The sequence below is a fragment of the Python bivittatus genome, unplaced genomic scaffold (assembly GCF_059951505.1).
Source record: "Python bivittatus isolate LINGU-HERP-01145 unplaced genomic scaffold, Pbiv_v1 ctg000020_np1212, whole genome shotgun sequence".
In the NCBI taxonomy this organism is placed as follows: domain Eukaryota; kingdom Metazoa; phylum Chordata; class Lepidosauria; order Squamata; family Pythonidae; genus Python; species Python bivittatus.
This window is the reverse complement of record NW_028277030.1, coordinates 30,787,888-30,932,066: the sequence shown is the minus strand read 5'-3', so window position 1 is coordinate 30,932,066 and position 144,179 is coordinate 30,787,888. Positions and strand designations below refer to the sequence as shown.

At 39.3% G+C, this 144,179-nt stretch overlaps 1 protein-coding gene and 1 long non-coding RNA gene across 4 annotated transcripts; one reads left to right on the top strand and one right to left on the bottom strand.

Annotated features, from left to right (window-relative positions):
* The first annotated feature begins 28,839 nt into the window (after nt 1-28,839).
* Nucleotides 28,840-67,932, top strand: LOC148217024 (uncharacterized). Of its 2 annotated transcripts, XR_015795458.1 has the most exons (4): nt 28,840-29,576; nt 35,067-35,259; nt 56,476-56,535; nt 67,813-67,932. It is a non-coding gene; the product is annotated as an uncharacterized LOC148217024 (long non-coding RNA). The 2 variants fall into 2 exon arrangements; XR_015795457.1 differs by lacking the exon at nt 28,840-29,576 and having other exon boundaries at nt 29,583-35,259.
* PXDN (peroxidasin) lies at nt 50,278-132,502 on the bottom strand. 2 transcript variants are annotated; one of them, XM_088136657.1, is made up of 23 exons: nt 131,799-132,502; nt 102,380-102,451; nt 101,188-101,259; nt 92,561-92,632; nt 87,919-87,990; nt 85,156-85,227; nt 83,663-83,832; nt 82,203-82,320; nt 81,900-82,069; nt 80,818-81,090; nt 80,089-80,205; nt 77,695-77,853; nt 76,346-76,458; nt 74,662-74,818; nt 72,987-73,095; nt 72,236-72,393; nt 67,766-69,269; nt 65,537-65,671; nt 63,131-63,339; nt 56,453-56,573; nt 54,512-54,644; nt 53,264-53,377; nt 50,278-51,332 (listed from the first exon to the last, which is right to left on the bottom strand). In XM_088136657.1, exons 1-23 carry the CDS (start codon nt 132,023-132,025, stop codon nt 51,207-51,209), a joined length of 4,473 nt encoding a protein of 1,490 aa, XP_087992783.1. In that variant the 5' UTR covers nt 132,026-132,502; the 3' UTR covers nt 50,278-51,206. The 2 variants fall into 2 exon arrangements, with proteins under 2 accessions (XP_087992783.1, XP_087992790.1); XM_088136664.1 differs by lacking the exon at nt 92,561-92,632 and having other exon boundaries at nt 131,799-132,501.
* Between the last annotated feature and the right edge of the window lie 11,677 nt (nt 132,503-144,179).

The following is a 144,179-nucleotide window of genomic DNA, read 5'->3' as shown; positions in this document are numbered from 1 at the left end:
ACACTGCATCCATGTCTATCTTGTTGATCTGATAAATGTTTGCATTATCTATTGAGTCATAAACCACAATGAGCTACAGTCACACATATATGCTACACTTGGCTATTTCCTCTGAAGACCAATGACTGAAAAACCTAAATAAGTAAGTGGCATTTCACTGATGCCCACTATGAACTCCCCACAGGTTGGCCACTGTGGTCATGAAAACTGGACCTGATCGGCCACTGGACTGATGCAGTAGAGTTCTTCCATTCTGTGCTCATTAATAAAAATGTCCATTATCATTCACTGCCCACACCTAAACTGCTGCTGGCACGAACTTAATCCTCCCTCTTCCCTGACACTTGCATCAATAAGCCAAAATCCATCAAGGGTATCACAAAAACTAACCAAATCACAGGATAAACTATTTTACTAACCAAAATAGTCTCCTCCTAGCAACACTTCATTATATGAGAAACATGAACAAAGTTGCAATGGCAACATGGAATGGCAATCCCCCATGCAAGCCACAGGGGCAACTATAGGCACAGGGGAAGTAGCTGGACCTGGGGAAGTCCGTCTGGATTCCTTGCTCTGGGAGGCTGAACTTAGTGATAGAAACTCTGTGCAAACACAGGGAGCAGAATATGAGTGCAGGTTCTCCAGATTTTCATTCCCATGGGGATACTGGGGTGGAGGGAGATGTCACCTCGACAGACATGTATAAATAGAGCATAAGTGTGCTCACAAACTGCATCCAGATGCCTGGACATGCCTGGACATTTAATGCTAGGGGTGTGTGTGTGTGTGTGTGTGTGTGTGAGAGAGAGAGAGAGAGAGAGAGAGAGAGAGAGAACATACATTAAATGTTTTACAACTCTCTCACCAGAACCATTGCTTTATCTAGGCTTCCAAATGAATTTAAGGCCTTTGCAGAGGTGCCCTATGAAGTTCTCCAGAAGAGCTGGGAATGATGATATTCAGAGATTACCAGATTGCCTTGCATGTACACGGTGAGCACCTAGAAAGCGTTATAATCAGACACACCTTTAGCTTTCAATTAAAAAATCATATTGTACAGCACAAATAGCTGCGGCTGTAAAAACTGTTTAAGATTTTATAGGTATTTCTTTGAGCATGCACAATCTGCTGCTTGCTTTATCTCTGCATGAAGGATCACAATATTTCCCACACTGTTTCTATTTATTGACTTTCCAGATACGTTCCTGCCTTCTGCTGCCACTGCCTGCCATGCCTGTTGAACAGTGAATGAAAGTTGCTGCCAAAGTTACTTCTTTGATTAAGAAGTTAAAGCTTAGGGAAGAAAATGTTTGAATATGATAGGCGATGGTTTCTTACACACACACATACACACACATACACACACACATACACACACACAGAGTGTGGTGTGTGTGTATATATATAATTAAAAGTTTTAACAGCAATAATAAGAACTAATGCAAACTAAACTAGAACAGAAAAAATGAAAATGAAAGAGAAATAACAGAATAAGCTGAAAGTACTATCAGAAGCTACTTCTTTATATCTTTATATCTTTCTTTATATCCTTCTCTTTTTTATCTTCTTCTATTTTCTTTTCTATTGCACTTATAGGCAATGGTTTCTTTAGCTAGCAATCTTTACAAATAGAAATACATTTCTCATAGGTAACCATTCTGTATGAACGATATGCATGCTGATAGCATCATAGGTGAAGGTAGGCAAACTGCAACTGTCCAGATGTTCCTGAATTACAACTTTTGTGTCCCTGGGAAGCATGGTCAATTATGATGCATGCAGGAGTTGTAATTTAGGAACATCTGGTGTGGCCTACCCTTGGTCATGTGGCATCTGTCTGCATCCACTTGAATAGGTCTCTCAGGGCACAATAAACAAGTCATTGTCTGGGCTCAGAAAGAGATCCCAGGCAGATATCAAGACATACTGTAAGGGAACAGGAGGTTTGCAGAGGTGACTTACACATTTACACACACACACACACTGCTTTGTTAGAGTCTAAGATCTAACACAGAGATAAAGAACATATGTCCCTCCAAATTTTGTTGATCTTCAACTTCCAACAGTTTCAGCTAGGAGTGGAGAACCACAGCTTGTACTCCTCTACTAGAAGACTTGATGGTCAGGCAGGGTGGTAATGCAACCTAACTGGGCTTTATAAATTACATCTTCTAATGCTGCGTGGTAGTATTTCAGATGCGTCTTACTCTGAGGTCATGACCTTTACTCCTCATTTTGCCATTTTGCCACTGACTCCTTTCACCACCCTGATTCACAGTTAGGTAGAAAAGGCCAATGTTGCTTTCAGTATTTCTCAAACAATTTTGGGAAGAAGTTCCCATAATTCTATAAAACAGGGGTAGGTAACCTTTTCATGATAACTTTCACTTATTTCTGGATTAAATGTATTTATTTGGAATAATTTTATTTTGGGGGCTATAGGTGCTGTGGCCAATGGCCAATGATGCTAGGGGGAGACTGAAATAGTTGGCCTTTTTACAGTGTTTTAAGAGGAGAAATGTCCCTTATTTGGGGGGAAATGGCAAATGATAACACCAACAGATTTAAATGCTGCAGTCTGGAGGTGCTCTTGGGGCTGCTACAGAAAGTTGTGAATGGATGTACCCAAATCATTTAGTCCACTGAGCTTTCATTTGTGGAAGGAAGTATTTACAGATGTTCATCATTGCAATGCTACATTTTGTGATGCCACTTTACAAACTGCATGTTCCTTAGATTAACTTTTTCTCAAGTTAGCAGGCAGGATAGGTTGGGGTTCAGCAACCAGTTTATCCTTTCACCTTCTAAGACAGTCCACAGATTTCCTCCTTTGTCTGATATATAAACATAACATTTGATTCTTCTAGGGATTTTCTTCCTTTCAGATTGCTGAATGACTCAAATCCATGACTCCTTTGTATCCTCAGACAGAAAATAAAAGCTTTCCTAAGAAGCTTTAAAGATCATGTGAGTGGCAGGCTCTGGGATTTAATTCTTCCCGTTGGCTCAGCTCAACCCATGTTGCCTTTAATCACTGACAATGAAATAGTGCCTTCTCCACTGTAAATCTGCTACCAATTTTTATGGGAGTGACAAGATGGAGGAAAATTAGGAGGCCTCGAGGGGGGAAAAACCCCTATGAATGAGTGAATTTGGCTGACTGTCGTAAGCGCATGATGAGGTTACAGAAGCATATTTCCCATGCTGTTTTTAGAGTTTGGAGGCTTTCTTCTCTAATCAATGCAATATTAGGTACTTGTCAAAACACCACATTCAGAGGGGCTGGGATTGATTAAAACTTAAGCAAAGAAAACATTTCATTAGGAGGGAAATATATGTTTTAAGTATTAACTTTTGGAAAAGTTCTCCTCAGAGTGAGAATGCTTAATACATTTTTACGGCATTAGGTTTCTAAACAGCTCCTATGGTGTATGCCAAAATATCTGCTTATATCTTTTCAAACAGGATTGTTTTGGTTTGTAAGCAGAAGAAAACAAATTTCTGTTACTAACAATGTAGCAAGAACAAGTTTCCAGTTAAAATACCATTAGAGATTAAGGTGAATAAGTGAAGGCAGTAGACAGTTTTGTTTTCTTGGACTCAAGAATGCCTAAGGAGGGCCAGGGTGTGAGAAGCAGAGATTAACCCTAAGGAGGAAGGCAATGACAAATCACGAAAGATAAGAATATTTCTATGAAAACAAAGATTTGAATAGTTAAAGCAACAATCTTTCAAGTCCAGCTGTGAAAGCTGGACACTGAGAAGGAGTGAGAGATTTTGTAAGCTGCCAGGGTCTTCCAGAGTGGGTGGCCATATTAAATCAAATAAATTACATGAAATGAAATTATTAGCACACAAAAACTAATACATGACATTAACAAATGTTGGACTAGAAAAAACAGCAATGCTTAGAAAAATTGAGGGAAAGAAAAGAAGGAAAAGACAACAGCAAAATATCCTGGAAGACCTGCAGATTGCCACTGAGGTGGACAGATTTGGCCCTACATTAGCCAGCTCTAATGTTGTCTCTCAAAGGGGACACACTACTCCTGAAAGAGCAGGTCTGCAACTTGGGGTTCCTTCTGCACTCGTGGCTCCAGATGGAAGGACAAGTGGAGGCCATAGTGGGCAATTTGCCAACTTTGGCTGTTGCATCAATGGCAGCCCTTCCAGTAACTCCTACCCTTATCACATGCTTCTGGACTACTGTGATGCACTCTGTGTGGGCTTGTCTTAGAAGACCACACAAAAGCTGTAATTGATGCAAAATGCTGTGGCCTACTTACTGGAAGGTATTGACTACTGGGAGCACACTACGCTCATGCGTAAGACCTCTACTGGTTACCAATAGGCTTCTGGATGCAAGTCAAAGTATTGTTTTTTAGTTGCCCAGCCCTCAATGGCTTGGCACCAAAGAATCGTCAAGACTGCCTTCTCCAGTCAGAAACAGCCCATCTAGTCTATTGCAGCAGGAAGAGGTTCTTGGTTGTCCTGCAGAGGAGCTCTACTAGAAGCCCTTTGCAGTCTTAGGTGGGATGATTGAGACAAATTTTAAGAGTGGCTGAGATTATTATTCAGTTACATTATTTCTAAAATTAATGCGGCTGTCTTTTCTTCTTATTGTGGATGCTTCAGTGCTGGATGTTATATAGAAGGTATTGTGAATACATTTACCATGGATGTGTAATGTTTTTATCATGTCTGTTATGCTGCTACTATAGACAACAACTTGGCAGCATTATAAATTTAATAAACAATATCATAGTGTAAAATAAATTGATATCTAGGATATTCTAGCATGGCGCTATCTAGGCTGGATTTACAACTCAAAGGCATCCCAAAATAACAATAGCACTAAACCTACTGAGACATTACTACACTAATGGAATAGCTTCCATCTGTCTCTCATCAAAGACATAGCACAAACCAGTAAAAAAAACCAAAAACATTTGGACCCAAAGAAATTCATGACATCCTGGTAAAGCAGGATAAATGCCAGCAGGAAACATTAGATGAACAGGCTTTTGGCAATGTCCCCCTCCCAAATGTGTTTGAGACTTTTGGTGCTCTCTCCCTCCAAAATAAACTGCCAGATAATGTGGTCTAAATGGGCCTACTGTTGGAAGTCAGCAAACTGAGCTGAATAAACTAGAAGTATTAATTAAAAAAATAAATAAGCTGCAAAGGAAATTATACTCAGTCATGAGTCAGTTTTCAGTATTATGTACCAAATACCTGCCATGTATTATTTTAGAACTAGACATAATAGTCTTCCCCTAAACCAGTGTTTCTCAACCTTAGTAATTTGAAGATGTCTGGACTTCAACTCCCAGAATTCTGGGAGTTGAAGTCCAGACATCTTCAGTTGCCAAGGTTGAGAAACATTGTCCTAAAGTAACTAGTTCAGAAGTCTTTTTCATTTAATGTAAGAGAAATTCTGCTTTAATTCTTACATACATAAGAATCACACACACAGAGAGATGCTCTTCAGACTGTTAGATGAACTTAATCAAATCAGTTAAATTGTCAGGAAGCTATCCCTGCTAGTGATAAGCCAGCCGACTTTGTAATGCAAAGTAAAGACAACAATCCAAGTAGTAGAAGGTAATCAGCCCCTGTGAATCAGCTGCAGCCCTCTATGAAGAGGGGTTTTGCCTCTTGCTAGCAAATTATTCTATTCCAGTTTGGCCAAGTGCTTTGCAGAGGTGACCTATTCTGCCTCAGTTATCCATTTTGATTCCATATACTTTGATTGGATCAAAATGGTGCAGCTGCTCCAATTAAAAGTGGGGTACTCCACTTCACAGGGGAGCTTGGATCCAAGTGCCAGTCTGCACAGCCCTATCATTTAGCCATGGCCCAGGATTTTCTGCAGCTAAATCTATCCCCTGATTCCAGAGTGGCTGCCATTTTCAATTAGCGCAAACCAAAATTTGAAATTGAATTTCAAATTCTGATGTCTGCTAATCAGAAATGGCAGTTACTTTGGGTTTGGATGGCAAGCTTAGCTGTGGACAGCTGCAGAATTTGGTTCAGGAAGTGTGTGAATGGTGGTGAGAGAAGGTAAGATGGGGCTGGGCACATTCTTCTTAACCAAGAAGAATGGTTTACCATGTTTTCCAAACATGCTTATAGTCCCATTTTCTCACAATGTTAATCTTACTGGGAAGAGTGAAATGACAAAGACAACACTAATACATTCTGAAGGTCAACCAACAGCATCTATGAAAAGTATAACTTCTGGAAGCTTGGTGTGTCAGGCAGATTAAATGAAGATGCTTGTATCTCTGGACAATCTGAGAGGCCCCATGTGTGGTCACTGCAGTCAAGAGATCAGATCACTTAATTCCATTTCTTGAGTGAAATCCATGCCTAAATTTGCAATATATGCAGTTGATGCTTTCCATTCAGCATCTACATCTGGGTCTCGTGCAAGCAGCTATTAAAAGCTGCCTAGAATTGTTATAATACACAGCATACAAATTTCATTATTAGTTTATTATTTCTATTTCTTTTTTCAATTTTGAGGCCCCCCAACTCCACAGTGACTCTGTGTGGTTTACAATTAAAAATATAAAAGAAATCAACATAGATCAGAGAACAAGAATACAACTGACCAGAAGATAAAACCAAAACACCCAAAGGGGTTCAACCATCATTCTATCCCCAGGCCTGGAATGTCAAACGGGTAGGAGGAAATGCATGTAAAAGAAAGGAAAGGATGCCAACCAACACTAGCATATAACAGGGGCTTCTTAATGTAAAATCAAAAGATAACATGACTTGCACAGGTTATGTCTTTCCTTCCCTTAAACTGATGGCTGACCCCTGTTATTGGGGTAGTATAAAAATACAATAAAATGTTACTGAAGTAGCCTGCATATGGTATTTGTCACAATGAATTGCTACCAAGACCTCAATATACAAGGTCAAGGGACTTTAAAATCTATCATTGCAGTCCCACTCCATTCCCTTCTGCTCCTATCCAGTACACATCCTTATGATTATGAAAATAAAAGAGCTACCATATCTGAGTCCCACAAAGCCAAACAACAATTAAATGGCAGCAAAGAGATATAGGAGAAGTAAATTGTTGTTGGTATCTAGCGGTCATCCAAATTTTTGCAGCCCACACCTGCTAGCCCTAACATTTGACAAAGATCAATTGTACAGAACTCAGACTCCCACTGGAAAAAGGAATTGGAGCATGCTAATCATTACTAGAAAACAACTTTGGTAATAGAACTTCAGGAATCAGATAGGAATATTCTGTCTAACATCCCATAAAGCAGTGTTGTCCAAACTTGGCCACTTTAAGATGAGTGGACTTCAACTCCCAGAATTCCCCAGCCAGCCAGCCAGTGAAGTCCACTCATCTTAAAGTGGCCAAGTTTGGACAACACTGCCATAAAGGCAGCAGTTTGGTAATGCTGGCTGACAGTAACAGATATTAGGAGAACAGCAATAAAACTATGATATTAACCTTAAGGGTACATTTTTGGCTCTTCTGCATGCTTTGCTTGGGACTTCAGTGCCTGCTTTGCTGAATGAAGATATTTATTTTGCCTGTTTATCCTAAGAAGCTTTCCATATCTAGCAGAAGAGTTTCTCTTGAGATTAAATAATAGCACAGCCAGATGCTATTTAGTCTGATAGCACAAACAAAGAGATGTTGTTCTTCTACTCACATAAAGGCACAGTAGCTCCCAGAGAAAAAGAAACTGAATTTGGTGAGAAAGAGAGAGAGAAACTGCAAACTAATGCCATACTTTGGTAGAATATTTACAGAAAGGCTCCTGTGAAAGAAACCCTCAGCTAGACCCACGCAGCAGATGTCCTGTATCTGAAGATCCCAGTGGACATTCCAATTAGCTGTGATACAGTATTTATGCTGGATCCAATTCCATGGAAAATGGACCCTATTTAAGGCTCAAAACTGCATTGCCTCTTTAAGGTCTTAGGCTCCCTTTAAGAACTCTAACGAAGAGTTGAACATGCCCAAGTCTTCATGTCAGTTCTCCCTAAAACTCAGTAAGGAGGTGAAGCCGGAGATAACTTGGTGTCCTCCAATTCTGGGTTTACATTTCTAAGCCAAGGCTGTATAATGCATCCATGGCAGCACATCCAAGGACAACATTTATGTGGGAATCGGTTCCATTGAACTCAGTAGGATTTGCTGATAATATTTTGACTTTTCTACCTAAAAACTTCAACCCTTCCTAGGGTTGTAAAAGAAACCTGCGACAGATTTTATTCAGACTGAAATACGGTGATCTGACAAATTTGAGTCTGTTGCAGCAGAGATGGGAAGTAATTAACTAGTCCCCATTAGGGTCTACAACCATACTGACATCCCCCATACATCTGGCAAATGTAATATATCATCTTATTCTATTGATATTGCTATTAGTGGCAGATGATAACGACAATGGCACAATTCTCTTGCAATGATACAGGGCTGATTACACTCTCCAGAAACCAGGGATGGGAGAGTGTGGTACAGATGCCCAAAAGATCACAAATATAGTCTGATAGTCAACATGCAGCTTGCATAGTAAATATCTGCTCATGTAAGTTTGTTGTGCTATGGGAATTGCACCGTCAGACTGTTTGAGAGGTGTCTTGTGGTCTCTGTACTCAAGACGCTAATTCAGCTCATTCTCCCTCTCTTACTAAAACAGGACATATGTTTGTAATACATGATATGATCTGTGCCAAGTGTATGGCAAGGATGATTTCCTGTCTTACAAATATGTATTGTTTATTAGAGAGGTTCCTTGGCTATGAGGAAGAGCATTGCTGGATCAACAGCATTCTATTAAATGTGACTTGGAACCATTAAAGAAAAGATTGGGATAACAGTGTTTTTTTTAAAAAAAAAACACCTTCAGGTAGCTTCACGTTCTCAAGTTATACTAAAAAAGTTATGTGCAAAGGTTTAAGCTCCCTATATTAGAGATCATTGTGTAGGAGAGCAATTGGGATTAAGAAAACTGCAAAATAATCAAACTGAATCAAAGACAAAAACCTGTAAAGCACACTTGGAATTGGATTTAAACTGAACTCTGCACGTCCCTAATTCTTACATTCTTCAAACTAAACGAAGCACAGCTGCAGCAGAGTTTTTTCCTTTTGTCCTGGGCAAAATTCCCCTGAAACTGTTGGAAGTTCCTTGGTTCAAAACTGCCCTAACATACATGATCTTTATGTAATTCCCTCCATTCCATTCTGTGCTGTTATGCAAGCAAGATCTGAACTATTTGTTCTAAGGCAAGGAACATCATTAACCCTTGGCTGAATGCACCCTCAATGGGCACTCCACAATAAGTTAGAATAGGCTCTTAATATGCAGAAGATTATTTCCAGACCAGATTAGCTTTCTGTAATAGTCTCTCTAGATATTTTTACTTTACAACATCTGGCAAACAATATCAGTTCCCTCTGAGCTACAACTCACTGGTTATAATTCTTGCTTTCAGGAGAGATGGAGAAATATTGCAAACACGACACACGTCCTGAATTTCTTTAAGACAGAAGTACTGATAGTACGTACATAATATTTCAAGGAGATGAATTAGATTTGTTTTCTCTTGAGATACATTTGTTATGCTATCGGTGACTGTTCTTTGGGATCATGTGGAAAGAAACTGAGAGCCTATTTTTCTGTAACCTATAGGGCATCCTGTATATGCTAGATATCAGCTATAACAAGTTTATTTATTAGATTTATATACTACCTTGATTTTGTCCAACTCAAGGCATTGTTCATAATGCTCCTGCCTGCTATTTTCCCCATAGCAACAACCCTGTGAGGTAGATTGGGCTGAGACAGAATGACTGGCTCAAAGTCACACAGCCAGTTTTCATGCCCAAGGGAGGACTAGAACTCACGGTCTCCTTGTTTCTACTCCAGTGCCTTAGCCGCTACATCAAACATGGATTTTTGCATCAAATTCTAGTTTCAAAATAGAGTACCAATAATGCTGTAATAAAGAATGCAGAATATATATTTTGAACTGAATAAAATGAAGATGCTAAAACTTTTACAAACTTCTGACTTCCTCTTTGTCTCCCAAGTATTAGGAAAGGAACATGATCGACAAGAACTCTGAACCGCTTGCTTGTAGATGTTAGCCCTTTGAGGTAGTCCAGGCAGGAAACCAAAGCCATGAGTGCTAATGTTACCTTTATCGTAAGGTTATAGTGGCAGAGTCTTGCAAGTCTGAAAGCATTTTCCCCCTCCCTTGCCTTACTTTCTGTAGAACTAGGCAGGATCCCTTCTGAAGTGCTTTCTCCACTCCCATTCCTGCTGTGGGCTGATATATTTCTTATCTGACCATTGCCCTGGCTGCAGCTCTTCCACCTGTCTCCCAAGGTTATTCTCACAGCCCATTACATCAGAGAACTTCTGGAATTAAACCCTGAACCATATGAAGTTAAATCCCAGAGCCAACAGTTTCTTTTCCCTAACGTTAAAGAATAATTTCAAGCATTATTTCAAACCTTAATTTGAATCAACTTCCTGAGTCCATCAACATCTCAAGAGCTAAACTAATGCATCCAATGTTATAAGTCCCCAACAAATGGCAATATTGATGCGCTAAAAGCTCTGACGTGTTCTTCCATCCCTGTTCTTTCACTTCAGTTGGCAGGAAGTTGCTGTGGGAAAAGATTGTGTTGCTACTGTTTGTGAAATTGAAGTTTGGAGTGAGTACTTCTCAGTGTGCCTTAAACAACATGCTCTGATTGAAGTTTTGACTGCTGGAGGGGTCTCTCTGATTGAAATTCACAGCTGAATTTTATGGTACTAATTGTGTTTACATGAGCGCTGTGCATTGGAACAAGAAGTTTCACATGAGAAGGGCTGAGGATTAAGGACAAATGGCAGATCATTCACAGAGAAACTGTTGTCAAGCTTGGCATTTCACAGGAAGGTGTGAGTCACATTTTTGATGTTCTTCAATATTGGGAGGTTTGTGCAAAATGGGCTCCTCGCTATTTTGTCAGGCTATCGGTGTAAGGATAAGGAATTTCTTCACAGTGTTGTGACAATCAATGAAACATGGGGTGATGATTATGACCCAGAAAGAAGTGCTGGTCCATGGAATATCTTCACAAAGTCTCACCTGCAGAAAACTAACAAACAAACAAAACAAAACAAAAAACAGGCTTCTGCAGGAAAACTCAGGATTACAGTTTTTGGGGATGCAGGTGGCGTTATTCACGTGGCAGCACTTTCACCTCAGTGCTCAAAACTTTGAAGCAATAATTAAGCAGAGTTCAGGAGCACAAGAAAGAAATTCTGCTACCATGTGATGTTAGATCCCACACCTCACAAGATGGCCAAGAGACAACTGCAAAGTTCCCTCTCACCATTTTGCCAATCCACCATGCAGCCCAACTGTGGCAGCATGGGACTTCCACTTTTTCCCAAAATTGAAGGAATACTTTTACGGGCATTTGTTTGACTCAGATGAAGTTTGGATTTCTTTCGAAATTGCTTTAAGAAGCTTGTATAATTATTGGCAGAAGCATGTAGCAAATGGTGGTGATTATGTGGAGAAATAAATACAGGTAACAAACGTTTCGATGATTATTTTCCTATCTCATGTATTAAAATATCTCTATTTAAACCAAAGGTATGGAGCGGAGGCATTATTTTTCATTCAGCTTCCATACATATCTATGCAAGCTGTTTTGTGAAGAATGGAACCAGGCACTGTTTTTAAAAAGTATAGTGTAACTTTTTGGCAGGTCGACTCTTTTCACAAAAGCAGTCCACTAAATTCAGGTGAGTCATCCCTACTCCATTTGAAGTCCGAAAACAATTCCCCCTCTGTTCTTTGGGATTGCACTTAATTTAGGGAGTATAAATGTGATTCCTTTTACCATCGGATTTTTTTTAAACATGGAAAATAACTATTCTAATTACAGTTATTTCATTATTAGGGTGAATCCAAATACTTGTGTGGGAGGGTGGGAGGAACAGTTAGTGACAGTTAATGAAATAAACTGGAAATGAAAATGAAGCTGAGTTACATACTTAAAGAAATACCGATAGGCTGAGTACAAGCAGCAATTAATTTACTAAAGTATCTCATGGTCATTTTCATGGGAAAAGAAAGTGTTCTTTTTTATCTGTAAAGAAGGGAGTGCTGCTAAACTTGTCAGTGTGTGTGTGTGTGTGTGTGTGTGTGTGTGCACCTTTGTTGTTCTTGACTGCTGAGACTGCCTGGACAAGTCTGTGCAGTTTTAGGGGCAACATTTTCAGTGGTGCCTTGCCCTTGCCTCCTTCCCAGGGCGGAGAGAGAGTGACTGGCCCACGGTCACCCAGGTGGTTTTCAGTCCTTCCTAAGGCAGGACCATCACTCACCATCTCCCAGTTTCTAGCCTGGGGCCTTAACCACTGCACCAAACTGCCTCTCAGACTTCAATTGCCACTTGGTATATACACAGATAAAGAATGCTGAGCCTTGTAATCCAGCAATATTTGGAGATCTGTAAATTATCCATCTTTCTTCTAACCCCGTCCTTTCGAGGTAAAGAAAACTAGTATGTGATCCTTCCCCAACATTTACAGTAATTGCCCCACAGTGCTATGTTGCAAAAATACTTGTTCTTGTTGTTATTATTAAAAATTATACACCGCTTCAGTCAGAATGACTCCTAAGCAGTATACAATTAGAACAAGAATATGCTAAATCAGTGTACAATATAACTACGAATATTAGAAATAACAATTTTACATAAAACTAAAATAAATTCAGTGCTGACATCCATCAGTCCCTGAAGGCCTTCCAGAATTGCTAGGTTTTCACAAGACATTAGAAGGTCAAGATACATGAAAGTATCCTGTCCCCACAGAAACCCATTTAATGCACAGATAACCCTACCCTATGCTAGTAGTACTGAATGTGAGTTGTAGGAAAACACAGGAAGTTCATGAAAAGGCAAAAGACTGTCATGATTAAGGTCATTTGTTAAGTAGAATTTTAGGAATGCCTTTAGCATATCACTGTTTAACTTCACTCCAACACCAGGTGTTGGTAAAATTAGTTCAGACTTCTTTGAAAGCCTATATATATAGGTGATATATATATATATATATACACACACATACATACACACACACACACACACACACACACACATACAGTGGTACCTCAGTTCACGAACTTAATTCGTTCTGCGACTCTGGATGTGACCCAAATTGGTCGCGACCCGAATCAAATTTTCCCATAAGGTTCAATGTAAATACGGTTAATCCGTTCTGAACCATTTTTTTTTTTTTAAACCACAAAAACATGAAACAAAGTACAGTACAGTACAGTATGAAGAGAGAGAACGTTGACCTTGCTTGAGACGACTTCTGGCGTGGAGGACAGGAAGGCAGGTGGAGAGGCGGTTATTGTTTGGAGGGAGATTCCCCCTCCAAAAGGACATCGGGGAGATCTCCTTCAGGGGTTTCCTCTCTTCTTTGCCTCTTAGCTGCAGGCTCAGTTCTGGGGAAAAACCTGTCTAAAGTCAGTTGTTTTTTCCAGCGCTGCATAACCCTCCGGAAATGAGAGACCACGTTATCGTTCATCAGATTCAACACTCTGTTCGTTACAGTTATGTTGGGGTGGTGCTTCTCAAAGAAATCCTGGCACTCATTCCATTTTTCCATAATGGATTTAATCACATCACTGCTAACCTCCTCCCTGTCTTCCTCTTCCTCAGTGGAATGCTCCTCACCAAGCACTTTCTGCTGCTCACTCTGGAGTTCAACAAGTTCTTCCGTGGTCAGCTCCTCCTTATGGTCCTCAACAAGCTCCTCTATGTCTGCACCATCAACAACCAGACCCATACTCTTGCACATGGACACAATCTCCTCCACTACGTCTGCATTAGACCCTTCAAAGTCACGTTCAGTGACACATTCTGGCCACAGGCTGACTTTAAGGTTCGGTAGGTGACATCTTCCCAGGCTTTGTCAGTGAGGCTGATGCAGTGGAGGACATTGAAATGTTTCTTCCAGAATTCTTTCAGAGTCAAGGATGTTTCTTCAGTGACATTGAAACCCCTGGTGAAGAGCGCCTTTGTGTACAGCTTCTTGAAGTTGCAGATCACTTGCTGGTCCATGGGCTACAGAAGAGGTGTCATGTTGTGGGGGAGGAACTTGACCTTTATAAAGTCATACTCAGCATCCATATCATCCACCAAGGCTGGAGGGTGTGCCGGGGCATTGTCCATCAGAAGAAGGCACCTTTCAGGCAGTTGGTTGTCAGAAAGATATTTTTTAACGGTGGGTGCGAACACCTCGTGCAGCCATTCCATGAACAATTGCCTCGTGACCCAAGCTCTCGCATTGGCCCTCCACATGACAGGCAGTCTAGCCTTGTTCACATTGTGTTCCTTGAATGCACGAGGGGTCTGGGAATGGTACACCAGTAGTGGCTTAATCTTCAGCTTGCCGCTTGCGTTCGCACACAGCAAAAGGGTCAATCTGTCCTTCATGGGCTTGTGCCCTGGCAGTGCCTTTTCCTCCTGCGTGATACAGGTTCTGTTCGGCATCTTCTTCCAGAAGAGCCCTGTTTCATTGCAGTTGAACACTTGTTGAGCGACGTATCCTTCCGCCTTCATGAATTCTGCAAATTCATTCTTGTAGGCTTCTGCAGCGGCCTTGTCAGAACCGGAAGCCTCACCATGTCTTGCCACACTGTGGATGCCACTTCTCTTTCGGAATTTCTCAAACCAGCCTCTGCTGGCTTTAAATTCCTCACTTGGTGCGCTGGTAGAGGGTTGTTTTTGCAGTAAATCACTGTGCAATTTCCTGGCTTTTTCACAGATCATAGCTTCACTAATGCTATCACCTGCCAGCTGTTTCTCATTCAGCCACACTAACAAAAGTTTTCCCACCTCTTCCAGCACTTGTGTCCTCTGCTTGGTTAACATCGTTACTCCTTTTGCCACATCAGCTCCTTTGATGGCATCTTTATTCTTCAAAATAGTCGAGATTGTCGACTTCGCCATCTTGCACTCCGAGCCCAGATCAGTCACACGAATACCACGATCGTGCTTTTCTACAATTTCCTTCTTCAATTCAATGGTTATTTTCTTCAAAAACTTATTCTTACCATGTATGCTCTGCACTTTCTTTGGAGCCATGCTAACAACACGCCAAAAAGCTTCACAGGACGTCTGTTTGCTACCGCGATCTCGCCTACAGGAAGCCACAATCACGTGTCAGCATGGAAAATGGCCGCAGATCCTGTTTGTCACCCGATGCGGAGTTCGCAAACGGAAGCAAAATTTTGCAAATGCTGCTGTTCGTGAACCGAATTGTTCGTGAACAGAAGCGTTCGTGACCCAAGGTACCACTGTACACACACACACACACACACACACACATATATATATATATATATATATATATATATATATATATAAATAATCTATAACTTAGAAGTAAATCACAGGGACTTCCTAGTTTTCTTTTCTTTATTTTGTATGTTCTATTGTAATTTCTTTCTTTGATTGTTGTGAGCCACCCAGAATCACTGAGAGTCGGGCAGCATACAAGTTTAATAAATTATTGTTGGCTGCACAGTCAGCCAGATGTTTAGACTGGTTCTGGCATTTTTATCCACCGATCGAGTCCTTCCCAAGGACCTTATTTTTGCTTATGATGATAGTGATGATGACGATTTCTTAAAAAAAGAAATCAACCCAACATTCATTGGAACATAGAAAGATGCTCTGCTTTTGTATTTTTGGGCTAAAGGAATATTTTTATACTACAGGAAAGGCTGCAGAGTTTATTGGAGTCTTGTGTAAATTATTCTCTATCTCCTGATTTGTTTGTTTGTTTGTTTGTTTTGTTGGTGCCTCCAACTACCAGTGTTGATACCTGGTAACTGCCTGGACTAATCCCCGCAGTTTTAAATTAAAGCTCCTGATTTAATGTACTGCAAATTAAGGGCTGCTTCAAGATCTCTGTTTTCAAAATAACAATAATTACTTATTTACTAAATGTGTAAACTGCCCATCTCCCAACAACTCTGGGTGGTTCACAAGTAAACAACATTAAAAGGAATAAAATAACATAATAGTTGACAAGAACAAGGAATAAAAGAGAGCCAGCAGACAGGAGCAAAACCAAACCTGCGCCACCTAAAGGAGCCTTCAATCACCCTCACCAAGGCTTGGACAAACACCCAAGTCTTTGAGGCCCTTCTGAGCAACAGCAGGGTAGAAGCCATCCAGATTTCGGGGGGAACCTCATTCCAGGGAGGAACAGGGTGCTGGAACAGGGAAGATGTGCTTCCAGGAAACTGACAGATAGGATTGTTTAATCAAAGGGATCCAGAACATGCCAACATTGCCAGATCGAATTGGCCAGGCAGATACTAGGGGGGAGAGCTGGTCCCTTAAGTAACCAGGCCCTATGCCAAGGAAGAGAAGACAATAGGACAACAAAGGCAGCTTAAATCTGTCATGTACATTGTATCTGAACTATTTCTGCACTTCCCTTGAATTCTAATTTTGTTCCTTTTGTGTGTGTGGTGTTAGATATGTCATATGCAACATATCAGTAATAATGCAATTGCTTCAAAATTCACATATGGATGGAATAGATTGGTTTCTCAATATGGCTAAACCCAAAGCAGAATGCCTCCATATAATTATAATTATTTGTTGCATTGGAGATTGTATTTTAAGTTGATGCAGTTATGGCCTACCTCCAAAGTCCTAGGAAAGCACCCAGTCAATCTTGTCTCATTTAAAATGCTAAGCAATCGTATGATTAATTAGCACATGATTAGGAGACCGCTGCTGGATCCCAAGGCTATTGACCACACTGCACAGTTGACAAAACATTCTGGAAGAAGAGAATGTAACCTTTCTGGACAGTTGCCAAGAAAATTTCATAGCCAGGTCTGGGTAAGCCTCTTGGAGTTGAATTTCACTTGAAGGAGATCTTATGTTGCTTAAGGCACAGTTCAGAAAAAAAAACTTAGGCATTTTTAGATGATCTTCCTGGATAAATGAGAGCAGTGGCATCCGGGAGGGAGAACGGGGGTGTCAAAAACATGCAATGGTGGGCACAGCAATGTGGTCCCAGGACTGCCCCTTTTGTACATATATCAAAGTTCCATGCATGTACAAAGGGGTGTGGCTTGAATCATGACATGTCTACCATCTTGCAGATTTTTATCCCCCTGAATGAGAGAAAGGAGCATTGAACTAAGCTGAACAAAAGGCAAACAACAGAGGTGGAGCAGCTATCATTTAAGCAATTTTCCTGAGTCTTAAGTCTCCTCCCAGACTGTCTTGAGTAATAAAGAGACTTGGAGGATGATGTAGACGTGTCCTACCTTAGAGCTATCAATAAATCATCGGCAGCCGTCATCATCATCATCTTCAATTGTTTTGTAAAATGTTAAATGTGCAGTTTTGAGGATCCTTGGGTTCAAAAGCACAGTAAAAATCAAATCAATAAAGGTCTCCTTTTGTTTTCAACCAGGCATAAAAGGATATAACTTTGGTGGAACTGGGTTTTGTAATGCTCTTGCCAGTTTCTAAAGAGATTTAGGTGCTGTTTTTAAAGCTAATATGAGAATGGGTCATCTTACATAAAGGGTAAACCAAATGTACTTAGGATGGAACCTACCTGGAGTTCTGGTCATGGAATGGAGCTTTTTGTCCTTCTGGAAAAATCAGTAATGAGGATCAGAAGAGCTTCTGGAAATATATGAGAGGTGATACGGAGAAATGAACTGCAACCAGGTTTGATGAAAGCAACAGCTCTATTTCCTGCTGGAAAGACTATTTGGGCTACTTAATACTGTCAAATACATGCTTCATAAAATCACATCACTCTTTATAAAAAGCAAAGAGTATATTTCTAAGATCAGACTAGGCCCAAGGCTTTTGGCTGCCTAAAGTCAAAGATAAGTTGGGATTGCCTTTTATTCCTTTTATAGAAGGTGATTGAATTGGCCATCTGGTCCTAGTTCAGCTTTGGCAATGGTGGAACAGGCTTGTGTAGGGAGGCCTGGCAGACTCCAGGACATAGCATCTATTACCTGGTGCACAGCGGCCTCATCAATAGAGCCAGTTCAGAATAAGCTAACCAATAAGAATCACTGCAATTTCTCTTTGCATTACTTTTGTAAGTATGACTACATGGGAGCATCATCGTTTAAAATAAGTAGAAAGAGCATACATATATTGATTTATATAAGGTTTGGTCTTTTTCCCTGGAGATAAACCTGCATGAGTCTATTCTGGAGACAGCTTGGAATTCTCTCAAATTTCTGGAATCTATACCTTTCCAACAAAGGAATTTATCCTAAAAATATAAATTTAGCAACAATATAAGAGCAATAGTAGCTTTGTTGAGTTTGAGAAAATACTCCAAAAATCCATAAAGGGAATATTTTTAATGTGCTACCTGACCTTGTGCAAACTCATTGCACAACTGAGTTTCAAAAACTCATCATAGTCCAGCTGATTGGAGAAAAAAGAAGGGTGAAGAGTATCCTATGGCAGAGCTATCTCTGAACCACTCTACTTGGCTACATAGTGTAATAGAGAAGCTTTCAGATATATAAACAAGCAAATGTTTATGTCTATATTGTTAAAAATATAAAAAATCCATTTGATAATGTTGAAACTATTTCTTACCTATCAAGGTAATCAGATTACTCGGCTCATGGAAGGGAAAAATCCGCTTCAGTCTCAGCAAAGCCTGAAAGCTTCTGAGCTGTTCATCTAGGTAGTAGAAGTCAATCAGTCAAACAGCAGCACATGGTAGACTTTGCCTTGAATCATAAAGCTAAGCAGTTTCAGACTTGGTTAGTAGTTGGGTGGGATTTCTAATTTTTTAGAAAGGTTGCTATTTGGGTGGGATTTCTGATTTTTTCTTTCTAGGAAAACTAATTTGTAGTTATGTCTGGGAAGTCCAAAAAACATCCTGGAGTAAGGCAATACTGCTGCCAAGAAAATGGCATGGACCTGTTCATGAAGTCACAAGGAGTCAAGCTCAACTTGAAGGAGGCTTTACATTTACTTACCAAGGGCTAGGAATGGACTCTCAAGTAATAGTGCCTGCAAGCTAATATAATGTCTTCCTTCTCCTGTGAAGATCTTTACAGTAGAAAGACTGACTTTGTTGTTTTATAAGTCCCCCCCCCCAAAAAAAGCAATAGTAATTGTGTTGATCATCAGGGAAAAAAAAATCCCAAATCTATAGAGACACAATAAACATTTATGAGGCCTCCTGAAATTGGCAAAGTCACTACAAGCTTTCAAGTTTCAAGAACTCTTCATCAGGCAAATAGGGACAGGGCATTGTTGCAATGCTCCATAATGATTATTATCAAGTATTCTTGTTGATTTCAAGAATTGAGAAAGGATGGAAATGCTTTGGATAAAGTTGTTTAAGCAGGCACCAAAGGCCCATTAAACAGAACAAACCATACTCTTAAGATCGGTATTGGATTGCAGCCTCAATCAGCAAAACAAATACAAAACAATACAAAACAACACACATCCGAATGACTCAGCACCACAATGACCAGAATAAGCCCTGAAGCTGAATTTCTGCATGGGCAAAGGCTGAGAGCTGTAGCTTGGGCAGGTGCATTGATGCACTGCAGGCACCCAGGATCTGGGAATGACGAAAGCCATTGTCCCCCGTGCAACATTAACATCCACATGATCAGCAGGTCTCTTCTCTGTTATTTTCACTTTTCTTGTGGGTACTTTTTAAAACTCTAAGACTACATGCTATAGATGTTTTCAGTCTACAAGCAACTGTATATTAATATGCATTCATGTTTATGCACACACTGAGAAGGAACTGCACTCACATTATTTTTTTTTCCATTGGACTGTTTTTGTTTTTTCGGTTTTGGATAGAGCAACTTGATCTCGGCTGCAAACATCTAAACAATCACTAGATGGCAGGAAAGCTTTAGACTTCTCTTTAGCTCTTTGCTGCCATCTAGTAGTCATCACTGGTATCCCATGCCTTGGAGAAGAAGGGACTCAATAGAGCTTGGCGGTCTGAATGCACTGTTACTATCTCTGCTCTTTCTCTCTCTCTTTCCCACTGACTTATATGTTCTTCCAGTTACACAGATCATACACCTATAACCAGCACTAAGATTAAAACAATACACCAACATCTTAGTAGCATTAACAAAATCCCCAACACCCAAGATTAACCGCAGGTATCAACATTTATCTACTAAGAAGGAATGACAAATACAACTAATTCCTCAGACCTCAAAGGGCTGATGAAAAAGTCAGGGCTTGGAGAGCCTTATTGGGATTGCAGAGGTGCTAGATATTAACAGAGTCCAAGCTAAATGATTAACTTTCCTTCCGCCTTAAAAATGTATTATCTGGATCAACCAGCGACAGACCAAAGTGGAGTCTGCTTGGATGTTGCTTAGCAACTGCAGGAGCTGCCAGCTTCCTAAGGGATCTGTGTTGTGTATGTTGTGTTGCATCAAGGGACTCTGTTCACACCACATCGCTCTTAGTAATTTAACCACAGATGTCTCAGTTGACCCAGTCTGGGGAGGGGGGGAAGTTGCACAATGCAATGAACCATAAACTAACCACGCAGGATGGGTTCACACGACACGCTAGGCTAAAATATAATTGATTTCTTTGTGGTTCAATATGCTGTGCAAACATAGCTGGTCTTGCTGCTGTCAGGAATATTTTGCTTCTGAGCTAACAGAAATGGTCAAATTCTCAAACCACAGGGTTTAATTTGCTTATTCGGCTACTCTGGTAGCATTAGTCCAGATTCCTGAGTAGTAACTAGGTTTTGGCACTGGGCATTTCATTGTTCTCTGCTCTGAGCCTGAGATAAGGGCCTGCATTTTTCCAGAGAATGATATGGCAGGTTAGCTCCATTAGAACCCAGCCACTCTGCTTCCATCTGGACAGCTGGCTGTTGTGTCAGTCTTTCAGAACAGGGCTTCTATTAAAAATGTATAAATCTTGTCATCCCCAGGACAGAAGGGCCAATAAAGGGCCCTTCTCTAACTGGGACAAGATTTAATCTTTGTACTTCAGTGAACAGATAGTTTCCTTTGGAATAATCTCATATGTTCCTGGATCATGGCATCTGGGCCTGTTACCTATTCAGACTGTTCCTAACCCACCCTAGAGCCAGTACAGTGCTCTGAATAGCAGTACCACAGTTCTGTCCACTGTATACTTCTTCTTCTCCTGAAAAACCTCCCCACAACCCTGTCTCTCTGCCTTGAGGGCCCAACCATGGTTTTTTCAGCCTAGTACAAGCTTATAATCACCTCCCCCAGTGCCAGGGAGGTCCGCACAACTATTCTGTGCCACTGCCAAGGACACCACATGGACTCTGATAGCAGTTCCACGACTCACTGTGTGATGCCAACTTACCCTTTAGATCCAGCTGGTCATGTATGCTCTGCCTTTGGGAAGGAGGCCTGGTTGGTAAATCCAAGACTCCAGAAATGATGTTCCACACCTTGGGAACTGATGCATACATTCTTCCTGCTTCCTCTATTATTATTTGATTTTGAACCTCACTGTACCCTCCATGTCCACTGGCAGTAGCCAATGTTATCTATTCAGGAGATCTGTTATATAGTTTATGCCATCTTTCTGCACGACTTCTGTGTACCCTTTATTTTTTGCCGCACACTGCTCCGCTTTTGTCTCCCTTCATAAAATAACCAGTGCGAAAAACAGTACAGAGCTTGATTGATAGGCCCTATACAAGTAACTGTTCCACGTTGGAAGCCTTATATTTTAAAAAGAAATTCCAGAAGCCTATGCCCAGCAACGTCTTTTGGAATGGATTTTGCTAGCTTCTGAATTTCTTCAAACGCTAGATAGGACAATTTACATTAGCTAAAATCTGTTATCAGTTTGGGCAGAAGCCTCAGACTTTGAGAAAGCATGAATGACATATTGCTTTATGTAAGGTGCTCAGAGTCGTTTTGAGTTCGGTATTTGTTAAATCAAGGCAAATAAATAAATAGTATAGTCTAGGACTAGGACCTCCTGTCCCCCCTCCCCCCCCTGCCAAAGCATCTTTTGACTGTATTGTGGTGGCAGTGGTGATGATATCACTTGACTATGTTTGGAAAACGTTAGTGTCATATGATGTATCTGCCAGTATTTTTCATCATCGATTGCCATTGCCAGAAATAATATATTAAAATCATTTATTTTTGTCCTATTACTATTTCCATATTGCCTAAATTGGCCTGCAAAAAAGACACTGTCTGATATGAAAAATAGTAGCTTCCTTTTAGAGGTGTGCAGTATTTGAATCTGAAGTGGGAAAGGTGTTTCAGACCAGCTATGGGGCCCTTTGCTGTACCTGTCTGCAACCCCTTAAAGAAGCCGTACCTTTTCCTCAGTTCACACAGTGGCTGAGCAGTGCCAGGAAAAGGCAGATTTGACTTAAGGAGAAGTTCCAGATGCGTTTGACTTAAGGGGACTTTTTTATGGAGCCACTGACAGGTACAGCAAGCACGCCTGTGCCAGATCTGAAGTACCTTTGTCATTCAGATTCAAATACTGCACACCTCTGGTACCTTTTGTTTTGCCTCCTTGAGCTTTTGCCAGCCTGAATTGTATTTATTCCCCGATACTATGAGTGATAGAGAAGGTCTGAGCAGCTTTTGCTTCTACTGTTCCTGAGATCAGGGATTCACCCAGCTTTCTGCCCCTCTCCTCTCTCCACAGGTACAAGGGACACTGGAACGTTTTGTTCCTGAGATAACACGTCACATGGGGAAGCATAAATGTCTCTGAGATAAGAAGACGTAGGGTTTATTGCACAGGAACGTTCTGTCTAAAGAAGGCGCTTAGGCTGCCTAGCCACTGATGAATTTTTTGATGATGTTGTTTCTGCTTGACTCCGGGAAATCTCACAGTTGAGACTCTTGTAGGCATAATTTCCAAATGTATCTTCAAACATAGTTTGTAATTTACTCTTAGTACTTTTTCTCCCATGAAAATAAGGTTGCTGCCTGTGCTAGCCCCCTGACTAACATGGCTAAGTGTACCCACTTTCCCGCACAATCTCGTACCTTGACTCTCTCTCCCAGATGTACAGCATGTGGATTATGCTGTTTTCCGGTGGTCCACGCCCAAACCAAAACACACACCCATTTCTCTTGTTTCGATCCATGGACAGAATAAAACAGGGCTGCTTTGTTCCAGGAAGAAGTGATGGGCTGGAGAGCAGGAAAAAATAAAGCAAAAACCAAGGACATTTGTTGCTGGGGGAGTCAAAAGAGGGAGAGAAGAAACAGTGGTAGGAATATTGGAACCAGTGAGATATATAGTTTTGGGGCAGGAGTGGTAGGGGAGGGAGGAGAGGAGAGGAGAGGAGAGGAGAGGAGAGGAGAGGAGAGGAGAGGAGAGGAGAGGAGAGGAGAGGAAAGGAAAGGAAAGGAAAGGAAAGGAAAGGAAAGGAAAGGAAAGGAAAGGAAAGGAAAGGAAAGGAAAGGAAAGGAAAGGAAAGGAGGGAGGGGGGAGGGGGGGAGGGAGGGAGGAAGTTAGTTTTATGATAGGGCTGGACAGGTGGTGGGGATATACCACACTGGGAGTTGCAGGGTAGAGAAAGAAGAGACACCCACCAACCTTGCCCTACTTGTCCTGCCCAGATTTTGTTTCATCTAGGATCTGGAACAACCAACAATTTCTAGGATTTGGTTTTGCCGAACCTTGGCTGAAACATTTCACCAGAAACTCCAAAATGTGATGGTTTGGGGTTTCAAACAACTCTTTTCCTGTCCCCAATATATATGTAATTGGACTTATGGATATATGTAATGGCTTCCATATGTGTGCAGTGCAATGATCCAGAGTAAAGTAATTAATCTAGAGCAAAGTAATTCAGAAACTTCTAACTGGACTTTTGCAGCCATGGTCTGGTAGCCTTAAGAAATTTATGTGAATGGGTTCCTTGGGAGACCTTGGGCATCTCCCCCCCATAATTATATTGAATAATTATGTGCCCTCGGGTTTGTGCCAGCTTTTAGCAACCACGCAGATAAACCTTCTCTAGGATGAATTGCCTGAGATGTCAAGTGAGAATACTGAAACCTGCAATCTCATACGAGAGTGCTAAAGTCAAGAAGAATGTGAAAGATTTGGTGACTTCATGAGATATTAGCCATTTTTCCTATGTCGTTATTGTTATTATTTTTGGCTATTTTTAAATTTGGAAGCAATGCCAACATAATTAGGGGTGTTGTAGAACACCTTGCATCGGTGGGTGCAGTGCTGCTGCCCTGGTATGCAAAAATGAAGGCATGTGTGCATATGCTAATTTAGACCACCAACAAAGGGGTTGCATTCCATAAAAGTTCATACCATGCTAAATCAGTTAAATTTTAGGATAATCTGCAGTTTTTACGATAACAGTTTAGCACATCTACCAGTTTTGTTTGGAGGGTTGTTTCTGGAACTATTGGCATTCATCTGGAAGAGAGAGATTGCCGAAATTTATTCTTAGACATTTGAGCAGGAATAAGTCACCCAAGGGGAAGAGTATTTCCTATTGTTTCATCTCCCCCAAGGGTAACCAGTTGGAAATGGATTGCCAAGAGCATGAATAGGAATTCTGATTTAGCCTGCCCCAGATTCAGAAGAGAAAAGCAACTCTCAGTGATGAGCATCTGGAAACAGAAATGAAGCATTAGAGGCTTTCGAAAGAATACTGAATTAACCATCTCATTCAAGATAGTCTTCCTAATATATAACTGCAGCTTCAGCACAGCTGTTGTATTTAGTTAATGGCTGAAATGGGACCTGATAAGCTCAGTCTAACACCAGCCATGTAGTTGAAAGTAAGCCATGTACTTACTTTCAACTGTCAGGATTTTCTTTCTCATGGGAAAGGGTTCATCCCGTTATCTTTACAACAATAACAAATAATATTTTGACTACAGAGATCATGTGAAAAACACCTGGTATTGTGTGTTGTGTATTGTGCTATTTACTGCCACCTATTGGAGTGTGTATGCTAGTTACCCAGTGGGGGTGGCATAGAGCTATAATACAAGGAGAGGAAAATGTGCAGCCTCTCTGAGTAGTTGTTAGTTGTTTTAGTGTTAGCCACTATGTAGGTTTTATGGGCTACGTAGTTGTAACAAAGTACCAAGTAGTGTACCTCTTCTCTAAGAATTTGTAGCTAGAGATTTTGTTAAGCTTGTGTTGCTAATAAGTCTCGGATGCTACATTTAATGAGAAGATGTGTTTTTCTTTATATTTTGTATGATATTTGCATTTTATGGAATTTTGCATTTTTATCAATAAACACCAGTTAGTATATATTTTCTGACTGGATTTCTTTGTGAAAGAAGAAATGGACATTGCATTGTGTTTGCTTTCATGGCTAATATTTTCCTGGAGTTTTTGCTGCACTCTGCACAAACAGGAGTGTTTGTGATTATCACTCTGCCCGACATCAACATGTCACTCACCTTCACATTCAGATCCTTCCTCTGACATATACTGTATATCACATTATGCTGTTGCGGGTATAAAAGGCTCCTTGAATAAGATGCAATTCCTGTGAGCATGAAATTCTACCCATAACACATACTTGGCTCTGGTTACCTTTGAAGAAAGGGTCCATAAGCAATATTTGGCATGTCGTAATATATGAGTTGGTTTTCATATTTTTCAGTCATGAAGTACAACACTCCTGCTAGCAGCAAGTCTGGTGCCTTGCATCAGGTCCTAGGAGAAGCATCTTGAAATTCCTTTCAGAGTTTAGAGCTTAAGGATTCCTGTTATCTCAATTCCAATAGATCCCATGCTGAGAATTCTCCAGAACTGTTCCACATTAAACCTGTAGCCAGTAATCTCCTTTGCAAGGTGTGGGAAGAGATTGCCAGCTGTAATCATAGGACACACCTAACCACAAACTACAAGCCACATTTTAATCTACTATATTATGCAAAACCAGCCTCTGCAGTTCGTTTATGGTTCAGTGGGTTGAATTAACCCAAAAAATTAGGTTCATTCAGTTGACCCTGAGTTTGCATTGCCTGCAAGCCAGTGTAATGTAACTTAATGGTTAAGGTGTTGGGACGTAGTTAGGGTGAACCAGATTCAAGTCTCCTCTGTATGGATGGAGCTCATTGGGTGATGCTGAGCCAATGGCTCATATTTGTAGTTTAGAGGGTAAAATGAGGGGAGATCTAGGAATACCAGATCTAGCTTGCAAAAATCAAGATGGCAGCAAAGCGTTAGATGTTCCTTATCTCTTTGCTGCAATTGGACGTGCTCTGAATGTCCTCAGGCTAGAAATGGTAGCCCTAGAAAGCCCTTCACATGTACCAGCTAGAGCTCCCAAAGAGAGTGTGTGATAGAAATATAACAATAATGAAAGGAAGAACCATGGGCAGACTTAGTTTGCAGGTCTGACCAACTCATACAAAGTTTGTTCTTCCTTTGAAATCCATTGGTCATCATCTGACACAAAGCAGGCATTTCTAGATGGAAATGTAAGCCTAAACAACCTTGTGTTTGACTGTGGTTCTAAAGGAACAAATTGCATTATTCTTCAGTATTTAAAGAAGCTGGCCAAGGCTGCGGAAAGGGCACTGTTCTGCATCAAGGCATCGCTTAAACCCAGTCCATTGCAGTAAGCTAATTCAAGGCACTTTGACTTAGAAAGTTGCATTGCTCCACCAATGGCTCAGTTGGAAGTGATTGTTCAGCCAGGTGTTTCACTCCAGTAGAATATAAAGTGCATGTGCAGAAGCCACTTTCAGAGTTTGGGTCAAAGCATTGCAATCACTCTGAACTGATGCTTCAAAGGGAAGCATTGCTTTGTCCACCATTGAGGCTCCTCAGATCCCTATCTGCAGCTAATTAATTGCGTGGCAATGAAAAATAGCATATGATATGAATGTGTATAAGTTGGCATAAAATCTTCATTACGTGCCAAAACTTTTGGGTGGGCCACCCCAAAGATAACATTCTGCAAAATCTTAAGACTGAATCAGGATGGATCTTGGATTTTAGTTATTTCAACCCTCTTCTCTATGCAGGATCTAAACTAATCTTCCCAAACATGTTGTCCTCCAGATGGGTTGAAACCAGGACTCCTAGAATTCCTCAGCCAGCATGCTGTCTGAACATGCCGGTCTCAATCTGCTTCTAGACTTTTGGAGCAAGAGAAATAAGTCTCTCCCCTTCTGGATGGTAGCTCTTAAAATATTTGAGCATAATTATCTGCATTTCTTTAATCTTTTCTCTCTAGGTAAGCTATTGACTGGTAATGGATGGATTTTACTTGTGTCCCAGCTTTATGGTTTCTCAATATTCAAGGTAGCTTACAGCAATTAAAAATGCTGATTATAAGAATAAATAATAAAAATAATAAAAGCAAAATTTGAATCAATATTGTGAACATCAAAACCAATTTACCTAACAAAAGCTTGGGGTAAGAGAATGACTTTCACCATGTTCCCAGTATTGGGAAGGGGCAAATACATTTCCTTAAGGAAAGTTTTTCATAGCTTGGGTTCGGGAGGAGACACTCAGGAGAGGGCACTGTGCATCTTCAAAACCAGAAGGTCCCTTCCTACTAATCTAAGTAATTGGTAGTTTCCTAGCAAATGAAGTGGTCCCTCAGATCATCAAGCCATAAGCCATTTAGGCTTTAAGGGTCAATTTCCAGCACCCTAAATTGTACCCAGTAGGCAACTGGCAACCAACGCAGATCTTTTATATGATCCATGTATCTTGTACCAGTTAGCAAACTAGCTGCCACATTTGTACCAATTGCAATTTCCAGATACTTTTCAAGGGCAGCCTTACATAAAGTACATTGCAGTAGATAAAGTGAAATGTAATCAAGATGTTGATAACTGTCACTAAGTTCAGCTGGCTCAGAATGGGTCACAACTGGCCCTCTAGCATAGTTGTACAAGGAAGCTCTTTGCCTCAGCCATCACCTGTAAATCAAGTGGCAGTGGTGAGTCAAGAAGCACTCCCAGATAGTGAACTTGCTCTTTCTGGGGAGTGTATCCCCCTTCAAACAACAGGCTTCACTTCAGTCTCCAAGTTCAGACTTTTCCTTCTGAACGCATCTCTGTTTTGTCCACATTTAATTTCAGTTTACTCTCCTCCAGCACATTATCAAGTTTAAGCAAGATTCAAGGGTATTGATTGCCTTCTTGAAATTATATAGTAAGGAGCAATGGGGCTCCAAATGACAATATCCAGCAGTTTTGTGTAGATGTTGAACAGCACAAAATAAAGCCATGTTGGACACTCGATCAATGATCAAGGGGTCAAGATGGTCCCTCAACACTACCTTATGGATTCATACCAACAGGAAGGGACTGATTTACCCAAGGTCCACCCTTTCAGATAGCCCAGAAGGATGCTGAGGTCAATGGAACTGAAAGCCACCAATGGATTCAGGAGAATTAAGAAGGTCACACCTTGCCCTAATATCTGGTGTAGGCCATCCACCAACGTGACCAAAGCACTCCTAGAACCATATCTCATGAAATGGGTCTCAGTCTAGATAACCCAGAAACATCTGGAGGCTATCACCTTCTCAATCACTTTACCCAGAGATTGAAGTTTAGTAACTAGAGATTACACATATCTTCTGGGGCCAGAGAGGGCTTTTACTATGAAGTTCACATGACTACCTTATTTAAGCAAGTGGAAACACATCCTCATGCAAGATGGCATTAAACTCATGGGGCCAGTACTGATATGGTCAATTTAATCAGCCAGAAGGGGTAAGGGTCATGTAAGCAACTGGCAATCCACATCTTTCCACATACAGTATCTTGTTCACATCCGCAAAAGCTGGAAAGAATTCATACGAACAGGAGGACTTCCCAAAATTAGCTCCTAGTACCTGCCCCAACCCTGGAATTTGAAAATTGCTCACAATGTTCCTCTAAGGTTTAATAGTTCCTCATAGCATTGAGTTCCAGCTGGACACACTCTAGTTTTGTCTGCACCTTCATGGACACAGAAATCCAGATGTACTCAGGACTTGTAACATAGATGGGGGGACATGTTATCCACTCATTGACCACACTATTTTTTGTGGTAATGAAATCATACTGTATCTATTAATTTGGCTTACTTTATGCCATTTTAAATCAATATGTTGCAATCACAGAAGATGCATCCCACTTGAATGCCCGTTGTTCTAGTTCGTAGTGCCCATTTTTCTTGTTTAATGCATTTTTACAAAGAGAAAGAGGCAGCGTCTTTTAGGTGCACTTTTAAAGCACTGCATGATCTGTTCCAGTGGCCTAGTCTTATCCAAACCCTTAATTGCTGTTATCTGCAAAGGTTCTCATTGTGTAAGAAACAAGGTATTTCCTGGAGGGCACATTTGTTTAAGAGTAGCACTGACTCACAGCATTCCATCACATCTTCCCCATCTAAACAGAATAAATCTTTCAGCAGAAGAGAATATCTGTAGCTCAGGGTTGAACTGTGGAGTCCTTGGTGCTCTCTGAGCTTGGTTGTTTGCTTGAGAAATTTCATCATCTGACTAGGTGACATCATCAGTGCTAGTGAGTGTGGAGTTTGCTCCCTGTTTATATACAGTAACTTTCCCTGCCAGTGTTGATGGAGGTGTGGTTTTTCTCCTCGGTAGTTCCTTGATTAGGGTATTGTTCTCTGCTTGATTGTTTGTCTGGTTTTAATCCCTGCTTATTTAGGTGTTGGTTGCTGGAGAGAATGTGTTCTGGTCTTTTTGTTTCGTTCTTAGCTTTTTTATTGTCTCTTTTAAATGGTGTATAAATGTGATTTATCTCTATGTGTCTGTTGATGGCTGATTTGTCTGAATGCCAAGCTTCCAGGAATTCCCTAGTGTTTTGGGGTTTACCTTGGTCTAGGATGCTCACAGTTTCCCAGTTGAAACTATGGTTGAGTTTGTTCATGTGTTGTGAGATTAAGGAGTTTTCATTGTGTCTTCTGACTGATAGTTGGTGTTCATGGATGTGCTCTGCTAGTCTTCTGCCTACTGTATCTGTCCTATGTAGTGGCTGTTACAGTCCTTACAACATATGTTGTAGATGACTCCTGTTTTTTCTTCTTGGGTTACTGGGTTTTTTAATTTATTTATGATGTTTTGGAAGGCTTTAATTGGTTTGTGTGCTTCAGGGATGCCGTGTGGTTGTAACAGTCTGTTATTGTTTCTGAGCTGTTTCTGATGTATGGCAGTGTTATCCTTTTCATCACTTGTGTTGGTTCTGCTGTAGTGGGTTCAGTGGTCAGGCACTTTTTGATAAAGTTGCAGGGGTATCCATGTTGTTGGAAGAAGTTGTACAGGCAGTCTGTTTCCTTTTTCTGGTGTTCTGGGTTGCTGCAGTGCATTTGTGCTCATTTGAATAATGTTCTTACATAGCTCCTCTTGTGGGAGGCTGGGTTGTTACTTTGGTAATGGAGCACTTGGTTAGTGTGGGTTGTTTTTCAACAGATTTGCATTTCTAATTTGCCATTGTTTCCTCTGTTGATGTGGATATCCAAAAAGAGAAGACGGTGGTCTCCTAAACTGGGGATAATATGTTCCTTCTCTTTCCCCATCCTCATCTCTTTATGTGGCACATCTTTTTAGCTTGTAAGCCTACAAGTACAGAATGTCTGGTTATTAATCTGTATGCCATCTTAAGAATCTTTCAGGCTGAAGCATGGGATATAAATGCTTTAAATGAATGAATACATCAGTAAATATCCATCATGATTCCTGATCATTGACAGTCTTATGCTCTGTGAATATGTATTTAAAAGCCTTTAAAGCCATCCAAGCCAGTAGTTATCTCTACATCTTGAGGAATACATTCCATAGTTTAAGCTACACAGGGAGTGAAGAAATGCTTCCACTCACCTGTTCTGAATCCCCTTGTTCCTTCACTTATAATTGCGGAATGTAGTATTATGAGAATGGGGAATGCCTTCCTGTCCCTTTTCTCCAAAGGATGCGCAATTCAATACGCTTCTTTCATGACATTTGCTCTAGGCACCAGCAGCAAAGGCTATGGAACAAGGAGAAAAGAGACAGCTGCAAAAGGCAGAATGAGGAGTGGGGAAAGGATCATTACAAAGGACCACTAGTCAGAACACACCGATCACAGTCTGGGCCCAGACTACTATTTCATTGCATACAATTTCTTTTTAATGGGATGTTTCACTGGCTATTTTTGCCGTTCTTGGATATCTTGTTTGCAATTCTTTAGAGTCCAATTTTCTCATCAAGGCCTCTGGAAGGCTAATCTTTATGGAAATATCACATCACTAATGAGTACCTACAAATGCACGTGAACACTAAAGTCAAGAGAACAGACATATGAGAACAGAATGTATGAGACTGTCTCTCTCTATAACTGGATAAATGTTATAGAGATAATATAACAATATAATTATTGTTAAATGGATTGTGTGGATACTGTTTAACTTCCATAAGTATAAGCAATTCTTTGGGAGTCTGCTTCCGGTGAGGCTGGCAAACTGACGCCCGCGCTTTGCAGGAGACATTATAGCCGAAAGGCAGCTGAATGCAGGATCCAGACTGCCCATAATTCCCTCTGGATAAAAGAGAGATCTTGAGATTACCCTCATGCATTCTGGACAGCTGGGTTTTTTTTTGTTTTTTGTTTTGCTTCAGCAACAGAAATTGTTGTTTTTGCAGCCGCTTGCAATCAGCTGGGAGTCGTGGGTTTTATCATGCTCTTTATGTAGCTGTTAATGTAGCCTTTTTAAGGACTTAAAGTTTGTCCAAACTTCACCTTTTTAATCACCTTGGAGTTTAATTTTTTTTCTTACTGTTTCATTAAGATTGAAAAACTTTCAGAGCTGCAAGTTGGATGTTTGCTGAGTGAGTTCCGTTCAATCTGTTTAAAAAGAAAGAAAATTATGTGTTTCCAGCTTTGTAAGATCTTCATTTTTTGTAACATATAACAATATATTGTACGGTTGTTCTTTGGAAAGTTTTTAAATGCTAAGGATTTGGATGAAATTGATTTAAAGAAAAACTTGGAAGTTAATTAAAAAGATCCTCTCATGTGGGAAAGAAATTTATGTTTATATTTCGACTTGATAACAAAGCCTTGAAGGTTAATCACTAGAGAGCACCAGATGGCCACCTTAAAGGAAACATTTTAAATTGGCTCAAGAAATCCTAGGAATATTTAACCCCACACTGGAACCAAAAGTTGCTACTGAAGAGAATCAAGTTCCTTGGAAAATAACTGAAATGGCTTTTAAGGTGGACTTAAATATTATAACCTATTAAAAAAAGATGGAAATATTGGATTTACAAATGGAATTGGATGATCATTTGAAAATTAAAAAATATATACACATAATATACCAAAAGAGGGATGTGGATTACTTGTTTAAATTGAAATATAAGAGACTTACAGGAGTGACTACATTGAAAAAATGTATGTTTTGGCCTAGCCCAACACTAGGTTTGCTTTCATCTGGCATGACTGAGCCAATTAATCACACAGAATCAAGGAAACCGGAATCTAAAAACACTTTATTCCTGCACAGGAGCAAAAAGCAAAGAGGTATGCTCAGGACTCAAGTCCAAATCGAGCGGCCCTGATTGAATCAAACACCATCCATTTATTCAGTTCAGCTAACAAAGAGGTTTACTACAACTGGTTAACAATCTGCATATCTTTAGGCATGTGTTAGCCCAACATCCCATAATAAGCATTTATTTAATTATTTTTACTTTACTATACTCCTCCTCTGAGTGGAGATTTTACTATTATAATTAGGCAAGGGTGCCAAAAGTTCATCTCTTGCCAAGGACCCCCTCCTCCTGTCCCTCATTATCCGGTTGGATCTGGTTCAGATGTCTGGTCCTTCAGATGGTTAGCCCTTATCTAGCAGTTTCCTGTGAGAACTGTTTGTACCAAGGCAATCTATTTCCTCTGTGTCAGAGGTGACCTTTTATTACTGGAAGGCTAAATTACTTGAAGGCTAATTTTCAACTTTTACTACCTAGAGGCCATTACTCAAAAACTCATTTTTGCTCTTTGATTACCTGGTCCTCAGTATCAGAGGCTACAAAAAAGTCTTGACACTCATTCCTTTGGAACTGTTGCCTCTTTTCTCAGTCTCAGCTGGGTAGCCAGCCAACTATTGCTGCTAACTCCATGCACTGCTCAAGAGAAGGAGAACAAATACATTTTTTTTTTTAATGCTGCACATCTGTCCCTCTCTCCCTCACCTGATTTCGGAAAGGAGGAAGTCAGTGATGTGCTAAGTCTGACTTGGTAGTCCTGAGGTAATTGCCAGCTGCTGCTAAGAGAAGAATTGGAAGCAACAGGCCAGAATGAATCATTGTGCTTTAACTGCATGCTTTAGATAAAATCCCCTTGCAGTTGCAGACCAGAGTAATGTAAAAAGCTGTCAGTTCCTTTGTAAACATCTCTGATCTTCTTCTAGAGAAATAATACTAGAGGTGACTTTCTGGATAGGATTTACACAAAATAGTCAGCACTTCTCTAAAGGACTGCTACATCCACTGCAAACACAAAAGCTCCTAGGCCTATCTGAATTTACGACAGGTTTAAGTGGGCTATCTCAGCAGATCTGCACTCTTTGGACTCTGATCTTGTTGCACAATTAAGAGCAGCTACTAATGTTTCATAGGGCCCACAGAAGTAGATGAAAACAGACCTGTAATGCTAATGTTTGAGAGTCCATAAATGGCTCTAATCATCAGTTGATTGCTGGCAAGTCCCCCCCCCTCCCCCTTTTTCTGTTCAGCATTGAAAAAGGAGTCTCTCTGTAGAAGAAGCTTAGGAGCAATGGTTCTGTGTTTTCATCTGCATGGAGAAAGGAAGCTCCATACACTGACACTAATCAGGAAGGGGAGAATCAATCTGGCACACTCCTCCACATCCACAAGTTACTATTTTCTAAATACTGTTGACCGTCCTATTATTTCACAAATAATCACTACATTTCCTCCCTTTAAAATTTGTCACGTAGATTCATACTATAAATAAATGTTTATCCAGTATAGCTCCCTGGCATTTCTCTATTAGCCATTCTGGAGGTATTGTTTTCCTGAGGCAGAGCTCATAATTTTTCATTCTCTGGCCCTTCTGTTCTTTGTTCACTTCTTTTGGATCCCATTTATGACCGGTCAGGTGGCTACATGCAAAATCTGGCTAAATCTAGAATAATTTCTTTCCCCAGACTCAGAACAACATTTTTGGATGACTCCAATACTTTAGTGTAATACAAAATAAAGAAGCTGCAGTGATCTGTGAGGGGAAAGAAGAATCCAAAATCCAGTAATCCAGTGGGGCAATCCCCTAATTATGAGGAGTCATAATTGAAAGTCATAGGGTAGCATCCAGTTCTGTAAAGCCCAACAATCTTGTCCCAAGAGCTCCTCCAAAAATTGTTACACAACTGTGATGTTTATTCTTAAAGAATGGGAAAATTATAAAATACATGGTGAATAATCATAAATTACTTAAATTTAATATAATTAATGTTTAGGTTTTGTTCAGTACCATATATTTGACTTTCAATATTATGTTGCTTAAAGATCAAAGACAAGAGATTGGAAAATGAATGAGTCATTACCAAAACACGGTTCAGTCATTTCATGCTCTGTGTGTGTGTGTGTGTGTGTGTGTGTATGATATTTGTGCTTTCGAGTCAGTTTTTGACTCCTGGTGACTGCCTGGACTAGTCCCTGTAGTTTTCTTGGCAAGGCTTTTCTGAAGTGGTTTGCCATTGTCTCTTTCCTAGGGCTGAGAGAGAGGGACTGGCCCAAGGTCACCCACCTGGCTTTGTGCCTCAGGTGGGACTAGAACTCACGTTCTCCCAGTTTCTAGCCTGGGGCCTTAACCACTACACCAAACTGGCTCTCTTCATGGTATATATACCATATGAATAGTGTAAACAACCCCTCCCCGGATCAATTTACAGTGACATCTGTATGCATTAGGGTTTCCACCCAATCCCAAACCCTGTACAGGATTCCAGCTCGCATGGAGCAGTCCTAACAGTAAAGACTTCTACCGCAGACAGTGATGCTCTACCTTCTCTGATGTCAGTCAGAACAACTTACAGAGGGACGGGGTTGCTCATCATTACTTCTGGAGCTGAGTTGTATTCGCCTTTCTACTGCCTGAAGCAGATTGTGTCAAATCATATTTAGGATTTTGAGACAACAGTGGTCCCCATTTCTGAAGACGTGACTCCTCATACTCTTCTTAGGTAAGCACAGAGGTAACAGAAAAACGTTAATCTTTATAACTGAAAAAAACAGAGATGCTAGCAGAAAAAATTATAAAGTGAAGAGAAATTGTGTAGTGTTATATTGTAGTTGGAGGGAAAAGAGCTCATGCATTTCCAGAATGAGTCTAGAATATATGATATTCTCTCTCTTGGTTCTGTTCTCACATTTATTGACAAAAACATACAAACAATCCACCCCCTTGCCAGCCTTTGACCACCTGGATTAGCTTTACAGTACAGTAGGCAAAATCTATAAAAAGTCTTCTTTACAAAGTGACTGTGTGTGTGTGTGTGTGTGTGTGTGTGTATTCTTAAGGGACAACTGTTCAGACATTGAATGTGGGGTAGCTGGAGCAAAGACTCTAGCCTAACCACCACACTTCCCATATGCCACAAGTATTTCCCGCACAATTATTTCCATATCTTCAAAGGTATTTGTCCTGGCAATCTTTGGTTTCCATAAACATGAATGCAGTTACGATCTCTCCTTGATGTTTCTGGAAAGTCCTCAAGAGGACTAAGGTTGGAATTCCCTTTTATAAATCTTCAGCAGGAAACCTGAGAACAAAAGTTCTAGGTTTCAGAAAGCTGCCCATAATTTTTGTAAAAAAAAAAAAAAAAAAGCTAGCAGTGCTTTACATTTCTCCTTTTCAATCCTTCAGTAGCAAGTAAGTGAATTTGTAATGAATCATTTATTTTGTGCCAAACCACCATCCTCATGCATACACTTGGTAAAATTATGCAAGATAATCACCAGCACTGGAGTCAATTGAAGGTTTTTAAAAAAGGGACATCAGGAGATGACTGTGGAGTGTAAGTATATTATTGTTAGCATTTGTTCTGAGAACATCTGGCCTGATTTGGGAACTTTTCCTCACCGCCTGCTTTTTATTACACCTTCCTTAATGAAGAATTTTAGAGCAGTTCCATGTTCTTGTGCCATTTAATTGATCCTGAATAAAAGGATCAGTTTTATACATAAAAGTGTATAAAATACACTATCCAGGTATAGATTTTTTAAAAGGAAAAAGAAAATCATGCAGCTGTGAATATTCTTTATGCCCTTCTCAGATGTTCATTATGATTCTGCACACGTCAGGTATAATTTTGCTTACTCAGCACAATGAAGAGAACAACTATTGGAACAAGAAGTCCAGTCCTATCTAGAAAACCACTATCCGTCAGTTAAACAAGGCTCAGCAAGATGGATCAATGGTTCTGAGTGTTTCTAGAGTTGAGAAGGGAAAGATCGGGAGATTAAAGAATCCACTCAGAAAAAGAAACAGGAAATACTGGCAGCATGTTGGTGTGAGCTGTGTGGTATGGTGGAAGTGGAGATCTTGCTTTCATAGAGGCTAGCTGCACTTACAGTAAATCTGCTCATGAAGCATTTCCAAAACCCTCTAAATGCAGTGGCTGTATTCTGTACTTCAGCAGCAAGGCCCTTTAGACCAGGGTTCCTCAACCTTGGCAACTTTAAGATGGGTGGACAACTCCCAGAATTCCCCAGCCAGCCTTGCTTTAGACAATAGTCTCTCCTATCCATACCTGCCAAAGATAGAATCTGGGATCTGAACCACTTCTGCTTCTCTCCCACATTTCTTACCTGAAATTGTACGGCTAAATTTCAGAAGCAAATTGTCAGTAACTGGACACATGATTTGATGGGTGATTATTAGTTGAGAATCTAGTTTAACAGGCAGTTAAACTCAGACCAAGATAAGTGTATTGGTTTGTATCAAGGACGAGTGCTGTCTCTAGACATTTTGGCTTCCTAGGCAAAAGCATATTCTGGTGCCCCTTATGGTTTGGCTCATCTTCTGATTTTGCTAGGAATTTCAAAAAGGTGCCCTTTGGCTTCTTTTTGTCTTCAGGTTTTTGAGCTTTATGGTTATGATTTTCAGCCCCAGACAACGTTTTTTTCCTCTGACATTTTCACCCTATTTACCCAGTAAGTAATTTTAATTATATCAACACCCATGGTTGTGATATGGCAACAATTCTGCAAAATAATATTTAAGTGGGTGTGCTGGCTCATAGAGTACATCATTGTTGCTTTTCACTTTTTTACTGTGTTTTTTGGAAGTCTTTTCAATTTCAGCACTCCCTAAAATTTGGTCCTCTAGGCTGGTGCCTACTCAGCCTTAGTCTTAGAGCTGGCCCTGTCAAGGACAAGCTAAAGGATTGATTCATGTACAGCAAAATGCAAATAAAGTCCCTTTCAATTTAGAACATAGAATGGTTATGGAGAGTGACATGAGATGATGAAACAGTAAAGAATGGCACAGATAAAAAGACTTGTAATCTTCAGCTGCTCTAACAACCTGCTGATGCCTGGTTGTCATATGACGGAAGGTTGCCTCTGCATGGATCTCTCTGAATTAGGTTGCATCCAAGCCTGGCTAAACACAGCAGGATTTTGGGATTTAGATGAGTATGACATGAGAGGTTACATAGGGAAATTGATACCAAGCATGGGAGGAGAGATTAAAAGTGACCTGCAGACTAACGTAAGGCATCTGGGTCAGAACATGATTTTGCACCAATTTTTGGTGGTGAGCCACCCCCAGTGAATGCAAGCTAAAGAAAGGTTTTAAAAAAAGCAAACGCATATGCACTCATGAGTATGCACGTGTATACACACAATTCAAAATCACTTCTCCAAAATCTTCAAATCCTAACTCTCAACCTGCCTGATTGTGAGGGAGTGAAGTTGGGAAAAGGAGCTGCAGCCAGGCAGAAATGCTTCTCACCCATGTCCCTCATACATTCATTTATTAACTCAGACTTTATTCACAAGCCTCCAAGCTGGCGTTCCATCTGCCTGTGATAATTGAGCCACACCCTGGCATTTTCAAGGACATGCCAATGTCCAGAACCCCACCCAGGCTCTTAGCTTAGAAAAGCCAATGCTAAGACAGAGTGAGGAAGAGATGTGCGTAGGACAGGTGATAAGCAAATGGCTTACAGACGGGGAAGTGGAGGCCACGTCTGGAGATTGGCAGCTATTACAAGCAGGCAAGAGGACTATCATTCAACTGCCAGAACCACAAGTTATGGTGAGCAGCATTTCCTGGTGGGAGTCCTGCCTGGAGCTTGGAGCTTTGCCGGGAGCTCAGTGGCAACTAGAAAAGGAGCGACCACACTGAAGCAGCACCTCATCCCAACTAGCGTAAGAACATTTGGAAGGAGGCAAAGGTTGCATGCCACTTTACTTGAATTAAGTATTAAAGGACTGAGTATTAAAGACACATTTACATGGCAACATCACCTTGCAAGTCCTAGATGGGTGGAGAGCAATAGTCTGTTGTTGGGGAAGGTGGGTGCTGCAATAAAGCATTTTGTACAGATTTGCTATGCTGTGGTGTGTCCAGGCCTTGGAAAATAAAGAACCCTCACATTATGCCATCACTCCAGCACTGTAATCCTTAACTCTCTGTTCCCCGAATGTATTTCCCCATAATAGCCTTCCTGTCCTTCACTGCCTCCCTGAGTTTGCTCAGTTTCATGCTCATCACTTCAGTGATGCTATCTAACCATCTCATCCTCTGCCATCCTCTTCTCCTTTTGCCTTCAACCTTTCCTAGCATCAGGGTCTTTTCCAAAGAGTCCTCTCTTTGCATTAGGTGACCAAGTATCTGAGCATGAGCTTCATTATCAATCCTTCCACTGAGCAGTCAGGGTTGATTCCACCTACTAGGGATGCCTTAATTTGCATTCTTGCACAGGGCAAAGAATTGGGCTTAATTAAGTGAACTATTTCACCTCTAGGATTCTATATAGTTAAAACAAACACAATTACTAACACTACCAATAGCTGGCAATCATATGTGTAAATACCACAGCAGGCATAGGTGGAAGATCTGATTTTCACATTTATAGTTATGCTATGTATTTTTCAAAGACTCCAAGTTAGTTTTTCTGTAATTTACCTGTGCACAATCCAGTGCTATATTTTAGAAGCATCTAAAAATAGAAAGCAACAAAAATACCCTAAGATATTTTGAAGAACTTATAGAATAAGGACAATAATGCCATAAGCCTTTTTCCCATTCAGATATTAGATATGAGTTCAGATTTGATCTAAAAATAACTGTGAAAGTTGGGGGGGTGCTTTGTATTCTTCCATGGGGATTTAACTAAAGTGTCGTGCATTTCAGCTTTTTGGCAATTCAGTCTGCCCCAAGTGTGGCATCACCTTTTTGCAAAGCACATGCAAGCAGTAGACAAACCAGTAGACTTCTTTTCGGATCTTACCATCATTCTAGGTTGGGCACCACTTTTGGATAGAAAGAATGGAACTGTCTGCTTCAGAGAAAAAGAATGAGTGTTCTGTTGCTTTATTTTTCCCCAAAAGTATATCTAGCAACTACATAGCAGTTATACATCAATACAAATTAAACACACACACACACACACACACACACACACAAAGAGGCCCCTGGTTATTGTTCAACAGTAACATACAATGATTTTGTAGGGGAGGAAAAATTCAGCCACTTGGAACCAATTAGATTTTATTTGTAAAATAAAAATAAAAAAGTAAAGAGATGACTGTCAGAGTTTCAATGTGTACAGAATGCAATCTATTCATGCATATGTTTTCTGGAAATCACCTCTGTTCTTCTCAAGTAGCAAGAATTGATCAGTTGTCGACTATGGAGAGATGGGAAGCAAAAGTGGAGAAAGCAACATAGGGAGATACAGGACCAGGTTGGTGGTCAGCCACCGTATACCCAGAGGGGTTATGGAACTAATTTGGTCCAGTTCTCATGAAATAATGATGAAGATGATGATCAGGATGATTGTACGTTACATGGCAGCTTTTGTCATTCTTTCCTAAATTCAATAAAACATATAGTGGAAGAGGAAAATCAGGTTGACCAGAAGATCAGCAGCAGCAGGAAGATGCTAGGAAGAGTGAGAGATAGATAAACCAATAGAAGGATGCTAGGAAGGTCGAGGATGGGGGGCTGTGATAAAATTAGCTGCGGTAGGAAGATGCTAAGAAGATTGAGGGGTGCAGGCAATCTGGTTGTTACCTAAATTAGATAACAGCCCTGTGCACCTTTGGTGGCAGCAAAACTGGAAGTGTGGGCCCTTTTGAGCTTACTTTCCTCAGGCTTCCAGCTCAGTAAAATATATGATGGGTCTAAATGGCTGGGATGAGAATTTTTTCCTTTCAGTCTGTCATAAGCTCATGCCTAAATTTCCAATCCAAATAAACAGTGAAGGGGGTTGATCTGCTTATGTTTGCATGAATGTGGGTGCGTGGCCTGAATGCTTAGGTGGACTGGAGATAAGAAGTTTGTAGGAATTGTGCAGAGGAGTGGAAGGAAAAAATCGGATGAGCCCATTCAGGCTTCAGAGGCAATGCCAAAGTTGGGGAGGAAGAGTTAAACAGCCAGTGGAAGCCATGGGGAAGGATTGGGTGGATGGGGGCTCTGTTAAGCTCCAGCTGGTGCAGCACTTGTGATCTTCCTAGACCAAGATGCCTCAGCAATGGTAACTTATTCCTTAATCTCCACAGTTTAACACATGAGGTCACCTTTGGAGATGACTCAAGGGTGACAAATGGGACAGAAAGTGGCAGCCAGGCTATTGGGGTGGTCTACAAGTATCATAAATAAGTAAATGATATTGTATTTTGCTGATTATCACTTTTTGGGGATTTGCCAATAACTATTATAGTACCAGCATGGGTCAATAATCTCCTCCTCTTCCTTCTCCTCTTAGTAACTATTGACACCTTCCCCCAATTCTGGAAAGGAAAAAAAAAAAAACCCTATTCTGTTACATTAGCAGGAAAAGAAATGTGGATAAATGGTGGTGTATTAATCCAGATAATATGAACCTCCCAATGTTAAAAAACAAGCCACTGTGTGGGAATTTTTAAAATGAATTTTTCTTTTCTTTTCCTAAAAAGCCCAATTTCTGCTCATTTTCTTTCTTTTGCCTAAACTTGCTTGACCTTTCTCTCACTGCAACAATGCCTCCATCACACTTCTAAGCACCTCCAGGCTGAGTGAAACATCCTCATTCTTTCAGCCCTCCTTTGTTTTCTGCTTCGTACTTTCTAGTTTGGCGCATTCCTTTTCTAACTGTGATTCAATTACATCTGTTTGTCCAAGAAACGTACGTACATACATACATAACCTTCAAACTCTGTGCTGTTTTAAGTAAGGAGGAGAAGAAAGCCTTTTCTTACTTCCTCACAAGTAAATAAACTATCTTCATCTGCCACTGCATGTCCAGTGCTTTAAAACAAAAATTCTCTTTTCTTTTTTTCCTAACACAACCATTTCAAACAATAACGTACCATGCTTGGAATCAGTAGATCTTTTGGGAGTTAAGCATCAAAGGATTATGACAGGCATGATTTTTTGGTCACTTGACAAAATGCTCAGAATGCATAAATTCATTCAAACTGGACTCTTATTTGAAAGTGTGGTTCTGCTTAAGATAATAATGCAGCTGAAAGGTGAGCATAAACCATGAGTGTGTTTGTGCTCTCCAATTCTTTAACTTTGATTTAATGGCTTTAAGCTAGCATTTTTCCCCCAGATACCCAAATGAGTAGTGTTATGGTTTGACTTGCATTAAAATGGAATACATCTGGCAGATCTGAGGAAGCTCAGCATGAGAGACAAAGCGAACAAGACGAATTCTCCTTTTGGGAATCTCCTTCCAGATCTGCAGGAGGAGGAACAACACCACAGCTGCATTTCTTCAGAGCACCTCAACCGAGTCTGGAAAGAACAAGCCAGTGAAGGGATGTCCACCATTTGTCAAATTTGGCAAAGTGTCCAAATGTGCACCAGAGATAACACCTTGAACAATACACTTCCTTTCAGAGGTTATAGAGAACCTGAAGACATAGTAATATCCCCATGGCAACAGCTGACGGAAAAGCTGTTTTTAGACAAGTGGAAATTATGCTACGAGAAAACCAGACATTCCACAGGAAGGCAGAGGAAAAGGATCTCTGAAACGTAACAGCAGCAAAGGAGGCTGAAGTTATCATTAAGAACGTGTAGAAAGGCAGCCAAGGAACACAAAGGGAATGAGAGCAAAAGGGGGTAGATTTAGACACGTTAATGGAAGAGCCATTTTATTCAACGGCAGTAAAAGTAAACATGGGGAAATGTGCACATTTGTCATATCTCAGGGCCAAATTAAATGTTCCGTTGATAAGTACCACGCAGTGAAATAGGATTGTTTTTGACTGATTAACAGTCGTAGTGTTTCTGAGGGGTGTGTGTCTGTGTGTGTTAGAGATTCAGCGCAAGCAAATCTTATGCCTTACCTTCCCTGCCTCTCAGCATTCCCGGAGTCAACTGCATCTTGGCGTTAGGCTGCTTTAATAGAAAATCCCCACCACCTGTTTCCACCTCATTACAAGATACATAGCTTTGGCCACATATTGAGATCCAATTGGATGTAGTGGTTCTATTCCTTCCTTAGGCACAGAAGTCAGCTGGGTAACCCTGGGCCAATCACTCTGTCTCAGGCTAGCTTGGAAATTGCAAAACATCCACGGACCAACCGCTACTTCCACCCCAAACTAGTGCTTGGTAGGGTAGCAATGAAGGCCTTGGAAAAAATATTCAGATGCACCCAAGATCAGAATTATGCAGGCAGTTTTCTCTGTGACATTTTCTGAAAGTGAAAGTTGAACTTTGAGGAAGCAGGACTTACGCTCTGGTGTTCAAGAGGGCTCCTGAGAATACTGTGGACAGCCAAGAAAGCAAACAGGTCATAAAACAAATCAATCCAAGGTTCCCGCTCAAGGCACAAATGACCAGGCACAAATGACCATATTTTGGACATATTAGGGAATGGCCCAGCTCTCTTGAGAAGTCTGTAATGCTGGGAAGGTGAAAAGAAAGAGGATGACGGGCAGCAAGGTAGATGGACTTGATTACAGCAGTGATAGGTGCACGACTGGAAGACTTGAAGGGCCAGGTTGGTACAGATCGTCCTCAAGGTGTATGCATGCAGTCGCTGAGTCAACACCAACTTTGTGGCACATAATCAGTCCCCAAAGGACATTGGACAAATGGGGTAAACTATGGTCTGTAACCTTCAATGAAGAGGTCTTCATTCTGCAGTGGGTGGATTTCAGGCTGATGTTAATAATCGTTTCATGTATCAAGCAGCGTTGGCCTTAATATATTTCTCCCCAAGCACTGCAATAATCAAAGTCTAAATAGGACTGTGAGATACCTAGTGTGCATATGATATTCCAAATAATCACTGCATTACCTTTCTGAATGATCAGGCAGTTCAACAGTGGAGCAAGATGAGCTCTCCCGTGTTGGAAATTTTTAAGCAGAGGCTGGACAGGTATCTATTGGGATTCTCTACCCAGGGGCATGGGGGCAGGGCAGGGTGGGGTCAACAGCATCAAAATGATGGGTGCAACTAGGGCTACTGAAGCCTCATCCCTTTTTACATTGTGCAATGCACATTAAAAGGCATGGAGCTTTGTGGCCCAGTCATGCCTACTTTGATGCCAAGGGTGCCTATCTCGGTGACTTTCATGCATTGAACAGGAAGCTGGGTGTGATGACCTAATAGTCCCCTCTTGTATTGTTTAAATGCTGTACCTTAACTCTTGATTTAATTATATATGTAATTGGCATGCTATATTTGCTCTTAAGCCTTATTGAGGTTATTACATCATAGGTTTTCATTGGACATTTCCAGTCTTCTGATTCTGAAGTATACCTTTTTTTTTTTTTAATTTCTCCCCCTTTTGTTCAATGGGTAAGACCAGCAACATTATATGTTTCTAAGTGCCAGGTCACTAAGAATTTTCCAGTTTTCTTTGCACTTCCTCCTCCACAACTCGAAACATTATTTCACTGAGTGCCTCCCCAGTGAGGCCAGTTTGGCATCTTCTTCACTCCCTTCGTGGCATTGGCAAATAGATGTTTATTGTGATGGAACATGAGGGTGGCCTTGGAAGACGGTTGTGGGGGGAAGAGATGCCACTTAGGGGACAATCAGGTAAAAGAAGGAGTCCGCCACAGAGTAACGCCAGAGAAAGCAACTTAGGAAGGACCCGCCCTAACTACTCAGGTGGTAAATAGGGAGGGCAGGAGAGCTGTACTTTCAGACTTGCAAGATGCTATTAATGTAGCCTTACATAAAGTAGGAGTAGCTGTAGTCGTGTTTCCTGTCTGGTTTACCTGGGAGGGCTGACATTTATTCTCTCAAGCCTTTGGCCGTATTATTGTGCTAATAATACGGTGTAGAGAGTAAGGAATATGACCTTGACAGAGGCATGCAGGAACTGTTACCTAGGAAAAAGTGGCTTAAATCTTTTTTAAGTCCAGAGCAATGAGATAACATTCAGAAACACCTCCCTAATTCACTGAACTAAATCAGACTTGAAGATTCTATTATTATAACCAATCTCAATAAAAGTAGTTTTAGCCTTCCTTGTGGAGTTGATTTTCTGGTCTGCCCCACCCAGAAGGACTGACACTATGAGATACTTATATATTTGTATTCTGCTGCCTTTATTTTTACTGCCTTTTTAATGGTAAAAAATTAAGTTTGTGAGCCACCCTGGGAGAACTGTTTTGAAGTATGACATACAAATACTTAAAATTAGTAGTTGGTACTTTTTGAGTTTGAAGTAGACCTTTGAATTTCAAGGTGTATGGCCCTTTAAATAAGCAGCACGTTGAACTGTGAGGTAGATGATGATAACCAGACTCTTTTTGAACAGCTTAGAATTTAAAAAAAAAAAAAAAGCAAGCAGTAATACCCAAAGGTCACAGCAGGTCCTGAAGGTAGCCAGAAGTAGAGCTTTGAAGCTTTTTTGCCAAGTCCATAGGGAATCCCAGCACACACGGCAGACCATCTGCTGTTTTTTAAAAATAGAGGTCACTGGCTGATCAGCTCGCAGTACAAGTGACCCCACTGTTTGTTATGGGGATAAAATCAGGAGAAATCCTCACGTTCACTGCCTTGAGCTTTTAAGAAAGCAGGAAGGAAAGAGAGAGAAAGGGCGGGAGGGAAAGACTGGCTCATTTTAATTTTTGTTGGGCTCATTTAATTTTGTATTTAAAGAATACAAACAAAACATAAGAGATATTTGGGGGGAGACCTTCCATAACAACAACAACATCTAAGAGGCATTAATTCAGAAAAACCCTAATTTCTGGTTCGCAGAATGGTGCAAAACAACTAGCTCACCAGAACTTTGTAATATGTAATATTAGTTGAAAATACAAGAGTGGGAAGATAGTCAACATTTGGAATATGTAAATTGCACAGCCACTAGTTAGCAGGGATAATCTGCTTTTATAGATTCTAAATTAAGATGAAGCTGAGTGATTATGCCCATAGTAATTATACTAGGGTTAGGTCTTAAAGAACTTTTTTCAGTAGTACGTGCTCAGTCCCGTTGTAAGCCTCTGGCTCTGGCCCAATCTTTCTATCCCATCCTCCCAAAGTTAATGCAAATATTAATGCTAGCCCAGCTTAGTACTTGGATGAGAAACCACCAGGAAAAATCAAGGCTGTGACCTTCTTAGGCTAGAGTGGGAAGATATAAGGAAAAAAAAATCTTGGCCAATTGCAAAGTCTTGTGAAGAAACAACATAGGCATATCCACAAATGAAGATTCAAGTATCCAGGCAGCCTGAACATCCATAAGCCAGCATTAACCCAAACAGGAGTCCACAATCAGAAAGATGGTGAAGAGCCCATGGAGTGAAGAGTTATCCTTTCACACAATCTGGCAGCTGATCAGGAAAATGTCCCTCAAGCTATATTTACATGCATATCCTGAAGCTAGAAAATGGAATTATCACTACCTCTGCTCACAAGCATGGGTGGCTGGGGAGAGGAAGGGAGGGCAAATAACACATGCATGGTGACATCACACAACCGTTGCAATGTATATATTTACATCAGATGTCAGGACACAAGTGTGTAATAGTGGCATTTGTGTGATATCATGCCAGGTTGTCACTTTGGTTTCATTGTGGCTTGCTGCAGACTCTGCTGGCCACAATGATAAATGAGTTGCTGTTAGATGCCATGCTGGCAACTCCTGGAGCTGGTTCCAGTTTCAGAAAAGCCTTCTTTGTCCTAATGATCCACCTCTCTTTTCTCAACCTGGTAGACTGCACTGTCTTGATGTTGCACAATTCTTTTTAGAGACAGTAGACAAGGGCGGTACTTGGAAAAGGTTGGGTTAGATAGCAAGTGTTGGTGAATTCCCCCACAATGCCTTTGCTATTGTTCTGTCTCGGTATTTCACCAAAGCAGTACCATAAATCATGTGAAATAATTTATCATGACTCCAGCTAAAAAATGTGACCTGTTTATTGTAAATGAAAAGCATTCATAACAGTGCAAACAATTCTTTGGTAGATTTATTAAGTACAATAAAGTAAGTAAAATTTTATTTTCGGTAGGAGTTTTAACAAAGTAAATAAATATGGAACAATTGCCACCAACAAAATACTGAGAAAATGATAATTCAGCCATTGGCCACTGTCTCAAAAATGCTACATGAATTTTTAATTGGCAAAAAATGTAAAAAGATCATTTGTATAATATTTGATTTACTTGATAATTATAGAATTAGGTCTATTTCCTAACCTGGTTTAACACCAAACATTTCCTGCTATTTGTTTAGCTATAAATGCTGGAAGTTACATCATTTTACATACTATTTGAACAATACTGATTATAGTGTTAACAGAAGTGGGATGCAAACCCTCTCTTCAGTGACCCATTGGATTTTTGCACCCAGATCTGATAGCCTACTGATCAAACATCTGTTTTTTTTCAATGTAGGAAGCCAGAGGTGTGCTTTGGTTATGGATACTTGGCAAAGATACCCTTCAGTGACCATGGTGCAATCCTACACCATTTTATCTGGGAACAGACACCCCCACACACACACATTTAATATGACTTAATTTGAATAGATTTGCATAGGCCTGTATCTCAAAATACCTGAGCAGAGTTTTTGTTTTTTAATGTAGCTGCAGCACCAAAATAAACGGTCATAGTAATTTATTAAGACTTCAAACGGTTTTATATCTGCAGAAACATGCTTCAGTTAGGGTTATCTATCATAATTTGCTAATTTGCCCAAGTGAAAGAATTCTGGAGAAAACCTCTAAAGGAAAAATGTGATCTGGACTGTTAAAATACAGAATTTACTGAGGTACTGAAAGGCCAAAGAGGTAATCCTTAAAATTAAATATGATTCTTAAAGTATGTCTTTTGCTTCATGTGCATTAAAGTCAAATCTTTATGTATGAAATTGCTTTCTAGTTCAATCCTGTGCCTGTTTATCTGGATATAAGTCCTACTGAGTTTGGGCTTACTTTTAAGTAAAGATGTATATGATTGTACTCTTAAAAGAGTTTTTTAAAACTTGTTTGTCAATTACTATGTATTCCCAAAATATTTTCCTAAAGCAGCCACTAACAGATATTGGTGGTGTGCTCACTAAACAAGTTCCTTGGTTAATTTCTCTTTTTGAAACTATACTGTATGGTATTGCTTTCACCCCTGAAAACTGATTAACGTCACTTCAGAAGATGGTTAAATTCTACAAACTAATGATTTGCTTCATGAATTGAAGTACCAGTCGTGAAGCCAAACACATCTATCAAATGAGGTATGAGAGTTTTCCTTCACTGGATGTAATAATACATGCTGGTTATAAAAAAGGCAGTATTGAAAATACAAGTAAACAATAGTGAATTAATGTAGACATAATGACCAAAAAACAAAACAAAACCATATCTGGGCATACAGATTCACAAATAGTAATGACTAATGTAATTTTGACACAAGTACAAAGCAGGGAGAATAGACACTATGTAAACCTAAGACCTTGAAATGTTTTGTTCCTTCATACTAATAGATTTTATTTCAAAATCATGCAACAATATAACTAGGATCAATAGATATTGGATGCTATTTGGTGGGCACTGCTTCAGTACAACTCATTCCTCCCCAAAGTATTTGAGAGAAGCTTTAGCAGCACTTTTATAAAAGGCTGATATACAGACGAATGCATGACATTTCTTTTCCGGCTGCGCAGTAATTCAGGTCAGAAGGGGAAGTGTAATTTTGAGGATACTTTTCCTGGGAAACTGCACATTTGATTTAAGAAGGTGCCAACCAGCGTGATGCTTGTATCCACATTCACAGCAAATCACCTTTTCCTCAAACCCTGATCTCCACCCAACGCTATTGGTTTTTATGTTCACATTGTCAAGGTATCTTCTGAGTCAGTGTATCAAGGGAGAAGCACACTGCAGAATCATAGTTTAAACCTTCCTGGTCCTCATGCCGAAAAAGCTGTATTTTTTATATGTAATTGTTAAAGCTGTAGGATCCAGGCCATACAAAGGTAGCAATTTTAGTGAATCTGACTTAAATAAATTCTTGAACAATGACTGATTAAGGCATGCTCCAAGACAGTGTTTTCAAACTTGGCAACTTTACGATGTGTGGACTTCAACTCATGCTGGCTGGAGAATTCTGGGAGTTGAAGTCCCCACATCTTAAAGTTGCCACGTTTGAAAAACACTGCTCTAAAAGGAAATGAATATATTTAAGGCTACCAGATCTGGGATGCCAAACTCCAGACAACCACTAGATGGCAGCAAAGAAATGTTGATCTGGTAGCCCTAATCTATTAGGAAAAACAGAATCTGGAAGGTCAAAATGCAAGTAGTGAACATGTCTGCACTCAGCAGTTAAAATATATTACATGTCAGAAGGGTACTAGAACAGATAATAAATTTCAAAAATTATTGTGGCATATGCAAACATAATATTCCTCAGAAGGTTTATAACTCATCTATTGTTTTAGTAACTGTTTGATTAATTTCTCTATTACTACATATTTTCCAGAAAGGTATAAAGCCTCTTACCCCCTCAGCCACCATTCTGTACATATGGTTTATATCACAGTTTAATTGTGATAAAGGAATCTTTCATAATGGTTTCTCAGCACAAACATGGATTATTTGGCATTTGGTATTACTAAGACATAAAATAGGAAAATATGAGTGCATATATGCTTGTTAATAAGTGAATAATGAAAAATGGATGTCTAAAACAGCAGGTGCTAAATATTTATGAGAGCCAGAATTAATTTATGACAGGAGTCACCAAGGATCGATCCTCATATCCTTTTTCACTAGCAAGGCTCAACCGTGGAAGATATGGTGGAAATCAGATAATAATGGCCCTGGGCAGGGTCAAATATTATCACTGAATGAATATAGAAAATATCCACACCATAGGAATTAGGGTTCCCAGCAGACTTGAATTCTAGGATTACTTCATCTTTAAATTAAGCTCTGATGTGGCACAGTTTTCTTGGACCATTTCAGCAAGTTTGCAGTGTTATACATAAGAAACATGACTTCATTAGATAGGAAATGGAAGTATGGACAACCTAAACATCTCAATTGAGACGGAAATCACAAAAAGCAGGGAGATCAGTAACAAAGGTGAAAAATGTAAAGCAGCTGAGCAATTGCCCTTTAAACCAAGAAATACATATTTTCAAAAGGCTAACAGTGTGAGAATGTGGTATGAATCCTATTTTCCAACAGTGTCTTTTTTTCTCATGCGTACATAGGTTTGTGAATTAAATTACAATTATGCTTACATCACATCCATTCCTCTAGTAAGGCATGGTGGGGAGTTAGAAGTTTGAGGTAAAACAAACTTATGAGTATTTTATCAGGGTTTTCCATAGGTCTGGACCTCAACTCCAGGAATGTTCAGCAAATGGTAAGCTGACTGAAGAATTCCGGGCACTGAAGTCCATAAATATGGAAATTTGCAAGCTTGGGAAACATTGTATTACACCAGAAGTTGCAGGCACTGGATAGGGAAAGATTTAACACTAGAGGAGTGTGAAAAACAGATGCCCAAATTAAGTTTTTTCATTCTCGCCCTTGATTAGAATTAATACTGCAAGATAAAGTATGGTTGCATTACTGTGGTAGTGACATTCTGGCATGATTAGCTTTCTAAGTCAGTACTAGTCTCAGAAGCTAGTCAAATATTAGTATTTTTCAGAAAGATACTGAGTTAGTGGTTGCATCATACTAAAACATTTGCTTTGCTTTGTTTAGTTTTGGTTATTGAATTGTGTGAAACGAGCCATTGGGGTCTTTAAAACCTTGTTTATAGCTTAGTATATTGTTTAGTGCCACAGATCTGGAGTCCAAAAGTCCAGACATTAGTTTTCCATACATCCTTTGCTGCCACCTAGTGGTATTCCAGAGTTTTTGTAGACCAAACATGGCAGACCTAACATTGTCTGAACCCAGCCAATTATGGTTTATTCAGTAAGACATGGTCAAGTATGATTGGAATGATATATGAATCCAGGCAATGTCTGTGTTCATATATTGCACTAAGCCATGATTTTACCATGGTGCATTGATTAAGCTATAATGGCTGTAAGTACACCTTGCACTAAGCCACTGTTTACAGAACCACATTATACAATAAGTAAACCCAGGCTTTATGTTATGTGGACCTTGTTTCCTCCAATGGCACCTGACTTCCTACCAGTGTACAAAGAAATAAAAATTAACCTGGGAGCCTAAAATCACTAAACAAATGCTTTTTTTAAAAAAAAATAGCACCAGTTTTTAGTTTCTTGAACCTGAGAAGTTTCAACATAAAATTATCTTGACCAACACTGTGTATTCCCTTTCAATACTTTTCACCTTGTGGTTTTTCACTGGGTAAGGAAGTAAAATATATTTTCTTACACTGTTACCCCATCATCTGAATGCTATCCTCCTTTTACATCTTGATTCTCTATTGTGGTTTAAAGCCTACTGTTACCTGTATTTGCCATCAGCAGATATCAATATGACTTGATATGTGACAACTGAAAAGCAGACTTAGGGTGCATTTCCCTTGCTAACAGTTTGTTTTAAGCAGACAGGACAGCAAACGCCCTTGAGCTTCACAGGTGTAGCACAATCATGCGGTGGACACGACTCCACGTAACAGGTTACCTGACCAACCTGTGTTTGGAAAGGTAGAGTGACAGTTTAGTTACTAAAAAAAAGAAAAGATTAACGTGTGCATTACTGAACAATGTACATTTGGGGTTCAGGCCTGCATTGCTGATACAGTATAGGCTATGTAAATATTTTAAGCCCAATCTAGACTAAGTTGCTTGCTGGATTTTGAATGAAAAGATGTGTGCGCAAATCAATGGACAAAGGGGAAAAAAGGTCACCTTCACACTGCTTGTTTAGTTGGGAAATATTTATCTTTGTCAGCTAGTAACGTTTGTAACTAGACTGGATCATCATGTGGTTTTCCCAGTTTTTGTGGAAACAATCAATTTTTGGATCAAACAGAATCTCTAAAGACAAAGAGTAAACACTTATCTTAATCCATTTATATCATGGAGACCTCTGCCCCCTAAATGCCGTTATCCAGGAAGGTAGGATATAAATTGGAATGACAACGATGATAACACTGTAACACTAACAAATATGAATATGCATGGTTTGTTCAATGACTGCTCTAGCTAATATAGACATTTCTTGATAAAACACGCAGAGAAACTGGTAGAGGTTTGGGTTCTTCATGGTTTTATAAAAGTTGTGAATCTGTTAAAAACATATTTTGCAGTTTTGTCTGAGGATTTTCATGCTGTTATGCTTGAATTTTTTTGAATGCATTTGGTAGGCTGCTGTGTGGGACAAAATATCAAACTCCCTGGGTTTTTGGCCTGAACCAGGAAGGAGGTTCTAAGTTTTCATGGGTCAATACTTTCCATGAACGGAAAAAAACAAGTGCTACATGTTGAAATTCTGAACCCAGCTACATATAGTAATATGGCATCTCCCTGCCAGAACAAAATGAACATTAGGCCCTAAGTTGAAATATTATTTACATTATTAAGTCCTACATATAACATGTTATTAAATATTATTTATGTTAGGAAGTTATTTCTGTCAGGGCTACAGAAAGTTTCCAGGGATTAGTTATTTTAGTTTCTTGCAGTAGCACACACACTACCCTGCCCCCAAGGCTTAGGGCATTTTAAAGCTTAATAAATTTCATATTATGTTAACTTCTACAGATCACAAGCCTCCTCACTAAACACACAAGGGAGCCTTACACAGACCACAGCTAGATTATCTCAAACTTCCAAATATGTCTGTGCAATAACAGACTAACAGTACATTCTTATGGGGGCCTTCTTAGAAGCGAGTCACACCAGGTTCGATGAGACTTCCTGCCAAGTTGTGCTGAACAGGACTGCATTCTAAGAGATTTCCCCTTCAAGTAAACAGACAAACTCAAGTGGGCACAGAAAATATGGAGGCATTAATTCAGAATTAATTTGTCTTGAAGACTTGTTAAATTTAATATATAAAAGTTCTGTAAACTGCCCAACTTTATTCTAACTCAACACCATTGATTTTGGTTTTACTCATCACTAAGAGGACAAGAGCAAATCCAGGCCCTGAAGCGTGTTGTAACCCCATGCCAGAACTACTGTGAACTCAACTATCCCTTTGGGTTTTTTTTGAAAGATTAGCTTCATAACTTCATAGCCAAAAGGGCTAGAAACCTGCTCTAGTTTTCTAAGAAAAAAAAAGTAGCAGCAGCTGAGATTTTTCAGGAAGCCCAATTTGCCAATTCCACATTCTCTGGCAGTAATTCCTTTGGCAAAAAGACAATCCAGTCAATTGAACAGCAGCAGCTTGTCTCCTTGGCAGTGAAAACGGCAGAGCCCAAACACTGTGAAAACTATGATAACAATAACACTTATATGCAAGCAAAAAGCAGCTTCTGAATATAAACTGCAAAATCAGGAGAAGGCTGCAGCCCTCTTCAAATTTATCAGGAAGATTCACTGAACGCTGGGAGACATACAGGCGAGAACACATACAGCTATGTGTGCCCAAAAGCATGTTAAAGCATGAAAACCCACCTTGCATTCACATGTAGTGCAGGGGTCTTTTTTCCAAGTGTCATTACTGGAGTAAGATTTGCCATTTTCGTCAGTGCATTCAGTTCTACTGAGCCGTGACTCAAGTTTCTTTATCTGAACAGGGGGAAACCTTGTTTATCCATCTATGCTAAAACAATTTCCATTTCCTTTTATGTGCAATGCAACAAAACCATTGAACACCCTTCAAAATTCTCATAATATATCACGTTCACTTTACTGAGAAGTTACCAAGACAGTAACATATAAATTCAAAGTTGCTTTGCACGACATTAAATAAGAGAGGGGAAGCATTCAGCAGCTAAACAGTCACAGGCTCCCTTTGCAATTTCATGCTTTCATAACATTGAAGAATCATAGTCCTATCCCTACTTTTTCTTTTTTGCTTGGGCGAGCGCCGTCTACATTCAGTACATGGAGCCAGAATCAGAATAAAAAACCTGTAACTTTGTAATGCAATTTTGTGCCTTAAAATATCCCCCTCCATCTGTTTCTTGCCTGGGGAAAAATGTACTTAAGGATTTAAACCTGCCCCATCACTCCATCCTTAAAAAGGAGAGATAACAGACCCAAACCAGGCTAATTTAGGAAGAGTTTCTACTTCTCCTTTAATTAAACAAAGAGTTAGACAAGGACTAGAAGACTGTGATGGTGACACACAGTGGTAACCCAGTCATGGATATCTTTCATCAAATAAGAATTATTGGCAGATTCACTTCTGCATCTCATACATCAATCTTGATCCTAAGTGAAAGTAGGATGCAAAACAGCAACACATGAGGAAGAAGAGGAAAGCCTTGGATTTTTTTTTCTTCTCCTTTTTTAGTCCAACCTCCACCTCAAATCCTAATCCAGGATACTATTTCGCCTCAGTGTATGTCAAAATAATACCTTGCTTAAGATACTGTCAACATTAAGCAATTGTATATTACACAAATGCATTTTCTTAAAGCATGCAAAATATGATTGGAATTCCTCCATGAAGAGATCATGGATATGACAGACAGAAAATCTACTGATTTTCCTCAATTCTGTAGTCCCTGCCACCACCTTTCAGGATCCCCAGTGAATCCACCAACTGCCCAAAGCAGGTTTTTGGTGGTGTGGGGAATAAATGAAAATTGTCACCCTCCTACTCTGGCAGGTATCAGAAGTATGCCTTCAACTCTTACACTGACTGCAAAAACATCTTCAGTGTTTAATATTATTTGAAGAATCTTTCACACTCACCTGTTTTCTGAGGTCTGTAATTGTTTTTTGCATATCTCCAACAAATTCTTTGAAATCATTCATTATGGGGGCTTTCTTGTGCTCATCAAAGGATGAAATGGTGCTGTTAAAGAATGCATTCCCTCTTGTAAAACTGTAACAAGAAGAAAAATAAGTTACGTATTGTACTGAAGAGGCATCTTTCTTTGTTTTTTAAATCTGGTTGACTAGTTTGTTATCACACGGGCTATTGTTAATGAGTTATCACTAGCACATGGAGATGACCTGATGACCTAATTTGCTACATGGGAAATTTGAAGAGAAGCATAGTTTAAATCACTGCATCCAGAAAGAGTACTAGAAAACCAGTAAGTTGTACCTGTTAATGAAATAATTGAGGACGGTTTCCATGTACCACAAGAATAATTTACCTGTAGTTTATGTGTTACTTGCAAGAGAAAGGGTTTTTTTTAACATACTGGCAGGCAAAACAGTATGCAGTCTGATTCTGGCTCCATATACTGAATGGAGAATGTAGAAGGTGCTCACCCAAGAAAAAAGGAAAAAACAAAAAGTAGAGATACGACTATGACTCTTCAATGTTATGAAAGCACATAGACATATGAATTCTAGAAAATATGTTGCCAGCAATAAATCTCACAGTGTTTCCTCCTGAATACTAGTATTTCTTTTACTTTTATCTCCTACATTTACTTCTTACTCTTCTTCTAAGCTTTACATGATGTTGCTTGCCCCCAAAGGGAATAATGTGAAGGGCGTATGTATGTATATATGTTAGTCTGGGTTATTTGCAGTTAACCAATGTAAGAAGTTAGTAATAAACATAATCAATGAAACTAACTCGTAGTTACTTGTTGCTCTATATGATAATTTTGGTTTCAGCGTGTCTTATTTTTTTCTACGTGAACTACATTTCATTCAGATTCCACATCAGTCTATAATTTTAAACTCTACACAAAAATATCTACATATTTCTTCTCCCAATTATTCATGCTTCTATGCAGTTTTTTCTGATATAATCATTATTGTAGGCAATTTCCTAATAAATTCATTTCTGGCAAGGCATTTTTTCTAATATATTGTATATAGATTCTCTGTGGGTTTTTTTTTTTAAACTTATGTATGTACTTTTGTGAGCACTTTTTGAGTACAGCCATCATTAAAATAAGGTAGTTTAGAGGACCTCACGTAGATACTGCTGTGTTACTAGACAATTTTGGTGGGTGTTGTGAGACTTTTTTTGTGTTCAATCATAGAGTTTGCTTAAAGAGGCTGATGAAACTGTTGTTTATCTGTTAAGAATATATTCTGAGAAGTCTCTGATCAATCCTAGTTCTATTTAAGGGGATGCTAGCATTCTCAGGGACTTGGCAGTCCCATTAAGCATCAACATTTTAACCAAATGAGTGCCAGAAACAAGGAGGGTTAGAGTAGCAGAGGAAAATACAAAAAGCAAATAGTATTTATTTTCAGGCACTGCAATAGGGAAAACATTATCCTGATTGCTGAGAGGAACATAAATCCATTCACCTTTTAGCTATGGTGTATTAATTTATATATTTTGTGAGTAGTATGTAAATGGCATGATACTGCCTATTTACCCCCACAGCTGGAACGGTTACCCATCTCTGGTGTAAACTAAACTGGAATCTTGAAAATTTGTTGTAATATTGTACCCAACTAAGGACTGTTTTTAATCTATTTATTTTTTTACTTATGAAACAAGATGATCTCTTACTTGGCAAGGTATTGGCATTTCCCCAATATTCACATGAAGAAGAAAAAAAATCAAGTTGATTGAAATAAAAATAAAAGCTGATTAAAAAGATCTGATTAAAAAATACCTGCTGAGATGCTTTGGGCTCTGTGCTTCAGGCAACTAAAGCTTAAGTAGTACAATAAATGTTAAAAGTAACAGGTTAACATAACTGTAATATGTACCTTGATGCTCTTGGTATTTTCAGGTGCTTTGAAGGCTTATCTTCCTGAAAACTATAATCAAGAGAGCGCCTTCCTCGGAAGTGGTAAGAAAATGCATTGAATTGTCCTCTAGTTCTGCAGTCTGAAATTAAATAGAAGATCCCAAGTTTTGTAAGACTTTAGCTTTTTAAAAATATGGACAAATAATGTTTCCTCCAGAATAGAAACTATTGCATTGGAAAATTGAAATATACTCTTTCCATTTTCTTCAGTGAAACCTCAGGCATCTTTGAGAAGAATAATCTACCATGTTAACAGATGTAATCACCTAGCCTAGATAATATATATTACATTTTCTTTTATAGCTTTGCAAACCAGACTACTTGCTCTTCACTGCTGTTTATGACCTAGCCAGAGGAAATTAATTGGGATGGGTTCAGAGTATGGCAAATGCATTATTGCACGAGGAACAGGTGCTAAACATCTTGTAGAAGACAGTGGTGTATGATTCTGTAGGGAATCTTTTCTGGATCCCTTGGATATTAACAACCATAATTTAGCTGCTAATGTCCCTTTCTGGTTAGGATGCTCAGGAAGATACTGGAAGAAATGGATAATCTGGACACTTTCTGCTATGGGCTCAGGCATGGTTATGGAACTGAATCGTCTTTGGTTGCCCTTTAGGACCAATGAAGTTTATAGGAAGAGAGAAATGGCAATTGGAACCTCCTGTTAAATGGCTTTTGATACTGCTGCCCTTTCTGCAGCAGCTTTGTAGGTTGAAGGCACTGTATTATAATGGCTCAACTCTTACCAATGGGACTGTGTTCAAAAGATAGGACTGGATGACACTTTCTTCAACCTATTGCAATTAAGGTTCCACAGGACACTGTTCTGTCCCCAGTGCTGTTTAACATCGGCATGACACTGCTGGGGTGGTCCACACAAAATTTGGGATAAATTCATCAATTTACTGATGGGGCAAAGACACAGAGTTGGGTATCATCTGAGTCACAAGAAGCTGGGAAATCAATGGACCAGCACCAGGATATGATGGTGGGCTGCATGAAGGTCAAGGAGCTCATGAAGTGTGGAGTCCTTGTGGTTCTCTGAGCTCGGTTGTTTTCTTGCAAACGTTTCGTTACCCGGCTAGATAACATCTTCAGTGCACTGAAGATGTTACCTAGCTGGGTAACGAAACGTTTGCAAGAAAACAATCAAGCTCAGAGAACCCCAAGGACTCCACAGTTCAACCCTGAGCTACACACATTCTCTTCTATTAAGCTTATGAAAGTCAAGAAACCCAACAGGACAGTGGCACTGTATGCAGGCATGTCTAGAAATTATGGAGTCTGCTTGCTTTGGCAAGTGCTGCTGGAAAAGGTGTTGAGCAGCCTCAGATCACTTGCCAAAAGCTCGGTACACCCCAAGCTTTTTCAAGCTGGGCAAAACAGCATTCCTCTCCACCTTCTCTGCCATATCCTCGCTCAATTCAGAAGCTAAATTTAATCTTAATCTTAATACATTCTGTCACAGGTATTGTATTTTATGAAGGTATGGGCGGGGCAGAGTTGAAGGGGTAAATGAGTATATTCAATAATGTTAAAACACCTGAAAACAGGATTTCACAGCCACATATCGGGGATACTGAGAGGTTTTCAATACTAAATTTCCTAGTTGAGGGTGAAAGGGCATTTTGAGAGGAAATCTGGTATCTCTTGCTAACGGGAGTTTTGTTCATCAAAATGCTTTGCTGACAGCACTGTTCTGAATAGATGTCTGAATAGACATCAAGGATGTCTAACTAGGTAGATCTGTGATTTGAAAATAGAGACTTGGAGCTTTCGGCAGCATATTTATGGAAAGCTGAAGACGGAGAGTACATGTCAGAGGTCATGGACGAAAATAAGACAAAGCTGGAATAGTAAGCAACTACAAAATAAATTTGCTTACCATATTCTGGTTTTGTTATTATGCAGAAGAAAAGCTGCTGTGTGTGTTTGTGTGTGTGTTGTTATTGTCATGCTGGCAATTGCTTAAATGTTCCAGAAGACAAAATATTTCAAAAACAATCATACTCTAATATTGAACCTGGAAAAATATTTAAGAGTAAGGAAAACAGGAAAAATAATAAAAACAGATATAGTCTACCTTACAAGGCCCAGCATAGATACTGAATAAACTGTGGAATTTGAATTATTTATTTATTTATTTATTCGGCTTGTATGCCGCCCATCTCCCCCACGGGTGACTCTGGGCGGCTCACAATAAAAACGAAGAAATACAATTCTCTCCAAGATGGCTAAAAACTATAAATAATTTAAAAACATATTAAAATACCGTAAAAAACCTCCTCTAATTTTGGCCCTATAAAAATCTGTAAGATGCTGGAGGGGGGGGCAACCCATCATCCCACCAGCCATCTCCACAGGTGCGAGCCCCCCTCTGGCCCCCAGGCCTTCTGGCAAAGCCAGGATTTAATACCTTTCCTGAAGGTCATGAGGGAGGGGGCACACCGGACCTCAGGAGGCAGGATGTTCCATAGGGCGGGCGTTACAGCAGAAAAGGCTCTCTGCCTAGACCCCACCAATCGAAATTCCCTGACCGGTGGGGTCTGCAACCTGCCCCTTCTGCTGGACCGAGTGGGACGGGCTGAAGTGACTAGGGCGAGGCGGTTCCTCAGATAACCTGGTCCCGTGCCATGAAGGGCTTAAAGGTGATAACCAACACCTTGAATTGGACCCGGAAACAAACTGGTAACCAATGCAGCTCGCGCAACAGCGGTGTTATATGTGCCCTCCTAGGGGCATTAAGAACTGTCTGCGCCGCCGCATTCTGCACCAGCTGTAGCTTCCGGATACTTTTCAAGGGTAGCCCCATGTAAAGCGCATTACATTAGTCCAACGCAGAGGTGACCAGGGCATGAGTGACCGTGCGGAGGTCCCCCTGATCCAGGAAGGGGCGCAACTGCCGCACGACACAAAGTCGTGCAAAGGCCCTCCTGGCCACGACTGCCACCTGCTCTTCAAACAGGAGTCGTGAGTCCAGGAGAACCCCCAAATTATGCACCGGGTCTGTCTGGGGTAGTGCAACCCCGTCAAGAACCAAAGATGACAAAGTCCTAGATCTTGAAGCTCCCCGTATCCACAGCCACTCCGTCTTACCAGGGTTCAGCTGAAGCCTGTTGTCTCCCATCCAGGCCCCCACAGCCTCCAGGCACCGCGAAAGGGTAGTCACAGCATCTCTTAAGGCACCAGGGATGGAGATGTATAGTTGGGTATCATCAGCATACTGATGATACCTCACTCCATGGCGCCGGATGATCTCACCCAGCAGCTTCATGTAGATATTAAATAGGAGCGGTGAAAGCACTGACCCCTGTGGCACCCCACACAGTAGGGGCCGGGGGCTGGACTTCTCGCTCCCTATCAACACCGATTGAGTTCGGCCTTGGAGAAAGGAGCTGAACCAGCACAGCATTGTGCCACCCAACCCCAACTCCTGCAGCCGACCCAAAAGGATACCATGGTCGATGGTATCGAAAGCCGCTGAGAGGTCAAGAAGAGCAAGGATGGATGCACTACCCCCATCCCACTCTCGCCAGAGATCATCTAAAAGTGCGACCAATGCTATTTCTGTCCCATAACCAGGCCTGAATCCTGACTGATAGGGGTCCAGATAATCCGTTTCCTCCAGGATCCTCTGAAGCTGCCGTGCGACCACCTTTTCTACCACCTTCCCTAAAAAGGGGAGATGGGAGACTGGATGAAAATTGTCCAGGAGGGTGGGGTCTAGCGACGGTTTCTTGAGGAGAGGGCGGACCAAAGCCTCTTTGAAAGGCTTCGGGAACACCCCCTCCTGCAAGGATGAATTAACCACCGCCAGGACCCACCCTAGGGTCACCTCCTTGGTGGATCTAACCAACCAGGAGGGACACGGATCTAAATCACAGGTGGTCGCGCTGACAGCCCCGAGGACCCTGTCCACTTCCTCAGGGACAACAGGATCAAATCGCTCCCAGATAACTGGGCAAGAACGCTCCCCGGTCAACTCTTCTGGACCTACTCCACGCTTGGCTTCCAACTGAGAACGGATCTGAGCAATTTTATCCATCAGGTGTTCAGCAAATTCCTCTGCACGACCCTGCAAGTAGTCCCCCGCCCCCCCTTTTCCCAGGAGGGCCCGGGTGACCCTAAACAGGGCTGCAGGGCGACACTCTGAGGATGCAATAAGAGCGGAGAAATATTGACGTTTCACCGCCCTTACCGCCACTAGGTAGGCCTTAATAGCCGCTCTAACCTGTGTTCGGTCTGATTCGTCCCGGGTTTTCCGCCAGCGGCGCTCTAGCCATCTCTTAGCCCTTTTCAGCTCCCTCAACTCCTCCGTGAACCACGGGGAGCGCCGGGAGTGATGGGCCAAGAGAGGACGCACAGGCGCGATCCTGTCCAAGGCCCCAGCCACCTCCTTATTCCAGGCTGCGGCCAGAGCCTCCGCTGGGCCGTGCAGCAAGGCCTCAGGAACACCCCCCAGCTCCCTTTGGAACCCATCCGGGTCCATCAGTCGCCGGGGGCGGACCGTTCGAATAGGTCCCACCTCCCTGCGGAGGGGGGCAGCATAGGAGAATCCTGCCGCCACCAGGGAGTGATCTGACCATGACAAGGGGGATAATGTAAAATCCCCCACCAGATCACGCTGCCACTGCTCCAACAAGAAAACCATATCTGGAGTGTGACCACTGTCCCGAGTCGGGCCACTGATGACCTGGGATAGGCCCATGGCTGCCATGGTAGCCATGAACTCCCGAGCCGCCTCTGAGGCCAACCCCAGGGATGGCAGATTAAAGTCCCCCAAGACCATAAGTCTGGGGAACTCCACTGCCAACCCCGAGATGGCCTCCAGCAGTTCAGGCAGGGAGGCTGCTATGCAGCAGGGAGGCTGGTACACCAGCAGCACTCCCAACTGATCCCGTGTGCCCAACCTCAGGAACAGGGTCTCACATCCAGCAACTTGTGGAGCAGGGCCCCTGAAGGCCAATAGCGATTCCCTGATGACTACTGCACTCCCCCTCCCCTGCCCTGGGGTCTCGGCTGGTGCCACACCCTAAACCCGGCTGGACACAATCCCGAGAGGGCTACTCCCCCCTCTGGTGCCAGCCAGGTCTCGGTGATACACGCCAGGTCAGCCTGCTCCTCCCCAATAAGGTCGTAAATAAGGGGGGCCTTATTATTGACTGACCTGGCGTTCAGCAGCAACAGACTAAAGCTCGGGCCTCTGTAGGCCTGCTGACCAGGGTCTGGGCTTGAGCTCTGAGGGCCGGAACACACCACTGGTATAACGCATCGGGGGCGTCTTCCCCTGAAACGGCCTGCCCTCTGGCTCCCGCCATACCACCCAATTATACCAAACTAGAACATGCTTGTTCACAGAAATTTATACTGCAGTATACTTTCATACAAACATAATCTGGAATGATGGCTAGCAATTTTCGTCAGATCGGTATTAGACAGTAACAGCTGTAGATACACACACACACACTCAAACCAAGTGTTGGTCATTACACAACAGCTGGCTGTACATTGGCCTGTATGTGCTTCATCTCCTAATGGTGAATGGTTTTTACTGATTGCTAAAGAACTAACCAAAGCCATCAGAGACAAAAGCTAATTAGCAAATTTAAAACTGGGAGCACTCTAAACTTTCCCAATTTGAGGAGTCTGGCTGCTTTTTATACTGAGTTCACACCCCTTCCAATTCAGACCTGGTTTGAAAGGGGGGGGGGTGTCTTTGTGCTATTGTTCTCCATTTCCCTTATCCTTTTTTACCAAGGAAAATCAAAACATACTTCCCCCAATTATGGGGAGCGCTTAGTAGAGATGAAGTAAGCAATAACACTGGCCAATCCTTTCTAAGAAATGGGGCTCCTGAGAAACATTGAGGAGTAATTGTTGTGGAAACCCATGGAATTTGAAGTTCCTTCTACCTCATAAAATGGAGAGGCAGAAAATAGGACAATTTCTGTGCGTATTAACTATCATTTTTGGATCAAGAACATCATTTGTCTTGTCAATAAGCAGCCATAGTATACTCTCCTTTCCCCAGTGAATGCTCCTCACTGGTTGCTGGTTGCTGTCTAATTTCTTAAAGATAAGGGCTTTTAAAGTTTTCATTTGAAAAGATGGCTGAATACAAACTCCTGCCTGATTACCTGAGCTATGTATTACTAGGTTTGGCTGATATAATCTGACATGGCCTAGACCTTTCTAGCTCAGTGATGCAAGCTTGCTGAAGCTCGAAGAGCAAGACAATGGGAACTAACATACTGTCTCAAATTAAAATGGTGTTGGTTTTCAAAATATGGGCAGCTCATGCACAACGCCTAGGAAACATCTACATCACACAATGAGTGGTTTACAAAGGAATTCCAATGCATCATCCAGGAAGTCTCCAAGGGACCCTCAATGGGGTAAGCAGAGATCTGAAATGAGGTCTCCTTCATCTAAGACAGGAACATTTAATTAGATCTGTGCACAGAGAATAGAAGCCTGACAGTTAATGGAAAAACAATTTTATAACTAATTTTACTCAACACGCCTACTCAGGATTTTAAAGTATGTCATTGTGTTGTTTTATTTGAAAACCATAAGCCTTGCTTTTCCAAAGTAGGAAAAAGCGGGAATGGGGGAATACATATAAATATACCTTCACAGCAATCTTGCCACATCCTGAGATCCACTTTAGGAATTTCAGCACAGCTTCCATAACCATGTGGGAACTCAGCCACTCTAAAAACATCACGTTGCACTCTGGTTATGTTGTCACCATTGTCACAGAGAACTCTTGCAAGGGACGACTGTTTGATCTGAGTCAATTGAGCTGGAGTAAACACACCTGGGTTCTCATACCATAACCTGTAGTCTCACATGAAGTAAGAATAAATTCTTAGACAACGTTCAGTGTAACAGAAAAGGATTCAATACTAAGAAAAATAAGGAATACATTCATATTAACAAAATATTTAAAGTATTATTATATTTAATTTTAGTCATTACATTGACTTTTCTTTTTCTTTATGTGATTACTTTTCCTGACAGTTCTTGAATTTTTTTTTAGATTATTAAGAAACTCTTTCAAACACACCTCTAATTCTAGTTGATACTTACTCCTTGGCATTATCTGAATAAATCTGAACTCAACATGGATAACTAAAATGAGTTGCAAGGCCTCACTACTGCCTTCTGCAACAGATTATGTGGCAAATTTGTGGCCACATGGAAAAAAAATGGACAAAGACGTTAAAAGATAATTCACACATTTAATGTGTATTAACTATTTATTTCAGTTGGACACCTGATGATTCATGAGCAGTTAGAAACTATCTCCACTGAAAAGGGGCAATGTGATTATTCTATCTATGGTGTTTTATTAAGCATGACTTCTTTGCTTCTATAAGTCCTTGCCTGATGACACATGCTGCTGAACTCTAAATGAAAACTGAAACTCCAACATCAAAATGCTCTAGCTACCCAAAATTAATCTTCCCTGACGGAAAACAGATTGCCATGCTTGTATGTATGACCGTGTGCATATACATATATCAGAAGCATTTTACAGAAAAAAAGGAAAAGGGGAAGGTAGGCAAACAAGTTAAAGCACATCAAGAATACATCTACTGGAGACCTGCAGGACTGATTTCATTTTTATGGACCCAACTGGAGCCAGGCACAACCTAGTTATTGGGGAGAAGAACCAGGCAAAACTGGAGGCTCAGTGGCTAATGTCAATTACCCACTATACCCCATATTCTGAGATAAGAGAGTTTAAGATCTTTTCACTAGAATCTATTTTGCATTTCCTCCCAAGACTTTTTCCTCTCAGCACTCTTATCTTTTCCTGGAATGGTGGTGGAAAACCTTTTCGTTCTGCTTTTATTACAAAACTGACTTTTGCTGACTTACCACAGATCAGTTTAGTACATCCTGATCTATCTTCTGCCCGTCTCCGTCCAATTACACAAATGAGGACTCAACTTCTTTTTCATCTCTTCCTTTTCTTTTTCAGTTACTCTTCTTTTCAAGCAAGTATACTATAGTCCATCGCTAAGTATACTTCATCAACCCTCACAATCTGCTACACTATAATATCCATGTCTTCATTAGATTTATAGCTCACCTTTCCTCCATGAGCTCAAAACCACGTGTGCAGCACTTCCCACTCCAATCTTCTCCGCAGCAAGCACTGCGATGGTAGTCCTTGCTTACCAACTGCCTTGTGCAGCAACTGTTCAAAGTTACGATGGTGCTCAAAAAACAACTTTGAGACCAATCCTCGTATTTATGACTCTTGCAGTGTCCCTCAGTCACATGATCACCATTCACATGCTTCGCAGCTGGCATGCGACAAGCAGAGTGAACAGAGAAGGCTGAAGTAAAATTGTAAGTCGTGGTCACGTGATTTTTCGTTTAGTAACTGCAGCGCTTTGCTTAATGCCCAAAGGGAAAGTAAAGTTGTAAGCCCGTCACGGTCACATAACTTTCTGCTTAGCAACCGAGTTGCCAGTCCCAATTGTGACCACTAAGCGAGGACTACTTATATAAAAACTGTCCCAAAGTCAGCTAGTGAGCTTCCATGGCTGATCTACTGCTCTAGCCACTATGCCAAACCTATCTGATTGAGAGAGGAAGAAGATACACAGCTGCTATACTGTCCTTATTTAGGCAGTACAAATAAATCACAGAACTCACTGGGGAAGCAGCAGTGAGCTGATCCTTTGTAAGTCATGCTGTGAATCAGCAAAGCATCATTGTCCGGTATAACGATATGCAACAAGGAAGCCCTGACAAGAGCTGTACGTGCAAAAGCTTCCTTGCAACCCCAAATCCTGCACAGTTAGGATCTGCTCCACACAGCAGAGTGTATAGTTCTACACATTAGACCTTCTCTGCTGCAGACCTCTGCAGCATACTTGTGAACAATGGCTTTTCACTAATGATGGGGGAGTTACAGAAGTGAAGGACTGCTCATTGTTGTTGCATGTATGGTTCTATGTTGTATCTTCTGACTGGAACTCTTCAAACTATAAAATGGTTAGTTTTATACCAAACTTACCTGTCTCCATCTCGGAGACGTTTAAACTGTGTGCTCAAGAGACACATCAATGTAGGTCCCAACCTGCTTCCAGGAACTAGATCTTCTAGCATAAGAGCAGGAAATAAATCTATGTTCAGTGGTGAACCATATAATCTATACAAGAAAGATAAATGATTGTGGATGACCCAAAATATGAATTCAGCATTATACTGAATCTTAAAAACTACAACTAGAATCTCATATAGTTGAGGTACAAAGATACTATTCTGGATTTGTTATATTGTTTTGCTCAATTTTTACTTGACCTTTACTTGACCTTTACTCTGAATATGTGTTAATTTGAAACAGTGCTCACTAGATTTAGTTCTGAAATTTCTACTGAGTTCAAAACAAGCAGTCTGTTTTCTGCACATACTACAGAAAGACTAATGTTTGTATCTGAACAGAATGCTATTGTCTTCAAAGACAGAGATTAACTTCATATTGGTAGGAAAAATTTAGCATGCTTTCTAGCTTTTTAAAAATGTTGCTAAAGAAGCACTGGCCCTGTATAAGCTGATTTCCAAAACAAGGCTCTGTACACCTGAGTTGCTGGTACAGAATATCATCTCCAACATGTTAAACTTTAGTTGGTTCAAGGAAACTACTGAACAACCTTCTCTGTAGGTAACTTACTTCATCTAGGAAAACATCTGGCAAAAATTGTGCGTATGGAAGAGCTACTATTCTCTATATGCAAAACGTATATACTATATAGTCATCCAAATATAGATTAACATGAATGCACTGTGAAATGTATAGTATTTACCATTTAGAAGGTCAGGAAATAGTTTTATTTTTTAATCTTTTAAAAACAAGCTTATAATATTATTAGGATGTGAGAAGTCTTCATGTACAAGACAATTCATAAGTAACAAAGAATACTCTGCTTTAGCAGAAAAACCAACTCCCTTCAAATTCAGGGAACAATTATGAAAACTAGAGAAAATAACTACAATTAAGAATCAATTGATGGTTATATACAACCCCCCTTGACCATGAATTAAGGATAAACTTTTGTAGTATGAAAGCTTATGTGAAACTTAGTTCTCACATGTTTAAAAGTAAACAACCTGATGCTAGATGTGGCTGTTACCAAAACAAGGAACAGCATCCCCAAAAGAGAAGAGAATATTAGATAATCCTATGCACAGCGTGAGCAGGAGAAACAAGCACAAGGAATTTGACCACTGTCTGTATGAACCGAGCTTGCATTTGATATGAAGCAGTTATTAGAATTCTGTCATCATGTCTTCTTAGCTTTTCAGTAATAAATTCTACTTAACATAATTTCATGGATTCCTGAGCGACTTAAATGTATGTGTTCAGCCTTCTGAAAGAAGACTGACGCCTTGCAGACAGAGATCTTTACATTCATAGGCCTTTCAACTGCAAATGCTAGTATTTCCTGGATCCCTTGAAAAGGTCAAGGACATGAGGGGTGGTGGGGGAGGGAACCAGCAATGCAGCCTTCTCTCCAGGAATTACATGGCTTACTTATTTATCTGTCCAATTTCTAGGTACCCAACTCCAAAAATGACTCTCAGCAGCTTCACAAAACCAAAAACAGGAAAAACAACATCATATAACAAGCACAGTTGCCCAAGGGAACAATGAAGTAAGCAATCCCCCCACATTCCCCTCAGCCTAGAGGGATCCACCAGACATGCTCCCCAAGGCCTGAGGGAAGAGCCATGTTTTCAGAGTTCACCTGAAGGTGGGTAAGGTGGGGGCCAAACTAATCTCTGGAGAGGGATGCTGTTCCAGAGGACAGGCACTGCATAGAGAAAACCTGCTCCCTAGATGACATTATTTAATCAATGGGACCTGAAGCAAGCCAGTTCTGTCTTATACAGGATAGGCAGATACTACAGGAAACAGACAGTCCCTCAAACAATTAGGCCAAACAATATAGGGTTTTATAGGTAATAACCAGCACCTTGAATTGTACCCAGAAATTTACTGGTAACCAATGCAGCTCACAATGTGGAGGTGTTAGCCCTTCACTTTTACAGTATGTGAGGAGATTCAAATCTGCACCCAATATAATAAAAAATGGATCTGGATCCCCTTCTGAAATAAATATGGAAACCAATATATAGGAAGCTTCAGGTATATGTCACAAAGTTCTGCATGAATAACTTCACCTTTCAGTAAGAACACTTCAGTGACGTACCAACAAAAACTGCACTGTAATTAGGAGCTTACCGTTTGAGTTTTTCTCTGATTTCAGGATTCTTTATTTCATTTTTCAGATCTTCAAATGTGTGTGCTGAAGAAAGGTTACAGTAAACTCTAAATTCATGGTAAGGCGGGATTCCATGATCTCTCCCTCTCTGAATATTCATTGCAGCCAAATCTAAAGCTACTGCTCGTGCCATGGAGAAAAGCCTCTCCGTCAGTTCGGTATTCAACAACTGAGATGTCACACGCATCTTACCAGCCACACCAAATAATCCTCTAAGAAGCGGATCAATGCCTCCTTCATTTACGATCCGGAATGGAGAAAAGAAAGCTTTATGAAGAGGTATATGGCCTTGTGGAAGAATTTCAAAATTCTCATCTAACCGATACAGTATGGGGTTGATCAATGTGTGTCCAAATCTAAAAGCTGCAGTTGCAAATTCATTCGTTATGCCAGAATTAACATTGGGATCATAACTTTTATATTCACCAAGCATCTTCAAGCCTACCACTCCCAAGATTTTAGGCAGCCAGTGGCTGTATGTTATATGCTGCATTTCTGCACCAACAATTTTACGTGTTTCATGATATATTGTATCACCATCCCAGTGTGGGTTCAGTTTCAGTAATTCAGTAGCAATTCTGTTATGTTCCCGAAACCACAGCGTATGCATACTGGTGAGCCCCAGCTGCTCATTAGCCCGATGATCTCCAGCTAAGAAGCAGGGAATTGGGCTCTCATTCTCATCCCTCATACACTCTGTTGGAGGGCCAGTAGCAAATGGAAGAAGAGGTTTTCCGGATCTCTGCACAATACCCTGTCTCAGGAGGCCCCTGTGACTTGCCAAGTCTCTGATCTCTTGTGCTTCATGCTCTGAACTGCCATATACATTGGATGCATCAATATACGAAGTCAACTGATTGATCTGTTCTCGTGGGTAGACTGAGTTCATGAGAAGGGAGGTCATGCCACTTCCACACACTGGACTGGAACGTACAAAAAACATGCACCGTGCTCCATTTCTGACCCGAGGATCATTGGGTGGGATCATGATAGAGAAACACGGAGGGTCATTGGTACAAACTGAACTGCAGTGCTGACCATCTGAAAACCTGGCTTCGCTTAGGGCAGCAACTGTGGAGTCAAGGTCATGATCCAGGAATTGGCCCCACTGCATTAACATATGACTGAACTGGTCATCTGGAGTTATCGTTTCAGTCCCTATTAATGTAGTCGAGACCAAACGTGGCATTGGGAGTGTATATCCATTATAATGTCGATTAGCTCCAATACCCCTTGGCAAATTAAAACCATTTTCATAGACTGATTTCAGCATCCGTTCAAAGGCTGTCAGGGAGGCTCCCCACATAGGATGCTGCAGATTATTGCATGTTCCATCGTGCGTTCTGTATTTCTGATGGTAGCACATATCTGAACAGTTATTCACACGCCTATGGGCAGTGCAGCCTGACAAGTTAGCTATCAGATTCAAGTACTGTGGAGATACAAGATCATTATAGTGATAGCCTGAAACAGATGAGAGAGAGAAAAATAAATGCTACTAGAAGTAGTGAAAAAAATCTCAAATGCTAAAAGCACACTGTTGTAATCAGTTTGATCAGTAGATAGAATGACTGGCTAAGATCACTTTGAGCAAGGGTACTGTATTAGAGAGTCTTTTAGTTCTACAGATTGTAGAGTAACAGGGAATGAGAAAGAATAATTACAAATATTTCCTCGTGTAAGTTAAATATGGAAGCCAGTATGAATTCTTTTCAAGTTTAATTTCTACTTCCAATGGTATTTCAAAAGGCATTACTTAATATAATCCATTTATTGGCTCAAAGATTATGACTGATCAATCCAAATTCTTTAACTAGCTGACAGTCAAATTAAAAATGGTGCCCTACAAAATTACTATTCTGTTAAAACAAAATTTGCCAGTAAGTAGTGATTCAAAAGTTGATTTTGAATCGCTTGAGAACCTGGAATGTATTTTATGAAAAGTTAAAAGAATCTCTTAAAACTAAATGCTTACATAATTATTCATATTTCCAAATTCCTTTATTAATATGACTTTTTGAAAACACAACAGGCTGATATTTGTATTTACTGAAAAACATGCAAAATTTGTTATTAATATTTTCAGGTCCTTCTGTAATACTTCTGTAATAATTGAGAATCTCTTGATCATGCTGGGTAAAAAACTGAATACATTGTTTTTAAATAATAAAATGAATAATCATTCTAATAATAAAACAGATGTTGAATTTAAACCACAAAAATATATTTAAAAATATATAAAATGGGAATTTTGCAATTTAAGATCAGTTAAAAGTTTTCTGACCCCAAGGTGCTGATCCACTGCACACAGACATAAAAAGAGGAAGCCAAATAAATTATGGATATACTTTGGCAAGAACTCTGTAGCTCTTAACTCTTAACTGTTCACTGTACTTCAGAAGGAGTGACAAAATAAATATTTGTAGATGATACTTATATTTTTGTAGTGAATACTAATTTCTTGACCTCTAGGTAAATTACTGGAAGAGTGTGTTAGGAGATGCTGCAAATGTAAAAACTTCTGGACAGAATGCAGGATTCTGTACACTGTATATAAAAACTCCTGTATATAGTCTGTAAAAAAGGGCCAGGTTTTTATTGATCCACCTAGCTTTACTTATATGTAGAAGATTTCTGCATGGAGCTAATAGTTCTATCCCCAAATAAACCTCATTACTAGGTTCCTTATACTTGGGTACACATGGTGAGCATGATAAAGATTGAGGAAGAACTTAAAATCTAGCTGTAATGAAATAATAATGAACAGTATTAGACCTGAAATAATTTTCTGCCAGGATTACTTATGCATTATCTTTTAATATTCATTAACATCAATAATCTTAGTGATTATTTACTACAGAAACTGCATTATTTTATACTTTTTCAAAACTGTTGAATAGTGCTGCTACAGATGCATTTCTTTTGTTTCAATAAGTCGAATATACCCTGAGACTGATTTGGTTTTGGATTTTGTGTATGCAATCATGTGATAAATAACTGCATAAATGATCTGTTTAGCTGTAGACATCCTTGGGAAGTTTATGTTACTCAGTCTGGTGATGTTCCAAATGGACAAAGCAGATGCTCACAAATCTTGCACATTTCATAACCTAGAATCTGAAGTTAAAGTTTTAAATCTGTTCTAATAAAAATTAGAAATAGTCAAAACACAAGGAATATGCTAAGCAAAAGATACTTCCTTTCCCATGCTAAATCTGGTTATAGCACTTGACTGTTTATCAAGTCCCTTCCATTTAGTTTTTCTAACATTTTAGTCTAACTTCCAAATACTTTGAAACTTTTCTCAAAAGCAGAGACAATGGCCAGACAATGGAAGAATGACTAAATAATTGTTTTTGAATTTTAACTTCTGCTGCTTCTAGAATTAAGCAGAAAAATCTGAATTCAGCTCATCCTATAGATTCTATCTGACATATACCAAATGTTTAGGCTTAATTCTTGTTGTCTGAAATACTGGATGTTTGTACATAACCCCAAGACCAAAACTGATATCACTTTTAATAAATACCTTAACAAAGTATCTATTTTTGTTTGGGCTTTCTTAGTACAATGGCACGATAGATAGGAAAAAGGTCAATTTCTTTTCTTTCATTTGAGATGAACTTTGATATAAATTGTGTGAACCTTATCTTGAAAACCACGATCTTTGCTCCTGCTTATCCTCTATAGTTTCATCTTGCTGTCCCCCCACCCCTTCCCTGTGTTTCAGATTGCACTGGTACTTATAGTTTAATCCCCAAAATCCTTTTTAAGGAAACTGAAACCAGCTGGCCTCTTCTTTTTTATAGTTTATTCAGTGGTTTCAATCACAGAAAATTGATAATTCACTCAGTTTTTTAGAAATCTATTTTGACTTTTACTTATTTTACAGTTCTATATTCAAGATATGCTGACTGACATTAAGAGATATGGTGCAGATCCATAGAACATGAAACAGAAAATGGTTATTCGACAGACACTAACAGAGGAGACCGGACATGTTAGCAAAAATTAAAGATGACATATTAATCTCATCAGATACAAAAATGAGGAGAGACAAGAACGGAAAAGGAAAAAGCAGGCTTATGCCAAATCACATATCCCATTCAGGTCTTGTGACTGTGCAACTGATGGCAGAATTTTATGTGAACAGCACTGCTGGTTAAAAGATCATTTCTCCCACTGCATTCAGTAGAGAGGAGAAAAAAAGACATTAAGATTACATACACACCCAGCTATTCAGATCTGTTGTTGCTATGACGGGCAACAGAGTAAGTTGGAATCTGGCTCAAATCACAGGAAATCAAACCCTGTATATACATTCATAACAGAGAACCCACAATTCAGGATAACAGGAGAGGTGGTATGAGGTTATATCACTGTGGCGTCATGTCATGCACTCTTAGAGTATGCAAGAGAAAAACACTGACTTGTTCCATTAAGGTCAACCATTAAACCATCCTGTACGTGTTCTTGAATTAGTTGTAGCGTCCTTTCAAATATTTCTCCAGCTCTTGCTTGCTCAACAGTATAAGGATCTCTTGGGTATCGAAATAAGGCTAGCAAATCATTTGGAGATCGAGGGCGACTAATAAATTAACAAGAAAAGGAGAGAAAAAATAAACATAACATTTAGAAGTATAAGATAAAGTAACTGTAGTTTTAATCCTAATGCTATTCAGTTCTGGATTAGTAATAATGCTTATATTAAACATCTCTAAACAATTTACACATATATACCTCAATTAATTATCCAGTACTGCAAGCCAATTTAAAAAAAAAGATTTTAAAAACATTAGCATCTGATGACTGCTAAGAGGAATCTTTCATGAAACCATTAAGGAATAACATTAATAGTTTCGGTAACTTTCATTTTCACATGTTTTAGCAGCCTTCACTTTACACTGTCCTCCTCTTCAATCAGCACGACCTAATAGAAATACCCACAAGACACAAACCAGGGAAATTCCAGCACCCAGTGGGAACAGAGGCAGCTGGCATCTAGTCTGTTACACTAACACTGTGCTGGTGTACTTGTGAAAGGATGGGGAACTGAAAAATATTAAAACAACTATAAGAACTGGGGTGTTACCATGCCACCTCAAGAGTCTATAGTCAAGTAAACAAGGGATAACCAATGTATTATTAGGATGTAAACAAATCCTTCCAATTATACAATACCTATCAAACAAATGTGTGCGTGTTGAGTTTATTGCTCTGTCAACAGTAGCAATAGCTTCAACGATTGAACTTGCTACAAATGGATCTCCATTTCGACTCACATCAGGAACTAAAAAGTAAAAGGGGAAATTTAAACATTTCTTCAGTTAAACAAAGTCTAGACATAACATTATTTTGGTATTAAAAACAAAAAAAAATCCTTTCTTGAAACTTTTACTTATTTACAACTATAAAATTACACATCTGGTGGGAATGTTATAAAAACATAAAAAGATTCTTTAGAAGAAAAATACTATTCTTTCACAACCATAATTTAAAAATATACTTTCAAAATTCCTTAGAACAATCCAAATGATGACTGAGTATGCTCTGTGGGTACAGAATGTGCAACATGGAGAATTAAAAGTGGAATGTCCTACTTGAAAGGAATGATTAGTCAGTACTGAACAGGAACGCTTGTTTTAGGTGCAAGTCTAAACTACAACCTTTTGTTGCAGGACAATACTATTATTATGTGATATACTATTAGATATATTATTTAATAGCATATCCTTTTTCTCCCTCTGTAATTTGCTGCCATTATTAAAATAAATAAATAACTGCAGCCACCATCATCCCCATCACACCCCTAACATGACCAGAGCGTATAGATTTTATGCTCTAGAAAAGCTTTTTGTGTCATGACATCTCTGAATGTCTGGTGAAACCTACAGATCCCTCCTCACAGAAGTCCATTTCATTCTGTTCCGTTCTGTTCAAAGTTTATTGATTAGCCCTGAGGCCTTATCAATAAAAGTGCACTCAAAAGCATAAAATAAAATAGATTGACCTGGATTGTACTACAAAGGAAACCAATTATGCTTAAATACAATGATCAAAATATAAAAATAATAAATATGTAATATAGTAATCTATGTATTTTTTCAAAAAAATCCTTTAAATCAATAACAGGACAAGCTAAATTTCAGTTAGAGGTTAGTGGAAGTAAAGCTGTGATATTTTTCCCATCCATGTTCGTGGATCCCATGAAATCTATCCATGGAGGTTAAGAAGCCCTGCTCTAGAAAAAGAAAGCACAAGAAAAGTGAAAAAGATAAAGGAATATGATGAATATTCCTTTTCCCGCCTGAGGCATTAAAGCCGGCTGGGTGATTTTGGGCCAGTTGCGCTCTCTCAGCTCAACCCACCTCACAGGATTGTTGTTGTGGAGAAAACAGAAAGAGGAAGGAATATTGGGTACATTTGCCGCCTTGAGTTATTTATAAAAATAATAAAGGCAGGATAAAAAAAATTTAAAAAAAAGAGAGAGAGAGAAACCTGAGACTTTTTCTGTCAATGAATCTTCCCTTGGTGTTTGTGTGTCCACTGGCAAGTATAATCTTCCCAAAGCTTTTGAAATAAACTACTGCAGTGAACATTAAATAATTCTCCATCAAAGAATTATTTAACTTGTAAGTATTAGACTATTTTTCCCTGATTTAAACTCACACAAAAGAAACATGTTATTCAGTGCCATCTTATGAGTTTTATTAAATAGAAGACATTAAAGAGGTGATTATTAAAGCGTTTTCCCCTCCCCCAAAATATATACATACCACACTGAAAACCTTTAATAATTCAATGATTGTACACAATAATTAATCTGCAGTTGTCTATTCTAATGTGTAAATCTTACCGTTCACAGTTAGTACCATGCTAACTGAGGAATATCCAATAGTATTCCTTGCTACGCATTCATAACGGCCTTGATCTGCCGGCCCAACATCTCGAATAGTAAGAAATCCTTCAGAGCTAATATGGAATTTCCCACTTTCTGTCACCTGAACACCATCCTGTAGCAAATCAAAAGGCCAAGATATTCCATAACTTAGACAGCATTTTAGAAGACTTGACTTTTTTGAAGGTGATTGTTGTTTTTTAATTAGGCAGAAGGAAAATGTAAATTTCAATCTGCAACTCTAATTCTTGATTCATACATATAATCTGTATTTGCAAAGGCTAGCCATGTTCTGAGGCAGTGGTTTTTAAACCTAGGGTGCGTGGGTGCGTTGGGCGTATCTTGGGGTTAATGGAGCAATTTCATCTTCTTGGACTCTCCTTCCCCTTTTTAGTAATGCTTTTAACTGATGTTTTATGTATTTATATATAATTATGTTTTTAATGTTTGTTGTGAGCCGCCCAGAGTTCCCCCACTGGGGGGAGATGGATGGGTGAGAAATTAATTAATTAATTAATTAATTAATTAATTAAATAAATAAATGGTTGTGAGCTTAGGATCCAGTTTGGGACTGCCATTGCTGAGAAGCTTGTGTAAAACAACAGTCTGGGGTTTGTTTGTTTGTTTTTTTTGGTGGGGGTAATGACATTATTCAAAACCAAGAAAGGGATAATTGAGTTAAAACAGTTTAAGAACCACTGTTGTAAGGCCTTCCAGGAAAACAGCAAACACCACTGATGGGACTACCTCTCCTGCAGAAGAAAAAAGTGTGATCCCCTCACTTCTTCCTACACCCCAGAATAAGCCCCTCAAATATGTTCCTCTCAAAGAAAATGTTCTGGAGCAGATCAAGAAGACACAAGAGGCTGCTGGAGGCAGGAGAGAAAGGAAAAAGTACTATCAAATGACCAGGCCTCTTTTTCTGCAACCTGGGTTTCTGCTCAGTGCTTTGGATCCAGATCTAATCATGCTTAGAGGGGACTCATTTAAATTAATGGTCAAAGTTATCTCTGACTGAATCAGATTGCTTTTAAGAAGTTTATCCTAGACAGAACTATGTTTGGATTCAACTTTGAGAGTTTATCAAGAGCCTCAGAGGTTGCTGAAAACTTGCATTGCACTTGCTGGTTATTAAGTTATGCAGGTCTGGCCTTAGAAAAGTTGATTAAGTTGCTGCCATAGGGTAGAAATACAAGTTCACCTCAGCCTTACAGATTTATACTTTGGCTATTTGAGATACGCAATTTGCAAGACATATGCTTTGCGTAGGAAAAACGCCTTCAACTCTTTAACCACAATCACCACGGAATAAAAACCATCAGAATTCACTGTTGTATTTATCTGAACATTTTTTTCAGATCTACTGGTTAATGCACATAGTGTTTCCTAATACTTCACTGAAATGAACTATATATACTGTATGTGTGTATAATTATAAGGGATTAGATTTTCAGTTTAAGAATTTAAATTCTTACCAAGATAGACTGTTAATTAAAATGTCATCTGCATTTTGAGTAGCCTCTACAATAGATGGTTTCAGACAAAGGAAAGGTAACATATTACACAAAGAAGAAGCAAATGTGTTCTTCTTACAGACTGAACTCTGCAAGAAATTAGGAAATATTAAACTTGCATGCAGTACCTTATTCCATGTTATTACTGGCTCTGGCTCTCCTTGAGAACTGCATGGAATCTGTACATTTGTACCCACTTCCACTGTCATATCACTTGGAACATTAGCAAACACAGGAGTTACTAAAATAAAGATTCCCAGAAGGAAATATCAAGCAGATAAAACTTTTTAGATAAGCAATTTTACTCAAATTAATTGCATACCAACCACCTAGTGTTCAGTCTAACAACATACTACTATTAATACATATTGCAAAATATTAAGTATCTGAAATTAAGGATTGGATAAATTTCTGCTAGCTCTATTCACTGAACTATAATTATATAAAACATGACAATAAAACCTCCTGGTTAACATTTTTTTTCTGTGAGGTTTCAACCCATGCCTTATTGCTTTCCATGCAGTTTTTAATTTCTCCCAACAAGTGATTCTGATTTTCCTATTTTGTTTCAAAGCTTAAGAATATCCATTTTAATAATGATAATTATTGATGTATGGAAAATTAATCCATATATTAATTGCATTAGAAGCAATACTTGATAGCTGCAAAAAAAATTCATGCGTTCAAGACACTACACATATATTTTCTAATCCTATTGTTGATATTATTATCCTCCATACTGAAAACAGGGGAAGAAAGATGGCTAGGCTATCTAGGGAGCTCATTACAAAGGCTTGATTCAGGATGGGGACTTCTTAATTTAGCTTCTTAGCCATTTTTTTTTCAACTGTTCATGCTAATATTTCTTTCTTAGTGTGGTCTTCTATAATGCACCATTGTGATTTAACAGCTATGAAGTTCCAGGTTCTCCTATTCTTTCACATATAATCTTCTCTCTCCTGAGCTCTGTATCTACCCATAAGAGCTGCATTTTGGATTTCCGTTATGTTTTCTTTAAACATAGCAAACATATCATTACTGTATTCAAAAGGAAGCATGGGGACCTGGCCCAGTTCAGAGTACTAATAAGGAAGTTATGAGGGAGAGGTATTAACCCTCTGTTTTCCCTCCACAACTGTCCTCATCCATTTCAGGGGACCCTTTCCTAGACCATATTTAGTTTAGTTCAACTCATTTCAGTAAACAGAAGAGTTATTTTTGTTTGTAGGAAAACAAACTCTAGTTGTAACAACAAAGTCATGTGATAGATCTTTGATATAACTGAACTTACAATACAATCAACACAATTACAACATGGCAAACATAAGCCAGCCACAGAAAGCAAAGCTTAAAAGTACCTTTTAAAATAGAATTACATCACTGCCCTAGCAAAAGAGAAGAAACATTTAAAAATAGTTTAAAATTTAAAAGCTTAAAAATGTTTAAGAGTCACATGCAAATGGTTATGTGAGCCTACCTCTTGGCTGTACACTCAGATGTACAGCAACCCTTTGAGATCCTACAATGTTGACAGCTTGACATTCATACTGTCCTTGATCATGTAAAGCCACGGTAGAAATTCTCAGAGTTCCAGAAGACAAAACTAAGTGTCTTCTATCTACAGACAGCTGGCTACCTGAAACAAGAATTTTTAAAATGAAATAATGAATCACACATGCAACAAACAAACTCATATTTGTATTCTTTTGTTTACAACAGAAAAGGAGAAAGAAAATAATTAAGTGATGGAAAAAAGTTCTATTAATATCCATCAAGTCCTTGGTTAAGTTTTCTAAGGGAATATTGAAGGAAAACACCTTCCCTATTAACATTCAATTACTTTCTGAGGAAGGTGCCAGCAATCACTGGAGAAATCAACCTGGAATTATGTCCTGAATCCCCATGCCACAATAAACAATGCATCCAGCTCACTCGTCTGTTTGCAAACCAATCCTAATTCCATCTACAAAGATCACTGGCTGGGCAGAAGACAAGTAACTCCCTAGGCACGTATTACATTTTAAACAGGAGGCTGTTGATCTGAGAACAATAGCTTAGCTTCCTAATCACCTGCTTCAGAAAAGAATTCTCCTTACTTTCAGACAACTTATCTCAACAATGCTACTGCATATGGAAGTTTTCTTGGCCAATTTATTACTTCTTAATGCGTTTTTAAAGATCAACCTTCACAGCTGCTGTTCCAAGACAGAGCAAATAGAGAACCTTGCCTCCCAGTGGAGAGCTCCTAACCTTGTAAATAACCACAATTCAACTGCAGTGCCCCAAGCACTCGAGCATCTTCTCCATACAGCGTATGAGATCAGTAGAAAGCTTGTGAAGACTGGCCTACATACTTCTCTGTCTAAGTCAAGTGGAAGAGATGCATGCAGAGAGGAGCTGTTGTTCATCTCAAGGACTTATCCTAAGCTTCAGAGAATGTTCAGGAGCTGGAAGAACTTCTAAAAATGCTATAAATTTCAAACATCAAAGAGGGTAATAAGGACAAAGGCAGTATGAAAGTCTGTAAAACAGCTAAAAATTGGCAAGCTCAAGGGTGACAGGAAAGAGATGAAGTATTTCTTCCCCCACCCCTCCAAGTCACCAATAGATCTAAAGTAATTATAACCCAGAAGTGAATATCTCCCTCCTCTATTAACATTCAATTGCTTTCTGAAGAAGGTGCTACCAATACTATTTCTCTCTCACACACACACACACTGATATTCTTTTCCAATAACACACTTGCATCATATCTAATATAGAGTGATGGTTATCACATCAACCAATGAAAGGCACCTCAGAGTGAGATGTGGGGAGGGTGGGTGGGATCCCTAAAGGTGGCACAGTAATTCTAACTAGCCTAGAGCTGGAAGCAAATGCAAATCTTTAAAAAGAGTGGCAGGAACTATCTACCCCTGATGAAAAAGAAGTGTCTAATGGCAGAAGATCATAATGCCGCCTGAGAGGTACAATCACAATGTGTTTCCTTTTGTGTCGAAAACCACTCCCCGGTTATTTAAGGGTGCTCAGTCTTGCTGTCCTCTGAAATCTAGGTTTTCTGTTTAACTTTTACCCCAAAGCCATGATTTTGGATTTTTGGTAATTGGGCAAAAGTTTGTCATCCTTGCTATACAGGATGACAAATTTCACTGTTCATCTGAGCCAAACTGGAGTTTAGGATACATTGGTAGCAGCATCTGCATACGAAAGGGTGGGTTTCCTCCAGTCAGCCAACTTGGAAGTCTGAAATTCAGGGTTGCTGCAAGTTAAATGCCATCAAATTAATAATATGGAGGATGCAACACACATTGCCAAGAATCTGTGCAGAGTAAGCAATACATGAATATAATAAATTAAATAAATCTAATATATAGTATAATGTAGCATATAAGTGTTAGTAAACTGAAGCAAAGCGAAAAACTGTATACTGTATGTGTCCAATTTTTTCTATTCATTTTAGAAATTTTCATGGTTAACCTGAAGACAGGAACAAATGTGTGGCAAAGAGAACATGTGGAATAATCTTGGAGAAAACCTGTCCACCTCTAAAAGTAAATGCAGTAGACAGCAATATTCTCCCAAGCAAAACATGGGACTTCAGGGGCTCTTCAAAAACTATCTCAAAAGAGATGTGAGCTTCTGAACCTCTCTTACCAATCAACCCTACTTTTCTCTCATTTATTCACTGGTAGCAGTAGTGAACATTCTGGTTAGATCAAGTCACACCAAGTAACAATAAAAACAAGGAAAATAAATATTCACAACTTTGCTCTGTTAGAGAAATCATTTCAAAATTTCCATGCTGAAATAAACTACTTTGTAAATGTATGATTTTTCAAGCCTTACGCATTATTTTAAGCTAAATTCTGACCTCCTTTGGTCCATGCAATGACTGGTTGTGGATATCCTTGTGCCTCACATGGGAAATCAACAGTATGTCCTTCAATCACGATTCTGTCTTGAGGAGTCACAGTAAACTGGGGTACAGCTATGTAAAAGGGGGACATATATTTAAAGCAGTTAGAATATATATCCCACAAAACATATTTTCTTTTGCATTCTTTGAATTATGGAATGAGAACCCTTTCAAGTATAGATTTTTGGTACCCATCTACATGCATGCAGACTTGCAGCCATCAATGATCATTAGGCCACTTGGGACTTTGGATGAAAAATAAACAAAAACAAAAATCCAAAGTAAATGTAGCTTAGCAATGATTCAATTGAGTAGTACTGTTCTTTGGAGTACTACTTTGGACCTTTTTTCTTTCCTTTTTTTTTTTAAGTTATGAATTGTATTAGGAAGAAAACAATGTGATTACCACCAGCCTGACAACACGCTGGTAATACACAAAATATATTTGTAAGGAAGCAATAATGATATGTGAAATACATATCAAACACTTAAAGAAACATTAGGGCATTGTGAATGCTGTCAATGTGCAATTTTACTTTCTAAATATTAGCAGATTAATATGAGATTACACTGGAAATACAATTTTCATTTGGGGAAAATCCTATTGTATCCTTTAAAAATTTAAAACGATCTGCAGGTTGGAACAAACTTCAAACCCAAACCACCTTTTAAAGCGCCACGTACCTTGCACAATAATGAATGCAGTTGCATGGATGCTATCTAGACTGTTGGTTGCAAAGCAGGCATACTCCCCACCATCTTCCTGCTCCACGTTTTGGATATAAAGCCCTCCTGATGGAGTTATGGTGATCCGGGGGTCGTTGGGCAGAGGTGTTCTGTCACCTTTTGTCCACGTGATACGTGGTTGGGGGTGCCCAGCTGCACTACATTCCAGGGTGACACTTTCTCCAACCAGCACCTCTGTATTTTGTGGATGAATCACAAAACTTGGCCGAGCTGTTAAAAACAGGACAAGTCGATCATACTTTCCACTAGTACAATTATTTTTGCCACGTTAAATGGAGCAACAACATCAACAACAAAAATTAAATAACAATTGCATTTGCTAAAACAAATGGAATGAATGCATTTTAACTGTGTTCATTTCTAACCACATACAAAGAACTCAGCAGTGTGACATAGGTGAGCAGAAGAAACAGGCTGGACTCTTGCTTCCATTACAATTTGCTCTAAAAGTATTCCTTTCTAACTCACTCAAATCCACTAAAAGGAACATAACATTAAAAGGGAAAAGGGAACTCATCTCACAATTAAAGCAAAGGCATCTGTCTCTATTCATATCTCATATCAAAGAAATGAGCCATATCTAATTAGCCCTAAATATTTACAGGGCTTATGTGATTCATAAGGAGATTATGATAAAGATTTTTTTTCCACAGTATTTTGAACCATCTGATAGTTTATCTGTATGCACATAATACTGGCACACGCAATGGCAGCTTTGTCTAGTGGCTAAGATGCTAGGACTAGAAACTGGGAGACTGACTTCTAGTCTTCCCCTCGGTATGAAAACCACTTGGGTGCCTTTGGGCCAGCCACTCTCTCTCTCTCAGCATAACCCACCTCCCAGGGTTGTTGCTGTGGGAAAAATTGTGTACACTACCTTGTGTTGACCAAAAATAAAAAAAAAAAGGTGGGAGAAAAATCTAAATAAATAAATATCTGCAGTAGTAGTAAACAGATCTCTTGATTAGGAGGCACAGAATTAAAATGAACAATGGTTGGAATTCGCTAAACCTTCCTACCTGGTGAACCAAAATAGCGCAGAGTTACTTCTTGAGTTTTGACTTCTCCTGCTACGTTTTTTGCCATGCACTGGTAAATGCCTTGGTCAGTCTCTTGAGTATTCTGAATCATTAAGGTCCCATCATCAAGCAAGTTTAAACGAGAATCTGCTTTCATACTGAGTTCATTACTATGGAGAAAGAAACATATCTGCACCACCACCATTGTTTAGTAACAAATATGTTCAAACTAAGAAAAGAATGGGAAAACAGTTTTGTCCAGAATGTGCACGCACACACACATTATCAGAAACTAAATCTTACTTGTTACGAAGCCATATAATTTCTGGTTTGGGATTGCCTTCAGCTCTGCAAGTGAAGTAGACAGTATTCCCTGAGGTCACATCCGCATCCTGAGGCTCTGATGTAATTCTTGGCCTCTCTGGATTATCAATAAAGCATATGAAAAGAAAGCTCTATAAAACTGGAATTTAAAAATAAATTATGAACAGTTTAGTTCTTAATTCTAAGATAGGGTGTAAATTATTGTTTCTCATTGGTGTGGTAATTAAAAATGTACAAATATCAAATCTATACAATTCCACAGAAAAGTGTTTGTCCACTTTCCGGTTTTCTGATTTTTTGCAGATCTTTGCCATTAAGGACTATTAGAGCTTCTGGCCCTTTTTTATATGTAGTTTCGCATTATAAGTAAAATAAATCATAATTTGATGATTAAAATAATAACAAACGAGCTTATATAACTATATATAATAATGCTTCCAACATTTCTTTAAGATCCCTTTCTTTGACATGCCTCTCCTCCACATGACCCATTGTAACAAAACGCTTATTTTTCAGTATTATAGGACGAAAAAAAGAAGTACTCAACAGTTCTGGATTTTTCATTATCCTGTTTTATTTTTAATGATATCAATGCTGAGAAGGAGCTTTTGTACAACATGTAATGGAATACTTTCATAATAGAAAAATAATGTTCAGAAGTTAAAAGAGAAAGAAAAAAGTTCACTCTTCTACCACCAAACCCCACAATCAACCACTTAACACAGAAGTGACAACATAGTGCTTGGAATCTCCCTTACCCCAGGCACTGCTGAATTTTTATGACTGCTGAAAACTACTATCATAGTTGTAAAGCCGAAATTAAAATGAAGCTATTTTGTCATAAACAGAGTAAAACACAAAAATCCCTCCCCAATCAGCAAGCCTCCTTTAGAAAAATTCCATCCTGCCCAGTGTAGCCACTATATAGGTAGTCCTAACTTACCGACTGCCTTGTTCAGCGACCGTTCAAAGTTACAACAGTACCAAAAAAAAAAAAAGGAAACAGCTTTGCAACCAAATCTTGTATTTACGGCCGTCGCAGCATCCCATGGTCACATGATCACCATCTGCATCCTTTACAACCAGCTTCCAACAAGCAGAGTCAATGGAGAAGCTGGCAGTAAAACGACAAGTTGCAGTCATGCGATGTCTCACTTAACGACAATTCACAATTTTCCACTTAGCAACCACGGCGCTTAGTGACGGAGCTACCAGTCCCAGCAAAGAACATCTGTATCCCTTTTGATGCAAGGGGGAGGAGACATTCAGTAGTCTCCTCCCTTCTTTCATCAAAAGACTGAATGAGTGTTTGATGTTTATATTTATTATTTCACATGCACATATTATATATGTATAATTTATATTTTATACTAAAGACATATATAAATTCCCTAATAAAATATGGAGAAAGCATATTTTTAGCTTTAAAGCTATCTCACCACAGTTAAGTTCTTCTGGTGTTATTGTGGCCACAGACCTTCCCTGGATCCTCCTTGGATATTCACACGTGGCTGCAGCTTGTGCGTTACCAGATTCGGCATATGTTTTTAACAGCTCTGCCAGCCATAATATTTCACAGTCACAGTGAAGTGCGTTGGAATCCAGACGTCTGGATAAAACAAGAAACTATCACTATTTCTACTTACAAGGCTAAGCAATGCACAAGCTTATTCCATGACTCGTTTAAAAAACATTAGGAAACCGTGAGATATAGTCACAATTATGTACAGTACCTCCTAGCTATTGGAGAACGGAGAAACATCAGAGTTAGGATATACAAAATGTATTTATTTATTGGGTTTGTATGCTGTCAAATCCAAATTACAAAATAGGTGCTAGTGAAAACTGAATCCAAATCCCTTGGTTGTGACCTTTTTCCTGAATTAGAATTTAGGATATTAAAAAGCAAACCACGTGCCATATTGTAATGTGTGTGTAGATGGTAAATACTATTCAGAGCAAAGCTTCAGTCACTTTCTAAACTTCAATAAAGAAGACAAAGCTGTTCTAGCAACCCAGGAAGTGTGCCTTCTCTGTTGTGGCACCTGCCCTGTGAAATGAGATCCCTCCTGAGATCCACGTGGCTCCCACCATGATGGCATTCCAGAAGGCTTAGAGAAGATATGGCTCTTCTCCAAGGTTTTGTTAGGATGGATAGAGCCTCATGTTGGATGTATTATGGGTAAGTTTTTATGCCAAGTGCCAGATCCCATTTTGTTTATCCATTTGTGTTGTATTTTATCTCATTTTATTATATTGTGGGCTGCCCAAAGTCTGTCTGGAGTCAGGCAGCACCTAAATTGAATTGAATCGTATTGAATAAAATAAAATAATAAAATAAAATAAAATAAAATAAAATAAAATAAAATCTCATCCCTACCATTTACATTCCATGACCAGAGCTGTGAAAATCATATTGAGGTTTAAACATTCCAAACTACGCAAATGACAATTTCTATCACCATTTCATAGTCAGAATAGTCTGTTTTAAAACCACAACAGTTTTCTGGTAAAATCAGAACAGAAGGTTTTAGAATTAAGTTGAAATGCTCCTTCCAATTTTGGAACACTTCCAGCAAGTGCAAAATAAGATGTTTCAGGGTTGGAAGTGTCTTGTTGGTTGGAATATTTGTGTACATACCATTCTAAACAAAGAAGGAGAATATGCATATATAACATAAATAAATGTTGAATCATGTTTATAGCTATGATTCTTCTGTTAAATCCAATTAATTCAAATAAATGTAATCATGACCTCCTGAAGAAGATACTTGTTCAGAGGCAACAAAATAAACACTGCTGATTCCAAAATTATCAGTAATTTTGACTGATAATAGATGGTAAAGAAAGCAAGGCATGTGATATTCCATAAAACGAAATTCTAAAATACCAAGTGCAAATGTAAAGGGATTTTTTTTTTTTTTTTACTCACAGCCGTTTCATGGATTCCAAATGACTAAATGTCCCAGGGATTAAATGAGATATTCTGTTGTTGTGTAAAAATCTGTTGAAAAATTGCATTTATTATGAAAACTTCAATCTTCTCCTGATAATAGCATGATTCCTATTTCTTTTCTAAAAAACACTATGTCTCGTGCTATATATTATCACATCCATATAAATAAGGAACCTACCTTCCTACTTACAATTTAATGCCAACAGTAAGAATTCCTGCTCATCTATATATTGTATTATATCGCATTATATAGAATGGCAGAATGTTAATAATGCAAAATAAAAGTGCTGCTTGGTCCAATCTCATGAATGCTTACTACTATATTAAATTCCAATAAATTCAGTGGGCTTTACCACAAATAAGTGCGTAGAGGGCTTTAGCTGAGAAAGTAATTTCTCTGATTTACAAAGTTACATTACTGTTTTCATTCATGCAGAACAGTTAGCTAGAACTGTGGCATGTTCTGACTAACTGTAAATTAGCGCATTTATTCATATAGACAGATCGCTATGGTGGGATTCCTCCAAGAGCAGCTGTAGCTACCAACTGGAAAGAAAAATTTTAAGGCTACGTGTAAAAGAATCATAAACCACAAACAAACCTTGGTTTGTAATATAACTTACAGAATTGATTTGGAAATAATACCAAGTTTCAAGTTAATTTAACTGTTCATGTTGGTTGGAAGAAGGTAGTCAGGAAAAATGAACTGTGTGCACTAGTATATACTGTATCTCATAAGCTGTAAGCCAAAAATTTCCATCAGAATATTGACTGTTTATATGCAAATAAATGTTAGGATTAATGTGTGGGTTTCTTTGCTTGTATCACTCTAGGTTGGGTACCAGTTGGACAGAGTCTACTATGGAGAGCGAGGTAGGTCTTGGGCCATAATTATGGATTCTTTTAACTTGTGGAATCAGAGGAAGTAGACAGGGTACTGTGTAGTTTGAATAAATTAACACATAAATAAATACAGACAATATACCTATCCAGATGGTATCATGAGAAGTAACCAGCACTCATTTTGTATTGAGTTAAGTGCAACTCTGCTGTTCACACCATAGCTCCTATGCTTAGGTAACTGTAGATCTAGATCTATATAAATCCAGACTTCCGGAGAAGAAATGGTGGACTGAAGACAGCTCCACAAAAAGTGGATCCAGCGACTGCAGTGAAGAATGACAAAGCGGTGGGTAGACCAGCACTTTGAATTTTTCCAGATAAGGAGAGGATGGGAGATCACCCACAAGTGCTCCAGACAGCTGCTCCTCACAAGGAGACCACAAGACAGCAGTCTCCATTGGGTTTAGAGCTCTGGGAGATGAGGGAATAGCCATCTTGCTCAAACTGCAGTCGGTGCCTTTGAAAGGGCACTAAGTTTGCATACTTCCTTTTCTAATCACTTACAGAAATTGCTTGTTCACTGCTTTTCAATTATTAGAAACATTTGAATCAACAATTTTTACAGCACCAGGTGAGTTTCCAGGTGAAGTTTTAACTACAAGTTTAAGAACTTAAAAAAAATTAGGGGAATAAACAGAAAAAGGGTGATAAAACTTTGATTTTATAAAGTTACAGACTAAGGGTTCAGATGAATTTGAAATAAGATTTTGGAATTATAAAGAATCCTTCCCATGGGAAAATGCTTTTGTTTTAATTAAAAAAAAATAAGATTTTAAAAACTGGACACTAAAGGGAACTAGAGAGAACTAAAGATTACATTTAAAGGAGAGGAACACTTGAACTCGACTTACAATTACAGAATGAAGTAAAATATTTTAACATTGGACATATTGAAGGATATTTGTGAACAATGGACCCAGAAGCTGGTTTTAAGAGTGTCTGCCTCTATAGATATACTATGTCTAAAAGTTGTTATGGAAGAGGAACAAGTTCTACTTGACAAGATCGAGAATGAGTTGAAAGTGAATTTCAAAATGACAGACTACAGGAATGACATGGAAAAAGATTCTACACTGGACATACAAAAGAAACTGGCTGATGTCTTAATAATTAAAAGGGATATACAAACAACAAACCAAGAGAGTGACCTGGATAATTTTCCTATATGGGATGTATAAAAGAGGCTTGTTAAGTTTTGAAGAATTTTGTGAGAAGGGACAAAGAAAAAATGAAAAGAAACCAAGTTCTATGACATTATTTGAAGGGACTAAAGATCAAGGTTAAAATAGATACAGTGTTATCTCTGATAACCCTTAATGGACTTTTCCCGATGCAAGGAGTGAAATAATGATGCTTTATGGATTTGTTTATACATAAGAGATGGGATATGGGAAAAAGAGATAATTTGTTCTATTTTAAGAGACGGTGATAAGTTACTAAAAATGTTTATATTTGTGATGAAGGAGGGAAGTCACTTCTATATATTTCTTTTCTTTTTCTTTACTATATTCTTATTTTTTCTTTCTTTTCTGTTTCTCCATTTTTTCTTTCTTTTCTGCACCTTCTTCTCTTTCTTTTTATTCTTCTAATTTTTTAAAGTTTGTGTTAGTTTTTACTGTTGTAATTATAATCTTTAATAAAGAATACTATTAAAAAATAGAACTGCACAGAACTTACACTTTGACTAAGCTTAGATCTAGACCTAGTTTGAGAAGAAATTGTAATGATGCTTCTCAACTTCCAAGTAGTATATGGAAATACCTTTATCTGATGGGCAAAAAGAAAAAAAATAAAGCTAATAACTGGGAGAAAGAAAATGAAAAAGAAGAAACTTACAGTCTTTCAAGTTTGGGAAGATGGGTGAATGATTCCGGCTCCAATGTTTCAATCTGATTAAAGTGCAGATATCTGTTTAAAAGTTAGAAAGGAAAAATAAGAGAATATAGAAAAAAATAAATAACATGATGCTAATAATAATAATGCAAACTAAAACTTTTTTTTTAATACTCAAAGTTAGATCCTAGCCACAGCCTTTTCCTGAAAATCAGTGGTACAATATAAAAATAAAAATTACCTCACATTTATATCAGTCAGCACAAATTTTTGGATATGACAATTAACAAACATCACCAACAGCTTGAAAATTAAGCTTACACATTAAAAATACTGGTAAAATAAAATATTCAGGTATAATACCAATACTTCATATATTATGTATGAATAACCTTAATGGCTGATAAATACATTCTGCCCATTGAGATTTCTATCTCCAGCTTATTTATATGCAGTATAACAGACACCTAACCCTGTCTTGGGGTAAAAAAGGAAGAAATTTAATTGTATGATTGGGATTTCATATTGTACTAAGTCATTATTTGCTTAATTATTACTGAATAAACTCCAATTGGTTGAGTTAATGCAACATACCAAGCCATAAAACCATGGTTTTCAAATGACAACTGGCTGTGTTCCTACAACATGCTAATCCAAAACCAGCTAAGCTTAGCATGGTGAACTAGGTGTACATTACTTCTCTAATCAAGTTTCAGTTTAAATATACACGTAGAAAACATATATATCTGATTCATCATTGCACAGAACATGAATTACACGTAAGAAAGATTTAAGTATTCAAAACAACAAAAAAACAATCAAGTGTAGGAAAATAAATAATAATATACAATGTAAGCTTGCAGTTCCGTTCTATAGGACAAAGAGCTGTGTTCCTCTTTCTGTGGCTATCACAATATTAGGCATTATGCCCGAATAGGATGGAAAAATATGTGGAAAAAGCATTAGGAGAAGGGGTTAATCACTTGTCCCACCCCCAATGGTTTTGGCTCTGCTTTTCTTGTTCCCAATCTCACCAGCTTGAACACTGATGTTTGAAAGGCAATTGCACTCACATTTAGCTTAAGTTGCCACAGAAATCAGGGATTCTTTGCTAGTAGGAATCAGAATCCCCTCAGGATTCTTCTTGCATTTCAGCAACCACAAATAAAAACCCCAATCCCTCTGCTCACTGCTGGAAGTCCAGGAGTCTGAGGAAAGAGGCTGAAATGCACACACCATATCTATGGAACACCTGAACAGGCAAAAGGAGGACTGTTTAACTTTCAAAAGTCTAGGGGTCTCTTCCTGGTACTGTCACTTAAATGATGTTGGCAGCAAATCTGATAGATATTGGTTTTCAGTTGTTCTCAGAAGTGTAAAAATGATAAATCTAAAGTACAAAAATATAATGAAAATCTGCTAACAGTAAGGAACGATACACAAAAGAGTGAACTAAACCTTATCCTCAGCAAATGTCGATTTCCAAATCTATGTTGCTGAAATAACAAGAATTCAGAGATGCTTACAAAAACAAAATATGGGAAGGATCCTTAATTACTTCCATTCAATCTTTACTTCTGTATTACCCATTAATCATTTTTCTTGAGGGCTTACTACTGATGGAGAATTTGTAAGATAAAATCAGCGGATGTGGAAAGGTGAAGTTACTTCCATTTGTCCTGCCAGATCTCCCCTGCTTGTTGTTTCCTGTCTTTACTATTTTAAGGGATACATCACAGCCTACTTCTCCAGAAAAATGAGACAGTATCCCTGTAGGCTGCAAGCAAAAGCTCACACAACAGAACCATCTTCTATTTTATTAAAAATCTATACACAAAAAATTAGATGGGGGAATAAGTCATAACAAAGCCTTCAATCTGACATAACAAATTTTCATCTCTATACTAACTCTGTGAAATAATTCAACCTAGATTCACATGCATATTGTGTTCCTTGCAAGTTTCTTTATTATTTGTGTTCCACTATAGTTCCATCTGAAATGTAGAAGATGTAATGGCAAACTGAGGATTTACTATTAAACAGAGCCTAAGATCAGAAACCACAACTTGAGGTACAACTTAGGAAACAATCAAATATTTCCATATTTCTAAACTGATGATGCTCTGCTTCAAAGTATCTTATTCAATCCATGTTACCATATAAAGGGTGCTGTGACAGAGGGGAAGAAAAGTGGCATATTATATTAATTTCAGATGCAAAGAACTTGTCTTCTTCATCCATATCTTCCTGAAAATTGTAGGAGGGGAGGAAAGGTGAAGAGGTCAAAATAAACAGCAACTTTCTGTGAAACAGTCCTTGTATTCAGATATTTTTAAAACAAAGATTTATGAAGAACTTAATCCATTTACCTTTCCCATCAACCTCATTTATGAGTTTACCTCATTTATTCCATGATTGCTACATGATAATGAATAAACTCAGGAAGGAAGTTTTATAACTGAGAACAATGAATATCAAAACATTCCTTGTGCAGTAAATATTCTGCAGAATAAAGTCAGAATCTATTGAATGCTATTTCTGAAACTTTCTATTAAAATCTTACATGCATTTTAAAATACTATCATGCATATTTAAAGACTGCGGTATTATTTTTCAAAACCAGAATAAAAACCAAATGAAAATAGGTGGGTTTCGCTTAGAGTAACAAGCATATTTATTCAAGTACAGCAGAAAGTCATACGCTGCCCTTTCCTTTAAACTAGGAACCAAATAGTCTATGCCGGAATTAAATGTCTGGGATTCTACTACATGTAGAATGTAGTAGTAGAGGCTGGTGATCTCAGATCAATCTCATGGGAATGTCACTGGAGTTAATTCACTCAGGCTTAAAAATGTATTTATGACCAATCTGTTAATTATTATCAATATATTTTTCTATCAATGAACTATACAAAACTTAGGAAGACTTTAATGCTGGAATATTCCTTCATTTTATATTGCGTGATGTATTTGCAATTATGTAGCATTATGAAGAATCATTCCCACTTGGCTCTTTCTGAGAATGGAAATGGAAATGGCTTGCTTAGCACATCAACATATCCCAAGTTCTGCTTTGTTGCTCCCCAAAAGCCAGGCTTTGTCAGCAAAGGATAACCCTATGGTTCCAGTTGGCAAAGAGAATTTACCAGGATGCTAAGCTGGGATAACTTGTTAAGCAATGGTTGGTTTACCGATCATGCTACTGGAGGGATCCAAGCAAGAGGAAATAGGATGTCTGCGCCATGACAGACTTCATTAAAATGCATTTATGGCATATATAAACCATGGAAATACTTCAGTGGTCAGAAGTATATACACTATTTTGATGACGACAATGATGATAATAACAATCATGTTTTGGGCAAATGTAGATTCTATGTGTTTTAAGAAATAGTAGTAATGGAACAAAATGTACCAGAAAAATGGTTTTGAGTATAATTCGCGAACAAAATATCTCTGATTATTTCTTGGCAGTTTAGTAATCAGAAGATTGAAGGTAGATGGAAAAGGTTATCTCTGTTGTGCCTGCTTATGTTCACAGAAGTTGGAGCGGATTAGAATGAATTCTGGTCAGTTTTACGATATACAAATGCCCACTATCAATTGCTCTTATTGTGTCCAAGTGATCAGAGTTAAAAGTTCCAATCAATATAAATGGTACCATTTTAAAATGAAGCTATTTTTCTACAATATATTCAGCATGCTCCAAAATTTATATTTCTAAATGATATCAATTACATCATTTGTTCAAAAATGTTATGAAGTTCATGACCTCATCACGGCTTCTACCAGACACCTATAATAAGTTTGCTTTTTTTCATTAAGAGCCAATAAATATATGAAGGTTTGCTCATTTCCATTAATGTGGACATTTCAAAGGCAAAGTCTTCCTTGAAACAGCAGCTCATTCAAACAAGCAGCATCAAGTGGAACATTTCTACTAGGATGGCACTAAATGATAAAAATCCACAAACTGGAATCACTTCCTTTTAAGGAACTCTAAAGAACTATGGACACAAACTGTTGTTCCTATTTTCTGTGACTGTCTTGAGGTAGGAAAGTAATACTGTTGCCCTGCTTCTTTTCCTAATCAAAGGAAAATATTTGCAATATTATGACTGAATCTTTCATAACATTAAAGAGTAATTGGGTATCATTTTCTTTTCAACGCAAAGTCTTGCTCCCTTGATATCCAGAAACAATTCAGCCATTTGAATGACCAACATAATAAGCCGAGTATGTAGCAGTAGATAGTGAGATAATTCTTGAAAAATTATAGAAATCCAACCAAAAATCTGGATTCTACTTTATTAATCTGTGTAGATCAAAAGTATAACACTTTTGTAGAAATGGGATCCCTAATTCTTATGCACATCTAAGTTTGGTGCTAAAATCACGCTTGCCCTTGGAAACTGTTACATGGTGAACTGATCGTCTTGAAATATAAATCTAAAATAAAAAGTGAACACAGAAATGACATACTTGACAAATATGTTTTCTGCATACCAGTGACTGCAACCACGCTGGACTAGAAACCCATTCCGTGCAATCATGCAAGGCATGCAAGCAAGAAATGCTGAAAAACGTGCACTTTTCCTCTGAGGCAACCAAACAAATGACAGCACAGAAGAGAAAAGGCACTTACAGTTGTTCTAGAGAGGCAAGTCCTTTAAATGCTTGCCTGTCAATTGACTGGATTTCATTCTTGTACAAATAGCTGAAACAAGAAATAATCAGTAATATTAGTATACACAAACAAGAGCTACATTAATGCGTGAAGGAATTAAGTTGACACATGAGGACAGTTTTTCAAATACACCATGGAAAGCAACAAAACAAGACATGTATACACAACAGAACACTTTTGACTTGAGAATGTCCGTCAGAACCTCGACGATACAAACAGAAAACTGTGCTGGACTTCAAATTTAGTCACCTGATAGCTTTCAATTCTATTTGAGAAGACAGCTTCAGAACAAGCTTGGGGAACATCTTGCCATGTTCACCTTCAAAGGCTTGTACAAAGAGAATTTTGTCCTCTATAGAACTAAGATAATGATGACTAAAGCTACCATCTATGTAATTATAGAAGTACATGTACAAATTTATAGGACTGGGATAATTTGTGTCAATCTCTTGCAATCAAGTTTCTAGTACTGTTCAATATGGAGAATGAATTTTACCTCAACTAATGGATTATTACACATTTCTCTTCAAACATTAATAATTTGAAAAGTTCAGATAAATACCTTATCAAATATATAGCATAATGTTCTATCAAAATATTAACTTTTAATTTTAAAAGTTAAAGAAGTCACAGAACAAAATAAATGTTATTAGGGAGAATTTAGGAAGTCAGCTAACAAATGGAACTGTACAAGAATCTGACATTAACAGATTACAACTTCACCACAGGAGTACATGCAAATCTCTGACAGGATATAAAGTATGGGAATACGAATAAAAGATAAACTGAAATCACAAGAAGTGCAGTGCAAACAGTTTGTGGTGCGCACCATCACAAACCTTTTGTATTTATGAACTAGACTGATTGTTCAATTACACCAGTAAGATCATTTACACAGATAAATTAAGAGTAACACTAAGTAGATATAACAGCACAGTTGTTTCCAGAAATGAAAGATTCCTTTTTGTTACTCATGTCTTGCTTCTTTAATGTTTTAAAAGGTGCTTGTAATGATGTTTGTGTTTTGCACAGAGTTGTAAAATTTTCTCTGCCCTGCTGTTTGATATGCTTATTAAACAACTGGGACAATATTAAAATATTTCTATCTCAAAATAGTTAATTACACACTGAGGCTGTTCTGCTGTCTATAGCACTCAATTCCGAGTTTATGAAAATACATTTATCTTAAAGATTCATTTCAGTGTTTTATGATTTCTGTAGAGACTGTAGCATACTCCTGAAGTTTAGTATCATCAGATACATTTGGACAATGATAGATAGGATGATGTAATCCTAGAAATTAATGGTATATTTAGGAAAAAAAGTAGCTGTCAATAGGAATGGCTGGAGAGGTAGGTGAAGAACTGTTCAGCTTCTGGAAAATAAAACAGATTAAACAGAGATTCTTATCATAGTGCATGTGTTAATCAGTTGACCAATACAATATCATCACTGTCATACCTAATGTTTTGTGAATAGCCACTGTCATTTGTTTTGCTTTGTTTATTTATATATTTATTTATTACGTATTAAATTTATATAGCCACCTATTTCACCAGAAGTGACTCTGGGTGGCGTACAACAATCAAATAAAACTGCAATATAAAAACAATCATTATAAAAACAATCATTATAAAAATGGAGAAAATCATTATTAAAAATAGAGAAAATCATTTAAAAATTAGAATATACAAACCACAAAGGAAGAGAGAAGTATAGCAACCTCCTGTCACCCACAATAGGGGAGCCACCTTAAAATGTTGCTGGTTCCCTGGGACTCCCAAGGCTGGTGACATAACCAGGTCTTCTTGTTCAGGGGTTTCGTGAACATTAACAGGAATGGAGCTAACCTAACTTCGGGGGAAGAATGTTCCATAAGGCAGGTGCCATGGCGGAGAAGGCCTGCCTCCTGGAACCCATCAAATGTAGGTCCCTCACAGATGGGACCTGTAGCACGCCCTCTCTGCTGGATTTAATGGGATAGGATGAGGTAATTGGGGAGAGGTGGTCCCTCAGATAACCCAATCCCATGCCATGAAGGGCTTTAAAGGTCAAAACCAACACCTTGAACTGGACCTGGAAACAAACTGGCAGCCAATGCAGCTTGCAGAGCAGAAGTGTGGTATGTGCTGTTCTGGGGGAACACGTAGCTGCCCGCACTGCTGCATTCTGCACCAGTTGAATAGGTGCAGATACTCTTCAAGGGCAGCCCCATGTACAGTGTATTACAGTAGTCCAATCTGGAGGTGACTAGAGCATTAGTGATGGTAAGTAAAGCTTCCCGACCTAGGAACGGATGCAACTGGTGCACAACATGAAGCTGTGAAAAGGCCCTCCTAGCTATGACTGCCACCTGTTCTTCGAGGAGTTGTGAGTATAGGAAGACCCTCCAGATTGGTGCCACCCCATCCAGCACCAAAGATGGTATAGTTCTAGAACTAGTAGGCTCCAAAACCCAAAGCCACTGAGTCTTGCCAGGGTTCAGTTGAAGCCTGTTGTTCCCCATCCAGATCCTCACAATCTCGAAGCACCAGGATAAGGCGTCCACAGCATCGCTTAATTCGCCAGGGGCAGAAATGTATAGCTGGGTATCATCAGCATACTGATGATACCTCACCTATGGTGACTGATGAGCTCACCCAGCGGCCTAATGTAGATGTTTAATATGAACAGAGAGAGCATTGACCCCTGCGGCACCCCACGCAGTAGGGGCCAAAGGTGGAACCTCCCCTCCCCAATCACCACCAACTGGAATTGACCCAAGAGAAAGGAGGTGAGCCAGCACAACACCGTGTTGCCTACCCCCAATCCTCTGAGCCGATCCAGAAGGATACCATGGTCAATGGTATCGAAAGCTGTGGAGAGGTCAAGTAGGGCAAGGATGGATGCACAACCCCTATCCCACTCACGCCAGAGATCATCCAAAAATGTGACCAATGCTGTTTCTATCCCATATCTGGGTCTGAATCCTGACTGGAAAGGGTCCAAAAAATCCACTTCATCCAAGGTCTCCGAAGCTGTCACGCAACCACCTTCTCAATCACCTTCCCCAAAAAGGGGAGGTTAGATACTGGATGAAGATCATCCAGTATGGTGGGGTCTAGTGATGGCTTCTTGAGGAGAGGGCAACCAAGTCTTCTTTAAGAGGTAAACAAACAACCCCCTCACTCAAATAAGAATTAACCACCGGTAGAGCCCATACATACATGTAATGGAAGGCTTGAGTGAGGAAGATACTGGAATGGAGGATCAAGGTTATCGGGGGGGGGGGGGACATTCCAGAGCAAGCGCTTTCTCAGTCTGTAGCAGGAACGTTGGAAGAGAAAGAGGATGAGGCTAGCCCCTCCCTAGAGTCTCATGGGATATATCCACTAGTGGCTTTAGCATAGGTTTAGTCTGGTGAGATTCTGTCTATTAGGTGCAAGCTAATAAAGGAATTGGACTGGACTGGATTGCCTTGTTGTTGTTCTTGCGCTGAACCTGACAATACGTCACCCACCGCACTCATTTAACAAGCCAGGATGGGCATGGATCTAAAGAGCAGGTGGCTAAGCTCACAGTCATAAGGACCCTGTCCGCTTCCTCAGGCTCAACAGGTTCAAACCATTCCCAGATAACCAGGCAAGACTCCTTCCCAGGCACCTCTTCTGGACCAGCAACAAGCCCAGCGTCCAACTGCAAGCAAATCCAAGCAGCTTTGTCCAACAGATGCTGAGCAAATTCCTCTGCACGCTCCTGCAAAAGGTTCCCTGAGCCCTCTTTACCCAAGAGGGCTTGTATCACCTGAAACAGGGCTGTGGGGCAGCTACCTGCAGATGTAGTAAGGGCAGGGAAGTATTGATGCTTTGTCGCCCTTACCTCCACAAGGTAGGCTTTAATAGCAGCTCTAACTCACGTCTGGTTGAGTTCATCCATTGTTGAGCACCAGCGATGCTCTAGATGTCTCTTTTCTCTTTCATCTTCCTCAGCTCCTCTGTGAACCACGGGGAGTGATGGGGTCCCCGAGAAAGGAGAGATCACATGGGCGTGATCTGATCCAATGCCTTAGCCGCTCTCTTATTCCAAGCAGCGACCAAGGCTTCAGATGGACCGTGCAGCAGACTAACAGGAACAACTCCCAGCTCCCTCTGAAACCCATCTGGGTCCATCAGTTGCTGGGGGTATACCAATCTAATGGGTACAGCCTCCCTGCAGTGGATAGTGGCACTAGCATTATGTACTTTCTGGATTTCATTTCCCTGTAATATCATTATTTATTCATCTTTCACCTGAAATACTATTTCTTCGAAGGTTAACACATAAAAATTCTGAAGAAATGGGCTATAGCCCAAGAAAGTTTATAAATACACTTGTTGGCATTTAAACTATCAAAAGTTTTTTTTTTTTGGAACATTCAGTTCAACCAATTTAATTCATATCTCCTTCTGGAAACTTGCTCAGACTCAGGTATGCTGAAGAAGTAGAAGGATTTTCAGAGAAGAGGGAAGTTTAGAAACAAGAATAAAACATGTTGCCACATAATGAGATTTAAATTTGTGAAAAAAAACCTTATTCTAAAGGAAAAATTCTACTGGGTTCAATTTAAAAAATAAACAGACAATGCCATTTCTTTTAATTAAGATAACTTAATTGTAATCTTATATCTAAGATTCAGCATTTAAACCGTTAAAAATACCAATTAATTGATCAAGTATTGTCAAATACTTTTAAAGAATTAACTGCATTAGGGAAAACCACAAGCTTAGCTCTCCACAACTCTCCACAACTTAACAACTTCTTTGTGGCATAACTCCTCTATTACTCTTGTATCATTTTTTTTCCAATCTAATTCTTCTCATGTGCTTTACAGTACAGGCAGAAGGCACTGAAGGAATACTCCCTGATTCATGAAATGGCCAAGATGGAATCATGAGATTATCTCAAACTGTGACTTTTATTTATTAGATTTATTCTGCCTTTTCTCCTAAATCCTTACTGCTCTTACAGTCAGAAAGGTATTCCTGAGTTCTAGCCAGAGCCTACTTGCTTGTAATGCTAATCCACCGGTTTTGGTCCTGCCCTTTGGTTAAACAGAACAAAGTCTCCTCTACTTTAAATGTAACAACCCTTCAGATATTTGAAGATTGCTATCCTATCACCCAACAATAATGTATTCTATAGACTAAATATACCTAGATCCTTGATCTTCATTAACCCCTCATTATCTTGACAGCCCTTCTCTGAACTCATTCTAACTTGGCACTATCTTTTTTGAAATGTGATGCCTGAAATGTGGCGTCTGAGTGGAACAATTACTTCCTATGATCTGGGCAACAGGCTCCTGTATGCACCTCAAAATATCAATTATCTTTTGGGCAGTTGCATCACACTACTGGCTCATATTTAACTTGTCATCTACAAGGACAATCTACAAGGACAGTACACAGATCTTTTTCTATGTACTGTCAAGCCTTGTCTTCCCCATTCTATACTTAACGTCTTCCATTTTTCCTACCCAGGTGCACAACTTAACATTTCTCCTTCTTAAATTCAATCATATTCTTTTCAGCCTAATGCTCTAGATCTTTTTAAACCTACTCTCCTCTGAAGTATTAACCACCCTCCTAGCTTTGGAAGCATATCAACTCTGTAGATTTGATAACTGCCCCTCAACTGTCTCATTGTCTAAGTTATTGATAAAAAGGTGGAAGTGCATAGCACCCAGACAGAGCCATGTGGTACTTCACTTGATACTTCCCTCCAAGATGCATTTGATTCATTACTGAGCACTCCATGGATGAGGTTATCGAGCCAACTGTGAAGTCATCTATCAGTAGTATCATCTAGCCAATATTTGACCATTATAAAGTTCTTTTTATTGATCAGTAATTCACTTCCTAATGTTACCAACAAAAATATAAACTAAATAATAGGACCGTGCACAGTTCCAAGGGACATTTCATTCCAATGAACATTCTATAGAAATGTACCTGAAGCACCTCATGAAGAGATATAGTCACCTGCTTCTAAGAGATGGCATAGAAAGTGTGATATACCATTATCAAATCAATCAGATGTTGAAAAGGAAAAAAAGTACTCATTTTTTATATACCTTCTAAATGCACATATATTCAAAACTAGATCCATGATAGTGCCATCAAGTCAAATCAAAGAGAAGAGCAAACCAATTTTACTCATTTGTATGAAAATAAAAGGAAATAATAATAGCTATATAATTGCATGCATCTGCCATACAGCACCATACTAGACAGGAGGTTAGGATTATACTTTTCAAGATCAGATTACCAAACTTCTACAATGGGAAAACATGATAACCATAGGAGATTTCAATTACTATGCTGAAAACCAAACTCAACAAAGAATAGAAGAGCTAGTAAATTCCTGATTTGCTCTGCTAACAATTTCATCTTTTTGCAGGTAGACAAATAGGCCAGAAGATCAGCTATTATAAAAGTGTCCTTCACCAATAGGAAATAATTGGCTGAGTAATGTAATGGATTAGGAAATTTTATAATAGAAATTTGATATTAATTATTATATATATACACATATAATCGATAGATGAAAATGTATTACTAATCCTATTGAAAGTTAAAATTTCTTATAATAAATGATTCTATAGATTAGCTATGAATGATTAATAATTGTTAATTGATAAGTATACAAGTATATTTTGAATAGATGATATGAGAATTTAAGATTATGAAAGGGGCACCAACGAGTTGGTAACTGGTTGACACACGGTATAAAATGGAAGATGCTTTTTTTTATGCCTTTCTATGTTTTTGTTTGTTCATGTATGTTTTGTGTTTGTTGTAAAAATAAAAAAATATTAAAAAAAAAAAGGAAATAATTGGCTGGAAAGATGAAATTAGTGGATACTTTGGTTGGAAGTGAATATTTATGATATTAAGAAAATGAAAAGCTGATACATTCCAAAAAATTAATGATTTGTTTCCCAAGCCCAACAGATATAAGTATTGAAGGAGAATGAAGTTCAAGACAGATGGGAGTTTCTTTACAATGTGGAATTGCGAGCTATTCCAGTGAGAAAGAAAAATGTGACACAGCTAACAAAATCAGTGCAGCTGTGTAAGGGCCTTATAAACAGCATTTATTTAAACAACATTCCATTGAGAATAGAAGGATAAGCCATAGAGAAATGGCATAGACAAGTAACCAAAATTGTAGGGAAAGTATTAAGAGGGAAAATCTTGGAAATCTTGCCCAGGCCACCACAGAGGTATTGAGGTTGTGAGAGGGTCAACCGAGTGGAAAGGGAAACATTCCTAACTTGGTTCTGCTCAGAGAAATCCCATCAGCAGAAGTAGCACACTGGATCCCATCCTGTGTATACTGGACAGCATTCCTATCTTCCCTGGGAGGTGGCCGAGCAACCTTCAAATTGTCTAAGCTCCTTTGCCCAGCCATGATTGTAAATTAATCATACTAATAACAGGATTTCTCTTTTAGTCACAGGCCTCCTTCTTTTCCTATGCTCTGCCTTCTGTTGTATGCTTGGAAAGCTGCATTACTAACTTTTACATAACCACTGATAAAAAGTTGCCTTTTTATGCAGGCATTTTATTTTTGAAGGATCTACCCGCCCCTCCCCTCCCCATTCAATTAATTCATTCCCAGATCTCCCAGGTTGAACAGGAAGATCTGATGGGAAGTTTTATCCAGTTTATTGCTTACTTCTTTCTCAGGGTGCCTCATCATGCAAAGAATTTTATTTATATTCAAACAAATGCAAGACTGGTTTTCTTTCACATGCTCTGGCCATGGACCCAATTTCTAGTTTTCTTCTTTGCAATGATATCATTGAAGGAGAATGAACTACTCTCATACTCTAACTGAAAAACTGAAAAACACAGAAACCAACATGATATAGTTTGGGGATGCTCTGATGATCATATTAACATTAACATTAAATATAGATACATTTAGCAAGTACTTTTTATTATGGCGTAAATTAAGCTCTTAGATGCTTTGAAAATACTATAGATAAACGTTTGTTTAAGCTCTTAAAAATGATACTAAACACTAATCCCGTATAAATGGAAAAATCAGCAGAAAAGTTAAGAAGATACTATTATAATCCTATCCATTTTTTTCATATAAAGCTCTTTGGGGTTTGACACTGCCTAATTGGTCTGTGGAAATTTTGAAGTGTATTTTGCTTTAGTGAAAATTTGGGTGAACCTCTGCCTTGAAGCTGCTTCATAAAACAGTGTAGGTGCTCCTTCTAAGGGTGAAGAGAAGCAACTCTGTTGCACTGATTTGCACACCTCCCTCAGCAACCCAATAGTTTCAAAAGCCAAGAGGTTTCCGTATGTATACAGCTCTTTCACAGAAGCCTCCTCCAGTTTGGTGGAACACTTCAGAGTGCTAAGAAGAGGTTCCATTCTCCAGCCCTTGCATGCCCAGAAAACCTTCTGGCTTTTGCAACTGACAGAGACAACAGGAAGGCTTCAAAGTGACAGAAGAGTCCTTGATCAAGTGAACAGAAGTCAACTTGCATAGGCCTAGTACATAATATACATTTTATATCAACATGTCTCAGAGAATACGTTTTCACTTACAGATATTTTAGATTTTCAAGGTCTTCAAATGCTCCAGTTGGTATTCTTTTAATGTGATTATTGTTTAGAAGTCTAGGAAATAATTCAAAAAGAGGTATTTACTTTTTTCCACTAAATAACTGCAACAATTAATTACAAATAACAATGACAGAGTTTTCTTAAAGTGATTTCTTGAAAAAGAAAGAAGTATGGAACACTTCTACTTTATTTCAAAATCTCAACCCTAACACCTCTTCTTCAGGAAGATAGCTAGAATAGGCACAACATTCAAAGCATATTTTACATTCAATGCCAAAGTTACTACTATTGCTCTCTGAATGTTATTATCATCTGATGGAAGTTCTGGAAAGCTTGCTCATTGTTGAGCAACATTTTGGTTGGTCTATCTTATCTTTAGAATGCTTTGCATTTTGGTTTTTTTGTGATCTCTATTAGCATGTCCTAGCATAGCTGTGAATGATATACATGGAGGCTTGGCTCTCTAAGAGTTGCTGTCCCAACAACTCTGGAGGACACCGCATGGGGAAGGATGAAATAAAATCTATCAATACTGTCAATTAGATGAGCAAGTATCTGATAAGTCTTCATGGACCTATCAATAGGAATGAGAATTTAAACTATTTCTGCTATAATTAGAAAGCCCTATTTCCAAATGGAAACACTGCCTTAATACTTTCAAAAATATATTGCCTTTTTTGTTTTAGATAAAAGTGATAGAAGATGGATAGATCATGGTGGATCAGTAGCAAATTTGCTAGTGGACCATCTAGTGGCTACCAGTTCTGGTGCATTTTGTAAGGAATGCTGGATTAGATAAACTTATATAGAAGTCAATTAAATGGTAGCTCAAAATTTAGGATTATTCAGTCAAAATAACTGTTAAGAAATATTGTGTTTGAAGTGAACTAACTTCATATAGTTGAGCTCATGAACAAAAATTACAGATGGTTTCCCATCTTTCGCTGTAACAATTTAATTTTCCCATAAACAGTAGACTTATGTTCATGTGGATTCCAAAAAATACTAATTAAATTTAAAAACTTTAAAACTCTAGTTAGAAATCAACATAATGAAAACTTAATGTACACTGAAACAAATCTTATTAGTCTTAATGAGATTAAATACAAACGGAGGTGCAAATAAAAAATGGTTCACAATTTACAAAAGGGAAAATAAGAGGAATAAAACTTACAATGTGTTCAGATTTTTAAGCCGTCTAAATGCACCAGGCTGGATTTCTTTTATTCGATTGAACCGCAGATCTCTGTTGGGGAATGGGGAAAAAAGTCCTTGATTAATATATCTTTTACTGCCAACATTTCAACAAGATGAAAATAAACATTTGCTAATAATGTTATATACTTTTCAATGGCATTTCATTCTAATAAAAGCAATGATCTACAAAGTGAAGTGTGGTATGCAAAACAACATTCCGTGGAATTCCAGAATATTCCATTCTTCTTCTGCATATCCTGTTCTGACGATAGTCCAATGGTTTTTGTGATTTTTAGTGCCAACCCACAGAAGGTGATGATCTCCTAGTTTCTATCATGCATAAGTTACTTAACATATAAAGGTAGTCCCCAGTTTAAGAACAGGTTCCATTCCCAAGGTCTGTCCTTAAGTCGAATTTGTATGTAAGCTGGAACAGTATTATTGTATAGTACTGTATAAATAGTATTGTGTAATAAACTCAAACCATTGTGTATTTAACTCAAATCATTGTGTACTGAACTCAAATTTTCCTACAATAGGCTCTGTTCTTAACCATGGCTTGTCCTTAAACCACATGTTCTTAACCTGGGGACTACATGTACACAAAACTGTTGGGAAAAAAATCTATGGAGTTTTAGGGCTTGTATATTGCCTAATGTCACCTAACTCTGTATGTCCTTTCCATCTAAATCCAAGAAAGATATTCCAGTTTAAATCAGTGTATGATGCTGTTAACAAACTAGATGAGGGAAACAGTGCAGAGAAGACAAAAGTACTCCTGACTGTCAATTGATAGATTAGGGAATCAGAATTCAGCCTGCCTTGGATGGGATTATACTGCTTATGAACACCCAGGTTTGCAGGCTGCATGTGTTCTTCCATCTAGTCCTAAATCTGTATGCCTTGCAGTACATTTGTACAGCTAAGATTAGTAACTCAGCTTTGCTCTTTCCTAGAATTGGCCATGATAACACCTCATTAAATACATCATGTTTGCACTACTACTTCCATGTTATTCCAACAAAATTACATGAACTAAGTGTCAAGGGACACTTTATCTTTCTTAAAACTCTGTTCTACAAAAGGATGCCATGAAAAACATTGTTTAATTTTTTTTTTTTTTTTGAGATTTCAACTCAAAACCTTCCCAACATTTTTGGCTACTGCTCAGCTTCTAGACATAGGGTGTTGTTAATGACATTATTAATTCTAATCATCTTGGGACCAGATGAACCATTTGAAATATCACATCCTTTCTTAAGGCCCTTACACCCATGTTTTGAGGGAGGCCTTCTTCTCTGTCCCACTTACAGCTGAAACCATCTGCAGGACCATGAAAGTGTCCTCCTAGGATGTTTACAGCTCTCTTCCAAGGGAGGTTAAACCAATTTTGTTCTTCATGTTTTTCTGCCAGCAGGCAAAGGCATACAAGGTTCTGACTTTAAGATAACTGCTTGAATTAGATATTTTGATAAATAAGTGAAGAAATAAATTTCAGATGGCAGATGCTGTTCACAGATTTTGTGATCCAAGTCGTGTAACTTACATACTTATGTCTAACATTGTAATGCAAATACAGTAGGCCAGGATTTATGTCATGGTGTTGTAACATGTTCCATTGCTTCTTGCTCTTGAAGTGGGAAATGAACATTTGTGGTGGTATTTGTTTCTTCTTTTTTCTTCGTTTTACTCTGCATTTACTGATTTTTAAAAACTTTTTAAATTGATTTGCTTAGATTTAATTATCTTGTATTTATTGTTACTCATTATCCATGCAATTTTTATGAAAAAAAATAAATGAATGTCTACATTGTAATACCCCCATAGTAATATACCTTGCAAGGAACTCCATTAATGTTTTCCCACAAACACCAATAAGTACATTTGAATATTGTGAATACATGTAGTTTGGGGTTCTAAAATGTGAGATGAATACGGCTGTTTCTCAATATGTTTTAAAATGAGTTATTTCATACATATTGGCTAAAAGCAATCATCTCTTGGTAGATGGGAAACAATGTGGTTTTCAGGTAAACAGAGCAAAACAAAGCCTGGAAGAAACGAAGTAATAAATTAGTATTTTTAAACATTGCTATTAGTATAAGAGTAACACTAAATGTGAATAAACACACATTGCTTTTGGCATTGAAAGCTGGAGTGCACCAACATATTTTCCAGATAATGGTATCTCCAAAATCTTGGAACTGAGTAAATCAGGAATCTTATTTTTTTTCCTCTGGACATTCTTTGTTCTTCCATTAAAGAAAATGCCTGGAAGACAAACTTATCTTCATGGAGATGCCAAGTTTCAGACATGATATATAATCACTTGTTTTAGTTATTCTTCTATTCCTGGTAGGTCAGATCAAAAGCGATCCACAATAATTTACTAACTTTACTCACTGACAGAGCAAATTTTAAGACCAAACTTTTGTGGCACATATTACTTTATAGTGGAATGAGACCAGGTTATTTCTTTCAAGAATCACAGTAGTGTGGAGAAAGCTTGCTTCAAAAGGAAAAATAAAATATTTGTACAGAATTGAAATTAAGGAAAGGCCATTATGGCATTTTAAACATAAGCTCTTGATACCTATCTAATCTACTATCACATTAACAAACTTGTTGAGAAAAGATCTTGAGAAAAGGCTAGTTTGTTTTCCAGTTTAATCTATACTCCAGCTATATCCTGGTTACAAACTCAATGCATTTCTTCCCTCTTTAACCTCCTTTATTTTTCATATTAGTTACATGAAACTCTACAGTCAGACCAAAACCTATTTGGAAGAAGAGACTCAGTGAGTATGTCTCTCAAACTTTATCCTTTTTAAAAACAGGTTTATATTAGATCACCAGGGAAAGGAAACTCAACCCTTTTAATTTATCTTCATTCCCAGAGGAATCCCATCTCCACATCAATTTAATCATGCAGCGGAAATTTTACAGATAGCTCACAAGAAGGCTGGAATTTTGCAATACAGATTCTTGCTTCTCTTCCTGTTTGTAATCAAAAACAAATTGCAGCACGTGTACAAAACCTTCTAGAACTTCTATGTTGGGCAGAATGCCACATGACAATGGAGCAGCATACCTATTAAGAACATAGCAAAGCAGAAAATTACAACATACATACTAAAAACAAAGAACATACTAAGAATGCAGAAAGCCACACAAAGCCAGATCTTTGGTCCATCTACCATATTAAAGATATAGTTACTAACTGTAGCACTGTAGGGTTACAGGCAGCAATTTCTCCAGCCCTACCTGAAGATGCCAGGGATTCAACCTCAGACCTTATGCACTTGAAGTGTATGCTTTACTAATGCCTCTCCAAGATAGTTCAGAACTGCAGCTATATTCAGTTCAGCATATTTGCCTGACCTGCAAAATAGGGCTGAGCAATATTTTAATGCAAAGGAAAAGAGGTGCTTTGGAAAGTGTGTGGGCAAGTCCTTAAACCAATCCCCCTCCCCCCACCCCAAGGATTGCACTACAGGAACGGAAGGCACTTATGTGATCCCAGGAAAAGTTACAGTTTCTTAAAGAAGTTGCTGACAGGTATTACTCAATGCTGGCATGTGCTTCGAAGCACTTCTTTCCCTTCGAATCTGAAGCATGTGGAGCCCTACTGCCTAATGCCCTTTGTCATTGCAGAAATAACTGTGGTTGAATTAGAGCAGCCTTCTGCTTCCAGAATTCACCAGCTAACATGACCACTGTTGAGAATTCTAAGAGTTGAAATCCTCACATCCAGAGGTTGTCCAAATTAGGAAAGGTTGCATGAAAGACTGTACCCAGCTATGTCTGCTATATGCCAGCCAGACCAAAATATTCCCTTCCCAGTTGCAGGATGCAAAAGAGCTACGACTAAGATTGTAATTCCTACCTCTTATTTCTGCATTATTTTAAAAGCCATCTGTTTTTCCCTCTCTCCCATTCTCAATGCTGTACCCCCTTGGGCTATTTCTCCTGCTTCCTGCCATAAATATGGCATCACATGTTCAGGGGAAAGAGGACTGGAGTGATGAGAGTCAATGAGAAGAAAAAACCAGCAGCAGCTCTTGAATAGAGCTCTGGCATCATATTCAACAGTTGTTATTGCATCCTGTGCTGAATTTAATAGTGAAATGAAAGAGATGGAAGCGAGTGAGGGCGATACACGATCAAAAATTTTGATCATAAAGTATATTATCACATTCCTGCATTATAAGAAGATACAATATAAGGTGCTAAATCATAAAAGTTAACAAACCCAATTTGGACACAACTGCTTGTTTTGCCTTTGCCCTTCTCCAATCCCACTTCACAGCTAACAACCAATGTTATTTCCAAGAATAAAGGGAACAGGGCTCTTTCAGGACTGACTGCCCCTTAATTCTCCTCCACGAAGTGTCCTTGAGTTCACAGCTCTAGGGATTCCTGACAGCAAAGTCCAAAAGAGAGGGAGAAACTTTCAAGCAATATGCAGAAGAAGGTTCATGCAATCAAATCTTTGCTTTTCATTACATTTAATTAAGGGTACATTGACAATTACCAGTATCAGAAATGAACAACATTTTACATGGAGACTAGGAGCATATCTCAGAAGTCTGGGAGGTCACATATAGAAGTCATATACTTAGCCAATCCTTTGAACTTTGCTGCTGCAAACTCTGTTTTACATAACTGTGAAGTGGACATGTGAACACACTCCTGCTGACCAGGCACTGAGTATAAGGCAGAGACAGGATCTAACTTATTCCAAATATCAAGACTGCCAATATCCCTTCAATAAATTTCTTCCTAATATAAATTTAATCTTACATGAGTTTCAAATCCCCACACATGAATATTTTCTCCAAATGTTTATTTGCTTAAATGTTCCCAAATTAATTCCTCTACAGAGCAGCACAGATTAGTACCACAATTAATTCCAAAAATATCCATCCATCCAATATTCTCATTATTCTCTCTTTTTTTGTGTGTGCTACCGAACTACTCTTTAATACAGTCTGATTTTAGCAATTCTAACCTTTGTTTCCTTGCTTCCAGTTTAACAGAGAAAAAGTATGAAATTTAAAGTGGGCACTCATCAGTCAAAATAGTTGGTGTTCAGTGCCTTCAAATCATGCCATACAACTGTAAAGTTGATGTCAGTGCAGTGCTGCAGATTACATCGAAGGGGCATTCTTGAAATTAATCTCTTCTTATACAAGAAGGTGAGAAGATGCTATCGCTATCTCTTAATCAAAACAAAACTATGTTAAAAATGCCAATTCTCCACTTGTTGTCTCAAAAAATCTCTCACACACACACACAAATACTTTCAGCTGGAAAAATTTAAAATAGTCTCACTAAAATACTATCGCTGTAAATTTCAAGGGTGAGCTATTAAATAGTGATACTGTATTGTACAGCATGGCTTCATAGGGAGGAAGATTAAATAATCTCCCACTTGTGAGAGTGAATGAGGGGAAAAAACAACTAAAAATAAGGTGAATATGAAAAGAACTGTTTTTTTCCTCCTTCCAATGTACTCACCAACAAACAACATCAACACCAAATCTCTTCACTGTGTTTCTCCAGTAAATGACAAAAGATCTCCCGCTCCCAGCAAGCAAGTCTACATTGCTTATATATGCTTATTCTTTTATTCAAGGACATTGAGGCAGGAAATGAAAAACAGACATCAGAATAGTAAAAACAAGATTAGAACAGTGTATGTAAAACCAGACAAAGAAAGTTATACAACTAAGTCAGCACAACTGGATGATGTCAGTAATACAATGCTGGATTTGGTGGGCTACTTTGAAAGTTTATGTTAAAGTCCAGAAAAACATCTACTTCTGCTTCATTGACTATGCAAAAGCCTTTGATTGTGTGGATCACAACAAACTGTGGCAAATTCTTAAAGAGATGGGGGTACCAGACCACCTTACCTGTCTCCTGAGAAATCTGTATGCGGGCCAAGAAGCAACAGTCAGAACCGGTCATGGAACAACCGATTGGTTCAAAATAGGGAAAGGTGTACGACAAGGCTGTATACTGTCACCCTGCTTATTTAACCTATATGCAGAGTACATCATGAGAAATGCCAGGCTGGAAGAATCACAAGCTGGAATCAAGATTGCAGGGAGAATCATCAACAACCTCAGATATGCAGATGATACCACCCTAATGGCAGAAAGTGAAGAAGAACTAAAGAGCCTCTTGATGAGGGTGAAAGAGGAGAGTGCAAAAGCTGGCTTGAAACTCAACATTAAAAAAACTAAGATCATGGCATCTGGACCCATCAATTCCTGGAAAATAGAAGGGGTAGAAATGGAAGCAGTAACAGACTTCATTTATTTGGGCTCCAAGATCACCGCAGACGGAGACTGCAGCCATGAAATTAAAAGACGCTTGCTCCTTGGGAGGAAAGCTATGGCAAACCTAGACAGCATATTAAAAAGCAGAGACGTCACCTTGCCAACAAAGATCCGCATAGTCAAAGCTATGGTTTTTCCAGTAGTAATGTATGGCTGTGAGAGCTGGACCATAAAAGGCCGAGCGCCGAAGAATTGATGCCTTTGAACTGTGGTGCTGGAGAAGACTCTTGAGAGTCCCCTGGACTGCTAGGAGGTCAAACCAGTCAATCTTAAAGGAAATTAACCCTGATTGTTCATTGGAAGGACTGATAATGAAGCTCAAGCTCAGATACTTTGGTCACCTAATGCGAAGAGAGATCTCTTTGGAGAAGACCCTGATGCTGGGAAAGATTGAAGGCAAAAGGAGAAGAGGACGGCAGAGGATGAGATGGTTAGATAGCATCACTGAAGCAATGAGCATGAAACTGAGCAAACTCAGGGAGGCAGTGAAGGACAGGAAGGCCTGGCGCAATATGGTTCATGGGGTCACGAAGAGTCGGACACGACTTAACGACTAAACAACAACAACAGTTTTAAATCAAATTAACAAGATTTACAGTTTCCAATACACACACACACACACACACACACACACATTTTAAATACCAGTAACATAAATCCTTAGAAAGTTAAGTAATGTTTGTTAAATGTCAATTCAAATCTTCATTTTGGTCATTGACCAGCATAAATTGTTAAGTAATGTGTGTGCACGTGATGTTTGATACCTTTACAGTTTAACTAAAGTATTCTTGAATTGCATTATTTCTGATTCCTGACACATACACTTTTGTTTATTGTCAATATATTCACCAAGAAAGTTCTACTTTCTCTACATCTTACATAACTCTGGTTTCTAAGCCTCTGTTCAGTAATTTCATATATTCCTTCTAATAGTATGTTTCAGTATGTTACTTTACTACCTTTAAGAAATTACACATAATATGCACTATACAGATTATTTGTGTATTACACTTCCAGCAACTGAACATGTTATTAAATTTATGGACTACAGGTTTTGTAGCATCACACAAATAATGCAACAGGGAAGCTCATATGGCATGGCAGCACTTAACCAAGCTTGGCTGCTCTCAGACATTAAATAGGGTCAGCCCTGGTTAAAAGTTGGATGGGAGACTCCCTAGGAGACTGTCCAAGGCTATTGGACAGAAAGGAAGGAAGGAAGGAATGAATGAATGAATGAATGAATGAATGAATGAATGAATGAATCTCAGAAGATGGCAATAACATACCACTTCTGCAATGCTACTAAGAAAACAGTACAGATACAGCCATCAGGAATGGATCTGGACTCAAGGGTACCTTTACCTTTTATCTGAAACTGAAACATAATTATTTCCTGTGTACAACACTTCAGGCAGATAAATCTTTAAAATATACCAAGTGTTTGCATAATGTTATTTTAGCTTGCACCTGCTTCTATTAGCTTTTCTGTTCTAAATAATTCTCTCTAATTCCAAACTATATTTACAAAGCATCACAAGACGGCAGTTCCACAATTATCCTGGCAGACAGGGGGCACCTAGAGAAAGTGCTTAAGGAACGAGGGGTTGTGGATGGAAACTAGGAATTCTTCTGAGAGGGGTATTTTAGGACTTCAAGAGGTCACCTGTTCCTTTTTGGCCTGGAATCCTTATATTCATATTTAGAATATTAAGTGTCCTTCCTCTTATTTTGCCTCACTATTATGGAGACATCTCCTCTTTACAATAACAAGGAGCAGTTTTACTTCTATAAATCCATCATATGCTAGACTTTCTCAGCTGTAGACATTTCGCTACAATAAGGTATTCTTTTAACATAAGAATTCCACATACAAAAGTTCCCGCTGTCGGTAGCATTGATGCTTCAATTTATTCTTCGTCAAAAGAAAAATAAACAAAAAGCTGTATAGTCTAGGTGATACTTTATTGTCGTAGCAATCTTGCTGAGACACATATCTAACAAAATAAGACTAACAAAAATAAAAGAGGGTTCTGGGCAACAACACACCAAATGCTCAGGGGAAGGGGAAAGAATGTGTAATTCATGTCAATAAAGTCTCTTTTTTAAACTGTTATGGAAATAGGACACAGGTGCAAAAAAACAAATATAGGCCTTTAAAAACTGAGGCAACATAGATTTGGTATATAGGAGAAAAACTGCCAGTACTGCAAACATCCATAAGCACCACAGCTGCATATGCCAAGAGAATTTAGACCCAGTCTAGATTATTCTCCTGCAGTTATGACCTCTTCCCCAGTTCTACAAACTCACACTGGGAGGTTTTGCTCCTTGTGTTTTTGGCAGCAAGTCTGAGCAAGCACCAAAGATGACTTCCAGTGGGTTCTCATCCTCAGTCGCTTTCCTTATTCCCATACACTCCAGAAGAATCCCATCACAGGACAGGAAGCAGATGTAAACATTCATATTGGAGAGTACCCCATATGGCCGAGGGGATAGCTATATTTGCTTTCACATGGTCATGAGCTTTCTTTTCTAAAAATATTGCACAGAAGTTCATCAGTAAAGGAAATACGGAGCAAATTTAATTAGTTCATTTTAAACATTTGTATTCTGCAATATCTTACATCAATAATAAAACGTCAACAGAATAATGAACGAAGAACATGTCTGTAAAACTCAAAACCTTCAGATCAATGCTAAACTCTACTAAGAACTGGGGCATATCAAAGAAATTCTGAATGCTGAATCAAGTTAATGACAGATAATTTCTAAAGGTACCATGACTACAAAAGCCCTATTACAGGTAGTCCTTGCTTAAAGACTGCCCTGTTTAGCAACCATTCAAAGTTACAATGGTGCTGAAAAAGTAACTTTACAACTGGTCCTTGCACTTAAGACCGTCACAGCATCCCCGTGGTCACATGATTGAGATTTGGGTGCTTCAGAACCAGCAGGTGTGTACAACTGTTGCAGCATCCCACACTCACATGAACGCCATCTGCACACTTCACAGCCGGCTTCTGACAAGCAGACTCAATGAAGGAGCTGGCAGTAAAACTGCAAGTTGCAATCATATGTCTCACTTAATGACCTGCAGTGACTCACTTAATGACTGTGGTGGAAGTGAGATTGTAAGTCCGTCATGGTCATGTGATGTCTCGCTTAATTACCACGTCACTTGGACTTGCCAGTCCCAACTGTGGTTGTGAAGTGAGAACTACCTGTACTAGTCCCTAACTGTATTTATTTCAACCCAGGATAGGGGTAGACTTAATCAAATATGAGGCTGTTACAGTTTGACCAAGTGCATGTCTAAATAAGTCCAAAAAATGATAATAAAAGAGACATTGGAGCAGGGCAGGGTCATGGCAGAACAGAAAGATATATATAATCCAGCACTGAATCTTACTGTAGACGAGATCATTATGTTACAGTTTCTAACCTAGCTGGGCTGATTTCAAACGAAGTAAGCAGGATTAGACCAACTCAGATGGAGCACTACCAGGAAATCTGCAAAGACTAGCCTGCAAAGTTGAAAAGCATCTCAGAAGAAGGCAATTAGAAACCATTTCCATACCATTGCCAAAAAGATCTTATAAACCTCTCTATATAGTCACCAGGAATCAAACTCAGTTTGGGGGAGCCTTTACTTTTTATTCTTCTTATAATAACTCCACTGAGCCCAAGCTGCAGAACACAAAACAGCTAAAGTTGTTCAATTATTGTTGTTCAACAGTTGTGTTGTTTCTCAGGACACAAAACAAGTTTCCCTAATTTAGGTGCCTCCAGATATTTTGAATGTTCATAATCTCTGTCATCACCAATTGTTGTCCATGGCTAATTCAGAGGATGATGTAAGGATAAAAATAAATTATATCTAACCAAACCAAGCACTGGAGCCCAGAAAGAATCAAATAAAGTAGATTTAATCTCCTTCCTGTGTTCAAATTGGGAAACAAAGGGAGAATACATTAAACAATCAATGTAATATTACTCTTTCTCTCTCATGCACGAGAACATGTATAATGTCTCTCTCTCACACACACATACCACAATACATGAATGATTATAATCGCCAACATCTGTCAGGGACATCTATTTGCAGCTGTTCATCAAGCTAAGAAGAATCTGGCACCTGTTAGTTTGGCATTGTCATTTCTGGCTAATAGGATGCTTCCAGGAGGCCTTATACTGAGCAAAAGACCACTATTTATTCTTTGCAAAGTGACAGTCAGAAACATACTGCCTCTGCACCTACAGCTTCTGTTAATTATTATAGATAGTAGTAACCAGTTGTTACATTTTCCATGAATTTGTTTAATCTCACTATTTCGATCCATCAAGGTCTGTGGTTATTATGAACATTTTGGGCAGTGAATTCAGTGCTGATTTTGCCTGATATAAGAACTCCAGAATCACCTAAGAAGTTGCCCTGCAGAACATGAGGATAATCTTCCATTATTCCTCCTATCTGATATTTTGGGCATGCAATCCTGGATTCTGCAGACAGAATGCAGGCAGCAAGATAAGCAGAGATTGATCATCCTGACCTCCAAGAACCCTGTATGGCATAATAATCCAGACTTTTGCTAGATAATGCACATGAAGTACTTGAAAACCAGAAAGCACTGGCCATTTGAAAACACACTGACTTTGTCTTTTTCACTGGACTTTCCCAAACAAATACCCTTGTATTTTTATTTCTTGGAGGAAATCTATCGATGTGGTCGCTAGGAGTCAAAAGCGACTTGATGGCACACACTCAATCAATCAATTCATTCATTCATCCACCTACTCATCCAATGAATCATTTCTTTCCTGATAATCAAAAGGTAATCATAAGAAATAAATATAAGAGTCAAGAGAGTTCATCTAAGGAATAAGGCCTCTAGAAGGCAAACAGCCACCAGCAGTTTGAAGAGGTAAAGTGAGGAATTTTAGTTCCAAAATTTAAAGAAACCAATCAAAATCTTTACAGAAATGTTAATAACTCTCAAATTAATTTGATATCGCTATTTAATTACTAATTTCTTACCTGAAAGAATATGTTTAGCCTTAATTCAATATAGTGACCCCTCCGTTGAATGAACAGTACCAGACAGTGCATTTGCTTTATATCTTCTATAGGTAGTCCTCAAGTTACAACCATTTGTTCAGAGACCGTTCAAAGTTACGATGCTGAAAAATGTACTTACGACTGAAGTTGCAGCCAGTGAAGCATCCCCATGGTCACAAAATCACAATCTGGGTGCCTGGCAATCCATTCACACTTATGACTGGTTGCCAAGCACCCCATGATCACATGATTGCCATTTCCAACCTTCCCTGCCAGCTTCCCACAAGCAAAGTCAATGGGCCAGCCAGCAGGGGAGGTCGCAAGTTGCTCGGATAAGTCTCCCCTACCCACCCTGGCCTCTCTTCATTCGCACACACCACACTCTCCTTTCCCCCTTCACTCACTCACACGCATGCACAGCACTCCCTTGGCGCTGTGCTGCAGCTCTGAGACTTTGCAGTAGGAAGGAGAAAGCTTCACGAATGGCCAGCAGCTTCCAACGTAAGCTGCACAGCGCACACTGGAAGCACCCCTGGAGAGTCCTTCAGCGTCTGGAAGTGCCCCTGGAGCACTCCTTCAGCACCCAGAAGCATCCCTGGAGAGTCCTTGAGTGAGCAGAAGGAAGGAGAGAGGTGCATGTGTGTGAGCAAGGGGCGAAGGAAGGCGCTGATGCATGTGAGAGAGCGAAGGAGGGCATGGTGCATGCAAGTGAGTGAAGAGGGAAGGAGGATCAAGAAGCCCCTGAGCCACAGCATAGCAAGCAGCCCCAGAGCCATGCAGTTGTGAGGCTGCTTGCCATCCCACAAGGCAGGGTGCAGGGCAGCCAAAAGGGCAGAGATGGGGGGAAGATAGGTGGGCGGGGGGGGGGGTTGGAGGCAGTCCCTCATCTTACTGAGGCTCAAGGTTCAGAGGGACCAACCCTGGAATGGCTTGGATTGGGGTGGGTCCTCAGCTAACAACTGATGGAATTTGCTTAATGATGGCAATAAGGAGGTCCAGGATTGCCATTGCTAAGCAATGTGGTCACATGATGTTGTGCTTTATGACTGCATTGTTTAGTGGTGGAAATTCTGGTCCCAATTGTGGTCATAAGTCGAGGACTACCTGTAGTGAGATGGATAAAGATTTTTTTAAAAAAATCAGTATTAGCCCTTTTCGTATTTCCATGACAATACTTTTCTGTGATAGTCAGATAGGATTTAAGGAGAATGCTCAGTTTTTTAAAAAATTAAAAACTCTCATGACTTCTTTATATAAAAAGCTTCAAATCATTTTAATGTAAATATAAGTATAAAAGAAGGCATAGGATTGGAGTGTCATTTCATTGGTGCATTTTGATGGAATATAAATCAGAGTTCCCTCATTTGAAATACCCCACCCCGTTAGAACTGTGAATACTGAACAACTCAGTGTTACAGAAAACCTCTTCTCTAGCATTACTTCCTCAATCTGCCCAGAATATTCTCCCCCAGAAAAAGCCAGAGGGAAAATATGACTCCTGCAAATTCCACAGCTGTATCTGCCATTTCCAAGACTGTTTTCTTAGTCTCATATATGTTTGTTAACAGCCTGAGCCTATTAATCCACTGTCCCTGAGTGCAGTCTTATGATTAGAACTTGCAACTCAACAGTACTACTGATGTCCTGGCAACAATTAAGAATGTCAAAAACAGATATAAACATTCACTATTCTAAAATTGGAACTAAATGCAAAAATGCAACTTGCTAATCTTGTGGAACAGAAGAATACTTGATATATCAGTGATGCAGCTGTTTCACCAGACATAAATTTTAGAGCTGATTGATTTAACAAAGGGTTGCTTTAAAAAAATGAAAAGAAAAGAGAACGATAAACTAAAGTTTCTGGCTAAAGAGAAAAACAAAGAAAACTGGAGTGCAAAATTTCTAAACTGTGACCCAATAGCTGAAATGCAGTAGCTCAACAAAAGTTGTGTGAGTCAGGGGCCTGAAGAAATAACTGTCTGAATTTTATTGGTTTCAGTAATGTAAGGAATACAATAAAAGTGACATCGTTCACAGAAAGGCTATCAGCATATGGCTTGCTGTCTGTAATGGTAGTTTAGAGTTGACAGTATGACTTTGGACTCAAATGGACTCTGTAAATCGGACTACCTGTATTTGTTGTTAGATTTCTATCCCATCTTTCCTTCAGGAACTAAAACTGGCAAACACAGCATCCCCACCTCCAATTTTCCCAACAACACTGTGAAGTTGGTTGGGGTGAGAGGAGGTGAATGGCTTAAAATCATCCAGGGAGCTTCAATGGCTGAGAATGGACAAACGCCACAGCCCTAGTTTAATCCCTTAACCACTACACCACACTGGCTCTCCAGAAACCTACTTACTGAATCACATCCTTACCTGTAATTCTAAGATAGGTATTTACCACTAAAATAATTCAATCAGTCATTTTTCAGTACCTATCTAAGAGTGAGTAGGGAGAGACCAAATCAATTATCTAGACTGATCTACCATGACTTGACTCAGAATGTAAATTGTCAAATCATATCACTTATACTTCCATCTAAAGCCATTCAAACATATCATCAATTATTTATAACCAACCCTGAATATTTTTTCTCTCAGGCTTTGGGTGACAGGCCTCTGTTTATAGACAGGTCCCTAATTAAAAAGTTCCCACACTAGCAACAGGACCCATAACAGGAATACAGGCACAGAAACTAAATCTTACACCTTATTTACTCTAGCAACACCTACAGGACCAGAGAGATTCATCTAAACATCAGGAATTCAGTTCACTTCAGTTCAAATTACACTCTTCTGCATTGTAGGAAAGACAAACAAGTCAATCTATTTGCAAAAAACAAAAAAAGAAAGAAAAAAAAGACATCAGATACTGCAATATTAAATATCAAATAGATAAACATTTCAACTCCTTACTCCAGGACATTTTACATCTGAACACAAAGGTACTGTTCTCATACAAAGGAATTCAATGGGAGACTGAAGTGAGTTTATCAAGACTTATAGTTCTATCACTGAAGGTTTAAACTTTGAAAAACTTTGAAAAATGGTTCTTATCATGCAATATGTTACTTAATTTGGCAGGGCCAGGATATCTAACAACTGAGATTGAGCTGATATCCCACTGAGGCCTCCATAGGAGCTCCTATCTCTGTCTCTTAAGTAGCTTTCATCCTCCATAGCTACACAGGGTGGTGGTGAAAAATAGGCAGAGAGGTTGTATCAGCTGAGATGGTGGTGCCATCTCCAACTGTGTCACGATAGTCTTTGAACATTATGTTCCCTTGTGAAGGTTCCGTCTTGTAAATTCCTGTCTTGAATTTAAGACAGGTAACCAGAAGTGATAGTTTTCCAGTTTCCTTTGGGTGTCTGGGAGATTTAAAAAATGACCAGCACACGACACATCCAAACATCCTGGGTTGCGTGCTGCTAGCATACGAAACTGAATCTCCTGCCTAGGAAAAGGGAAGGCTGGGTTTTTCATGTTGTGCAAACATAGCCTTCATGTCTTTGATAAAGCAGAGCAGGATGGTTAAAAGCTGAAGCCATAATAAACATTTTAGTCCTTAAGGTGCATGAGTCACCAGCTATCTGTGTTAGAAATGCAAAGTTCAGCTATAATATCTGCACAGCTTGATTTACTGTCAGTACCCAAACTCGGTGCTCCTGTTACATCCATATTTATTAGTCTTTCAAAGACATCCTTCCTACAACAGGGGTTCTTCAATGAAAGAAAAAGGCAACAAGTAGGCAAAGCCTTATAGCCCAGACCAAGCCAAGATGACCACAGAAAGCCAGTTTATGCTTAGTTTCCTAAAGGGTTTGCAACAAAGCAGCGTGGGGAAAGAGCAAGTAGTAGGGGAGAAAGGGATGGGAAGAAGCTTCCCTCCTGGAATACCTGTTCCCAAATAAAATTCTAGAATCCCCAGGAGTGGAAATCCCACAAATCCTGAAAGGCTGGGAAAGAGGAACTACAGAGAGAAAATAGATGTGGGAAAAAACCTTCTAAGAGAGCCGGGGTTTCCAAGTGCTTTCTCCTGAGAACTCAGCTTGCATTTTGCATTTACAGGTAGTCCTTGCTTAACGACCACCATTGAGAATGGAAGGGAGAGCCGAAGGGGGCTGCTGTGATGGAACGTGAAGGTGGCCTTGGAAGATGGGGGAAATAGATGCTGCCTAGGGAACGATCAGATAAAAGAGAAAAGAGTCCGCAAAAGGTATTACTCACTGCATTTTAGCTATGAAGCTTAACTAATAGATCTAGCAACAGAAGGTTATTAACAGATCTCATCAGTAAATAATGCTATGACCAGAAGATGTTATTTAGGCAAGTAGGTAACGTACTGTAGTTCCATTACATATTCTTTAATTCTAGATTTAATGGTCATATGGGAGTCTTTTGAGATGGTAATATTTATTATTGCAAAATGTGATAAGTGTTCTGTGACATATCCAGAGTCCATACTGCTCCTTCTACAGAGTGAAGCTCATCTCTGCCCCTTACTTCTGTCCTGATAGCATCACTAGTTCTGCATACAGGTAGTCCTTGACGTATGACTGCAATTAGGACCAGAACTTCCATTGCTAAGCAATGCAGTTGTTAAATGAGTCGTGCCTGATTTTACAACCTTTTTTGCCACAATTGTTAAGTGAATCTGGCTTCCCCCATTGATTTTGCTTGTTGGCAGCCCCCTGGGAAGGTTGCAAATGGTGATCACATGGTCCCTGGATGCTGCAATCATCGTAAATACACGCCTGTTGCCAAATGCCCAAATTTTGACCATGTGATTGCAGGGACACTGCAGCAGTTGTGTGAGGACCAGTCACACAAGTTATTTTTCAGTGCTGTCGCAATTTCAAATGGTCGTTAAACAAATGGTCGCAAGTCAAGGACTACCTATATGCACCAGTGGGGCTTATGTAAGTGATCCTTTCTTCAGCACCATTTCTAACATGTTAAGAGGTAGACTTTAGTGGACTGTGTTTTTGCCAACTTGAAATTTCAAAGCAAGCTTTTCTAACATGGAAATCATGCTCAATAACTTAAATAGTTTCTTTGCACTGAAATTTAACAGTAGTTCTTCAATATAAGACTGATACAGGTGGCCCTTTAATACTTTAGTATAAATCTTTCCTATCTTCAACGCAATAAAGTTCTCTTCCATTCTAGGCACGCTTACAGTTACATGCTATATACCGTACATGATGAAGAATAACATCCTCTCAAATTAGGAGGTTAGTAGAAACCATATTCTTCAAAGAAAAAGCAAGTCATTTTACTTCTTTTCTAATAAAAAAATGTTATTGTAGATAGTATGATTTAAAAGTTGTATTTTATGAGTCCAGAGAGGAAATTGCCCAAGATTAAGTAGAGCACATTTGTTTATTTTGTACCAAGGACCCATCAGCACTGTATTTTAAATTATTCTTTCCCAAACTGGTATTCGTAGATATATATAACTTGCAGCCAGTTTGGATGCTCCTAGAAATCTAAGCATCGAAGTTGCAAGTCTTTTGGAGATGACTAGATGTCAAAAGTTCTTAAACTGTGGTCCGCAAACCAGTCAAATGGTTGTAGAAAGCTTGTAGAACAGGTAAGAGTGTATCTGCACTTAATGTATTCTTCTGGACAGAGACTGAGGCCATTTTGGCCAGGACTAAATAATCAAACAGGTTAACAAAGTCCCTGGCATAGAATCAATAATATTTATAATACTACATCATTGCAATATTGTAATGTTCCCTTTAAACTTACCAGGTAAAGTGACTACTCTAAGTAGCCTGTCATAGGGCCTATGATATAACAAAACAATACTAATGTTATTGAACTATATTATTATTAGATTATGAACTCTGGACATGCTTTTAGAACAAAAAAAAGTTTATGGAATGGCCCACAAAGATACCTCCCCACCCCACCCAAAGTGTGAGAACTACTACATTAGTATGATCTGTGGTTGCCCAAAAATCACTCAAGGAGAAAGATTTTATATACAGTTATGTTCTAGAAGATATTATTTTGGGGGTGGGGGAGTGACAAGCCAGGCAGAAAGTAAAACTGCTCTGTGTAGTCTGAGCAGCAACTTTATCATACACAGATAATCCCCAGTTGAAGAGCAAATTCCATTTCCAAGGTCTGTCCTTAAGTTGAATTTGTAAGTAAGATGGAACAGTATTATTATATAATACTGTATAAGTAGTATTGTGTAAGTAATTCAACCCATTGTGTATTTAACTCAAGTCATTGTGTATTGCACTCAAATTTTGCTACAACAGGCTCCGTTCTTAACTATGGGTCATCCTTAAACTGGGCATTCTTAACCCAGGGACTACCTGTATCTGCAAAACCAACGAAGTCTTGAATTTGTGATGAACAGTCCCTTCAAAGCTATTTAGAAATAATACACATTGCAGCTGTTTCTACTCACTTCAATAGTCTGAAGTGGCTTTAGATTATTGAAGTATGGACTTTAACACCAGTTCCAGGCAGTTGGCCATGCTATTTTAACACCTTAAAAGACAGCTCAGAAACCTCAGCTGGTACAAAATTTAGTTGTGAAAATACTACCAGGGACCAGATGGGAAGACCATGTAACACCTGTCTTGTACAACCAACACTAGTTGCCTTCTGGCTTCAATTTAAAATGCTGGCATTCCTCTTTAAAGCCTAAATGATTTGACACTCAATTTCCAGAAGATGTGTCTTTCTTCCATCAATCTTTGGAATCATTGGGAAGGTCTATTTGTGTTTCTATCTGTGAAAAAGGTTAGGCCTTTCAGCAGCAGCCTCCCACCCTCATAAAACTCAGTGTCTGTCAAAATATGCAACCGTCCATCACTGTAATCCTTTAAACAGACCTCTTTCTTCACAACACTAAGTTCTACGGAAGTGTCATCTCTAAAAATTGGCCTATGGATTCTCTGAGTAAATAAATAATAAAAAAAACAGCCCTTTTGAATTCAAAGATACTAATAATGAGAGTGAGGGCTTATATCCTGCACTGCTTGATCAAAGTGCAGTTACTTTTCATGGAATGTGGATTAAAATGTATATAAATGAAAATGCACTCCAGAAATTATGCTTGTGAATTGAAACCCCAACAAGTTTTGGAAGCCCATGATATTCAGTTATTTACTTATTATAAACATACCAGAAGCAATACTTACGACATCTCCATATTTTCATAATATTTAAAATATTTATTTTGGAAAAGTAGTTAGAGGTGAGAAATAAGGCCATCAAAAGGAAGATAATATATGATTGCAACAACTGTAGTCTTGCAGCTGTCCAGAGAACAAATGAAAGGAAGTCTGCAGGCTCTTTCCATCTCTCTGGTTCGGTCTTAGACCTTCATTCAGCTCAGCTCTCTTTTCAAAGGAATCAGCTGCTCCTAGCAACAGTAAGAGCCTCAGAGCAATGAGAATCCAAAGCTGGTAGCCTATGAGAAGGAGCAGCTTCCTTCCCCCCACCATCTGACACATTCCATTCCAACTGAGCCAGCAATCATTTTGCATTTGCTTGGCACCACCTTGACATTTATGGCCATCATTACATGTGGCCAAGCAGTGGATAATTCCCACCTTCTCTTACAGTCTAACTGAAACCATGGTAATGGAGGCTGAAACCATGGTAATGGAGGCAACATTTTTATGCAAACTGAGCGGCACAATGTTTTAGTTTGCACCACATGCTCACTCAGAAATGTTCAATCTACCTCACCTCCTACAGAGAAATGATCTGAGAAAGAAAACATACAAGGTGATGAAACAGTGTGTGTGAATATGCCTACATGCATGTGTGTGCGCTTGTGTTTGTGTACATACACATTTGTAGAATCAGAGTGAAAAGTAGGTCTCAACGCTTCTCTCCCCCAAATACTTTGGGTTTTACACACCTTGGCCCTGCCTTTGTTCCATGGTGTATCTGCTTGGTGGTGACTGCCGCCATCGCCTATCTTGTAAGGGGATGCCTTTACCTGGCAACCTTCCCCCAACCCAGGATGTCAGATGGAAGTCCATAACCTATAGCTTTACTGACAAGTACCCCCCCCAAAAGATGATTAACATGAAATAAATTTTATACTACCATCTCCTGGCATTTATAACTCTGAAGTGTATGATGGGGAAAACAGCCCCCTTTCCTTTGGAGACAGACCAATCTCACAAGCAATAAATAAAATTACTTCATTAAAAAAAAAGACAAGAGGAATCTCTTTTCAGCTTTAAGTAGTCACAGGTAAAATATTCAGTAGTAAAAAGTACAGTGCTGCTAAAATCACAGCCAAAGTCTTAATGGAATCTCCCACAGAAAAGTACAAAGGAGAAGGTAACATTCTTCGCAGACAGAAGATGATAGATCTGCTAATAATACAGAAACTTGTCTGATATAAAGGGGTGCCAAGATGCATAAAAATTACACCGTTTACTGAGTATGTACAGAGATGCAAATATTAGAGGTAACAGATATCAGAGACCGTTAGGCTTAACACACATTCCAGAATAAAAATAACCTTATGCAATATTGCTAGCTAAACATTTTTTACCTATCTTTTCTGAGGTAGCTGTTGCCTGAAACAGGTAATTTCTGAAGCTGCTCTTCTCAGTCTTGCTTCCTAGCTAGACCTTGCCTCTTTACTCTCACTCTGAGGTTTAGATATAAAACAAAAACTTTTGCCCCCCAAAGAGGCAGTACTGGCGGGAGGGGGACCTCCTTGGTATACATGCAGGTTAACATCACTTCTCCAGCTTGAGACCAAGGTGTGTATTCAGAATGTCAGCAATTGGTGTGAGTCTAGAGCAGTCTTTCTCAATGGGGTTCCATGGAACCCTAGGTTCTGCAAGAGGTTGCTAGGGGTTCCAGGAGATGGATGAACAAACATAGTACACAGTTTTTTTTTTAAACTATGCATTTTTTAACTGTTTAACTTTGTACCATGCAATGCTAGTGCTCTCAGTGGTGGGAATTTTTACAGGCCATGACTCTGCTTACTGATCATGCTAACTTACCATGAGATATAGATATTATAATGTTTATACAGGGGTTCCCTGAGACCTGAACATTATTTCAAGGGTTCCTCCAGGGAAAAAAAATTGAGAAAGGGTGATCTAGAATACCGTGTGGCAGAGAGAAGCTAGGAAAGGCAACTGTCACTACACACACATACAATATACATATGTATCTATGTATGGGTATCTGTGTGATGAGAATGATGAATCCAAACTTGTATTCGGTGAATTTTCAATAGCACAAGAGAAAGGGGATGAGACAGCAGCTTTTTTTGATACCTGCAACTCCTAACATCAACAAAGGGAAAGGAGACCCCTGCAACTAGCATGGGAGATATTAGTGAAGGATTGCAAGGAGGAAGGTAATCAGAAAGTGTATTTTTCTTGACCACTTTCTCCAGCAGAAAACTTATGCTGTATGTCAGCTGCACTTGTGAAATACCACAGTGTGTTCAAAGTACTTAATTATGCTTTGAAAGAACATTATTTATTTCAGATGAGCTGCATTAAGGCTTTTCTAAATGAGATGTACATCTGAAACTCACTGAAAATAGCTCCTGCCGTTCTCCAAATAGCGCACCCATTCTTGTGAGACCTGGGGAAGACTAGGTTTCTGAAGTATTGTGAGAATGGAGTGCATGATCTGGAGAAGGAATGGCATGAGCAACTTGGAGAACAGCACCAGCAGCCTCAGGAAGAAGGCCTGATGCAGCCAGCAGCTGCCACACAGAGTAGGGTCAGGCTGGGCGTGCCTCATCAGCAGCGGGAGGACAACAGCGAAGGTCAGCGGAGCCTGTGGAGCACAGGGCAGCAGGGGCAACTGGGACTTTGCACAATGGTGCTGGGGTGGCTCGCTGTGGTATGAGGCTTAAGACAGCATTTCTCAGTGGCAGCAGCGGCATGGGGGCTGAAGTAGAGGCCTGGGGAGCGGTGGCAGCTGGCTGAGATTGCTCAAGACCCCAAGCCTCTACTTCAGCCCCAGCCCCGATGCTGCTGCCAAGTGCCACTGCAGGGCAGCCAAAAGGGCATATAAATTGCATAATAAATAAATAAATAAAAATAAATAAAAATAGATGGGGGAAGATAGGTGGGTGGGGGGAGTTGCAGCACCCCTGCAGTCATAAGTGCAAGTGGCCTGCCAAGTGCCCAAAGTTTGATCATATGACCTTGGGGGCACTGCAACAGCCATAACTTTGGGCACAGATTGTAAGTCCATTTTTTCAGCACCATCATAATTTCAAACGATCACTGAAAGAATGGTTGTTAAGCAAGGACTACCTGTATACCATTAGGTTCATCTTTATATTACTGCAAGAACTGAAGTAGATGTCACCCAGTCTCAACACCAGGAAAAGAACAGCCACATTCTTGAAACAGGTGAGATGAAAAGTCCTAGAACTGGAGTGGAGACCAACCTATAGATTTACATTGCTATTTCTATAGTAGGCAGATCTGCATATCTATGGCTTAAATCTTGTCGGCAATAAAGCATCTTACCCAGACATGTCATGTTTGTGAATTTCTGTTGTAAGCAAGTTCCAGAATACAGGATGAAGTGCCTGCACAGCTGAGTATTTGAGGTTTACTGCCATGTCTGGCATGAAATCTGGTATCAGTGAACTCTGGACCCATACATAAATAAGAGCCTATGTCCTTTTTTACTACACGAAGAAAAAGTAAGATTTGCAAGGCATGTGACAAGCTCGATACCTGAGATCTGTTTGCTCAGCGGTCCTAGGATTTGACTGAATAGAGAAAGATGCACCACCAGCAGCAGCATTGTTAGGTACTGGAAAGATCCACGGTGCGGGCTCATATAATACAAATGTGTGGAAATGCATTTATCTATCATGTACAAAGTTGGAGATTAGAAAGACATACATACTTGACATAGTGTAAGCACAGCTCCTACTTAAATTAAAGACGAAATATTCCCTTTTTAGAAATTAAGCATTGGTCACACTTGCTCTAAGCCAATTACATCAGGACCACATGATTCTGTTCCCCTCCAACTGCAGTTTCACTCATTTTCTTTCTCCAACATTTTTTTGGGGGGGGCTATCTTCTTTCTCTCAACCAGGGCACGCTAGCCCATATAATATCTGCTCACATAGACCTATATACACAACCTCCTCTGTGCAATGAGGTAGCTCTCTTTGTCAGAAGGGAAAAGGAAGCCAGGAGGCCCAGATTTTCTGCCCAGCAAAAACAATTAAACTATTTCTTTTTGGTTGCTTTGGGTTTGCTTTGCCAGCCTCTTCACTGAGAGAAAAGGAGCTCTCCGTCAACATTTGAATGAATCCTTTTTCAACAAAGGAGCAAGGAAGAAGACTTGACCAATTTAATCAGACTCTTCTGAGTAGTTCTTCCTGTGATATAAATGCACAATCATTTTAATTCTATTATTTTCACTCAGGAGCTTCATAAAGCTGTTAAATAGGAGTGAGGAGAAGATAGACCCTGTGGGACCTTGCAAAGTATGGGTATAGGGCTAGACCTTTCCTCTTGCACCAATACAGCCTGGAAGTGACCCTGGACAAAACAGAACCACAACAATGTGCCTCACACACCCCTTGAAATGATCCAGAAGGATACTACTGTGAATGGTACTGAAGGTTCCTTAGATCATTATCCTATTAATTAAAACAACCAAACAACCAAAATGATGCCTATATGACATGAGCAGATGGAGTATTCAAAAATCAAATTTAAGCTAAAGTGGAAGAAGAAAGCCAACTAGTTTCTGTGATATGATCTTAACCATGTAACTACCATTTTCAAGAAGAACACCAGGAATCATTTTGAAGGCCTGAACTTCACTGATCAGGAATCAGAGGAACTGTGAAATGGACTTAAAGAAGTTAAGAATGAATGTGAAAAGACATTGCCAAAGATGAAGAAACAGAAGAAAGCAAACTGGATTTCAGAACAAACAGCTGAAATTGCTAAGATAAAGAACCCAAAGCCAAGGAATACAAAGATCTTAGGAAGGAATTTCAGAGAAGAAACAAAAAGCAGTATTGCAACAACATCTATAAAGACATTGAAGATGGAAACAGACAAGGAGAAAAAAAGGAAAATCTTCCAAAAGATCTCTGAACTCATAAGGAGCTTCCAACCTCAAACTAGTATGCTAAAGGACACCAACAGAGAGACAGTAGCTGATTCAAAGAAGATCAAAGAAAGGTGGAAGGAGTATACCGAAATACTGTACAGTAAGGATGTTAGAAGATGTTCCCTCCTTACAAGAACTTCTAGTACTAGAAGATTAAGTTAGATCAGCACTCGGATCATTATCAAGTCAGAAGACTACAAGAACTGATAAAAAATGGCAAGCAATAGAAGAATTAATAAATATTCTAACCTAATTATGCTAGCAAATCTGGTAAAAGACATAGTGGGCTATAAATTGGAAGAAATCAGGGTACATTCCAATTCCAAAGAAGCTGGATTGGAAGAAGGTGAGAGTGGTTTTAAAACTGGAGGAAGAAACATGAATAACCTGCACTACGCTGATGACGCTACTTTGATAGTGGAAAATGCAAAGGATTTGCAAACTCAACTAATAAAAGTCAAGAATCACAATAGAAAAAATTGTACTAAAATTAAATATAAAGAAGACCAAACTAATGACAATAGGTACAGCAACCAGCCTTTGAATTGACAATGAAGTTGCCGAAATGATTGACAGCATTTGCCTTTTAGGATCAACTATCAACAGTAAAGGAACAAGCAGTCAAGATATACATCATAGACTAGCACTTAGTAGAGTTAGCCATGAAGGCCTTGGAAAAGATGACAGGATGTGTTTATACCTACAAAGATCAGGTTCATGCAGGCAACGGTTTTCCCTGTGACATTCTATGGAAATGAAAGCTGGACTTTGAAGAAGCAGGATAGAAACTTTTGAATATCAATGTTGGAGAAAACTCCTGAGGATACCATGGATAGCCAAGAAAACAAACAAACCAATCATCAAGCAAATTAATTCAGAGTTCTCACTTCAGGCACTAGAAAGAAAGAACTGGCTCTTATAGATTTAACTCCTTTGAATTTGAAGTAATTCTCCATACAGAGTATACAAGCATCTTCTCCATTGGTGTCCAAGTTCCACCAGGCTCAATTTATCATACTTTGGACACATTACGCAAAGACTTGGCTCTCTGGAGTTTATAATACTGGGAAAGGAGGAAGGAAAGAGAAGAAAACGACCAGCAGCAAAATGGATGGACTCAATTACAGTGGCGATAGGTGCACTGTTGGAAGACCTGAAGAACCAGGCTAGGGACAGACCCCCCTGCAGAATATCTTTCTAGAAAATCTAAGTGGTTGCTAAGAGTCAATGCCGACTTGATGGCCCATCATCACCATCATCAATCAAAACCATATGTTTTTAATATTAAACTGATACTGAATCAGTATCTATATTTTGTCATTTCATTGTTTTATTTCCTTTTTTGTTGTTTAACCAAGAAAAAAATGAAGGATACCAGGCACCTGGCAGACACTTCACATGTATATCTGTGTTTTGCAGGAGCTAGCTGACTAACCATCACTCTGGACAATGTTTAATGATGATACAGATTGTGCATATATATCATGTTCAGATGAGATGTTTGTGGGGACTTTTTCTTGGTTTAAAATCTAAAAAAAACCCACCCTTTTAAAAAGGAGCAGTAAGAGGCTTTCCTAAAGCAGCCCCCCAACATTTTCTCTTGCAGCTATGGGAAAAACTGAAGATGGGCAGAGAGAGAACCTTGTGAATAGACTAGCTTTTTTGCTCTGCTGATTCTAGAACCTAAAGCTGAACTTTGGGGTGGTATGAAATTAAGTATACAAGAAGTCCTTTGTGTCCTCTTCAATTCTCTCTCTCTCTTCAAATTTCTATTGCAAAACAGTTCCTACTAGCACTCTCTCAATAAGAAGCAAGGGACAGCCTATACTAGAAAAACTAATTTACCTATAATATTCAAGGACTTACACAGAATATTCAGCGGGACCAAAAATATGAACTTACAATTATTTTGTCCTCAATGAGAATGATAAAAATTGTAATAAAATGTTAAATTTTGATTTCACTAAACCAGAACTCAATTCAACTTTGGGAAAGGAAAGTTGGCAATGTTTTTCTTGATGTGCTCCTGTTAAGATGCCCATATTTTATTGATATCTGGGGACACAGCACAGAGCCAAAGGAACTAAAAATTCTGAAGAACCTCAACCCAGCCACCCCCCTTGCTGTTTCTTTTGGGAATTTTGGAGATTGGGGATTCTCAATCGGAGAGACCAAAGGGGTAGAAAGAGGAAGAATCTTATGTCACCACCATGAAATTCACTCAAAACAGATGAAATGCAAAAAGTTACAGAAATATGAGGAGGAACACATTTCTGTTTTACTCCTTCAATTTGCAAGAATGCCTTGTTGACGGCACAATTTTATACCAATCTAGACTCAGAACAAAGAATTTCCTACTTTTATATTGTAAGACTGGTTCCACACATCACACTTTCATAGTTTAACAAGCCATGAATGGCTGAGCTAACATGATATAAACCAGTGGGATAAAGCACAGTGGTTTTGTTCATATAATACACCCTGGTGGAATGCTTACAGTGCTTAATTCCTATCCCAGTTCTGGTGATATGCCCTCAAACTATATTGAATATCATGGGCAAGCTTCAGACAGAACAAAAAACAACATTTCTTCTGTTCTGTGTTCTATGGAAACAAGAGGAAAACTTCTGGTTACGTTGCTTTTTTACACATAGTTTATGATATTCATGTATTTTAAATCTGGTGATAATTTGATATTGAAAACACAAATGTTATCATGAAGTCCATATTATAATTAAAAACCTAGACACTCTGATAGTGTAATATAAAAGATAAAGTAATTTTGTTTCAGATTTATTGGGGAGATGTGCCTACAAATTCAGCTTATTCACTAGGCAACAAATGGTGCTTCTATACTAGGAGTAAACAATGTGGTACCCTCCAAATATTTTGCATTACAACTCCCATAAATCCCAGCCAGCATGACCAATAATTTAGGATTATGGCAGTTTTTGTCCAAAGCATCTAGAGAACACCAGATTGCCTATTCTTGATCTGCAGGATACCCCACATAATTCACATCAAGACTTTTTAAAAAATCAAAGTTTTAAAGAAAGCTTGCAAGTCACAACTTTTTAACATGTAACAATGACTGTTAACTGTGAAGACCACAGAGTATGAGTACTTTCATCAATCAACTATTATTCATACATCTATTTAAACTTTCTGACTTGACAGAAAAGATCAACATAAAGCTTCATTGAGGATCATTCACAAAAGGGAATGACAGGAAATGTCATGAAGAATGTTTTGAGCAATACCGAAGTGCTCTATCAATGCAGTTTTTCAATGCAAGGCAAGAAACATCAAGCGCCCATTTTCCACATAAGTCAGTTTCTTTACAACTTTTGTAGAATTAATCACATTGAACCAAAAGGTCAAAGGCTCAGTTAATAGCAAAATACCACTTTTTGTTTTTTGGAATTATGAAACAAAGGAAAATATTCTTAAAGGGACTTAAACAACTCAAAAACTATTTTTTCACTAGGATTTCTAAGAACATGTCACAGTATAGTTAAATTCTGATCTTATAAATTAAGTGCAGTTCAAGCAGATTTATCTAGAAAATATACCTCAAAACATCTAGGGGACTTATTTCTGAATAAATAAAGAAAAAGTAATTCTTGCTTTGCAGGAGTATTTCTGAAAGTCACTGGAATCTTGGAACACTGAAATCTTGTAGTTTGTTACTGGCCAAGAATATGAACATTGCAAATAATAAAAGATCAATGGGTTTCTACATATGTTGTCATTTTAAAAAGGGCAAGAACTGAAAAATGCTTTAAAAAAAAATGCCAAAAGACAGTTCTTGGAAAATCCTCGATACCTCGCTGCCTGAAAATTTAAAATATTTATACAGCCCTGCAAAGAATGGGCTCTTACAGATTTAACTCCTTTGAATTTGAAGTAATTCTCCATACAGAGTACACAAACATCTTCTCCATTGGTGTCCAAGTATGCTGGGACTCAACTCTCTAAATTCCCAGCCAATATAGCTGGGCGCTGGAAATTTTGCGAGTTACAGTCCAACCCAATTGGAACCGGGGAAAGGCACTTTAGGTTATGCCTCTTTGTGAGGGTGCTGGCCCACTAGGTTTCTAAGCATCCTTAATATTACTAGAATTATGAGACAGCAAATGTCTTAGTTTTTAATCCTAGGACTGGAGGCTAGACAGGGAAACAACAAAACAGACTGGAAGAAGGCAGTGACAAACCATTTTTGTACTGCTGCCAAGTTAACGACATGACTGTGATTCTTAAGTAACTAGGACCTGTGCTAGATGACTCAATAGCAAACACAGGACTGACTATCTTGTTCACATCTATGCACTATGTGAACAAGTAGATGGTGGCTCACGTACCCTTTTCTAAAATGAACACAGATGCATTTCAGTATTTTGAGACCACAGGCTCACTTCCCAGATAATTGCATACAAATGCATGTGATTATTCAAAACAGTGGAAGCACTGATGTTACAGCAGACTTTCCACACCATTTTTAATGGTTCACACTGGGCTTGTTTCTTGTAGAGGCTTTTTAATATATGTAGTGTGTGTGTGTGTGTGTGTATAGATACACACACACACACACCCACATATATACACACTTTTTTTTTTTTTTTTTTTTGTCTGCGCTCAGTCATTGCTGACCCTGCAGTGACTGCTTGGACGAGTCCTTGCAGTTTTCAAGGCAACTGTTTTTCGGAAGAAGTCACGTCAATGGAGTTTTTGGAATGTGCAACATCAAGGAAGAGTATCAATCTTGGAAAGATCAGAGGGGTGTAATTCTTCTGATATAATTCAGTACAGACTCCATACTGTATATTTTATAGCTACATGCATTAAAATAAAGAGGAAAGTATCCCCTAAAGATCCTTCCCTCTCTGATGAAAAATGCCACGCTTAAAACCACTAATAAGATTCATCTGAAAGCGTCTCATAACTGGTTATAATGGCGAAAGGGGGGGGACTTTCTTCGAAATTCATGCACAAGTATTCATGTCTCATTGCTTTGTTTACAAAAACTTGGAAGACACATATAAAACTCCCATCTCTCTGCCCCAAATACAAACGATATCTACAAAGACAACGTGCTTATTATGACAATAAAATACAATATAAAAATTATAATGGTGCCTAGTGGTTGCATTTTCAGGATATCCCACAAGACCTTTCCACAGACATTCTGAATTCAGGATAAGTGGGAAGGCACTGCTACTGTACAACAAAGACGGTTCGGAGACTTTAAAAAAGATGCACAAGCTCATGTTAGTGGTTATGTTCCTAAAAAAGACACAGATCTTTAAGCTATAGATCAAACTCCCAGCAAAGATGGAAACAAACAACTACGCAAAATGAAATCACATAAGGCTTTTTACAGTATATTGAAGTTGGTATAGTGAGAGCCCCCAATGAATTAAAACTGGAGCCCGAGCTATTATTGAACTCAGTGGAAACAATCAAGGCAAGCTACAAATATACAGTTAACTTTTAAAAGCTAATTTGTTTGGAAAGTCGCCAACCGCTTAATCCTTTCCGAGTTTCCTGCAGCTAAAATCAGTTTAAAGGCAATTTAATGTCGCTGGGCTGTGGATCTCCCCCAGCCTCCCAACTTATTTAGTTCGTGGATCGCGGCCAAATAACTTGCAGACAAAACGCGAAAGTTGAGGCTGCGGAGCAAACAAAAGAAAGCCTACAGCTGAGTTACTTACTACTAGTAGTGAGGGCCCTCCCTCACCCCCCACCCCCCGATACCCTTGGGCTGCAGACAAAGGACTGCCCGGGCTACAAGTCCGACTTCGGCGGCGCCTTCCCCCCTGCCCTGACGGCCCGGTCCCGGGCGGGCTCCCCGTCGCCCACTTACAGGATGGTGGTCTGCGGCGCCACGGCCGGGACGCTCTCCAGCATGAGGTGCATGCAGCGCACCGTGGTGCGGAAGCAGAGGCAGCGGCTGGGGCACCACACGTTCCCCCGCTGGAGTGGCGGCGACGGGGGAGGCTGCGGGGAGGCGAGCGGCAAGAGGCTCCCGCTCCAGAGCAGGACCCCGAAGCAGAGCCCGGGGAAGAGCTCGCCCGCCCTGCGCCCTGCCATGCCGCCGAGCGCCCGCGCGGGCCGGGAACCAGCACGAGAGAGAACGGGCGAGGGCGAGCGGGGGCGGCAGCCGACCTCGTTCTCCGCGACTACCCCTCTTGCTGGCGCTGGTCGTGCCGACGGACGGACGGACGGACAGGCGGGGGCTGCCGCAGCGAGCACCTCCCCAGCGCACAGCCCGGAGAGGGGGGAGGAGGAAGAGGGGCGGCAGCCGGAGGGACCGCCCCGCCGGCCAGCCTGCCGCAGATTTCACTCCGTCCCTCCGCCTCGAGCGGAGCCTGGCGTTATTTTCGGTCCCATCCCTCTGTCCCTCCGGAGTCGCCCTCGCGGAAGGGGCGACCGAGCCCGGCGGCGGCGGCGGCCGACCCCGCTGCTGCTTTCTCGCCAGCTGCGAGGAGGGCAGGCGCCGAGTGGAAGCGAGGGAGCGCCGAGCAGCGCTGCTTCTGCTACCCCCCTTCACTCGCCGCCGCCGCCTGAGGGAAAAACCTCTGAGGCTGAGGCAGACAAATCGCCGAGCGCGTTCCCAGGAGAGTCGTGGGAGAGAGCAGGCTCTTTCCTGTCCCGGCCCACTCTCCCCTTGCTGGTTTCTCTCCCCGGCTTTCTGCTTGTACAGCTATGAGGGCGGGAAGAGGAGAAGGCGCGCGAAAGTCGCTTCCATGCTGACTGAATGGAAGTTGGGTGTGTGCACCCACCGCATTGTAACAGTTCGCGTTGCAAAGAAAAATTCCTCGGTCAGGATCCGCTGGTGGTGGTGGTGCCACAGGAGAGACGCCTCGCGTCCGAAAAATGCCCCTAGGCGCCTCGGTGGCAGGAGCGCTCTCGCAGGCTGCCGTATTTCTGCTCCAGAGCCTGACGATTTTTCAGGCAACCTAAAGATCTCTCCTCCAGAACCTTTTTATCAGTTCTTTCCTCTTGGAACTTGGAGCTGGAAGGAAAGCAGATGCCGAATGAGACTTAGTAGGCTTTACAAAGTAGGCTTGAGGAGGCCTACCTTGTTTTCAGCTCCGGTTGCTCAACATCCAAAGCAAGCCTACCTGTCAAGGTTGTTTTTGCAGTGGTACCTCAGTTCACGAACTTAATTCATTCCACGATTCTGGTCGTGAACCGAATTGGTCGCAAACCGAATCAATTTCCCCATGAGGTTCAGTGTAAATAAGGTTAATCCGTTCTGAACCATATGTGTTTTTTTTTTAACCATCTTTAGTCTTCAAACTAGTCGAGATTGTGGACTTCACCATCTTGTACTCGGAGGCCAGATCAGTCACACGAATACCACGCTCATGCTTTTCTACAATTTCTTTCTTCAATTCAATGGTTATTTTCTTCAAAACCTTCTTACCATTCTTGCTCTGCACTTTCTGGTTACCTTCATGATTGCTCTGCACGTTCTTGTCACCTTCATTACCGCTCTGCACTTTCTTTTTACCACCATGCTCGCTCTGCACTTTCTTTGGAGCCATGCTAAAAAGCACACCAAAAAGCTTCACAGCAAGTGTCTGTCTGCGACTGCGATCTCACCTAGAGGAAGCCACGACCACGTGTCAGAGCAGGGAAGATGGCCGCGGGTCATGTTCGTCACCCAATGCGGAGTTCATGAACGGAAGCAAAATTTTGCGAATGCTGCTGTTCGCGAACCGAATTGTTCGTGAACAGAAGCGTTCGTGAACCGAGGTATTACTGTATTTTCCCAGTTGGTATGCCCAATCTTGTAGCCGAGATTGTGAAATGGGCTCCCAAAGGAGTTTGGCCTTTCTTGAAATGAAAATGTTTTATCCAAGCCTTTGTGGACAAGAACAGCTTTACAGTTGTTCAGAGATGGAACAAGGAGCGGAAGACTCCCCATTTGACAAACAACAAAACTGGGATTTGTCCATTTGTCAAATGGGGACCCTGCAGCTCCTTGTTCCATCATTGAACAATCGTAAATCTCTTCTTGTCCACAAAGGTTTGTTACAAAGAAAATCAGGAGGATCATGACTATAAATAAAAGGATTCCTGCTTCTCAGCTCTTATTTGAGGGAAAGGTTGCGATGGAGGCCTCTAAGCTGTGGAAGAGCCTCCTCAGGATTCCTTAAGTGAGGGGTAGGCAGCCTTGTGCCCTTGGCCCAATGAACCCTCAGATGCTCCCCTTGAGATATGCCAAATAACGCAAAGTATTAGCTTCTAATGGTGCCTTTATTTGCAAAAAGAACTTTAGATCCCACTGCAATGGTAGAAAACATTCTAGTTTTGAAGCTGCAGGTATTCTGTGAATAAATAGGCAAATACTCCCACGGCAGTCATTTTCTGAGTACATCCATCTGATGCTTTCCAAATTCCATAGGTGCAAAAGAAAAATGTTTATCCCTGCATTACATTCATACAGCAACAAACTGGAGTTGATGGGTTTTCTTAAGCCTGGCTCTGGCTATGACTGTATTCCTGTGAATGGGGGAGGAGGACATGTTACAAGGTACATGGCACATTCATTTGCCAAGTTTCCTTCATACATGCAGCTTAAGAAGGGGACTCCAATATAGAGCAGGACTGAGGCCTTGGACATGGCATGGGAAAGTAGCTGCAGATGTGATGTTTCAAGAAAACATTGAATTGGAAAATTTTCCTATGCATATGAATATGATTCAGTTAGCATTTTTTACTCAGAATCCGTAGTCTGCACAAGTATTTGAACTACATTATGTAACCTGAAAAAAAATCACCTATTTTATGTGGTTTAGACATTGCATTCAAAGAAACTGAAAGTTCTGATATATGGAGAAAAATGATTTTTATTGGAATGTTGGAAATGATGTTGGCCAGTCAGCAATAAAATAACATGCAGTTACTTCTTATCATTTCACAGTTTTTTTAGAGCAATCACCTGAAAAAGGAATATCATACAACTATGAAACAGTCAAAGTTGTCTGGAGTGGACTTTCCGCCCCCCCCAACAGAACAATTTAACTCTGGTCAATTTTCTGCCCCCCACCTCTGGCAGTAGCAAAGCTTGTCTTCCAACTATCCAGAAGGATCTTCTGGATGTCCACAGAAGAAAACCTAAGCAAAGAGGTGGCATGTTTTATGTAACCATTTAACGACTTAAAATGATCCATAGTATCCCATCAGAAACAGCATGAGTTTACAACCAGAGGCAAAGATGTTTGCTTTTCAGGGATGGGGGTGGGGTGTTTCTCTGAATGCAATCATGGCTCCACACAGGAGTTGTATGCGCCACATGTAGAGCTACACTGGAGAAGGGCAATGTGGAAACCTCACCCAAAAATATCACCTAGAACAAAGATGGATCTTTGAATATTCAGTTAAGTAAATAATACTTACCAAGATTCAGAGTGGTAGGAAGCTTTGTGAGCATGTTCATCAGGCTATTGTAACAAAAGGCATTCAGTGCTCTACAGTACACTATGATTACAGCAGCCAGTTACACGGTGAGGTTGAGAGCTGCGCTTGTATGTGTGTATCTGTGGCTGCTCCCCTCTTTAATTCTGTTTGACTTCCCGAACAATGCCTTTGTCTGGCTTAGGTGCCATTTCATCCACACGTCAGAAAATACTGTGTTGTTACAAACACACAAGCCAAATGCCATAAAGTGTAATACTATTGCTGGGTCAATGTGAACTTTTTCTTCTGATGATTGTGCAATATGCAAGGCTGCCAATGGCACTATTTGTATAACTGTACTGATAAAAATCTGAGCAAATGTAGTATTTATACATTTAACTTTAAACACATAATCTGCTAGCAGTGGACAACGGGAAGTTGGCTCCTGTTTTCTGTGGGAGTAAGAAGCAACATGATACTTACACTGTATAATCTTAAATAATAATACTGGAAGGACCTAATTTACAATTGGGGCTGTATTTTTATTATTTGGAGGCTGAAACAGGATGTCCTGTATTAATAAAAATTATGAGGCCATCATGAAATGTTGGAGAGTAAGTACAGGTAGTCCCCTGTTTAAGAACGAGTTCTGTTCCCAAGATCTGTCCATAAATCGAATTTGTACGTATGCTGGAACAGTATTATTGTACACTACTGTATAAGTAGCAATGAACTCAAGCCATTGTGTATTTAACTAGAATCATTGTGTATTTAACTTGAATTTTGCTACAATAGGCTCCACTCTTAACTATGGGTCATCCTTAAACTGGGAGTTCTTAACCCAGGGACTATCTGTACTCTGCAGTTGTACTAATTATTGACACATTCTAATAAGCAATGAGTTTTAAGGAAAATAAGTTTGTTTTCTGGAGCAGAATTAATTCTACGTAGGAAAACCGGATGTTTTCCAGACATTGTCCAAGCTGTTTTAGAAGATTGTAAGCTAATGTTGCAATTGTCTAAAGTTAGATCCAGAAGTAGAACAAATGGAGCAGACATATTTTGGGCCAAAAAGATTTATTAATATTACTCAAAGACATCGGTAGATCTTGGCAGACAGTAAGTGTGAAAAAGTTGATTCTCCTGCTTTCAGAGAATCCTTGTAGTATCATTTTCAGTCAGTATCACTATTCTCTTCCAACTCTTCAAACATAGGCAAGTCATGGCCAGAATCGATCAGATGTACAGAGTAGAAATACAATATTTTTTTCTGAGTAGCAGGATTCTTAGATCCTATCAATAAGTATAAAAAAAATACCCAGTCTTAGGAACAGGGCAGATGATCAGTTGGCAATGTTAAATGTATATACATGATGAATTTTAATTTGAACACCTAGTGATATGGCTGGTGTGGGTCTTCCGGGCTGTGTGGCCGTGTTCTTGAAGTTTTGTTTCCTAACGTTTCGCCAGCACCTGTGACCGGCATCTTCAGAGTGCAGGAGCACAGACAGGTGCAGTTCTCTCTGTGCCCAGGGTGATGTGACCCTTTTGAAGATGCCGGTCACAGGTGCTGGCGAAACGTTAGGAAACAAAACTTCAAGAACACGGCCACACAGCCCGGAAGACCCACACCAGCCATCGTATGCCGGCCGTGAAAGCCTTCAACAATACCTAGTGATATCTTTTGCAATGTGAGCGTTTGGAAGAAGAATTTATCTCTGATTATTATGTTATAATCAATTGTATGGAATAAAGATTTCTTGAAGAATCTGGACCTGTAGATTTTGCTCCTCAGAGGCCTTGCTTCTCAACCAAAACGTGTTCCTTACTTTGTCTCACAAAACAGTAGAATCACATTAATGCTAATTAATGCTTCCTCTTGGATTCTCAGTCCATGATTATAAAAATTAAAACAATAAGTAAAGTAAAGCGAATGTAAGGCCTCTGATCAGTGAAGGTGTATGCATTTTTGGCAAATACAAAACTATTCTTACTACTTTGTTTATACCACCTACAAATGAGATTTCTTTTCAAACGTTCCTGCTCTTCATCTTGATTTTTGTCAAATACTGCCACTTGCTGGTTTTATCTTTATCCAATAAACACTTATATAAATAAAAATGGAGCTTATGGAAATATTCCTAGTTTAATTTCACATAAATAGAGCATGACCGTCAGATATAAAACACATGGCTTCAAATTTGTTTCAGGTTGATCCTGGCAGCAAACTGCATTTCCTTAAAGATGTTCCAAAGTGAAATTAATAAACATTTTAAAATTCTCTTAGTTTTCTGATTTTTCTTATAAATTATTAGGATATTTTCTTTCTCAGTACAGTGGTCATTTGTTTCTAGAAGGTTGCATACTCCAGTGTGAGTGTATGTTTCCTGAGAGAAAATATTTCTTATAAAAGAGTTTTAAAATCCACTCAGTAAGACAAATAACTGGATATTTTATCCATTAACATCAGTCTTCAAAGACAAGAAGATGATGTATGAATTCTCAGAAGCTTCCTAACCTCACTTTAACCCATTGTAGCATGTTGTGTGAATCTAGCCTTTGTGCCCTATTTAATAGGAATGCCCCCTAGTTATATTCCCTCCCTCTGATTGTTATCATAATTATTAGTAGTAATACTGGTATTCATTTCTATTCTGCCCTTTGGGGATGCCATTAACATTCTTGGTGTGATCTTCTGGAATTCAGGGTTTATCTTTGAACAAACCTAGTAATGTTTAGTCTGTAGGGTTGTACATAGCTTCAAAGAAGTGCTTTGCTTTCATAAAGTTGGTTTGGAGTACTCATCCAAAACTGCTTGGTCAGCATTGCTTCTCTTCACCTCCTCTAAAGTCTCATCCAACTCATGCAGAAGCTAATAAAACTGCCTGGATGAGGTCTCAGAGTGACATTAAGTGCCTTTTCTGTATGGGGCAAATCATGTGATCCCCTTGCCTGAAGGAGGAGAATTGTGGCAACTTCACAGAGCAAAGCACCTTGTCAGAGCAAAGGACAGCCAACTTGCATAACTTTACTCTTTTGTACACGTTCTTGTGCATACATTTACATGAACAATAGGAGTACAATCCAATGGTTACTGACAGAGTGTTCTAGGCGATGCCAGGTTTTACAGATTTCCCTCACTACGGGTAGAGAGGAAGGTCAGTCAGTCCTCCACCAGTTGATAAAATGTCAGCCAGGACAAAATGTGGGCATTTCAGAAGTAGAGGAGTGGTGGCATGGAATATACTGGATCCACAGTTTTCTTATTTCCCCAAAATGAAAGGAAATGCACACCAGTTTGGGGGAGAATGGCACTTCTTTTTTCCAACCTACCAATACATTGCTGAGCTTGGCTTTGGGTCCAGTGGTTCATCTACTATGGATTTTCCCCTCATCATCATCCAAAGGATTGTTCTGCTAAGGTTCTACACAGCGTACAGGTTTCCATTTCACATCCTACTTTCTATTTCAGATGTGTTGCTAATGTATGTGTGTGTTTGTATGCGTATGTGTATATATGTACATACAAATATGCTTTAAGCAAAAGAACAAGTCCTCTTGGCATACTACCTTGACATATAAATCATTGGAGGACAAGAAATGTCAGAGTTATCAACTATGACAGAATATTTTCATCTGTGAAATATCAGGGATATCCACTAAATTAGAACAAGGGATCTTAATTATATTTTGTCAAAGCCTGCATTTCCAGATACAGTAGGTTAAATTGGAATAGACTCATTTGGAAGCAGAGCTGACTAGTCTACACCAGGGCACCTTGTCTTGGTCTAGTTCTCTGAAGCTTTGGCCTGCTGCTTATGGTGGACAGCAGACATGTGGAAAGAAGGGAATGAAAAATAAAATTGGCCAGCTCAATAATACTGAGGGTCAGGAGAGGGGATATGTCATTCAGTGCCTGACAGATATGCCCTCCAATCATAGTCATCCTAGCAGTCAGCCCAAGGCTGGCCTCCTCCAAGAATGGCCAGGATCCTGAATGGTGATGAGAGGTTGTAATAGAAAGGGAGGGAAATCCATTTCACCATTGCAGTGTTGCCTCACTGTGGCAAGTCTTCTCCTCCTAAGCCTTTTCTGAGTTGCCTTGGCCTGATCTAGCCTAGCAGTAACTGCTTTATTTTATGGATAATATCAATGAGACACTATTTCCTTATACTTCCACAGTAACTCCTGACCATCAGCTTCATCACATTCAAGAAGGAACATAATCATTTCTTAGGAGCGCTCTCCCCACCCTGTATGCCCCTGTATTCATGCGAAACGTGGCAAGAATATTATTTTCAGAAAGGGCTATTATTGCTGCAAATCTCATCAGATTCTTTTCCAAACCAACCAAGCTACAGGCACTATTTAAAAATAGGGTTTAAAGGAGGATAGCTCAAAGTCTCCTGCACTGATTGGCATGACATTTATGTTTTACGTATGTAGGCTTCATCCCCATATAGACTTTTTATTTTCCAGAAAAGTCCACTCCATTCTGCTCAAGAATAAAAAGGTCATACTCATTTGTATTTTTCTTGTGCCGGACTAGGAAAAACTAGAAATGTTTTTATAAATCTGCAAATGCAAACACTGACAAATTGGGCTATTTCCTGGTAAGGTTAATACATTTTCACAAGGATGGTGAACATACTCAAGTAATAAAGAAAATCTGTTACTTCAGAGAAAGACTATGGCAAATCTAGATATAACATTAAAGTGTGGATACATCACCCCAATGGCAAAGATGCTTTGGCAAGGCCATGACTTCCTGGTTGTAATGTACTCTGAAGCATCAGAAAGGCTGAACGAAGAAAAGGGTGTCTTTAAAAGGTGGCGCTGGAGAAAATGCCTGAGAATACTTTGGATCACAAGAAGAACAATAATTCAGTACTAGATGAAGTAAACCAGACTGGCAAGAATAATAATGAAGCTAAAATTTAGGTATTTTGGACATGAAATGCAAAGGCAAAAGTTATGAAGAAGACCATGGTAGTTGGAAAAATTAAAGACAGTAAAATACGAGGCAAATAAATTATCACTGATGACAGAAAGCTGAGCTTATAAGAAGTCAAAGCAGTTACTGACAGACAATCCTGGCAAAGTGGCATTCATCAGAGTAATTAAAAGTCAGAGATGACTGAATGACTGAACAACAAAAATCATCTCCTTCAAATCAATGTTGACTCTTAGTGATTTCATGGACACAGTTCAAGCTCCTGAAGCAGAATGAGTCTGTTTCATATCCCTAATTAAAACACATCCCTGTGACTGCACATCCCTAATTGGGTCACATATCTGAAATGGGTGGCTGTTTAAATTTAATAAATATATAAATATTTATTTATATATTTAAATAAATATAAAAACACTTTGCATCATAATGTATGGTTACTTGGGGTCACTTTGATCCTGTAAGTCCTGAAGAAATGGACAAGTTGTTCTGTGCTGTAAATCCATTCACTTGAAGATTAGATCCCTGTTCCTCCTGTCTGGTTAAAGTGACCAGAGCAGTGACAGGATCCTGAGTGTGAACAGTGGTGAATACAGCCTTGAGAGGAGGGCATTTACCTTCCACCTTGAAAGAAGCAGTGGTGTGTCTGTGTAAGAAGCCATCACTCAGTCCAACTGTTTTAGACAATACTGTCCAATGTCCAATCTTCCCTTTTTAGAGAAGGTGGTGGAGAAAGTGATAGGCTTGTAACTAAAGAGACTTCTATCAGTCAGGATTCAGGCCTGGGCATGGAACCAAAACTGTATTGGTCACCCTGCTACATCATCTCTGGTGAGACTGGAATAGGGGACTGGCTGCAAGGGTTGGTGGTTGGAGCAGTGTTGTATGGTAATTCTTCTGCTTCTGAGTGCTCAGTGCCAGTTTGTGGGGGGGAGCCAGATATGGAGAGAGGCATCATCAATATGCTAATGATCTACAGCTCTACCTCTCTGACCCTGGATGGAGAAGTGATGCAGCAGAAGTCCTGATTTAATGCCTGAAGATGTTTAGGGCCACGCTGAGGCCTATGGCCTGGTGGGGGGTGGAACAGACTTAGGTCGAACCCTACCAAGACAGATATCTGTAGCATCGAATAGGGGCATACTTATCTGTAGGGTACTGGTTCACAATCTGCGGGGGTGGGGGGATGGTCTCCTGGACTCAAGGCTCCTACTTGAACAACAGGAAGAAGGCTATGGCCAGGAGAACCTTTGAACACCTACTTCTAGTGTGCCAGGCATATCCTTTCCTGGATTAGAAGGCAGTGTGCACACTCACTCATACCTTTGTTACCTCATGGTTGGACTATTGCAACTTGCTATTCATGGGGCTGCCCTTGAAGATGATTTGGAAGCATTGACTGGTGTAGCTTTCCAGGCTGTTATGAATTTAGCCGTGGTTTTACTGTATGTCATACTATAAAACACTGCACAAAACTAATAGCTTAGGTGACATACATCAGTGCTATAGGTGGGACAGAGCACCCACTTCCCTATAGTCTTGCATAAATTAAAGAAAAGGATAACTGATCATAACCCAGAAGAAAGGTTTCGGAAGATGGCCTAAGACTCTGAACTGCTTCATATAGGAGAAAATCGTCTAGATCTCAACTCTAAAGTTCTTTGGTCCTTAATGGCCAGTACCAAAACCTGGAGTGATGACACACTGGCATCACATAATTATAATACCCAATTCAGAGTATTTGACATATACATCATATAGTTGTTTGTTACCACTGAAACAGTGTTCAGCTGAGCGCTTTAGACGATCAGCACATATGAGATATCCCAAAGGATATATCAATATAGTTTAGATTGCACCCTCTCCTTGTTTAGCAAGCGCAATCCGTTCCTTAAATCAGAAGCAAAATGGTCACTAAACAAACACATGACTGAGAGAGAGATGCTGCAAAGATCACCAGTTGCTGCCATCTCGTTCAGATAAAGTTCTCTCCTGCAACAACACCAGTGTTACTTTCACTCCAGCATGCATTGTCAGGTGCATGACATTTGGTTGTAAGCAAATTTCATGCACCTGACAATGGTGACAACTGGAAACCTGACAGTGGAAGCAATGGTGAACTGAAGACGGCTTTGCTTTCAGCAGAGCTGACGACTGCGGCAGAACAAGGAGCCAATGAACAGATTAGCGTCTTGAAATTCCTCCCCGGACAAAGGGGAGGACTTGGGATCGCCCAGAGGGCTCCTTACAGAGGCCCCCCGTGACGAGACTGTAAAACATTGGTCTCTGGTGGGTTTTAGAGCTCTGGGAGCTGGGAAAGTCAGCTTGCCCAAGCCACAGTTTGGAGCCTTCAAAGAGACACTGGGTTCACCCACTTCCTTTCTTAATCACTTCTGAAAATGGCTTGTAAATTGCTTTTTGGATACTAAGAACCTTCAAAAAGACAAGTTTTATTTCACTGGGTGATTTTCCTTCAATCCTCAACGAAAGAATTTTCATGTAAGTTTAAGAACTTAAAAGATTTTTTTTTAATTTGGAAATAAGCAGCAAAAGGGTGATTAGAACATTGATTTTGGAAAGTTATAAATGGACTAAGGGGCTCGATTGACTGGAAATAAGATTTTGGAATGAACTATAATGAATCCTTCTTGTGGTTTGTTTAAAATTCTATTAAAAATATATGTAGATCTTGAAGTTATGTGTAAGAAATTTTTCCATGGGAAAATGGTGTGGATTAGAGAAAAACATGATAAAAGGAGACTTTGAAGGCTGGTTACTAGAGGCACCAGAAAGAACTAAAAATTACAGTTAAAGGAGAAGACCCAGTAATACAGAATGGAGAAAAGTATTTTAACTCTGGAGGATTTCAAGGATATTTGGCAACAACGTACTCAGAGCTTTCTCTTAAGATTGTCTGATCCTATAAACATGGGTTTTAGAGAGGAGATAGAAGAGGATCCAACTGAGAATCAGGCTGTTTTGGATATGGATTTAAAAATGATAAAATACAAGAATGATATTGACAAAGATGCTACACAGGACTTACAAATGAAACCAGCTGATGTTTTAATAGCTAAAAGGGACATACAAATAATAAGTCAGAAGAGTGACTTGGATGTGTGGATTTCAACGCAGAAAAGTGACTTGGACAACTTTCTTATTTTGGACTTACGAAACGGATGCATTACACTTATGAAGAAATTTCTGAGAAAAGATAGAGAATGAAAATCAGATCAAATCAAATCAAAGTTTATTGATTAGCCCTTAGGCCATATCAAAATACAGAATTTCAAACACAAAATGCTAATAAAACCCAATATAAAAACAAATTAGATAAAATGGAAATAAAATACAGTGATTAAGTATAAACATAAGTGAGAGTACAGATCATATTTCTGTGTCACCCTTACAATTTACCCCAATCAACCGCACGTATGCAGATCTCAACCGTACTGTTTTACTCAGATACCGAGCTATATTATATGTTATTTTCAAATTCTGATCACACATAAAATACGTTGTTTTAACATGTGGTTACCAATGGGTCATTCGTTTAATATATGATCCAAGGTACATCCCTCTCTCCTTCTTATACAAATTACAATCAAATAATATATGTGCTAAGTCTTCTGAGTCTCTGATGCTCCACAGATACAAATGCATTCGTTATAAGGGATACGATGAAGCCTCCCATATCTAACTATTGTATCAAACTGGTCAAATCTCGCTTGGGTAAATATCTCCCTAAGGTGTTTTGGCATTTGTATCTCTAAATAGTTGGCAGTTTGAGAAGTATGTTTATATTGGCTCAGCCATTTCAGATCATCAACCTTACTAAGGGTGGCTATGTCTTTCTGTGCTTGTATGTCTGAGATTCTTTGAGCA

Excerpts from the sequence above, each read along its gene's own strand:
- PXDN (XM_088136657.1), bottom strand. The coding sequence starts at position 132,025 with ATGGCAGGGCGCAGGGCGGGCGAGCTCTTCCCCGGGCTCTGCTTCGGG. Across the intron at positions 82,321-83,662 it reads ACCAGAAGAACTTAACTGTG|AGAGGCCAAGAATTACATCA; the intron begins GTGAGATAGCTT and ends TTGATAATCCAG. Across the intron at positions 82,070-82,202 it reads ATTATATGGCTTCGTAACAA|TAATGAACTCAGTATGAAAG; the intron begins GTAAGATTTAGT and ends CTTTCTCCATAG.